General features: G+C 39.6%; 2 protein-coding genes across 9 annotated transcripts; one reads left to right on the top strand and one right to left on the bottom strand.

Annotated features, from left to right (window-relative positions):
* The first annotated feature begins 35175 nt into the window (after positions 1–35175).
* WDR41 (WD repeat domain 41) lies at positions 35176–60717 on the top strand. 3 transcript variants are annotated; one of them, XM_085567082.1, is made up of 14 exons: positions 35176–35264; positions 39183–39298; positions 41781–41893; positions 42103–42151; positions 43784–43915; positions 44282–44344; positions 44804–44915; positions 46261–46323; positions 48816–48926; positions 50193–50377; positions 53151–53272; positions 54240–54328; positions 57879–58012; positions 59790–60717. In XM_085567082.1, the coding sequence occupies exons 3-14, from the start codon at positions 41838–41840 to the stop codon at positions 59940–59942; spliced, it is 1269 nt and encodes a 422-aa protein (XP_085423208.1). In that variant the 5' UTR covers positions 35176–35264; positions 39183–39298; positions 41781–41837; the 3' UTR covers positions 59943–60717. The 3 variants fall into 3 exon arrangements, with proteins under 3 accessions (XP_085423208.1, XP_021387513.3, XP_085423209.1); XM_021531838.3 differs by lacking the exon at positions 41781–41893; XM_085567083.1 differs by lacking the exons at positions 35176–35264; positions 41781–41893 and adding an exon at positions 35324–35504.
* Positions 60718–63068: 2351 nt separating this feature from the next.
* PDE8B (phosphodiesterase 8B) lies at positions 63069–140003 on the bottom strand. 6 transcript variants are annotated; one of them, XM_085567076.1, is made up of 23 exons: positions 139512–140003; positions 104049–104108; positions 99250–99440; positions 97899–97958; positions 95895–95952; positions 91532–91620; positions 88795–88873; positions 88177–88317; positions 86750–86838; positions 86275–86335; positions 80879–80971; positions 79764–79815; positions 76811–76888; positions 75898–75974; positions 74567–74731; positions 73760–73805; positions 73195–73330; positions 71792–71990; positions 70676–70893; positions 69560–69695; positions 67277–67444; positions 65632–65761; positions 63069–65103 (listed from the first exon to the last, which is right to left on the bottom strand). In XM_085567076.1, exons 1-23 carry the CDS (start codon positions 139986–139988, stop codon positions 64988–64990), a joined length of 2919 nt encoding a protein of 972 aa, XP_085423202.1. In that variant the 5' UTR covers positions 139989–140003; the 3' UTR covers positions 63069–64987. The 6 variants fall into 6 exon arrangements, with proteins under 6 accessions (XP_085423202.1, XP_085423205.1, XP_085423206.1 ...); XM_085567079.1 differs by lacking the exon at positions 139512–140003 and adding an exon at positions 133343–133736; XM_085567080.1 differs by lacking the exon at positions 139512–140003 and adding an exon at positions 133343–133736 and having other exon boundaries at positions 104049–104105.
* Between the last annotated feature and the right edge of the window lie 4176 nt (positions 140004–144179).

Below are 144179 nucleotides of genomic sequence, written 5' to 3'. Positions count from 1 at the left end.
TATATACATATACATGCATAGACACACACACACACACATATATGTATGTACGTACATATATATATAAGTATGATGAATATGGTATACTTATACCCCCAGTACAAGGTGTGAAACTGGATAACCATTTAAAAATTTCATGATGTGGCTTCTGCTCCTCAGATTATGGAGGAGATAGCCACACGAAATTAATGAAGAAACTACTCTGCTGGCAACACAGGCATGAGCAGCAGCTCTGTCTGCTGTGAGTACCATGTCCAGCCTGCCCCAGCGGCACTATGAGTACACTGGCCCAGCAAGACCAAGATAACCCAGATAAGAAACCCAGAAGTGGAAAGATGCTGGTGCTCTCTGCCTTCCCATGTTGATTACAGGAACTAAACCCAGAGTATGTGGATCCTTTTGGACTGCTCCTCCTTGGAAGCTCTGGGGAGCACTGCAGTGCTGTGGGCTCCAGAGGTGCAGCTGAGAGTCAGGGCTAGAGCATTACTGCATTCCTGGAAGATCTCCAGCTCCTCTCTCCCTACCTGGGTGGCTCTGTTTGGTGAAAAATACTCCAATAAAGTAAAGGAGGACCAAAGTGATTTAACACTACATTTGTCTTCAGAAAAAGCATGGGTATGCCTAGGTGGGACTTAGGGCAGTTAACGGTGGTGGTTTCTCTGAATGCCAGCATGCCTGCCTGCAAAGTAGAGGGCTCTCAAACCATGCAAGGAGTACAATGCAGAGAGGTGGACATAGTCAATTTATTTTGGCTTGTTACTGTGGTTAACTGAAAGAAAGTGAGAACCTGTCTTCTTGGGAAAATCTGTGCAGAGTCAGCAGGGCAAGACTTTCTGGAGCCATAGCTCTTCAATGCTCAGCTAGAATATGGGCTAGTGCAAGGCAAAGATTTTTGATTGCTGTTTGGGCAAGGCAAATCATGCCAAAGCTACACCCTTATGAAAATACTCTGTCCAAGGAGGTGCAGGATCATGGAGGTTTCTTAATAGTTAGATTGTTTAGTGACTTCCCTTCTGCCAGGTCAGAGCAGCACAGGACTTTATGTCAGCCCCAGAGGACACGCTCTTGCCTGGGGGTAAACAACTGCAAAAAGAGCAAACTGCTCCTGGACAGGTTGCGTTGCTGCTGAGCTGGCTGTGTAGGGCCCAGATGTTGTAAATTGGTTTCCATGCCTTGTCTCCCACCTTCCCATTTTTCTTTTGTTTCACCATTATTATAAAAAATTGGTAGATGGCTAATATTACAAGTCCAGGGCAAAACTACTCATACGTTCAGTGTAAGGACATTTAAATATTTAAAGCAGATGGTTCCCAATGACCTTACATGTCTCCTTTATAAATGTATGTACTGTCTTATACAACCATCTGCATCTCAATATGCAGCTCATATGTTTCCAAGTGTTTCCTCGTTAACCAGCAGAAAACTTCATCTTCCATCTGATGTGAGATAGAGGTTCAAGCTCAGCAACAGTCCTGCAAATCAGCACTCCAGGTGGGAACAGCAGTTACCCCAGGGCAGTGAGGTGTTGGAGCCTTGCACTTTGCATTCCAGGTGGATCAACAAGGCTAGAATTTGGAGGATGCAGGCAAGCTTCCTTAAATGACCTGAGCCTGAGAAGTCTGACAAATAATTTGCAAAAGCATAGCCACTGGCATTGACAGGCATACATCTTGCCTGATGCACCTGCATCACCTGGCAAGGCTATCTGTGAAATGCAAACCAATGCAGAGCAATGCATGATTTCCTATCCCCCTAGATCAGCCTAGCTCCCCGCTTTTTTCTTGTACAGAAGAGCAGAGCTAAACTAGTAAAAGCAATTTTCCATTCTCTGAGAGACCCAGGGGAAATGAGCTCTGATCTTGTGCTCATCTCACACTCCCTTGATTCCCTCAACTGGCAGCTTTCCTGTGCAGAGCTTCTCTGTCATTAGAGCAGTATGGTTGCCTCACTCCTTTTAAAGAAAAATCCTTTAATTTTTAGGACTCACTCTGTGACTGGTCGTGTGCTACCTGCACTTTTTTTTGGGCAGGAAATAATCTAAAAGAATTGTTCATAAAACATATATAAGTGGCAGGTAGATGGAAAGTGGCATGCCTCTAATTTAAATTTCTATTAGAAAAAAATACAGAAATGTATTACATGAGATACTGCTAAGAGTTGTATGGAATATTGTGTTTTAAGACCTACTGTAGATCTATGTCGGTGCCTGTGAAAGAGAGGATAATTAGTGCCCGTACTCTCAGTCATATCAGACTAAAGGTAATGGGGTGTAAGAAATGGTTCATTAGGCTCTCTCAAGTACTTTTACTGTGTCCATACTATTTATACCAGCAGAAAAAATTCAATGTCTTTAAAATCAAGTCAAAGCATTCGCCTTAGATTCTTCAGTTTAAGAAATAACATTGAGTGATGATCTCTTAAAGTCAAATAGAAAAAAAAATGTACATAGAAAAGCCCCTTAAACCAGTTTTATTAGCATTCTGTGTCACTCCAAGGCTGTCTACATGCCTATGCAAATCCTGCCTCCTTCATTTGTGCTCCCCTCTGTATACTTAGCCTACAAGAGGGAAAATTTGTGGCTGGAGTAGGCAAGCAAACAAAAGCATAGCATTTATTTTAAAGAGAAATATGCATTTAGAATATCCTTTGCTTTCTTGTCTGAACAAAAGAGCAAACTGTGTGGAGAACAGCAACAAATGTGGGTAAGGGAATGGAAAGAATGACTGAAAAAAAGGGTTAAAAATATATGTATGTCCCCAAAATATACTTGACTACACAGGGGAAGGATATGATGGCATGCTACAAATGTTTGAAATGTACAGCTATCAAATGAGAGGGGGAAAGTTATTTAGGCATAAAAAAAGAGATGTAAGTAGGAGTAATACAATGAAGTTAACAAACGAAAAATTTAGGTTGAAGAATCAGGAAAAGCTTCCTGAGAGCAAAATATATAATACAGCTCTGGAGCAATTTCTCATGGGAAGCAGAGAAGCTCCATCATATGAAGCTCTATGCATTTAAAACTAAATTGAAAAAGCATGAGAAAATATAAGGAGAATAAAATATAAGGCACTTTCTTGTGCACTGGAATCTGGAGTGGATTGTCAGAGGCTGCTCCCCTGCCCTCTGTTTCCAGTTTTTTCTGGTCCTTGGCTAACAGTGTGCCATTTGTACTTTCTAGAAAAGTAACTAACACAGCAAGGGTAAATTTGGGAGTCAGTCTATTAGCATAAATTACACTATGTATCTACAAGATAATAAGGGCATAGCAAAGACACATTGTACTAATACTGCATGCAATTCTGAGTGCACTTCTGAACATCCTCATTTTTTGGTTTGCCGACTTGGGCACCTCCATTTTGAGAATTTGGCCCAAGGTAAGTCCTTAAATTGGTGCCTTTTTGGTCCCTGGCAAGGATTAAATGAGCTGTGTTTGGCACCATACTATCCATAGGTGAAATGGGTGATTTGCTAACACCAGGTGTGGAGCACCCGCAGCTCCCATGGGGTTGAACAGGGAGAGGTAGTGCCCAGCTCCTGTTGGTGGCAGATGCTTCCCATGGCTTTTGGGTCAGCGTCTGGTTTTGCACCAAGCCCAGCAACTTGAGCTTGGCATGGCAGGAAAACACTTCACAGGAAAAGGTAAGTGGGAGTGCAGGATGCTTACAGTGACCTAAACTTGTGTCCTTTTGCTTTTGGGCACCAGAAAGGAGCAGCATAAATCATTCCAGTCCCCTTAGTTTTATATGTTCTTCATCTGACCTACCTAGGGCACACGCTGGCCCAGTTGCCATATTGTATAAGGACAGGTAGGACACTCAACTCTTTAACATACAGATAATGAACACCTGCACACAGAGAGAATACACAATTAAGGCATCCTGATGAATTTGCTATCACATAACAGACATACAACAGGGAGTAGGCATATCCTGAAAGAGGTAAGGAGTAATTTCCTACCTATGTAGAATATACACCAGGTACCTCTAAGTGCCAACTTGAGCTTACCACTTGGTCTAACACTTACATGAAAATGTAAGCTTGTAACTGTAAAATACTATTGGGAGGTTTAGTTACAGTACCATCATAATTTGTCTTTTCCCATATTTTAGAAGGTGTGGTGCTTGGTCCTAGAAGATTATGTTTTTTTCTTCACGTAAAACTTCTCCAGCTTGACTAAAAATAATTTGATGTGAAAAAGGGATTATATCAGACATGCTTTGTCTTTATGTATTCACAAACAAATGATTGTTAACCTGTAACCTCTACAAATAAAAGTGTTAATGATTTCCTGTGAAATCATGGGAAACAGCTCATGTGTGTCAGATAACCCTGTTCCCCAGAGCTTTTCTGGTGACAGTGACCACCACAAGCATGTGTAGCTATTTGTGATGAGGAAGCTCAATGTTTTCCATCCTTGCTCTGGTCTTCCACTGAAAGAATTTTTGTTTACCCTGAGAATTTAGATTTGTTAAAATCAGCCTCTGCGGTCCTTAGCGAAAGAGTAGAAATGCTCAAAAGACTCCTGAATGCCTTCAGCATTGGTTGGATCTCTCTTTCCTGCACTAGGACTGCAGGACTCCTCCAACACTGCTTTGTAAACCAAATGCTGAGCTTACAGCACTCCCTACATCTGATGTTTGCTCCAGGAAGGCAGACTGAAAAATATTCTGTATTTGTTTAGGAAGCACCAGTGTCTCTTCAATGCAGAAGGCAGAATGAAAGCTGTCTTCATGTGTTAGCATGAAAAACATTTATCAAATGTTTGGTGAAATTCGTGTACACTTGCTTTACCTCAAATCCATTCTATAAATCAGTCTGAATTTATATTAGTTTAATGAAAATTACCCTCCTAACTGTGGAAATGTTTGGGGGACCCACAATGAGCCATGATGCTGCCATGCCCAACCCATGCCAATAGAGAGCTGGAAGATCATGCCTATATGTAAGGGTTGAAACTCCTTTTGTGTGAAAGTGCTAAATGGTGTTTCCATTGTGTTTAATGCACAGGGTTGAAAACTCTGGGCTAATTCTTGCTAGCACCAGGTTTGGCAAAGGTAGGTCAGGTCCCCAACAAGCTGCAAAAGCAGGGGAAATACCAATTCAGGTGCTGCACCCTGTGTGGAGGCACAGCACTTCCTGGGAATCTACAAGGAGGACAGCTCTTCTGTGGTCATGCACAGCTGCACATTACAGGTGTCTTCCTCACTCTTCCATGACTCATTTCAGTAAAGCAAGGTATTTCTGCACAAAACCACCCTTTGTAGTAAACTTTCAGACCATTACACAATTTCAGACAGGACACCTTTAACAATAAATCACTCTTCATACTCTTCATACTTTGTGGCTTTCTCTACTTACACTCCCCCACCCCTCCAAAATTCAGGGGAATTCCAGAACATTTTGCAATTAGCTAAGGATTATATTTCCTTATTTTTATTAATTTTATGTAAAGTGGGATTTATCAGTGGAGCATTCATTGACACTGACTTCAATTTATTCTGATGAAACTGACTGACATCTGTGTGTGCTGTTCATCAGTCATAATTTAAACCATTCTTAATTGCATTAAATGTAAATTAAGACATTCAATTTCAGCCATTATTTTTCATAAAACACTGTGAACTGAATTTTAGTGGGTCACGAGATCTTACATTCAAAATAAATAGGGTAAATTTGAAACTTACCATTGATGTTCATATTTCACCCTTTGTCGGCTGTATTTCTTTTGTAGCTTACTAGATTGGAACAATTAATTTTCTCTCTGAAGGGAACATGAATGGCTAAAGATGATGTAGCTGAGTTTTTTAACAAATTACTTTATCATTTATAGAGCTTGCTTGTTACTACAATATATTAAATATATTAAGAGAAAACGCAATTAACCTTTCATCTAAACCAAATGACAAATTAAAACAGAAAACATAAACCATACCAGAATCAGCCCTCTGATTTTGAATTCAGAAGGCTATGCCAATGGATTTATTTGCTGAGCTTCCTCAAGCAGGTCTTGCAAAGCCAAATCTGTCCAGGAATGGGGCAGCTCATGCTAGAAATAAAGGGAAGACATGCAATCCTTGGCTATAAAGGAGAGTGGTGTTCAGTGAGTGGATTGAGACACCATCCAGGAAAGGTTGGGTATTTCATTTTTGCGAGCTAAGACCAAAGCTCCTCTTTAATCTCATGGATCTCATGGTCTCAAATATCTGGCACAGCAACCAGCAAAACCCAACAGTGACGAGGTGATTTTTAAAAAATTTTGTATGTTTTGCTTCAGAATGATGGGTTAACTGAATATTGTGGCTTAACAGGGAGAACATCCAAGCCCAGATAACTCTGTTTTTTTGAGTGGAGCAGCACGGCATGTCTCTAGCCTAACATAACAAGCTTGGCTCATGGCAGGGAAAGCTGCAGTTGCCCTTGGAGCAGCCCTGCCTAGCCCAGCCCACGCTGGAGAGGACAACCTTCACCCAAGAGGCAGCTTGTGTCCATGGGACTCACCCTGAGACGGGCTAGGAGGCCAGTCCTGGTACCTGTGCTGCTGAACCGGTTGACACTGTGGGGCTCTTAGGGAATGGTTGGAGGGAATCTTTTTCTGGTTTCTTGCTGTGAGTTTGGATGGTCAGTTACCTGCCTGTTTGCCACTTTGCATTTCAGCACTGCTGGCCTGGGAATGTTGGCTTGTTGGTATAAATGGATGTCCACCGTGGTTTAAACCAAATGATATACCCATTTGAGGACCCTTTCCAGCTCAGCCTTAGCACCTGCCTTGTTGCTCCTCTGGACCACTCCCTAGAAGGTGCTGCTGTGATGCAGTGCTCACCACCTAGAGCCAGCTTTCCTCCCAGCACACTGCTAAGGACATCCCTGTTACATGTCTAAAACTCTGCTGTGTCCCAAATCAGAACTCTGCTCTGGTATTCAGCCTTACAATTAACTGAATAAAGGCTACTCATGTGGCTACAGATCTTCAGGATGATATGCAGAAGTTAGCCAGCAAAGGGAGGACCACAGGCCTACCCTTACACATGTAGGAAAAATTTATATAAATATTATCTATGACATTTACATTCCCATGCCAGTTCTACTCCTGGAGAATGAAGTGTTGAAGTAAGTCTGGAGATGGGTAGTGATGCAATCATTCTCCCAGTTTCTTGCTATTAATATATGTCTCTTACTCATTTTAAAGATGGAGTAAATGAGAGTACTGAATATAAATGGCCTTTGTAAGTCATTGAGATCAGTGAAGCATGTCATTGTTTGCAACTTGAATTCCATGAAAGCACTGGCTAGCTGAGAGGCACACTATATCCTTTTTTTTCCTCATAAATAAAAACCACAAACAATATTCAGTATGTTTAATGATAATTATAAAATAATACTGTGTACAATGAGTTTCCAAAGCCAGAACTAGTTGTGAGTACTTTATAATGTGACCTTACAGTGTCATCTTTAGCGTACGTGATGCCTATATGCCAGCAATGTATAAATTATTTCTCTGGCTGTACGTTAGCAAACATTTGATTATGATTTATTTTGGGGTTCTCTGAAAGATGAAGTAAGTTCTTTAATATTAGCATTACTAATGATTTTAATGAGGCATTAAAATGTTGCAGTATTGTAGGAACATTTTTCTTTTTTAATATTATTTCATTAATAGTTTACATGAATGTTAATGTTAAATTGATTATGGAACCTGAAAGAGTAATCCACAAAATGTCAAAGTGCCATTAGCACAGTGAAAGAGCTCTCCAAAGGCAGGGATCTGGTGAGAGCTAATGAGATATCTCTGTACCACATAACACTGAAGCAGCTTTTTCTAAAATTAAGTCTGAAAATTAGGTTTTAATATCCTTCACTTTGGGACTCTCCAGCCATTTGAGCGACTGAGTGCTCAGCCTCATGCACGCAAAAAGACAGACCAGGAGTGGGCCCAGAAACTCCTGCAGAATTTGGTCTTATGCATGTAGCCCCAGTTAAAAATCTCAAAAAGTCAATGGCAAAAATATTAAGAAGAAGAAAAAGGTATTTCATAGGATGTGATGGCAGCATTATCCACCTATTGACAGCTCTGCAGAATGGATCATGCATAGGAGTCTAGGGTTCACTTGCATTATGTACTGTATGTGTCATTGTTAATTTGAACAAAAAGGAGCATATTGAACTCTTTCTGTAAGTTATGAAATGCAAGTTTTTAGAAAACACCTTGTTTTCTCAAAATACCAGAGGGCAGATGTATTCAGAGGAACACTTGGAAATATGCTACATCAGAAAGCCTAAATGGCAGTGGGGAGAAGGAGGTCTGGTAAAGGTTGTGACACACACATGTGAGATTCTCTACTGATTCACAAATTTGGGAGGTAGGACTATTTCAAGAGTCTTGTTCCACAGCAGCTTTGCCTTAAACAACTGGCACTTGCGCAGCAGATGAACCAAGGTCTCACTGACCTTCACAGCTTTACGGGAAAAAGTTAATGTAAAGGTGGAACATTCTCAGATAATGCCATTTACATGTTAGGTAAATCCATGCTTTCACATGCTGTGCTTATAGGTATTGAATTCCCAGTGATAGTTCTATTGTGGCTGGGGCAAAAAACATTTACATCCTAGATCTGTTATCTTCTTATATTATAAGAAGTGAAGAGGTGAACTGAGTAATTTTATTGTTCTCCCCTAACTTGGTTCCATGCTAGGGAATATATTAATATTCAGGGATACTAATTTGTGTTAATTCATCATGTGCAGAGCAAAACAAATATTGTGTTTTAAGTATGACCATCAATACACATGCCTGCCTGCAGTCTCTCATGAGCCTGTCAGCAGCTGTGACATTCCATACCAGATCTTGACTACTGATGTCCAAGCCTTTCTTGCAGCAGCATTTCCAAAGTCCCAATTTTACCACCAGGACAAGCCTTGTTCCAGCACCATTTAAACAGACATTTCCAGAAATTCAGGTACTGGAGTCTTGTGACCATGGGGACAGCCCCAGGGCAAAGTGCAAGGTGCAGGGGAGGTGGCACTTGTATCTCCATGGGTGAGGTCCAGGCTTTGGCCAGGGCACAGCACAATGCACAACACAACAGTGCACTTTGATGTACTTGAACTGCATCCTAAGCCCTCAACTCATGGCAGACAAGACCGTATTGAGGTATTGAACTTCTTGCAGTGTCTGAGTTTCTGCAGAGGGGAGGAATGCAGTGGAATGGGGTTGACAGATACTGGCTCCCTTACGGGGGGTGGAGAGAGCTGTGTGCCGAGCTGCAATCTGGATGTTGGCAAGGGGCCAGCCTGGCAGCTCTGGGCAGTGTATGATTTGACAGCTCCAGGTGTCTCTCTCAAGGTCTTCCAAACCACCACAGTGCTCAAATGAACCCCAGGAAGCAGCAGGTGCTGGAGGGAAAGCCCTGTTCTCCACAGCCTAAAATTGTACTGTGTTAACCACATCCCTTCAAGTCTTCTCCCTCTGAGCCAAGGCTCAGGCAGATGCCCTAGAAAGAACTCAGCCTAGGTGGGACTGCTAGCCTCTCACTCTTGTTCAGGTAAGGCTTTTTGTGGTCTGATAATGGCAATTTATTAGCCCTAAAAGACCCTTATGAATAGAACTTCTCAGTCACAGATGAGGAAACTGAGGCTCTGTAGTCTCCAGCCTGATCCTGCTTGGCCTCTGACTGTCAAAACCTGTGAAAATACATTCATGGGCCAAATGCGGCCCCCAGAGACCTATGTGTCCTCTCCTATAGGTCTTTTCCTATAGACAAAACTCACAGAGTACTCATTACTGCTGGGAAAAAAAAGGGCTTGGAAAAAATTATAATAAATCCCTGTATTACAAAATTCTAGAGTGGATGTTACTTCCTCTACCTTGCCTATAAAAATTCCTTGGTTGATTCAATAATGTATATAATCATAATGCATTAAATCAATGCCACAGCTTTGCTTGGTTTTTTTTGGTGTGGTTTTTGTTTTGTTTTGGTTTTTTTGGGGTTTTTTTTGGGTGGTTTTTTATTTTTTTGTGGTTTTTCTTTCTTTTTTTTTTTGTTTGTTTGTTTGTTTTATTTTTTCCCCATAAGCAAGGAAACTGATTTTAATAATTTTCCTTCACAATGGCTTTTTTTTACCCCTTTGGTCAGAAAAGTGCTTCAATGGTTTTACCCAGGACATAGACTGAAGTCAGCAAAGCTGGTCCTGAGCATCATTCCACAGCCAAAGTGCTCCCAGGTTACAATTACCCCTTGCTATTCTATGGAGCAATGGGCAGCAAAACGCTGTTTTAAGTAGTCTTGAGAATGCACTTAGCTGTCAAGAGGCGGAACTAGGAAGCAGTGGCCTCTTTCCTTTCATCTCCCACCTTATAAATTAGTGATGGCAACCTTACTGATTAAGCCAACAACTTTAAAAAGCAGTTAAGTAGTTAAAACCTAGATAATTTTCCAATTATAAGGAGAGAGGTGATCAGCTGAGAGAGAGAGACTGTCCTGGCTTATAAGCAGAATTCCTCATTCCACCTCAAGTCCATGCATAGTTCTTAATTTTGATTTCAGTCAGGATTTGTTTTCAGAAACTGATGGTATGATCTGGTTCATTATACTTAAGAGGGCATGCATTTATTATACCAATTGTTTATGTATCTGAATATTCCAGCTTGTATCTAATATATGGAAACTACAATAGAGATCCCCAGGAAGTCCTGAGTGCAAGAAATACATTTTTCCTGTTAAGATCTGTTTTGTTAAAAATAAATGATAAGATTAATATGAGACTAAGTAAACAAACAAACAAATAAATACTATAAAACTTGCATTACTCCTTATAAGGGGGAGGTGGAGGCAAACATGATGGCATTTCCCCACATTCATAGTCAAAGAAGCTACAGCCAGTAGATTTTTCCTACATGGATTGCATTGTCTTGGCCCTTCATAATTCCTAACTTCAGTGAATAAGCAAAGAGTTAACCTGGAATCCTTTGCCATTTGCAATCCAGTGTGCTGGTTTCTTGCAAGGGAAAGCTCAGGGTGAATTCATTTTCAGCTGAATATGTCATTAAGGAACAGGATTTATTAATGACTTATTAATGCAGACAGAGTCAAACTGAACTCTGGTACAAATCCTCTGGTATTCAAAGGAAATAACTGCTCCTTAGGATATGGGCTGTATAGAGCTAGTTCCTGTCTTCAGATGTGGATATATAGGCAATATTAAGTATGCTGTTTAATATAGTACACTTATATTCATTACCACTCAGAATAATAAAAACTCCCCATTTTACAGTGACATTTATTTACTGCTGAACATCAGCCGAGGTGAAAGAACTCCCACTTCACTTCTGTATATAATCTCAGGTTCTGTCATTCACATGTAGAAAACTCAGCTCTCTATTTAGCACAGTGTTGGTGAAAGATAGACATTTACAGGGCCCCTCTGCCCTTGAGCTGTTCCATTAGTGCATGGAAAGCACCTTGCAGCCTGTGACAAGCGCAGCAGATCGGCACTAAATCAAAAATCAGTGCCAGCCAGGGATCTAAGCCACCATGAAGGTCACAGCCATCAGCTGCATGCCATCTCAATCCAAACAAAACACACTGGATACAGGGGGATTTTCACTACTCACAATAGGAGACAAACACATCATGTTAGAGTAATCTCCTGATAGCAGCAAAATGGGTAACTGACCTTTTAAATACTTTTGAGTATTTAATAAAAGTTTGAAGACAGGTAAAAGAGGTATTGGTAATTTTTGGGTGCTTTTTGTAATGTAACTGAAACATTGGCTCTGTGCCACAGCAACCCAAAATATTAACAAAGAATTTCTTTCCCAGAGCTGGGAGAGCTCATATGTATTAACATGCTCATGAATTAATACTCTCTATTATTTTTTCCCCCTAAATATTTTCTCCCTATTCTAGTGAATGCAACAAAACTTACTCAAGCAACCTTAAACAGTGGATTAATCGGAAAGATATTTAAGTGAAGATAGAGTTGTGCACAGCGTCTTTCTTGAAATTGTGACCTAAAGGAATGTCCAGATTTGCATATTCTAAGAACAGCACAAATCTAAATGACCAGAAATTAGAGGGATTGTAGATTAAGGGGTTTAAATAGGCAGTCAAGACATGATGTACTGCCAAAGTTGAAAGGAGATGAGGGGAGCTTAAACAGTAGGGTATAAACTGGCCAAGCCATGTGTCATCTCTCAGCCACACTGTGTGTCCAGCCATGCTACACATGAGCACCCAAACCGTGGATGTGCCAGGTTGATCTTCCAGCTGGGCTCTGTGCAGGAGATGCCTGCATCACACACAGTTCTCCTCCTTCCCTTCACAGAAAGTGGAGGAGTTGAAAATAATTTCCCACTACAAGAGTCCTTAAGATCAAGAGGGCAGAGAAGGAGGAACAGTAGTGAAAGATAAAAAAATAAATAGTTTCTTCCCCTGTGTCCACCAGTGGCCTGCTGTGATCTCCCTGCTAGGTCCTTGGCCTGGAGTTAGGAATGTCCTTTCACCTCACAGACACCAGATTGCAGTGGTACTGGCTTGACTCACAGAGGACTGAGCACACAGGTTCCTTCTGCTAATTCCCCTTGGGTTCACAGAGAACTTGGAAAAAATTTGGGAATTTGGGAGTTAAATTCCAGCATCAGTAAAATAAATTCCAGGTGATTTTGCTCCTTTTCTTTGGATAGATTTTGAAGTAGACCCCCCCAGGTGAACCTTAGATAAAACTGCCTTCCTTTCCCAGGTCTCTTCCCTCAGACTTTGCTCAAGAGGAGCCATTATTACTCCCCCAAGATCATGATGTGCTCTGATTGATAGAGTCTTATTTTCCCAGCTCTAGAGCAACTTATGTTCTCCATCCAGAAAGAAAAGAATACAAATGAGCCTTTGAGTTTGTATTTATGTGGAGGACAGAATGCCCTCCTTCCCTTCCTTCACTATACTAAACTACAAAGCTCACATACAACTGTGCGAGAGGAAAACAAGGCCCACTGGACATAAAATAACCTGAAGGGGGAAGGTAAAACTACTTCCCTTTGGAGATCTCCACCTCCTGCTTTGGGAAGGACCACTCCTGTTAGAAATATAAGACAAAAGGAAGGGCTCTGAATGGGTAGTATAGAAATAAAATTTATGTAATCTACTTGAAAAGATCTATTGAAGTGTCAAAGCTTATTTTAGCTATGGTATCCAGGCTCTGTCAGACTAATTGGCTGCCTCATTAATTATACAGAAAGCTAATTTAAATAAGATACAAACCAATGCACTGGGTCAGGCTATGGATACAGCAGTGGATACATTTTCTTATAAGAGTGTAAAAAGCAGGGCACATACAGAAGTAATCCCCCCATACCACACTTCCATGGCTCATGAACTCTCATGTTTTAATACCACCAGTGGACCTACCTTTCAATGACACTGCCTATTCCTTTTTTGACTATTACAATGTATGTTCCTAAATAAAGGTGAAAGACTTGCCAACTTGTTTTTGGGACATGAAGATTTCTCTTTGAGCAGAGTATTTTTAAACATGAATAGCAGGTTTACATTGTATTGCTGTTCTAAATGCTCATTTTGCTATTAAAAAACCATGTATATCCTTGTACATGTGACTGATTAATAGATATTTTTATACACGTTATGTGCATCTTGGTTTTGTGTCAAAATTACACCTGTATACTCACACACGCAAACACAAGAGCACCACAACACATTGCAGGATGTCCCTCATATCAGGTGCCAGCTGAAGGCAGTGTGTTTGAAAGCCAGGTGCTAAGAGGCCATTGCGAAGAGGAGGAAACCCGACAGACCTTTCTCCCAGCCGGAGAAGTTTTCCGCGAATGCTGAAAGAAAAACACCACCAACAAACCGGTCCTAAACATGCCTTGGATATGTGCGCTGTGGGCGGCTGCCATCTACTGGCACCGGGGACGAGCCCGCCCGGGACTAGTCCTCGGCTCCTGGGGCAGGCTTTTCCTCCTTTCAGCTGACACCCAGGGTCAGGACTTTGTCTTCCTTGTGCCAGAGCTTTCTGTACATCCATAGACATATCCGAGTGGCATTACTTTATTTAAATTCCCCTTAATCGCAGTTTTGTATACTCTTAAGTGAGGGAAGTGCTTGAGAAAGACTCAGCATGAAGTGTCCTTTCCCTTTCCCTTTCCCTTTCCCTTTCCCTTTCCCTTTCCCTTTCCCTTTCCCTTTCCCTTTCCCTTTCCCTTTCCCTTTCCCTTTCCCTTTCCCTTTCCCTTTCCCTTTCCTTTTCCCTTTCCCTTTCCCTTTCCCTTTTTTTTCTTTCTTTATAGTTAATAAAGTTTTTGTATTCATCAGTCATCAGGAGTCAGCCTGGGAGTGTGCTCTGTTTAAATGCTCTGGCTTTTCACTTAATGTATCCCATCTGTTTCTGAAATAAATTGCAATAATCCGTGTTTAATGTTAATCAATGTATTACTAAATATGCAAATTATATTAAAAGACGTGGTTTGAAAAAGCTTTCATTTGTAAATATGGTAGCTGAAAACAGGAAGCATATCTAAAAGCCATTTAGATACAGTAGCCTAACTCTAACAGTGTGGCTGATTTATAAAGCGGTTTGCAAGTTGATCTTTCTCCCACAAGGGGATATGTAAAACTGTTGCATATCAGATTTTGTTAACATCTGATGGGTTACTGCTAACAGTGTAAAGGCCTAATATTCACAACCATGTCTCTTATTTAAATTAAAGCAATCTTATTCCAGCTTTCTAATTTTTGTGCTCATCCTAACATATGAATTTACATGAAGAGTTTATGAATCACAGTGAAAGCAATTTGAACAAGCTTTTCAATCAGTGTTACATCTTACTGCCTGATTTAGATAATTCATTGTCTAAGGGGCTCTTCTGGCCTCTCATTCTCCTTTCCAGGGGGCCCAGTCTGCGAAGCTGGCTGTCCCTGCTGCTGTGGCCACAGTCCCTCTCCGTGCACCACTTTGCAGGAGGGTCCTAAGCAGGGAGGATCCTTGTGGTGCTGCTCCCATCACCAGAGTGGCTCTACACCCCAGCTCACAGAGGCCCTGTGGCATTTCTTGTGCCACTGTGTCAGACATGGAGGGTCATTTGTTGACTTTCCATGGAACAGTGTAAAAGCACGTGAAAAAACATTATAAGCAGGACATGACCCCTGAGCCCAGAATCATGGCACCGAACAGAGGAAAGAAAGTAGTGGTGTGTGTTGGAGAGAAAATCCAGCTAGGAAGATAAATGCTGAGTCATTCTGCAAACAGAGGTGGCTCTTTGTGGTCTCAGCCCAAGGTTACCCACTGCCTCTCTTGCCTCTGTTTTACTTTGTTTTTCTGTTCAGACTCCTGCTACCCTCTGGATGGATTGCGTGATGTAACCAACTCCTATCCATGATGGAGCAGCCCTACCTGGAGGAGCCAGCTACCACTGACAAGCGTCGGTAGAAGAGGAAGCTGTGACCACTGCAGCAGTTGCTCATGATGAAGCAGAGGGGAAGCCCAGGTGGTGAGGAAAATGTAAACTATCTTTTGAGATAGTGTGCCTTGGCTGACAGCGTTTTCTCAAGTGTGTGTTTAGCTTGACAACACTCCTTTCTTTTCCCATGCTGTGTTACAGAATATCCTTGATGTTTCAGGATGTAAAGTAAGCTCTGAACAGAATTTTTTGAAAGTTTACCCCTTACCTGAGAGAAGGCTAAGTCATGCTCTCAAGGTCAAGCTTGAGAGGTGGTTTGTGATTTGTTTTTCTTTTATATTCTTCTTTTATTTCTTTTTCCTGTTGCAGCTTCTTGTGAAGCATCCAGTGAAATTTACTGAATTATACCAGAGTAGGAGGACCAGGAAACTAACCTATGGCTAAACTTATCTGGACTCAATGGAGATCTCTTGGGTCCTTACATATTTGCTCTAATTTACATATCTTTGGGAAATGGGCCAAAATATTGAATTAATTTTAGAATAAAAAGGACCAAATATGGACCAGTTTTGACTGTGCTTCTTTTAAATTACTATTTGATTACATATTATTAAGTGTGATGGCTTTGCCACAGTTTCCATGTTTTACTCCAATATCTTAGACATCCTGGAACTCAGATGTGATCTACATGTGTAAGCAAACCTCCCAGGAGCTAAAAGTGGGAGCAAGGCTAGCAGGGAACTGTCCTGTCAACTGAAACTGCTGAGTTCCTCATGAGCCTGTATGTGATCAGTGCCAGAATTCAATAGCCCTGTGTCCTGGTTCAGGGCAAATTTGGGAGAGAACCCCCAAAGGGCTCCTCTAGAAGGCAGATTCAATCAGCCCCTCCCCCATCCAGTTTGGGAAAAATACCTCCTTGGATAAAAGTGGAAAAAACTGTTTATTAAGCAAGCAAACCTAAAGAATATTGACAAATAAAAGCTCTCGCTGCTCCAGAAGAGAGACAAACCCAGAAAATCCCCTCCCAGGCTGAGCTGGGCTCGCTCAGCCTCTGCTCAGCCCTGCGGCGCTGGCAGTGCCCGGCCCAGGCCCGGCCGCTGGCGCAGGCGCTGCTGCTGCTGCTGCTCCGGGGCTCATCCAGAGCAGCTTCAGGGGGGACAAGGAAAGGAAAAGCCACAGCCAGGGAACTTCTGTGCCTCAGCTAGCTAAAACTAACTAAAAGCAGAGGAGAGCTCTGTCCCGCTGTCTGTCCGTCCGCAGACAACACAGTCCAGCAGCAGGAATGTGGAGTCAGTGCAGTTTCTGGAAACAAACTCTGCGCTTGTTCTCCCCCCCTTCACTCCTGGAACAAATCATAAAGGTGCAAAACTTATTATTCAGCATAAACAGAACAGATGACTGGGGATAAAACCATCATATAGTCAACCCAGGACACCCTGCAACACCACCTATCAGCCAAAGTGAGGGAGAAAGTGTGAACAGTACTGATGGACTGTCATGCACCACACGCAAGTATTTCCTTTTTTACCCTATAAACTTAATATAACTGTTTCATGAATTCAAAACATGAAAAATAAAAAAAACTCCCTCCTTTATTCTGAAGAAAATATAGGAGGGACAAGGTTACAAGCTATGTTCCATGAAGATGTAAGACTGTAACAGCTATTGTTGAGTACTGTGCTTGTCTTCATGGCATGGATCTCTGAGGGAAGGCTAAGTTGATGAATTTAGCCTTAACTGAGATTTACCTGTTGGTTCCTTGTGTATGGTGCTTGGGGGATTGACAACACAAGTCTAGGTACCCAAAGGTAACCTAGGTAAGGTGATACAGCAGCCTTCATCCCTCTGGATGGGCGGAGGCTCTGTGTGAGCTTATTCCAGGAGGCATTTTTCATTGTCACAACCCTAGAAACTGGGTCCCCACTTGAGGATCTGATGCAGCAGCTTGGTTTTACTTCTTTGCGAAGTCATGCCCTTCCCTTGTGTCACGAAGCCCTAGAGTTTTGCCCTCAGCACTCTTGGGATTTTGGTGATGGCACTGTGTTTGGTGACTGAGATTGCCCTTATGGAATGTTTTAATCTCATTTAATCAAATCAAAAAAGTGAAAGTAGCAACAAGGTCTGGAGTGAAGATTCTGATTCATAGAGGATTTATTGACAGTACCTTTGAAAGTACTGTTTAATATGCAAGGTAAACAAATTAAAAATCCCAGCTTGTGGTCCAAGGGCATTCACAAATTAGAAATGACCCCCTGCCTGCCATGAGAGTGCTAATGATGTGAAAGCTGAAAGGAAGTGAATCCTCTTGGGAAAAGAGAGTGGGTCAGAGGGGCTTTTGTAATCTACCAATCTGCTTGGCTTTGACAGGCTCTTTGTCTAACATGGGAGATGACAAGAGAAGCTGAGGTGCCTGGCAAAGATGAGAATGTCTGTCTACAAGCATTACATCTTTTTCATTTTGTCTTCACTCAGCTGTTGATATCTCTTGGCTGCCTGAGCCCAGGCAAAACACTTCCCCTTGCCTGCAGCTAAGGGGAGAAAGCAGCAGGAGCCTCAATCACTATCAGGGAGTATGCCACAATGTGGGGCTGAAATCACAGACTCAGTAATTTTGTTTTGTTTCACACCTGTTTTAGGAGCAAAAGTAACCTCTAATCCAGACCTGAGAAATCAAAAAGGTATCCACTACACCCCGAGGTCATATCTCATAGTCTGACATGCAGACTGGAGTGCGGGTGGTGGCAGTGCTGGTGTCAACTGCAGCAATTCACCGGTGTGATCTGAAGGGAGAGTTGGTCTTGACCAGGATCACAGCTAGGAACCAGTCTTTTCTACACACACTAAGCTCTAGTACCTTGTATAAGGAAGCAGAATTCTGTCTCTAAGGGTTTTTCCTTACAGAAAAACAATTTTACTTGACTCTATGAAGATTCTGAGTGAAGTTCAAGGCCCAATAAAATTTAAAAAAAAATCCAAAATAACTCCCAACCAAACCAAAAAAACTAAAACTAACAAACACACAAACAAAAGACATGTCATCGCCTTCAGATAATGCTAAGGTGGATATCCAGATGCATACACAGGTGGATATGCATTGAAATCCAGATGGATAGCTAGGAAGTGCAGGCAGGGGACCCTGACTGTTCTTTGGTTATGAAGAAAAAATACCTTCTCTGTTGAGAGATACCTTTTCTTTAGCTTAAATAAGGGAGTTTTAAACAGAATGGGTCAGTCAGAATTATAATACTGTGTGATTTAATCTGCTGTTTGCTTGGCTGTACTTGCTCAGCATGAGCCGCTGGATTTACCTGAGCCTTGAGCTGTAAGCTGTGAACTTCCACCCAGATATATTGGAACAGAGTTGGTTTGCTTGGTACAATGTTGTGTTTTATCTTTAGTTTGAAAAGAATATTAATAACACACTAATGTTTAGTTGCTGCAGAGTGGTTTTTATCTCTAAGTCTAGGCCTTTTTTTCATTACTATGTCCTGACTGATTAGTGCACAAGAAACACAAACCAGAAGACAAGGAGGCTGCAGCCATCAGCAGAACCTACAGTTTGACACGATAAGAGCAGGTAACAGCCTGGCGATGGGGAGACAGAGAAAGAATCCAATCAGATGTTAGAAGATCCCAGCTCAAAAATCAACACAACCATTGGACTTGAAATCATGTGATGAGTGTGTGAGGGCAGGTGCATAAATCATGGGGGTCTAATTGTCCAGAGGTTTTTGTTTCTGGGTCAGCTTAAGGTGATCTGTTGCTGTATATTCTATTAAATGATTTATTTTTATAAATCTGACACCTTAGATTCTGCTGCAGAAAACCCAGGATAGAGCCTGAAGGGGGAAGTGCACCTGAGAATGAGCGTGTGTGCAAGCACTTGGTAGGGAGCCCATCAGCCCCACTGAGAACAGACTCCAGTCCTAGCAAGGAGACCCTGGGTGCTGTGTGTGACACTCCTTGGATGGTGAGAGAATTCTTGGGCTGTGGCTTCTCCTTTAAATCCCTTGAGTTCTCACTTGAGACTGAATTGATGATAAGGTACCATTTGGATATAACCACAGATACAAGGAAAAAGGTGGTGGTGGTTTCTGAGCCCATATTCACAAAAAAGCACTTGCAGAAATCACCATGCTATTCAACAATCAAGTCTGTTTTTAAAAGCTAGTGGTGGAAAAGACTTCAATAGCAGTGTAGCAAGCTGCCTGATTAGTGGCACAGCTGCTTAATCTGCTTTGGAAATTCACACATTTCAAAAGCTTCTCCCGATTTTTGGTTGTTTAGAACCCTTTGAGTTGTATTTCCTGGAGGCAGTGGCCATTGACAGCTGCAGAGAGCCTTCCTTTGGTGAGCAGCACTCAGCACTTCTGAAAATGGACCTTAATCCTGGCACTCCACACCGAAACACCCCAAAATGTGGTCATTCAAGATGAATGCTACTGAAATTTATTCTTCAAAGGTCCTCTGGCATTTAGACCCTAGGTAGTTCTTGATGGGAAATGTGTTTAACATGTCTCTAGATGAGAAGAGCAAGAGACCAAAGATTTTTCAACTCTTGACTGAGTGAGTCCTTGCCAATTCTGTCTCATCTTCACCCTTCCCTAGCTCCTACTTAGGAGGTTACCCTTGAGCCTGCCAGGGTGCAGAACATAGTCAACACTTTGGGTCACAGTACCACATCATTTTTATCTGTTCAAGAGCACCAACTCCTTCTCCATCATTTTTGAAGATACTTGGAGGCAGGAGAGGAGCAATGGACTTGGTGTTTCCCCATTCTCTCACATCATGCAGGAGCTGTGGTTAGCTCCAGGGCAGAAACATATACTTCTTGTCCCCTAATTTTTTCAGACATGCTGAGGCTTCATATCTGGTGGTTCCTTGTAAGAAGCAGCTCTTGTCTGTGAAAAGCAATAACTGGGCTTTTGTCTCTGCAATTGCATGCTGAATGACAAAATGCTAAAACCATCTGTTTTCAAAGTCTACATTTCAGTCATATCAGAAATTTCAGTTTTTACTTATGTAGGTTCCCTCAAGTGCAATCCTCTCATAAAATTACACATGGTCTCTGGTAGAGTCTTCTTTATTTAATTGTGTTGTGGAGACCCTGGGTTGGAGAAAAGCTGATAAAATCCCATTGCCTCCTTCCCCTGTTCCTGTGTCAGTTCCTGTGTCCCTGACTCCTTCCCTATTCCCTGATTGGCCCTTATCTTTATAATGCCCTGAGACCAGGGTCTCCCCGGGCCCTTGGGGAGAGAAACCTGGACCCTTCATGTGTGCGTGCCTGAAACTCTGAACATCTCACCGTGCAGCTGAATTAAATATCTGTGGATACCATGCAAAGGCTCTTCTTGCTTCTTTACCTTTACTAGCAGCAATTCAGGCTGCAACAAATGGTGACCCGAACAGGGACCTCTTCTCCTAAAAATATCTGCACTAGACTACCCCAAGAATTTGGGTTTTTTTCCTCAGTATGGTGAATTTGAAATTTTAGTTCCTTCCTTCTTTTACTCTTGGGTCTTGGGAAGAGATTGGGTTCAGATGGAAACAACATTCACCCACGCAGAATAAGAAGTTTACTTCCACCTTAAAAAGTCTTTTCTTCAAGGAGATTTTTGTTTGTCCGAGGGGGAGTTGAAGTGTTTTGTACACTGGTTACTTAAGCATTTTCCTTACATTTTATGGAACTCAGTCCCAACCAATGAATTTTTGGAAGTAGCTTGGGAAAAATTAACAACTAGAAAAAAATTCCATGGAGAATTCTATCTTTTATTTAAGATGATAAAGAAATGCGTTCTGAATCTTGAGGAACATTTAAAAAATGGTGAACCACAGCTGAAAATCCCTCTTCTCTGTTCCCCTCTTCGTGCCCCTGCACTCCCTCCCCTGTCACAGGGAAAGACTCCAAGTTCTCCCGTCTTCACTCCTGCTGCCCAAGTTAGCTCTCCCTGTGTGTCTGTGGCCAAGTCCCAACGTGGCTGCCAGTGCCAGGAGTGAGATGAAGCTCAGACAGCAACGCCTCAGCACCAGCACCAACATGTCCAGCACCACCAACACAAACACAAATCCACTGGCAAAGGTAAAAAAGTCCTTGCCATGAATGTTTTGGGGACAGTGAAATGGTTCAGTACGAAAAACAGATACGATTTCATCACCTGGAATGATAACAAAGAGGATGTGTTTGTTCATCAGACTGCTATAAAAAAGAATTATCGGTGCTATGATGCCTGACCAGTGGGAAGAATGATATGAACTCCATGATATTAAAAGGCTAATTAATTACTTTTTACACTATATTATACTAAAACCATATTACACTATATTACACTAACAAGAACTATCACTAACTAACTAACTAGAAAAATCAGTGACTCTCTGCTGAGAGTCCCACCACACATGTGAATCCTATTGGTCAATGAATCCAAAACACCAACACCAGTATCCAATTAAAAAATCACCTTGGATAAACAATCTCCATAAGATATTCTACATGTGCACAACAATGAGCAGCGGCAGGTGAGATAAGAATTGTTTGTTCATTCTTTTCTCTGCTTCTCTCACAGATTCTCTCAGGAAAATTCTTGAGAAAGCCAAGTCTCTTTATGTTCAGAGGATATGTGAATACCACAAGGAATAACCCTGGGAAATACCTCCACAGTCTAGGAAATGGAGAAATTGTGGAATTTAATATAATACAAGGAAAAAAAGGCCCCCAAGCACCCAATGTAACAAGACCTGGTGGAGTTCCAGGTTCATGTTTACTGCAAGGCAGTAAACATGCACCAAACTGCAAACCTGTGAAATATTATCCCTGTCATAGAAGTCCTCCACACACCTACCAAGGAAATAGAACCCAAAACCAACAACCATCAAACCCCAGCAGCAGCCTAAAAGCCAAAAGGGTGCAGAACACCAACGAGTTTTCCTGCATCCAAAAGTCTACCTTCATAGTGACTGAACCTTCCAGTCCAACAGGTCCCACTTCTTCTAATATCCTTCCCCAATTCCTGTGACCTCCCTGCTCCCTTCCCACCTTCTCCTTTTCCTTTCCATTTTCCTATTACCCCTTTTTTATCTTCCCACAAATTCCTACCACCTTTTCCCCCTTTCCATGGCCTCCCTTCACTAATCCTTTCCCCCAGAGTGCCTTTGTAATACCAAAGGGAGGGTGATTGGGAGGGAAAGAAAGGAAAGTTTTATTAAAGTAACCATATTTTTATTAAAAGTTAATGATTTCTATTTGGAGTTTCCAGCAGGCGCACCACCCCCTACATTACCTTGTACAGAGTCTATCACAGCTAACAACTCTACCACAGGTGGCAGAGAACCAGTCCCTGTGCCAGTTGGCTCAGAGGCACTTCCATGTGGTATTTCTGTTCTGATTCAGACACCCTTTCTGTCTGGTGGGATAAGCATTTCGCCCGAAGTGCAAAGGAGCTGTAGGGACAAAACCATCCAGCATCAGTGGGTCAGTCAGAGCAGCAGATCAACTCTTTGATGCTACAGATTTCAAGGAAAACATCTGGCATTGAAGTACAGCTCTGCCAGTTCCCACTGCCCACCCACTGACACACTCAGAGCCTAACCCAATCCCACCCACCTAACTCCACTATCCTAGCTCCAGAACTGGGTATCAGGTCCCCTTTGGGCAGTTACAGATAACCTGGAGAATCTTTTCAACGTATGAAAGAGTCAAATGGGTTGAGAGGGGAGAAGTACTTACAAAGTCCATGAAAAGAGCAAGAACCCAGCTGATGCACAGCACAGCTGGCTGGATAGCAGTTACAGAGAGATCAGCCGATCCATGGCCTGTCAGAAATATGTACAAAATTCAGATGTTTAAAATGAACTTTCATTACTCACTTGGTATCTCTCAGTATTAAAGCATCTGAGGCTGGAATCACAGCAACACCTGGAAAGATCTCCCCATGGAGAGCCCTGCAAGTCAGGCAAGCTGCAACAGGGCATACAGAACAGGAACACCAGACTTGAAAGAAGAGAAGGACCCAGACAGAATGGGTGGGTGGAGAGAGAAGGTAACCAGCACGCAGAAACCAAAACTGGGAACAAACTAAACAAACAAGATTTGTTTGACTTTTATTAAGTCAAATCTGTGTCCAGATTCTTAGACTCAGTGTTAGAATGCTAACTAAACATATTTCTGAGATTTCAGCAGGCTATACAAATATGTTTAAGTATGGCTTTCTGATATTCACTTTTAATGAAGACTGCAACACAGACCTTGCTTCCTTTACATTCAATACCAGTAAGATTCTACATAAAAGCTTTTAAGGGATTATAATACTGATTGCAATAAATATCTGCAGGGCCTCCTTAAGCTGATTGAGTGCGCCAGTGAAAAGTAGCAGAAAGGTCTCTGAGAGGCACCGTTGACTGCTTCTAAGTCTACATATATTTCCACAGATCTCCACTAACTGTGTATTGAAACATTTGAAGATGAGGTGCTGTTGCTGTTGGTGGTCTCTGCCCTCTTTAGATACAAGTCTAGTAGCTTCATCTTGCTTCCTGTGCATTGTGCAATATGAGGTTTCAGTTCTTCTCCAATTGCTGAATAAATAGCCACTAGGCAAAACACACTGGCTTTTCTGACACTGGTCTCCATGTAATTAAAATCCTGTAACAGTTCTGGAATGGTATCAGGTAGGAGTGGCTGCAATGATTACTTGGAAATCCTCTTGATGACTTGTTTGCATTTTGATGGCAGCTAAATTAATTGGATAACCTGCAATCTGAATGATGGGGCAAAGCACCTTGATGCACTGCTCAGGGTGGATGGAACTCGCCAGGGTGGAAGCAGCTTCTTCAGCAGCTCTGATGACCTCCTTGTGGGAATCCTTATGTGCTTCCAGTGTTTTCATTATAGTCAACTCTGCATAGTTCTTGAACCTTGCTGGCTTGTTCTGCAGGATCTCCCTCAGGACTCGCAGTGCCAGGGCTCTGATCGAATGATCTTTGTCTCCAAGTGTTTCCAGCAGCAAGAGCAGAATGGTTTTGAAATGCTCCTCCCAAACTCCAATATTATCTTCCCTTGTGGTCTTTAGCAACTCCAGGAGAGCTCCTTTCCATTCCTCCACTTGCTTGTTGTGGTTGGAGAGCTCTTTCAGAAGATCAGCCACCAAATCTGAATGGACACTTGGTACATCCCAAAGCTGATCCATGTTGTCATGGAACACTGCTTCCTTCAGGGCAGTCATGTTATAAGTGTTAATAGTTAATCTTCTTTATGTAATTGGAGATGAATAGTGAGAGAAGGTGAGACTATGCCACAGATTTTGTAGTCTCACAAGTCTATGGACCAAAGATGAAGTATGAATGGGTCTGCAACATCACATTAATATAATAACAAGGTCAGGAAGGAGACCCCAGATATGGAGGTAGAGAGCAAAATTATATCTGGGAAAGAAGGAAAAAGAAAGTTCAGAAGGACCAAAAAGTACATAGGAATACTTGGTTTCTCACTTTCCTGACTCGTCTGGGAATGAACAGACTAGCTATTGAAATCCAGCATAAAAATGCATACCATGATCCTTGATGTTAGAGTCAGAAAAAAATTCAAGATGTTTTTTAACATTTTTAAACAGTGAGATGAGTCAAGCCCCGAAGTGGCTGGACAACATGTGTGCCAGATTCAGTCATGTGAAATCCCACCACAGAGGACATCTGCCTTTATGAGGATATGCTGCAGTTTGTGTGAAACCTTGCTATGGAAATGGTGAAGTGTTGTGGTTTGTGTTATATGGAAGATATATAGACTATATAGACTATCTATATATAGATATATATAGACTTTCCAAGCACAATAAGTAGCTCTTTCTGGGTTATTTATTTCTGAAGCGACAGATTTGTTTGGAAGGATGCCTAGGAGAAAAGAAGAGAAAATGTTTAGAAAGGTCTGAAAGTTTATTAAAATGTCCCTCAAGCCAGGACACAGAGGAAACAATGCACTACTCAAGAAAGCAGTATTTAAAAAGAAGAGATAACCTTGCCAAATGTTGGTATCACACAGCCTGTTCCATCCTAAGAGGAGGAGACATGAGGTGCCACTGGCTTTTGGAGCCCAGGTGACCTCCAAAATAGTCCAGGGGCAAGACTGTGGAACCCACCAGGCTGGGTATTGCCTGAGCTGGAACCTCTGAGCCAAATGCCCAGCACTGGAGACCCCTGAAAGGGAGATGAAGATTGAATAAAAGAGGCAGGAGAGGCCCTCTTGCAGTGTGAAGTCCAGGTTTCTTGGGTGAGGCAAGGATAGGGTACACAGGAGAGGAGAGCTGAAGAGAACACAGGCAAGCAGAACCCCAAGCACCGCTGTGCATGAGTTTTTAAAACTTCACAAAACAGGGAGTGGACACAATGAGAATAACTCTTAGGGTGGTTTTCAGGGATGCCACAAATCAGGGTAAAGGGAGGAGAGAGGGTTCCATCTGGGATTGGTCCTGGAGGTGAGGGACAGGGAACTTTCCAGAGCAATGGGTAAGGTTTAGGTTGACAGACAGGACAAAGGGGCTGGGTTGCCTTGACAGGCAGGGAAGGGTCTGGAAGGAAGGAAGGGAGGAGATTCTTTGAGGGGCAGCTGGGTGGGAGGGTACAACTTAGGGAGAAACAAACTTAGGGACAACATGAGGGGATAACAGAACATACCACTTTAACATTCAACCTAATACAACTTAGTAAAATAAATATGAACTGCCACAAGGAGGTGTAGTGTAATTTTGAGGGTCCCTGTTAAGTCAGAGAATCCAATTATCCTAAAATGCATGTTGCTTTTACACCAGCTTGTTCTGTTGACCAAGGTTCCTACTATCATTGGTCATTAATTTTAACAGCTTTTGTGCTCCTTTTTTACCCTTTTTACAATGAAAAGTATAAGAGAACAGGTTCTTGTGAATAATTTACACACTTAATGGAAGACTGCAGGTCTCACCTAAATTTTTTTGTAGTCCAGATGCAGTATTTGCTTGTACTTGGTCTGGAAAACAACCACAGCAAATTTCATCAAGAAGGAGGCAAGGAAAGCCAAAAAGCAACAGGACAAATGACAGAGCTGATTAGCTGACAGTCACACACTCAATGCTACATCATCCAGACTCTTCTAGATTAGCAGAAGAGCAAAATTAGCCTTGAGAACACTGTATCTAAGCTTCCAACTATACATTGTGCAAGGATGTGAGAGATCAAAGCCAAAGAAAATGGACAACTCTCCTGACTGAACTTTACACATTGCTTCAAGGGGGAATTTGTATGAAAAGGCAGCAAAGAATATGGCCAATAGTACCACTGCCTTCTTGCAGCATTTCAGTAGTTTCATACAGAGAAGGGAGTCACAATTGGAAAATCATTATACTTATTGACACAGTATGAATTATCATAGAAATATTTTTTTAACTATGGTATGCATAGAAAGGAATTTCTCACTAGCTAATCTTCTAAATCATTATGGCTCATCAGTATTAGTTTTGTTTTAACTTACTATGTAAACTTGAATGACATTTTATTGCAAACTGCAGACTGAAATGCGAAAGGAAAAAGCTCCTCAATATCTGGTGCTCATATAACCTGTACTTCAGTGTATTTCTTAACTAGAGGCTGGACTTTGCAGTTAGACAGTATTTTGTCTTTCATGACTGAGCCTTTATCCATCAGATATTTAGTTGCCTAATTTCCAGTAAATTCCTTTGAATAAATTATTAAAATAATATGCTCAAGTATTTGGCTTTATTCTGTTAATCTGAGCAGGAATATTTTTTGAATAATAGAAAGGACATGAAATCTAGTTATCAGCATGTAGCCCACAGTGTTCAGGCAACACTCCTACACACAGACTTGTCTTTTAATATTTTGGTGACAATTTTTGGTGACAATTCAGACACCGTATATAGCAAATGTGATGGAAATATTTTGCTAGATTGGATCTTGTTAAATAAATGCTGAAACTTACCCATTACCACCATGCTCATTTCAGACATCAGAGAAAGGTATATGTGTCTTTGATACCCATCTAATTATATGTCCCTGCAAGGTATTTAATGGCCTTCTGCCAGGCTGGTGCATGACAATGGGAACACAGGAAAGAATTTTCCAGGATAACCAACACTTCCTAGATCTGTATAGGCCCTTTCTGAGCCTGCCTGTGTGCCATTCTGCAGCCCTTAAGAGCTTCTCTGACCAAAACCTTGCTTTGGATTAAAAATTCTTCCCAATTCCCAGCCTCCTCTACTGTCTCCATGATACACAAGGGACTCCTGTTGTCCCCTTTTCATTTATGTTTGGTTGAGCTGAATTTCTGGTATCATATGATATGATGAGCCTTGGGGTTGACTGCTCTGTGCTCACGCAAGGGTGTGAATTAGTGTTCTCTGAGTGGAGAACCAAACATGCAGCTGACATGGTGCATCAGGTCTTGTCTAGCATCCTGTATGCTGGTCTTTATAAATCTGTATTAGCAGTATCTCACCATTGTAGCTGTGAAGATTAGCTGTACATTTGCACCACACTGCCAGTGTACTCATATTGCCACAAACTAAGTGTCACCCCAAGGGAATCAAGCAATTAACAGTAGAGGACATTCAACAACTTCTTTGGCAAGGCAAGGTAATGAGTAACCTATCCTCTCACTGAGATTACTTAATGTGCTGTAGGTATAGAAGGTATTTTGCTGTAGCTGCCAGAGTATTCACTAGTGAGTCTTCTTCCATTTTGGACCTCTTTGCTACATGTATGAAATTTTACTGTGATCAGCTGTTAGGCTATACTTTATCTCCCAAGAGGAATTTTTTTTTATTATTTTTTTTTTTTTTTGGTAAGGGCAAAGGATTCTCTCAAGCATTTCTGAAATAGGGAAGAGAATACACTGTGATGCATTTCAGACTTACTATAAAGGGGACAGGGGGTTAAAATTTTATGTTTATCCATAGTACTTAAACATATCCATAACTAAATTTCACTAGAAAACTTAGGATGAATAAATGTGTTTGACAAATGTGAAAATAACTAAACAGAAATGTATAATGTGCACAGTGCAAGACAGCCCAAAGGGTAACTCATAAGCCTTTGTGAACAAACATACGTGGCTTTATTTCAAAATCTGTTTAAACTCAAGAAGTTTTACATTTGTCCAGTCCAAAGCCCAGAGACACCACCTTGCAAGAGTCTACTATAAATTAAGGCTTGGTCCTTATACTGAAAAATATACAGGAATGACTTTTCAGAAGGATTGTTGAGAGCTTTAGGGTTGAAACACAATAAAGACAGATGAAGTTTGAATTTCAAACATTCCATCTGTGCCTTCTGGCTACTTAGAGTCTTACAGTGCAGCACAGTTTGGGTTTTGCTGCTTTAGGAACTATGATTGATGATACTCTGACTTAATGACTCCTCCCACTCTGAAAGATATCCAGGACAGCATGTAGGTCGATTTTTATTTATGACCTAATACATACTGATATATTTTAAGCAGTAATTTAAATTAGCTCCATTTGCTTTATTAAATATAATTACTGTGTATTTGTGCTCCATATCCCACTGGAATCCTAAAGAGGGACAAAGATTCCTTTTGTCCGAGTGCTGCACAAATACAAACTAAACCAGTCTGCCTTCTGAAGAGGTTGTAATCCAAATATAAGCAGAGGTTGCAAAGAGTTGCAGGTGGGGCAGCCCATGGTGCACATGACTAGGTAACAGTTTTGGTCAGAGCTGTAAGGACAACTTGCAGCACATCAGTCCAGTAATTTCTAAGGAAGTTGTACATTTTGTTGCAGAGAAAAATTGGAAGAAAGGATTTTAAGAGTGATTGTGAAGTTTTTTTTGTGGGCACTCCTCCCACATGTGCCAGACAGTATGGAGGAAAGCACGTAAGTATTCACTAGCAAAGTAACATCTGGGTATGAGAGAGCTGAAAGGCAATAAATACTGTGAAAGTGACACTAGGCCCCAGCTTTGAACTGAGAACATGATGGGGAAAGAAATGCTTCAGCAGGGAGCAGCTCAGCTGAGGAGTTATGTGAGGTAGTTTGAGTAAATCTCTGTGGAAGCCATCCAGCCTCTGGTGAATGAGGAACCTGAAGATGAACCATCAGCACCCTCAGTACATAAACAGGGTGCCTAAACTAGGAGGTACAAGTTGTGCTCTTTGCAAAGGCCTATCTGGTACTCCTGGAAGGAAACAGAAATCCAACTGGAATCACACTAGTTTCATGTAGTCATAATATTGAATTCTGCCTGGATTTCATTGTAAGCCAGAATCAGTTAATATACATGTGTTGTAAGGTATTAGTCACAATTGGATTTACGATTTTCTCATAAATCTGTTTGCAAAGTGTTTTACTGCAATTGTGATTTTCAAAATTCAAATGGTATATTTTATTGAAAACTGTTACAGGACATCATCACGTTACAGGCTTCAGTATCTGCAATATAGTATAATTTTCATCATTTCATCAAGCATCTATCAGATTTCATGCTGAGTTTGAGGCTACTGCATTTGAATCTACAAAACATGTAGAAATTGGAAACCTCAAAAAACAACAAAAAAAAAGGATCAGCTTGTGGCTTTAATTTCTTTGTTCAAATGTACCATGAGGTTGAAGAAAATTTCTTTTTAAACAAAAGAATCAGATCCACTCCTTATGAAAACAAACGATTTGGAAAAACAAGGTTAGAATGCCACCTGGGGGCTTATATTGCCATCACACTCCACTTTAGATCAGAGCAGCATGCAATTTGTACTGTGAGATAAAAAAAAATTGTTCACTCCATTTTCTTCACAAAGTACAGTCAGACTTTGAGGAATTCATGCAGGTGTTATTCCATTTTATGTCACTTACTTCCTTAGACCTTCAGCAAGAACATAATACAAGAAATAGGCAATGAAGAGGCAAACCAATTTGCTTTGTGAAGAGAAACACAGCATTACGCACTGTATGAGGTAGTCTATTTTTCACAGATAAATGTAAACCAAACACAAGAAACACAAAAATAAGTTTATTTACTGACAACACACAGAAAAGACTGGATTGCATCAGATGGAGAAGGCCACAGTTTGTCGGGGCAGGAAAGGGATTGTTCAAGCACAGATAACTGCAACATCAAAGTACTAAAAATGGAAATACACAGACAATAATTTAATCTGTTAAAATAGTGTTAAAAATAAGACTTTCCTCAACTTTAATTTCAGGGATTGGGCCAAAATGACAAAAATGGGAGCTGATAAGTACAAATTAATACAAATGAAGGCTGTTAGGATGTAGCTAGGGTAGCATCCCCACACTACTAGTATTCATCTACGCTTTTGGTGAACTTTTCTGAATCTGACCAGACAGGAGAAAATAATACATATTTTGCACATTTAGATGCTAAATCTAAGACCAAGGGGAGAAGGGGTGACAAAGCCTTTTCTTGCAGCCACAAAAATCTAGAAAAATACAAAACTATTTATTTTCATCGATGAAGCTGAGCCCACACATTTATTTGGCCTGTGAACAACTCCAGAATTTCATGATGGAAGCTGCTGAGCCTTTCATCAAGGTGGGGAAACATTTTGCTCAGATACAACACCATCACTGCAGCTGCAGAGATCTCCTTTGGATAAAGGGGGTCAAGTTAATTACCATCGGTGGTTGAACTTCCATTCCCTCTTAAGTTTCTGGAGTTTAGATTTAGGTTCACCTAAATCAAGCTAATATCCCTAGGCCAGCTCTAGTGCAACCAGGATTCAGGCCAAGAGGAGGAACTCAATGTGTTCAAGTGGTATTGCTGGTTGATCTCCTACCCTTCTCCTAAACCTCTAAATGCCAGTGATTACTTGGGAGATAGGTGGTCATGTGACAAAATTAATTGAATCCTGTAAGGAATGCCATGAGGATGCTCTGGTGGTACACTGCATATCTAAAACAGTGCCCTTTAACTTGCAGGAGCCACAGGATCCATTTTTTCTCAGCACTTTTAATCACCTTCAGTCACAAAGTGAACTAGTTAGACAGCATGGCCTTAAGCACCAGAAAGATGCAAGTGACATTTATTATCCCCCATCATCCAGCACCGCAGTTCTAACAGGGTGTGCAGAACTGAAATGGATAATTTCTCTACAGGAATAATACATGTCTGAAATTTTGTATCACTCACCTGGCCTGGGAATGCAAAGTTAGCCATTTCCTGAGTGGGTGGATTTAACCACCATTGAATTCAAGAAACAGCAGCATGGATTTTTAAGGGTTTTGTACTGGTTGTGGAGGACTGTAGTATATGCTGTCCATTGAAATATAATTTATTGGCTGCTTCTAACTCCGTTTCTTTAATATGTAAAGTGTTTTGACTGTATTTGATCTTGGCAGTGTGTGAAATTCTTGCACGCACTTTTCAACTGATCTATTTATTAGACATAAAGGAAAAAACAGTGTGGATTAGGCATGAATTTTGAAACTGAATCACAATGATATCTCACAGATATATGGTCTGATTTAGAGAAGTCACCTTTAAAATAATGTTTTCTAGTACTTCCTTTGTAAAAATCTCTCCAAGTAATTCTTAGAGTAAGACTGATTGTAAACTGTTCGCCTGTTCCTAGGAACTTTATTAAATGAATAAAATCTACAGAAAAAATTTGAACAGTGTAACTTGAGGAAACTGTAATAGGCTTTAGCAATTTATAAGACGTATACAAATAATGTGACATACTGGAAATGTTAGTTAATTGAACAGAGATAACCTAGTGACAGTTTCTATGCCTAGTCACTACTGCAGAGGCCAGGATCTCACTGAGGCAAGTTAAAAGGGAAGCCATCATGCTAGAAGGTGGGAAGGAAAAGTATTCCTATATTCAGATACTAAGTTCTGAGGACAAGAAATGTCACACTGGTGGAAAAGTGTGCTCGTGTAATCACAACATGTGCTGCACAATTCCTGCAGTGAGTGTTATCCTCCAACACTCCATCATTTTTGCACAGTTTAAGAGCCTGAGCATGATGCTTTGCCAATGGTTGACAGCCATAAATTGCAAAAAACACTGCAACTTGGCCTAGCAAATGCAAGGCTGTGATCAATTGCACTCTTTACCCAGGCACCACAACAAACACAGCACATGTACCAACCACGCTGGGAAACAGAGAAGTTGCTTCAGTTTCCTGGAAGTGTACAATACATTAGATGCTTGAAATAATAACAATAAAACTGTTTTTTTTTAAAGATTGCAAGAAGGATTCAAAAAAGAAGTGTACAGAAATTTATACAACATACAAAGACAGAGAAATGGAAAATGGAGAAAAATTCTGGAAGCAGAGAGCATTGTTAGTTTAAAGAAGGAATGAAAAGATGCTCAGAAGCAGAATTCTGAAGTCAGTTCTAATTAAAGAGACAAAAAGCACTCTCCTGAAGTCCATCTGCAGTGGGTTGACCCTGGCTGGATGCCAGGTGCCCATCAAGCTGCTTTATCACTCCCCTTCTCAGCTGGAGAGGGGAGAAAAAGTACAACAAAAATCCCATGGGTCAGGATAAGGATGCAGAGACATCAGTCACCAATTACCATCAAGAGGAAACAGACTCAATGTGGGAAAAATTTAATTTAATTTATTGTCAATCAAATCAGAGTAAGTAAGATAATGCGAAATATGGGGAAGACATTTTACAACACCTTCTCTCCATGTCTTCCTTCTTTATGGGCTCAACTTTACTCACAAATTGTCTTCCTCCTGCAGATGCGCAGGGTGATGGTGGAACGAGGTTGTGGTCAGTTCATCTCACGTGGTCATATAAGTCACAGAACTGTAAGTACTGTTATGCTGTGCAGTCCTTCCTTCCAATAAATAAAATGTAACAAAATGACTCAACACTTGCCAGTTTGGAGAATATACCAAATTATTTAGAGACACTGCCAGGGACCAGATTGCTGATGACAAAACTGCTGATTACCATGGAAACCCTGGCAGGTGTATCTACATGCAGCAAGTAATTCCACTGGCTGTGCCCTTAGTCTGCAGGAGCTGCATCTCTAAGATGGAAGTCAGCATGATTGAACTGAAATAAAAAAGCAGAAGTCTGCTAAAGTAGATAAACAACAGCTTTAAGACTGGTTTATGATTGTTATCAATTTCAGCTGGTTACAAAACTGCAAGGAGTTCACAGCAGTTAAAGAATGGGAAAACTCAGGTTACAACAGTATTTGTTGAACTTAAGTTACTACAGTGTCATTTCATCCTAGCATGTTTTACACGCTCAGACTGGGCAACAGCAGATGTTCAGGAGGGGCAGAACACCTCTCCTGTGAAGAAAGCCTGAAAATATTTGAGATTGTTGAGCTGGGGAAGAGAAAGCTCTGAGTCAACTCTCTTGTGGCCTTCGAGGTCCTAAAGGAAGCCCACAAGAAACATGGAGATGATCTTTTTATAAGGGCATGACGTGACAGGACCAGACAAGAATGCCTTTGAACTGAAAGAGGGTAGATTTAGACTGGGTTGTATAAAGGAATTCTTTTCTGTGAGGATGGTGAGGCACTGACACAGGCTGCCCAGAGAAGTTGTGGATGCCCCACCCCTAGGAGTGTTCACGGCCAGGCTGGATGGGGATTTAAGCAATGTGATCTAGTGGAAGATGGTCCTGCCCATGGTAGAGAAGCTGGAACTAGATGAACCCTAAAATCCCTTGCAACCCAAACCACTCTGTGAAAAATGCATATTTTATGATTGGCTTTTCGCAAATGTTACAATGAATATTATATGTGTAATGTTAGAAAGTTATGCTGCATTAATTCTCTTATGTAGTGTGTTAAATGTAGTTTTAGGTTACAACATAATGTTAAAATAGAAACTCTGCGATATAGGATTTGCTGCAAGCTCAAGCAGGAGGATGAGATAATCAAGAAACTCTTCACACAGAGATGTCAGCTAAGGGGGCCCATAAAAATTACAACCTCCTTATCAGAAAAGACAAACATTCTTCCACCTTCTCTCCATCTTTGTGGAACCAACAGGATTAAGGAGAAGTTGACAAAAAACAGAAAAGTTCTTAATTTGCAAGGAATTTATGCATCATGTATGAGATATAGAAATATGCAACAGGCTATTGCTTTTAAGGTTATTCCTTTGTTCACAAGGGATGCTTTTCATGACTTAGTGTCCGAGAGCATCCGTACGTCAGTAATTCTTTGCTTTTTATTGTCTCGTAATTGTCCTAACTCTATATTTTATTACTCTAATTGTATTATTATTTTTATAAACATTTTATCATTACTAAACTTTTAAAATTTTAAAACCAAGCGTTTTTCACGCTGCCCATGGTAGAGAAGCTGTAACTAGAAGAACCTGAAGTCCCTTCCAGCCCAGCCACTCGGCTCTGCGATTTGTGAGGGCAGCGCCGGAGCAGCACTGTCACTCAGGCGGGCTCGCCTGACAGAAGCATCGAAGACCTCAGCGGGGGAGGATGGGAACAGCCACAGCCAAGGGAAATCTGCTACTTGGGAAATATTTTGGTGCTCATTCCACTTCAGAAAACAATTGGAGACCGTCACAATACAATGGCAATAACTGTAATGTGCTAATATGCAATACGGTAGAAGGTAATAGCAAAAGTGTTCTCTGAGGCCGGAAGACAGTATATATTTCAGTATGTTTCAGTATATATTTCAGGCCGGTAAATATTTCACTTTCCCGCCGTGCGAAGCCGCGCGGAACACCCGGGACGGCCCTCACGGCGCGGCGCCTCGGCGATCGACTGCTCATGCCGCGCGCGGCGCCGCCCGCGGGCGCGGCGCTCGATTGCGCGGGCTGCCGGTGCGGCGGGCGCTGCCGCCGCCGCCGCCATGCTGCGCTGGCTGATCGGCGGCGGCCGCGAGCCGCAGGGCTCGGCCGAGGTGGGTGAGCCGGCCCCCGGGCAGCCCGGCGCTTGGGGCTGGTGCTGTCGGGAGGCGCCGGGCCGCGGCCTTTCCCGCTGGGCGGGTCTTGGCCCCGGGATGGGTCGTGCTCCGGGCCGGGTCGCGGCCTGCGAGGCGGTCGGGCCGATAGAACGGGTTACGGAGAGCAACGGGGCAGCTGGGGAAGCACAGAGGCGAACCTCACTGTGTCTAGGGCTGCAGTTCGAGGGGGACATTGAGGTGCTGGAGCGTGTCGGGGTGCAGGGCTTGGAGCGCAAGTCCTGTGTGGAGTCCTTGAGAGGGCTCGGCTGGGTTTATCTTGGGGAAAAAGGAGGGAAAAGGATTAGTTGTTTGGGTTTATCTTGGGAAAAAGGAGGCTCAGGGGAGATCTTACCACTCTCTCCAACTACCTGAAAGAGGGGTTAGTCCTGGGGGTTGGTGTCTTGTCGCAAGCAACCAGCGACAGGATGAGGACACCGTCTCCAGCCGCACCGGGGGAGATTCAGGCTGAGCATCAGAGATAATTTCTACACAGAAACAGTGATTGGATATTGGAATGGAGTGCTAACGGAGGCAGTGAAATCACCATCCTTTGAGGTGTTTAAGGACTGGACGTGGTCTAGTTGACAAGGTGATGTTTATCATAGGCTGGGCTCCATCTCAAACGTGTTTCCCAACCAAATTGACTCTGTGAACAGCAGAACGACTGAGCTAAGCTCCTGCTTTGCGGGAGTTATGGTGTGTTTCATGCAGCTCTTGCAAGTCTTGCTGTCAGGACACTGAGGTCAATAATGTAAGTTATAGGCAGTAAGTTGTTATTTACGTGTCACAGTAGTTTGTAGTAGTTTTCCAGCATTTCTTCTTAGTACCTCATCCATGAAATATACTTTGTTATGGAGTGCACTATACACTGACATCCTTGCTGCTGCTCAGATTAAAAGTAACGTTACTGGATTAGAGGGAGAGATTTCTGGAGTTTTCATGTCTCTAAGACTCTGCTGAAGTTCTCAGCATGGATTTAACAAGAGTTAATTAAAGTATTGCTGTGCTCCATGCACTTCGTGCTTTTGTAGTCTAGGCAAGTATGACGAAATAATTATTTTTCAGCTGCTGTTTGTGAGCAAGTTATGCCAGTGTTATGGTTGACTTTAAAGATCTGTACTTAATTTGTATCTGCACCAGGTTGGAATGTGTGGAAATACCTCTGACTTTTGTCATCAGTCAAAATGCCAGTTGGATTGCAGTCACATTTGCAGGCTTGTGTGCAGTTGTTTTTAGAAGGGGATAGGAAATACAATGCAGTTTTCTAAGATGCGCTAGAAACCGCATTGTTGTGTGTCCCTCTCCAAAGTTTAGACTCTGGCTTTGATTTATATACTGTGATTTAAAAAAGCATGAGCACAAATCAAGGTATGGCCCACTTCTTCCATTCTGCTTTTCATACCTTGGTTAAATCCAATCCACAGGGCTTCTTTCCTCATTGTTTTGCTCTCACAGAGTTGTGGAATGACAGTAATAATTTTGCTTCTCAGGTAAAAATCTGAAGAACAAGTATTGCTGAGGGTTAGTCCCTAGACTTTTCCCCTGCTGCATGATGTAACATGCAGTGTGTGGGCTGTGGATTTACAGTGTTTGTTTCCTGTGGTGTCACTTCAGACAGTTGTGTTAGAGAATGGCATTGCACTGGGTGAATAGAGGGGGCCTGTGGCAAAGCTGTCCTAAGTCTAAATTTGTGAAATGGAAAAGTCTCCTTACCCATTTTTTTTTTTTATTTTTTTTTATTTTTTTTTTTTTAACTGTGGAATCAGAATTTTTTCACTTGCTGGGCAGCCATGGTGTTCGTCTTAGGCAGGGTGGCTCTGCTGGTGGGAGCACTCAAGTGCAGGGGCATCGTGGTCCATAGGAGCTAATCTGTCATGCTCCATGGTCCATAGTTCAGTTTTCCTGTGTACTCTCTTATCTTATGTTTTTCATTAATAGCTTTTGAAAATCTCACTTTGTAAATGCTTCACATCTTGGGAAGTTTTGAGGATGAGGTGAATTTTTTTTTCTGATTACTGTAATGTTGCTTACAGGTCATGCATAAAAATATGCATGTTGGGAATAGATTCCATTAACATCAATATTCAGCTTTTACCTCCAAAAACTTGATTGCTACAGGAGAGTCCAGTTAGTACTTTGTATAGAAAAATAGATTTCTTCAGAGAAAGAACACTCATGTAACCCAACACTTGGGTAAATATCAATGAAGATCTGAAGACAGCATAACTTGTTTTATGACTTTTATTGGGAAAAATATATTATTTTGTTCTCATGCATAAGTACCTTATAAGCACTGTACCTTTTAGTATTCACAGGCCTTGTTAGAATTAAGATTAGACATGTTGTTCAAAAGAAATAACACTGTCTTGTATTGAACAGGAAGCAACATCAGACTGTAGATTTGGGGTGTTAATGATACAAATTCTGAGACTTTCAGAATGGTGTTAAAATTTTTTTCTTAATGTATGTTTTCTGATTGTAGTATTGCTATACTGAGATTTCCTTAGGGTTTTTAGAACACACATTTTTTTAGAGAAATGTTATGATTAGCTTATAATGGGTGAACTCCGTGTTATTTAATTTGTTATTACAGCCATGCATATTCTATTTGTATTATTTTAAAGTAGAACTGCTGTTCTCATGTGATTGCAAAAAATGAGGAACAGTTGCTTCATGAAATGCATCAGGTAGCACAAAATCAAGATAAAATCACAAGAGCTTAATTTAAAAATTAATAACTCTTCATTTAAAAAAACAGGTTTCTTTCTATCCATATTTATTAACAGTGTCATTCTTAGTTTCTGAAGAATATTGTCATAGTATCAATATCAAAGTAATAGAAAATAATTTATTGATCCTGCAAGAAAAAGTTCAACTTTCTGAGGATAACATGTTTGTGTTTCATGTGGTGTTACCTGTCATGTGCTGGGTGTACAGCATTCTGCAGCTGCTCTTTTTACAGTGTACATTCTATTGAAGTTCTCAAAGAGAGGAGAGTCTTGGAAATAGTATGATGTTGACTGTTGTGTAAGATAAATCTAAGGGGAGAGGGTATTGTCACTGAGTAACCACTGAGCTATTTAGATGGTTAACAAAAAAAAACCAAACAACCTGACAAGTTGTTTCAGAATGTTTAAGATCTAAATTAGAAAAAAGTTGTCTTGAAATGAAATGATGATTGAGATTGGCAGAACCATTCTGCCTTGAAAATGCAGTTCTATGCAGTATTTTATTGACCCTGCCTAGTGATCAGCTTGCTCCAAGTGATTGATTGTTCTTTTAATTAATAGTCTAGTTGGGGGTAATTGCAGATGCTGTTCTATAAAATGATTAATCATTCTCTATGTTTTTTTAAGCAGTTTGCTTTGGTATTTTTTGAATAGAGTACCATCGGGTGATTTGTATATTATGGAACAGAACAGCATTTGTCCTTATCTGTTTTAAATATGTTGTCTTTATATAGGATTTTAAAATTGAACAGTAGATGAAAGATATGAGAGTTTCACAGCCATCTCGTAAGAGGTGTACTTTAATGAAAAACTGAATGTATGGTGTATTCAGTCATGAAGCTGGCTTCACATGACAGCTTATAACTGAGCTGGGTTTTCAAGTCTCACTGTATCAACGATTAAATCAGTACAAAATGTTTTTGTTGAAAAGAAAATGCTATATTGTAATTTAAATACATACTATAGAAAGCTGTTATTTACATGAAATAACAAAATTATTATTTTATAGTGATTTTCTTTAAGGCAAAATGGTATTTCAGAAACTTTACACGTGGATCTGTATGTAGATTGTTAGACATTGTGAAGACCTGATGAAAATAATTGCATTAGTACAAAATAAATTAACTTCCTTTTTTATGAATTTTAGAAATCCTCTGTACAGACAATTGGTGAAGAACAAATACAGAATCCTTACACGGAGCTCCTTGTATTGAAAGGCCATCAAGATATAGTGCGATTTCTAGTGCAAATAGATGATTGCAGGTATGAAATGCCATTTCAAATTGTTTCACAATGTCCTTGGCAATATGTTTGTAAAAATGTAGTAACATTTTAATCCTGTCTTTTTACTTTTGCGGGGTGAGAGCTGGAAAAACTGGTGTTAAGTCAAGGGATGTATACTCCCTTTTCTTGCTATGTTACTGTATCTTTTGGTTTCTCTTTTAAGTAATACTTTAATGAGAAAATGATGGTGATAATGTTACGTTTCTCAGTAAAGATTCATTTGTTTGTAAAAATCTCCTTTAGCTAATTCAGCTGTTCTTTTTCAGTCTGTTCCTGGTCTGAGTGCTGCCTTCTGTACATGCATAGATTCTCACAGGACAATATGCAGTACTACCTGCTGCTGTTCTAACAGGATGCATGTGTTTTATGTTTCAGAATTGAGGATAGCTGTTGCTTTACCTACTGGTTCTATGAAAGAGTGTAGTAGACTCCTACAGATGTGCTGTAGCAATTGGACATGACATCTTCAGCAACGAGTGTTGCTTTTCCTTTCTTTCTGATCTTTTGTTGCACTTTCTTTTGATGCTGTAGTGCTAAATTCACTTGAGCTTTAGTTAATGCAGTTTTCTTAGCTTTGCAAATTTTAAAGTTTTTAGCTACTTTATTCAGAATGACTACTTAGCACAAGTCACCATATGCCTAACCTCTGCATTAAAAGTCTCTTCCAGTTTGATCTGGTTCAACTTGCTATACTTGTTTGAAACCTGATAGTTTCTTTGTTTCTCTCCTTCAGGTTTCAGATATATGCACGTTTCTGTATACTTCCTAACAATCTCTGTCTGTAACTTCTGAAGACTGTTATCTATCTTCTGAGGACAGAGTTATCCAAAAACTGGAAATTTGCCTAAGATGAAGTAATTTTATTTTCTTTTATCACTTAGGAAGTGTGACTGAGAGAATGAATTATAACAATTGTACATTACAACCTAGTTTCTATTTTAGTTTTCTCTAAATTTACCTTGCATGTTCTTTAATTTAATATAATTTTATGAGAGAAGAAATAATTTTCTTCCTTAAAAATAAGGTTGTGGAGTCTTTATTTAGTTATAAAATGTAGTGACTCTTGACTGATGTGGAGAATTAGAAAATGTCTAGTGACTAAGAATATAAGTAATAGACAAGATTATCTCTGTTAAGGAGCTTTAGTAGTTTATATCTTTTACAGATTAGACACAGAAGGGAAATTCTAATATAGCCATCAATACACTGCATGAAGTTAATATGACCAAGAGTTTGTTTTATATCCTTGCAGTGGACAGCAGGTGTTTAATGAAGGAAGGTTGTCTCCCTCCCCATGTACATTGATTGGAAGTGACCATGCTAGTGGTGTCTTCCAGTTCAGAAATGCCCACAGAATCTTATTTTCTAATGTTACATATATCTATATATGTATAAAAATAAAATTTCACAGAAGACTCCATGGAAGATTTTTATCTTGCTGGTTTTTATTTTAAATGTCATAAAAATACATATATCTATGTGAGGAAAGTTTCATGCATTCAAATGGAAGAATCTTCTGTGTTTTCTTCAGTCTTTTTTTTTCCCCAGGCAAGTTAGTAAAATAATCCTTTATCAAAGTATATTTTTCTCAAATGTAAAGTGAATATGTGTAATTCATCTTTATAGAAACACCACAGTATTCTTAGCTTGCACATGAAGTCTTATAAAAAGAAATCTTTTACCATTTTGGACTCTCTTATTTGGAGGCAGGTAAATTACTAAAGCTAAAATTATGATAATCATTGTAAAACTAAAGCCTTATTGGCGATGTTTAAGATAGGTTATGAAATAGCATATGGATAACGAGTGAATTGCATAGGTGGTTAGTATTCTGAGAGTTTGAGGAGTTTAATAGAGTTGTTTCAGTTGTTACTGGCAGTAATCCTAAATTTTATTTATCAAGGATATGGTATTTTCTATATTGTTAAACACACAATATTTTTCACTTGATTCTTTTTAGTAAGACTAGTATTGTTACTCAGCTTCTGAAATGTTTTTGTTTAGTTTCTGCAGCTATTCCATTGTGTGCTTTTTGTCAACTATTGTAAGCCAAGTTTCACGCTTCAGGTCTTTAGATAATATCATCTTAGTGAGAATTTTACAGAAGGATTTTCTTGTTTTCTCAGTGGCTCAGCTAAAACCAGTGAGTGGAAAATTTTCTCATATTGGTTTTTGAAGATACTAAATAAATCCTCTATGAATGTAACAGAAAGCTGGTTGTTTTTTTTTTTTTGTTTTTTTTCTTCTTTGCTCTTGTACTTTTTAAATATGACGTAAGGCTCATATTGATTGTAAGATCACTAAAGAAGGCTAAGCCCCAGCAAGAGTCTGCCAAAAACTGGACTGAGATAAAATTGCAAGTAATACTCTAGAATTAGACATATTAAATTAAACAGAGTTCATAACACATTTTAAGAATAGATTTTTTTGTTGATCATTTGACCATTTCTTGCTCCTTCAGGAAACAGACAAGGTTATAGATGATGGCGATCATGACTGGAAAAGACTGAGGTGACCCATGAAGATGCTTTTTTATAACACTATTGGAATTCTTAAGTCCTGTTCTTATATTAGGTATATGCTGATAATCACCTATTTAAATATACTATTTCAGTTTAGAAACTGTAATTAGGATTTACAAATACATGTTTATTCTTTAAAGACTGAATCTGATATATCTTTGTAAGCATTTTTACTTCCATAAATATTTACTGCTTTTCCATTATATTACGCTATAATGAAGTTTTCATTTTGTTATGGTTCTTTGGTTTGTTTTTTTTCAGGTTTGCATCTGCAGGAGATGATGGAATCGTATTTCTGTGGAATGCTCAGGTTAGCTGTCTATTTTAGAAGAGGCTTGTGTGCTCTGGACAAGGTAGAAGTTGTAGAGAAGGGGTGGAAATGTCTAGGAGCGAAAAAAGTGGAATAAATAAGAATTGCTTCAGAGCTACTGTTTGAAAGTGATTTTCTGTTTAAAAGCGGAAGTGTGTATGAGGTTGTGACTTTAATTACTCTTTGAAAGTTTATTCTGTGTTTCCTGTAAATGCTGAAATGCTGACTAGTAACTCATCAAATATGTAGCAAGATCCCAGACTTGCCAGGATTTTTATATACATGTAAGATTTAAATACATTTCAGTATTTCTATTAGTAATACCTCTTTAGGATGATTGATTAATGGAGAGCTATCAAAAAAATTGTATTTAAAATATACCAAAGTCAGTAGGATTTAAACATTTCATGACGAACTGGCCCTTAGTTTCTTGCTGTGATAAAAACTTTTTTAGAACTTTTGAAAACCTTAAGAAGACATTAGTTTTATCATACAAATAGTGCTCTCTAAGTGTGACACCTGCTGTTTTGCTTTACTGCTCTGTTTCTCCATATAATTGACAAAACTGTAGAGAACCAATGAGGATTAGACCTAGGTTAAGGAAGTCTAGTATACATTGTTTAGAAAGAAGCCTGAAGGGTCTACAGTGTATCAAACTTCCAATTGAGGAAACAAAAATTGCAGATTTTAAATTTTATTTTAAATATTCTGAAAAAATTTATGTGACATTTATAATGATCAGAATAAGAGACTTGGAACTTTTCTTTTGAGCAGTTTCTGCTAGTGCTTTGCTGGCTTTGAGGACCTTTTATAATTTTATAATTCTATAATTTGGAAAAGTAAAGGGATTTTACTATTAAAACCCATGTGTGTGAATATATATGCCCAGTATTCTGAACAGCTTGTGAATTTAAAACTCATTTGGATAGCCAGCTTTATGAACTGAGTTCCATTTTCTACTTCTGTGGGACTTCTATTTTGTTTGTTAAAGCAAATCTTTGTACTTTTAATTTAAAACATTGATCCCCATCTGTCAAGAAGTTTGCAGTTAAAATTACCCTGTATTTTTGCTGTATGTTTCTTCTGCATGTTTGTTTGTAGAGTTTTACCATTTAACTAAAATGTTAGTGGAAGTAGCTGTAGTTGTCTAAAGCACCCCCTTGAATCTGTAGATAATGTGCATAGTAAATAAATCTGGCAGGAGGTTGGCCATAAATATAGGTCAGGTTTTTCCAATACTTAAGATTAAAAAAAAAAAAAATTCAAGTAAGGGTTTGTCAACAAATTTGAATTGCTATAGTATTTATTAAGAAGGATGATTAGCCAATCTTTGCCTTAAAAGTAAATGAGTTTAATACAGAATTTTGTTCTTAAGGGCTTTTAGTGGTTTTTTACTTGGAGAATAATTTGCATTATGTTCTACTTCTTTAAACTTACTCATAGTATGTTATTTAATTTAAGATCTTGAACGTACTGAGGTAGTAAGTAGAAAATTCTTAAAAGTCTTTAGAAAGGAAGAATTTTACACTCATAGTAATTCTTGCTTTAAAAAGTCATTTAATACCTATATTTTGTGCTACTTGTAGGCATTTTTTTATTTCAACCTTAATTTTCCATTTTTTTTTTTTTCAGACTGGAGAAAAACTTTATGAACTTCATGGGCACACACATAAAATTACAGCTATAGCACCATTTTCTTCATCAGATGTTACTGAAGAAAAAACAGATTTTATTATAACAGCATCAGCTGACAGAACAGTTATTGTATCCTTTGATCTGGAGAGAATTTAAAATTCTATGGGCTTTTTGTGTTTTTACTTCTAGAGATAGCACTGACACAGGCTACAGCCCATCTCAAAACTTAATGCCTACCAATACCCATTAGGTGTAATTGTATTACACAGGGGTTTGACTAGTTTTTGTAGATACAACCCTTGGCACAAAAAAAAAAAAAAAATCCATAATGGGCCTTTATGAATATATAGTTTAGGCCATATTGAGAAGACTGTCAGGGTTTAGGAGACTTGAGTCTCTGCCTACCTCTTTCCTAATCTGTCATTTAGTTACCAAAAGAGCATTTACATTTAGGATACATAGAAACCTCTCAGTTTCCTTAATAAATAAAGACAGGTTTGGGACTGCGCTAGTGGCAGACAGGTTCGAAAAGTGTCATGTTTCCATTCTACTGTGAAGGTACTGAGGAAAACCTGTGAATGTCTGTTGTTTTGTTTTATACATTAAGCTGTTATGTCTGGCTTATGGGTCATGTGGGCAGGTGTGTTAGAATGAATAGCATTGCTTTATTTAAGAATAGGTACATAATGAGTGGCTGAGAAGTGGGCATAATTCTTAACTTTTATTGGAACTCTTATATACCTCAGTTTTCTTTTTGAAAGAATGTAGATCAAAGGTAGTGCTGTGACTTGGTTTTACTACTGTGTCGGAAAAGGCGACCTACAACATTTAAAGGTTTTACACTCTTGATGAAAAATTTAACATATTAGTATGTAATTAAATATGTATTTCTCAGAGACCTTGATACTGTATTTCATAGTACTTACAGATTTATCTAACTAAAGCTCATGATAATTTCACTGAGAAATTCCCTGAAGAACTTTTGCAGGAGAAATATATCTGATTTTTGTTCTGCAGTGTTTGACAGTTCTTCAAAGACTGAATGTATGGTTGTCTGGAGGGAGTGATCTATGTGTTTGGAACCAAAATTTAGATCTCTTGTGTAAGACCAGTCATCTTACTGATGCAGGTAAAAATGGAAATGACTCATTATAGCTGTTAAAGTGCAAGTAAAATGGATCTGTATAATGATGCAAAACCAATTGGAAAATTCATTTTAATTCTAACAATAACATTATGTATTAGAGCCACTCTTTATTTTTTTAAATGTCAGATTTAATAGTTTCCGAACTAAGACTGTTTTTAATGTTCTGTGTTGTTTGAATTTTAGAGTATCTCAGATCTCAGTAACTGTACGTTATTTTGTTCTACAGGGCTAGAGCTCAGATGCTGATTTTTGTGTTTGCTGTAACATGTACCAGATCCTTTGATTGGCTTTTTGTGTGATTGAGTGGGAGTTTTATTATATTTCTAAGTGAAGCTTTGTAATAGTAGAACAGTAAAGATTACTTTTTTATTGTTAAGAATCAGTACTTCTGATGTAGAAAATGCATGTTTTGATAGTTATATAATAATCAGAAATGACTGTCATACTTTTCTGTTAAAAAACTTCTGTATTATCTGTCAATGTGAAGAAAATTGTTGCATGCTATTGCTATACTTTACCAAGATGCTTACTTGCTTACAAAGCTCTGAGTCACATTCAAAGGTGGAACTGATATTTGCCTTATTTTTGTCATAGAATAGAGTAGTGGTAGGCAAAGCCTTCTGAATCCTTGAGGATATTAATACATCTTTTGATTCACTACGAAATATCATGCTAAATACCAGTTGGACAGTGGTGCCTAGTATGAAGTGCTATTGAAACTTTGGTAGAAGGAATAATGGAATGTATGGCATGAGCTCTCTCTTCTGTCCTAATCTCTGACTTTTGTGGGGAAAGAGGTTGTTTATTCCTTGGGGAATTTTCCTCTGATGGTTCTTTGGCACAGGGTGGGGAAATTCTGTGCAGGATGAAGAAAGAAAGATGATAGGAAGCTGGGTATTTTATCATATGTTTTATTCTTTTTCATCTTGCTCTGCACATTATTTTAGAATTCTGCATACTTGAGGTAGGATCAGTATCTAATAATTTTGGTACTGCCTGTATTTAGAGCCTCAATAATTGTCATTGTGTTTTTAATACTGTCCAGCATTAGAACATAAATATCTTAATTGTATTTAAAATAAAAATATGATTTCCTTTCAGCTTCACCACAAGTTTGGTGTTCAAAATTCTGCTTGATTCAGCACCAAAACTCCTGACCTTGCCTCTGTTTGAGATAATATGTTAATTTCTGATGCTGTTTAAATTCAGGCAATAGACTTTGGTTTTGATAAGTGGAAAGATTGTTAAAAATTTTGTTAATAAGGAATTAGCTGTTTGTTGTGTTTTCTTATAATCAGTTAATATCCTTTTACCTCTTTTTTCAAAGGTATCAGTGCTTTGGTTGAGTTGCCCAAAAATTGTGTTGCAGCAGCAGTTGGCAAAGAGCTAAGTGAGTATCTTGCATTTTCCAGTGTTCGTGCTCCTCCTTAACAGCTGCTTATCAGAGATATGTGTGCAGAGCATTCTGCTAGAATTGTATAGGAAAAGTAAATGGTATTAGGGTGTGGTCAGCAACATTTTTTTCTTTCACCATTGACAAACAGGAGACTATGCTAATCTTACTTGAGAATTTTTTAGAAATATGCATGACATACAAAACAAAACTTTTCTATATTTAGAATCATAGAATCATTAAGATTGGAAAAGATCTCCAAGATCATTGAGTCTAAACTTTGGCCAATCAGCACTTTGCCAACTAGCATAGAACTAAGTACCATATCCAGTACACCTTCAGGATGCTTAGTCCTCCACATTCCTGGGCAAGCCATTTCAATGCCTGACTACCCTTTTGTCTTGGTTTGACAAGACAGGAGTCTGTGAAGGAGGGCAAAAGCCTCCTGTGCAATGGAGAAGGTAAACCCCCTCCCTCCGAATTACCAGGATTTTTGAATTAAAAGGCTCTCAGGCAAAGATATGGGAATGGGAGTAACAATTCTTTACTAGGAGAAACTAAATAACAATTTAAAAAGGCAAATGCAATTGGTACAAACAAAACTAGTGATAAAGTCCACAACCTGACACCCTGAGGATTCGGGGTGTTGGTAGTAGTCCAGTTGAAATGATAGCTGCTCCTCTTGCAGTGGCTGATGAATTGCAGCTGAAGTGGTGATCTTTAGAAGGGTATAGTTTTCTCTGAAGATCTGGTGGCAGTTGGGCTGGTCTTCCTCTGGGAATCCAGCAGAGAAAAAAAAAAAAAAGAGCTGTCTCTCTGGGAATCCAGTGAAGCGGCCACTTCTCTGGGAATCCTGCCGAAGGAGCTGCTTCTCTGGGAATCCCACAAAGAGAGAGCTGCTCTGTCTCCCAAAAAGGTACCACTTTATACAATAAAAGAGTGCTTGGCTTCCCCCTCTGGGTGGAGCATCTCACAATGGGATGGTGTAATGTTACCAGGCCTGCAGTGAGCCAGTCAATGGCCCATTAACAAACGATTACCTCTTTGGAGTAAACCATCATTCTTGGAAGAGATAATAAACCTGCCCAACTTCCAACAGATGGCAAATAGAATACAAGCTTATCTGACAAACCAGGACACCTTTCAATGAAGAAATTCTTCCTTATGTCCAACCTGAACCTCCCCTTGAACAGCTTGAGGCCACTTCCTTTTCTCCTGTGACTTGTGGCCTGTGAGAAGAGGCCAATGCCCATTTTGCCATGACCTGCTCTTATGTAGGTGTAGGAAGTGAAAGGTCTCCCTTTACTCCATGCTAAACAACCCAAGCTCTCTTCTCATAAGACTTGTATTCCAGACCCTTCACCAGCTTTGTTGGTGTTCTTTGGACACATTCCAGCACCTGAGTATCTTTCTTGTCATAAGGGACCCAGAACTGAACACAGAACTGGAGGTGTCACCTCCAGTGGCTGTTGTGGCCTCACCAGTATGAAGTACAAGGGGACAAACACTGCCCTGGTCCTGCTGGACACACTGTTGTTGACACAGGCCAGGATGCCACTGGCCTGAGCCACCTTGGCACCCACTGGCTCATGTTGATCAAGTAGGACCTGTTTTTCTTAAACCGACACTGTCTGATTCCTGTGTGCGCTGTGTGATCACACTCAAGATAATTTGTTTCATCACTTTCTCTGGCACTGAGGTTCAGCTGACAGGCCTGTGGTTCCCTCAGTCCTTCCTACAACCAGTTGTGTAGATGGGCATCGCATTGGCCAGCCTCTATTTGACTGGAACCTTCCTGACTATGATAAATGATGGAGATTAGCTTGGTGAGCTCTTCCATCAGCTCCCTCAGGGTTAGTGCCACCTGACCTGTCCACAGATCTGTTTGCAGCAGTTGACATTTATTCTTCTGGAGAAGGTCTGGAATTGCTTATCTGAGCTGTCAGATACTCAGATTCTCTAGAGCCTCCATATCCTGGGATCTGAAGTATGAGGTATTGAAAATCTCTAACTATCCAAAGCTCTAATGAGTAGCTTTTGTAGTACCCTTGAGATAGAAAAGAAATGACAAGCCTGATTAAAATAAAGTCTTAATTTCTGACTATATTGGTTGCCGTACTAGAGGATATTGCATTGTTTTTGAATATTAATATTTCAGACAGATGAGTCCTGAAGAAACTTATTTCACTTTTAGTAACATATCCATAGAGTCTGATATTTTTCACTTCTGGGTTTGACCAGTTTTCTGAATTTGAGAGTTACTAGGCTGAAGTGTTTTATCCTATATTTGCTGTGGTTAAGAGGCCTTAATGGTAACACTGAAGTAAGTGCTTCCTGTTTCTTGATGTTATGAGTGATCACAAGTGGCTCTTACATGGTCTGACTTAAAATGCTTAATTTATATCTCTGAAAATGTTGTTTTATTTAGGCATAGCTCCATCTTATTCCAAATGAAAAAGTTTATTTTGACAATTTTGCTATCTTTGAAGTAATTTTTAGGTTGAGTGCTTCTAACAATGGGTCTGAAGTTTGGAATATCCTTGAAGTAAAGCGCCTTGTTGACCATCAGGATAACATTTCATCATTAATCAGTGTTAATGGTAAGAGTAATTTTATAATGTTACTGGTTTTGTTAGTTACCAGTGGGATATTTCACCTATGGATTTTTTATTTGAACCAAAGTTTTAACTGGAGTAAAACTTAGTAACCAATGGATGTACCTTTTTGTGTAGCTGCAAAGGTATATCTCTATGACAAAATATAATTCCTTTGTTTATGGATTTGTAATGAAACGAAACCAGGCAAATTGTAATGTAGAAGTGTTCATGTCATTGATGGAAATGGAACTCTTGGTCTTTCTGTTGTGAAAGTTAAAAATGCTACATTTTTTGTCTTGTTCCTTCTTATTCTTAAAATGAGATACACGATGCCATGGCTCTTGCAGTTGTAGTCCTAAGGTAACTGGAGATTTCGAGTTTGCAGATGTGAGCCTGCATATAGGTCCTCTGTAGAGAAGGTCTGGAAGCCGATATGATCTATGCTGCTCATAAGGGTAATACTGAAATTCTGTCTGCTCTGATGCAAATATCAACCCTTTGTACTCTTTTGTTCCCTGTGAGTTTTTTTTTTTTTATGGAGCACTCCATAGCCAGGAAAATGTATTATTGCTGGGGGAAGAGAGTGTGTATTAATCCTTGGGTCTGCCTGGCACAAAGGGGCTGTGTTACACAGGTAACAGGAGGCTGGAAAAAAGAAAACTTGGATTCTGTGGTACATGTTTCTGAGCTTAACTGTTGCCATTATTTTCTCCTTTTTGATTATGAAAGGCAAGCAGTGTTTGGCTTCAAAAGATGACATGCTATCTGCATTAAATACTGTTGTAGAAGTTCCTTTCCATGTGTGATAAAGTCATCAGCCACTACTTCAATATTGTCATTAACTCATTCATTTGATTTTTGATTAGTATATCTATTTATGGCAAAGACATACTTAGCTGTGTGTGTGGGATGTCTGTACACCTGCTTTTCCAAGGAATAGAAAGGCTTTGTATGTAGAAATGAAGTTCAGATATTTGTACACACTTCTGGTGGTGTTCTTTACCTTTGCAACTCTGTGCCGTGCACTGTGGCCAGTGAATGTTCTCCTTCCTAATTCTAATTTTACGTAAGAGCTTGTCTGAGCTATATCAGGTAATTAGATGAGTATTTACTCAAAGAGAGATATTTTTGTCCAGTCAGTTATGCACCGCACATTCTACATAGCTTTACACATAAATGGGCTGTCTTCCCTTTCTAGCTAGGGTTGTAGTTTTGTGTGAAATTTATTTTTTTAATATGAGATTTCTATGTGTGGTTTTTTTCCTTCAGATTTGACTTTTGTGACAGGTTCTTACATAGGTGAGTTAATAGTTTGGGATGCACTTGACTGGACAAAGCAGGCATCTGAGTGCAACTTCTGGGACTCCTCTGTCCATCCAGATGTACAAACAGAAATAAAGTTATCCCAAAGCCCACATGAATCTTCAGTTCAACACTTGACATCTGACGATGAGGTAAAAAGCTTCAGAGTAAATTACTTTAAGTAAGCTAGGGTGGTTTTACCACTGAATACTAAGTGGTTTATATTTTCAGTTTCCTTGTTTTAATATGAAAAGCCTCTTTTAAATATGCACAGCTATTTTATATAAAAGATTGGCTGTTGACTTATATGAAGGGTTTAATATGTTGATGGTGTGGAAACTAACATAATGGACTGTAAGAACAGCATTTCATTTTGACTAACAAAGATTTATTACTTGTTTACAGTACCACTAGAGAAAAATAAATATGGGTGTGTGTATAATGGCATGCATCTTTTGTTTTCCAGCCTCTGGAAATACAGTTTTCCCAGTAATACACCTGTTTGAGCAGTTACAGCTGAGGTTACTATAAGAATACTATGGGGTACTATTTTAGAGCAGGCATATGTCTATGCTTAAATACTAAATCAGTATTGTGCTTTCTGTTCAGGTGGACTATACAGAATTGTATACTCAAATATGTTTCCAAGAGCCTGTCTACTATATTCATGCTTTAGAGATAAGTTCTTGGTCAGAATACTTAGTTGTAACTCAGTTATGATACATCAAATACTAAAAATACTCAGGTTGATATTTAATTTTGTGAAATGTTACCAACATTAAATTAAATGTGGCAAAATAAGTGGGATTTTGTTTGGGGAATGTAGGTCAGTTATTGAGAATGTTTAAGAAGAGATTCTTGGAAATGGATTCAGATGTATAAGCTGTAACAAAATAAAAGCTGTATAAAAGCCTGAATATAGGGTAAGGACCAAATAGTTGCCGGATGCATTTGCCTCTTTCTGAATAGAACTTTCCTAAAACCCTGGAGAGAGAAATACTGTGGGATCTGGGGGGCTAAAAAAGATGTAGTTGCCTTCAAAGATGAGATTTCCAGTGGTTTTGTTATCAATGAGCCAAAAGTTAATTTTATTTAGGGTAGTTCTGTAATTTGGCTTCAAAACACAGATTCCATACTTGAAGGCTACATATTATGTATTTTAAGGGAGTAGGTAAGAATTTGAGGAAGGACAGAAGTTGTCAAAACATTCAGTGTGGAATCAGGGGCTGCTGAAGGCTTTCTTCCATGCACGGAACTGAACTAAATAAATTGCTGTGATTTTCTTTTTTTTCATTGTGAGAGTTTTGAATGATGGGAAGAACAGGTGGATCTAGTGTTCTTAAACGCGGCAAAATAAAAGGTGCATTTAAGGTAGTGCTGTCTGTATTGTAAAGCTTCTTAAGGAACTTGAAGGGTGGTGTAGAAATGTATTTGTCTAAGATATTATTTTGTTATGTGCTACCTCAAAGCAGAACACTGTTCTTCATGTTAAAAAAATAGGTAAAATATAAATAACTGTAAAATATATGTTTTCTCTGCTTTCCAGACTTGGTAGTCAGGTAGCTGGAGAAGATACACTTGTCTAGTTTGACACTGACTTGTAGGCAAAACATGATTCAGAAACAAATGGAATGGTAAAGGTTTTCAAAACTAGGAAACAGTGCTAAGGAGTGTATCTGCTGTCATGGTATATGTGTGTTTAGCTTGCCTGTTAATGGAACTGTACAATTTATTCTTCTTATGTTTTGTTTTCTTGGATTTTGAGATGACCAGGATTTTGCCAGGGCTTGTGATAAAAGAAGAATGCTCCATGAAGAGCATATTTTGCAAAGCTCTAATATTGTATGGTTCAAGGTGGAAGAGTTATGTGGAAGGCCATTGAATTTGAACCTTATGCAAAACTAGGATAATAGACTCAGCGGTTTGTTTTTTTGTCTTGATTTGGTAGTGGTGGTATCAGAAATCTGTTCAGTTTCAGTGCTCCCACAACAGATACACATAAGAGAAAAAAAAAAGAATAAAAACCTGAACAGAGAGTTTTGAACAATGTCAAAACACTGATGAATATATATAGGAAACCTTAGTCAAAAGACCGTAGGTTACAAGTTGTACAGAATGTTGACAGATGTGTAGTGTGAATTGTGTATGAGATAATAATGTTTGGGTTGTGTAAAGGGAAGCTGGCTGCTGGCTAGAGAAGTGTTCGAGAGCACTAAACAAGGCATGTTCAAAACTGCAAACATTTACTGAATGGAAACATTTTGCACTCTTCTCTGGTGCTGAATATTAATCATGTGTACATACACAGGATTGTACACTTGTCCTCTTTTAAGTTCATCAAAAGATGTGAAGTGGTCCAAGTCCAAGGATCTGTTTCTGATGTCTTTGGGTCATGATGGTTATGAGATGGAATGCCTGCAGTCTTTTTAAGAAGAGCATTGGATGCAAGATGCAGTATTGTGTAATACTTTACTATGAGAGAGTTCCTTTTCTGAATTAAGTGGAACTCAAATGCTTGAGCAAGGTCTCTTTATCTATCTTTATCTTCAGCTAAGAATAAACCTTAAGTTTTATTGATAAAACAAGAGTTTTTCAAAGCATGGGACATTATTTTACTGTAAGAACATAAGCATTTAATTACAGAAATGTATTAATTGGTTAATATCCTTAGTTTCTGATTAGACTGTGAGGAACAGGATAAAAGGACAATCTAAAAATTACTGCTTAGAATATAAAATTATATTCCACATTTACTTTTAAAAAATCCATCTCTTTTTATAATTTGCTAATTTCATATGTTTGGGGTAAAGCAGTAACATGAGGATGGAAGCAAGCTAGGTCATAGTATCATGGGAAATCCATTATATGCAAGGTGATCTTTCAGTATCTGTTTCTGTAAGTTGCTCTATTGAATTTTCTTTCCAGTGCGTTTTTGCTGCTGTTGGGAAAGGCATATACGTATATAATCTCCAAATGAAGCGTGTGATTGCCTGCCAGAGAACTGCTCATGACTCCTCTGTGCTGCACATTGAGAAGCTTCCAAACAGGTACAGAATAGTACATTTTTTTAATGCAATAAAGAAAAGGGTGGCTAGTGACAGACTGCAAAGCTACATTGGGTTTCCAGGGCAGGGACTTGATTTTCAGTTTGAGCTGCTTTTATTAGGTAGAGCTTGTTGATCTGATTTTGGAAAATTTGTCATTGTAATTCAATGGGAAAACCTATATTCCAGTATTACTGGTACACAGGCTGAAAATATCTTGACTATTTTCAAAATCAGATTTGATGAAGCACTTTTTTCTGTATTGTGAAAATATAGCTTAATGGCATTTTACTTCTGGAAGGCAAAGGTATATAGCATATTCAGAATATATTTTTCATTAAATATTTTATAATACTTGAAATGTTTTAACAAAAATTAATAACTTGCAGTTTTTGTTTCTTAGTGCAGAGTTTCTAGCTGGAATTTGTTTTGACATACAATTTGGACAAGTTGCTTCATATATATGTATATGCTATAATATACTATAGATAATAGTATTAGATCCTGTTATGTTCTTGTTCAATGGGGAAAAATCTTCCAGAAGATAAAAACTGAGGTCTTGGTCTTATAAATGCATGTGTTCTAAGCTGTTCTAAATGTAATGAAACAGAGTACATTTCCTTTCATTATTTTTCTGTAAGAAAAAATAGGATTTTGCTTAATGAACGTAAACTTACAGAAACCAGTTAGAGGAACTGTGTTTTCAGAGCCTAGACTGGTTGTGTTTTGGGTTACATAGCTGTATGCTTTTAATATGGAGCTGAAAAGGTTTATTTTTCCACTTACTCTAAACATCTATTATCCTTCTGCTACTAATGAAATTTGTTTTCTGTGGAACATCTGTACACCCTGCTACATTTAAGAGTTCTAGTAAACCTGAGGCACTTACTGTCTCTTTCATAGAAGCATCACAAGATGATTTGCACAGGTAAGTGTCCATGACAGTGTTGCTTATCAACTGTTTTTACAGGCAGCTGATCTCCTGTTCAGAAGATGGCAGTGTGCGCATTTGGGAACTCAGAGAAAAGCAGCAGCTGCCAGCTGAACCAGTTCCAACAGGTTTGCTAGTAGTGAGGAGTGAAAGGAACATTTAAAAATCCAGTATTCACCACATAGGAATAGAGAAGCTTTCAGGTTTTTTAAAGAGAGATAATGTCTTTTGTTTAACCAACTGATTACAGGTGTGGGAGGGAAACTGAAGAGAGCGTGTGTGTTCAAATCCTCCAACATCTGATTTGGGATGCTAAAAGGTCCAGCTGAAGCAATGCTGTGCCATAAAGCTTACTTACAGTTTACAGTTGTATGAGACGGTTAAAAAAAACCACCTGACAAACCTTGATCCTTTCCTCCTTGTCCCAGACAGTACTGGATTCTTTACCATACAAGAATAAGTAACTGCAGGACTTTGTGACAAAAGCTGCAGATAAGCAGCTGGCAGCAAAGAAGTTTTCCACCTCTCCTCTTTGAACTTGGAATTATACTGGGACTTGGTTTGAAGCTGTATCCAAGCTCACATACTGCCTCTGGGCACTGCAGTCCTCAGAGCTAGTTGATTATGTTACAGGGAGCATTTTCCCCAAGTATAGATATTCACAGAATCACAGAATGGATAAGGTTGAAAGATTCTACACTGAGTCATGTGGTATAACCTCCCTGCTCAAACAGGAGCACATGGAGCACATGGCACAGGATTGTGTCCACATGGTTCTAGAGTATTCCCAGTGAGGGAGACTACACAACCGCTGGGCAACCTGTTCTGGTGTTCAGTCACCCACACAGTAAAGAAGTTCATCCTCTTATTCAGGTGGAACTTCCTGTGCATCAGTGTCTGCCCAATGCCTCTTGTCCTATTACTCAGCGCCTCTGAGAAGAGTCTGGTCCATTGTCTTGATACCTCCCTTCAGATACTGATAGACATTGATGAGGTCCCCTCTCAAGGCTGATCAGGCCCACTGTCCTCAGCCTGTCCAGCTCCAGTCCTCTCATAATTTTTGCAGCGTTCTGCTTGACCTGCTTGCTTGTTCTGAGGAGTCCAGAACTGGACACTCTCCAGGGGAGACCTTGCTAGGGCTGCATACAGGGGCAGGATCACCTTCCATCACCTGCTGGCAATGTTCTTCCTAATGCACCCCAGGATACCATTGGCATTCTTGGTCATGCTGCTGGCTCATGGACACCAGGACCCCCAGGTCCTTCTCTGCAGAGCTGCTCCCCAGCAGGTGCCTGGGGCTGTTCCTCCCCAGGTGCAGGACTCTTCATTTGCCTTTCTTGACTTTCAGATGGTTTTCTCTGCCCATCTCCAAACTGGTGAGGTCCTTCTGAAGGGCTGCACAGTACTCCAGAGTGTTGGCCATTCCTCCCAACTTTGTCTTCCCAGTGAATTTGCTGAGGAGGCACATTCCACCTTTTACAAGTCAAGGATAAACAAGTGAAACAGTTCTGGGCCCAGTATTGAACCTTGGAGGACTCCACCAGTAACAGGGCTCCAACTGTGCCACTGATTTTGGCCCACTGGGATCTGTTGTTCAGCCAGTTTTTGATCCACCTCACTGTCTATTCATCCAGCCCACATCCCTGAGTATGTCTATGAGGATGTTGTGAGATACAGTGTTGAGATCCCGGCTGAAGTTAAGTAGACAATATGCACTACTTTCCCCTAGACAACAGACTACTTTCCCGTCATCCATCCAAGTAGTTGTTTCATTGTAGAAGGTAATTAGGTTGGTCTAACATGACTTACCTTTATTGAACCCATACTGCCTATTCATCATCTTTTCATCCATGTAGATAGAGATGGTCTCCAGAATGAAATGTTCTGTTACTTTTTCAGGAATTGAGGTGTGGCTGACTAGCTGGTAGTTTCCTAGACCCTCCTTCTTGCCCCTTTGGAAAACCAGGGTGACATTTGCTTTCTTCTAGTCCTCAGCACCTCTCCTGATCTCCATGACCTCTTAAAGATGATCATGAGCAACCTTGCAATGGTGTCCACCAGCTCTCTCAGCACTTGTGGATGCATCCACTCAGGGCCCATGGACTTGTGAATGTCAGGTTTGCGTAGATGGGTTCTAACCTAATCCTCCTTGACCACAGGAAAAGTCTTTCTTCCAGCATTACCCTGGTCTGCTGGATCAGAGAATACTGAGGGCTGGTCTTATCACTGAAGACAGAAGTGAAGTGCAGTACCTGACTTGTCTGCATTCTGGTCTACAGGGTCCCTCCCTCCATTTAGTAACAAGTCCACATTTTCCTTAGTTTTCATTTTATTCTTGATGTATTTGAGGAAGCCCTTGTTGTCTTTGACACCCTTGACCAGTTGTAATTCCAGATGGGTCTTGACCTTCCTTGTCTCATTTTTATTTACTCTTACAGCCTCTCTATATTAATTTCAAATGGCCTGATCCTGCTTCCATCTCTTGTGTATTTCATTCTTATGCTTGAGTAATAACAGTTCCTTTGTAGTACTTGCTACTCTTTGACCAAGCTCCCCTGCACACTGGCAGTTGTGGTCTTCAGCAGGTGCCGTGGACAATATAATTTGTATCAAGGACTGGGAGCAGCAACAGACTGTTGCTTTTCTGTAGGAATTTTTTTTATTCAAGGTGTGAGTAATTTTCCTGGTGTATCTTGTTTACCTAGCTATTCATCTCTTGTTGTTAACTTTTGAAAATGTATTTTTGCTGCCTGGGTTGACTTAGAAACACTTTTTCAGGACTATTCTATCTTCAGCATTGCTGATGACAGGTTGATTTGCATAGTGACAAGTGGTATTTGGTTTCACATTAGAAATTTATACATCCTATGAATCAAGATGTCTGGAAAAAACCTTAGGGAGATACTGCTGTTGATTTGCACTGTTTTTATTCTACGGATCCACTGAGAAGCTGTTCATCTCACCAGTTATCTCCCTTGCACCAAGTTTAGCACAATTGTAGTTTTATGTGCTGATAGCACTGAAAGAAGGATTGGGAATAAAGTCTGAATTGCATTGTCAACAGAACCCAGCCTTCTTACTAGTTTCAGTGCTGTTACACAGTTCTGGGGGCTGTGGCTGCGTACTTTTGTGCAATCTAAATGGAACATGTGGAGTACTGTCTTTACACTCCACATTTGCTGATAATTTTTGCTGAAGGAAGGAGGCAATGGACTGGCACTTAGATGCTGTAGTGCAGAACATACAGAAGGGAGATTGGCGCCTCATTTTTGTGCTCTTTGCACAAGTAACAATTTAGGAGGGCAGAGCAAAGATAAACACCCGCACTAACTTGTCCTGCATCTACTTTTGCTGTTCAGTTCATTCTTTTAGGAAGTCTTTGTATTTGTTCCTAAATCTGTGTATTGCGTTATCCAGGTGTGTAATTCAGCATGTTTTCTAAATTACATGAAGTGGGACAAGTAGCTTTGTTTCATTCTTCCCTCAAGATGAATAATCTTGATTATAATTATTATAATAATAAGATGCTAAAGGGCTGCACAGTACAGTGCTTCTGTCTGCCACACAGTGAGTCCTGCTTTTAGATTTTATGTGGCTTTTGTAATTCTCTCTTTAGCTGGAAGAAATAAATGGTATTTGTGATTTTTGTCAAAATAAGAGATTTTTTTCCCCTCTCAGGGTTTTTCAACATGTGGGGATTTGGAAGGGCAAACAAGCAGGCAAACCAAGCTGCTAAGAAGATGCAGGAGAATACACCTGTGTATTTCTTGGATCTGGTTGGTGATTTGATTGGTCATTCATCAGCTGTGCAGGTAGGTCAGCTTTAGTAAGAGTGAGAAAAAGTGAATGTTAGTAAGTAACATAAATTTGACAGTGTTTTTTGAAATGTACTTTTTGACTGTTGGGCTCTGGAGGCTAGGAGCACATTTTGTTGTATCTTTAGTGCAGTGTGAAAACAGTAATACACACTGATTTAATATTCTAATGACAATTTACTTGCTCACTGATGCCTGATGGCTGTGTTTGCACATAAATGTTAGAGATAATCTGACAGAGTATTTGGCTTCACTTAGAGACTGCAGACAATACAGCTGGGAACCATGTACATGACCCAGATTTCATCTTAAGTTTACAATCTAAAGAAGGGCTCCTACAAAAAAAATACCCAAACCAAAACACGCAGAGTAATTGCTTAGCCCTCTGTGCTGTGAGCATTAAAGAGGTCTTTTTTTAACTTAAGCAGTACTACCAGTATTATTCCATGCTTCAGTCTGCCTAAAATAGTGTGTGTTTGTTTTAAATGGCATTTTCCCTCCACACTTTTCTGTCACAACTTATTGGGGCAACAAAGCACTTAGTTACAGTGGACTTCTACATACATTCTTGGCAGGAGCAGGGGGAAGAGCAGTTAGAAGGGGATGATGTGGTTCTGGAGTAGCTTTGCTCACAAGCATTCATGAGACAGACTGGATTTCAGACTACTGTTGCTAAAACCTGAAAGCTTTTCTTTAATAGCTAAGGTGAACCTTTCTGCTAAAGGGGTTTCTTCAAAGCTGTCTTTCCCTTTCTGCCATCTGTCTTTTGAAAAACTGTTGGAGAGGGTCTTATCCACTTGGAAGGTTGCTATCTAAGCAAGAGGGCATAGTGTGTAATTCAGCAAGTGACACAAAGAAGGTGAGAGGCAAATGTTGGGTCTTGGCTGAGATGCAGAGCAAAGGAGTAATGGAGATGATGGTGGATGTGATTTCCTGCAATGTTCAACATACGGAAAATTTTGGGGTTTTTTAAACTCTGGGAAGACGGGAGCTGTCGAGAAAGAAAATGTGGAGTGGTGATGAAATGTGATGGCCAAGATGAAGACTTGGCAGACTATGTCTACTGGAACCCTGTAGCTATTAAGTGACCATTCCCAGGGCAGGTAGGCTTTGGCCTGAGTGCTTCCTCCAGACAGATCCCTTTAACAAACTGGCCATAGTGACATCACTGGTTCCATTGGCTGTCACGTTGAACTGCAGTTAGTGGTTAATTTTAGGCAGTCTTGTGAAGATCTCAGAAGTCATGTGTTTAACTCATGATTAGTCAGCTCCATTGGTCTTGCAAAACCCTTCCACTGGTGCTGTACTTCGCTTCAGTATTGTGTTTCTTGACTTCCTCTGTGTGACTAGGCCTGTGTCTGTCACAGCTGTTTGGTCTTTCCAGGTCTGCTGCTAGTATTCTGCTGTGTTGCAGGGGGGAGGGGGGATAGTGTTCTGTTCCCAAGAAACCAGATCAGAGTTCATGCAAGTAATTCACTCTTGTACTGCTTACTTGAAACAAGCTTCTTCAGAATTCTGTCCTTTAATTTCCTTATCTGTAAGGCTTCACTGCTTTTTTTAGACTGAGATCTTTCAGTATTAAATGACTAAAGAGTTTGGTTTTGTGTAGCAATTTTATGGCATCTCTAACATACAGTATGTAATTTTGTATTCCTATTTATAAGCAGAGCCATTTCAGATACATATGTTTGTTTAGTTCAGCTGTGCACTAAATAATTAAACAAGTTGACCATCTTGTGCAAGCATTATGGTAATAATAGTTGTTTCATTGCAGATGTTCCTGTATTTTGGTGAACTGGGATTGGCTACATGCTCTGCTGACCACCTCATTATTTTGTGGAAGGATGGTGAACGAGAATCTAGCCTCCGCAGTTTAACACTTTTTCAAAAATTGGCACAAAATGGTGATTTGCAGCTCAAACTTTAAATTGTTTGAATACAGGCTGTATTGTAAAATGGATGTGTTGTAAACATGAGTGTAAAGAATCTGGGAATCTGACTGCTTGTAGGGCTTACACTTAATGTCATGTGTTGTACTGGAACTTCTTTTAGTTGCTACTCTTCTCAAAAGGAGGATTTTGAATTTTGTTATGCTCCGTCAGCAGAAATCGTGTTCTCTTGAAAGACTGAAGGTAATGATGACTCATTAAATAGTTTCTAATATTATTCCAAATGTTTAAAATTATCATGGGTGAATGTCAAAATTAAGAATTATGAAATACGTTAGATATATCATAATTAAAGCAGTTGAGGGCATCCACAGTGCTATGTGCAGGAAGAAGGCATGGGAAGAAATCTGCAGCTTTCTGCTCTATCTTAATTTATTTCTAGAAGCTGAAATTTTCTTCACTGATGCCTCAGATTTGTATGTATACGGAAAGCCCTGAAAGAAAGCATTCTCAAATAGAAATTTTGCATTTGAAGTTAATATCCTGGACAAATGGTAAGAAAAAGGAAAAAAGTAGGTAATGCCAATTTGTCAGGTTCTGATTTTTGGCAAACTGAGGTACATAGAAACTGCTTACTAGTAGTAGCTGCAATTTTACTTGGATTAGCCTACATTACTGGAGTTTATACAGCATTACTATTACACCATTACCAAGTTTAGCATGCAATTAGTGTGATTAATTTAGCTTGGTCTTTCCATAGTGCATTCATCAAATTAATTTGTATCTAATAAAAAGCATTTGCCTTACCATGAATTTTCAGAATGTAAAATTCTTTCTTAAGCAGTAGGAGTTGATATTTCAATAGTAGTGAATCTGTGTTTTGCCATATGAATACTAAATTCTCAACTGAACTCTGACTTCAGAGAAATCTGCACCAAGTTTGTAAGGATAAAGAGTATTTCAGGGTTAAAAAATAAGTAGCTAAGTACAGAGGTACTAAGAGTCTGTGATAGCAGCAGATAAACAGGAGTAGGGAAAGAAATGCAAAATAAAACATAAAGCTCAAAGCACAAAAGCAAAAACTAATCAACAGACAAGCAAATAATCCCTTCCCCCCCAGAAAAAAAAAAAAAACAACAAACCAAAAAATGAAGCAAAGTTAAATCCAGATCTGATACAAAGAAAGCATGAGGGAGGACAAGATAATGAGTGGTACATAAGCATTTGAACAAAGAAGAGCTAAGGAAAAGGGAAAGTTTGGGAACTTAGTGGTTGTAAAACTATGTAGAAGAGGGTGCTACTGTCCTCAGGTCTACTCAGAAGATACAGCTCTTAAATGGTGTAGGAATAAGTCTTGTGCAACTTTTCAGTGTCATCTCTTCCCTTTGAATAAATGAGAATTGTTTTCAGTGCAGGAAAATACATGGCTGTAATTCCAGACTTCAGATACAGTGGTGGCAGTAAGTGTGATTAAAACAAAGGGCTAAGCAGATTCTCGCAAGAGCAGAAGCAAAAGGAGAAAGCTCCTAGCTTCCTAGAAGAAACCAAAGAGTCTTACAGACTTCCTTCCCGCAGCAACCATGGGCACTTTCCTTTCTCCCACCACTTAGAAGGAGAGTGGTACCGCCTTTGTCTCTTGAGTCTTGTTATGAGACCGTAATCTTCCTGGAATGAAGGGCAGAGGGGCAGTAAGATTTTGACTTGTAATTTTTCCCTAGCTTAGTAAGGTTGTACAGCTAATCTTACTTGATTATAGAGCTCAGAATAACATATTTCAAAACCACAAAACAGATGGAGGAATTGTTAAATTACCATCTCCTTTCAATTCAAGGAGGTTAAATCAGTGTTAAAGATTGAGCTGCATGGTCTTTGCGAAGGCTGACTATTCTGTTGACTCATGTAGGAAAGGCATTTGGATTGCAGCTGAGGATAACACGCCTTTGGGTGTATGGTATTAACCTTGAGAGAGGAAAGCATGTTAAGTTTATATTGCTTCAGCTTGTCTTCTTCAGCAGATGTTGCATTTTTGGTTTACCCAGGAGAAGTTGGGGAGATAAAATGTCTTTTTGGATCTTCCTTGTTTTAATTGCAAAATAACTATTTGGTTTTATATAGTGCTTGTGTGTATACATTGTTATGGCACCTTTACAGTGAAAGCTTATGAAACTTTGGTTTTTTGGAGAGCCCCATGCTATCATCAGTTATAACTAGAGAGAAGGAAGGTCGTATTTTTTGTTATCTCTTTTTATATCATGAGAACAGCTATTTCCTTTTTATTTAACTGCTGTTAAGTGAATCCCTGGTAGAGAAAAAGACCTTTTTAACTGAACAGTTCTAGTCACAAAACTTGCTGTGCATTTTACAGGGATGTAATTCAGCTTTAAATAGTCCTACATGCATGTATAAATATTTATATTTACCAAAATTGCCATTATTCTCAGATACACTCCTTTGGCAGTAGATCTTCCAAGGGTCTCCTCTTTTAAAGGTGGTTGACTTAAAAGTACTGAGTTCTTTGTTTAACGAATGAACTTTGAGTGTAACAGAGCACATAGGTATATATCCTACTCCTTTCTTAAGTGAGAGTTTGTCACTTGCTGTTGGGAGATGCACTGAGCAGAATTTTGGTGAGGAGATGAGACTTTTTACATCTAACTGATGCCCTAAATTTTTTTCCACCTTGCAGTAACACTGAATTCCATATGTTCACATTATGGAAGTAAATATCAGACCTACTCTTAATACTTTTACAACTCTGAGGTGGCTACTTTTACATCTGTGCACTGACAACAGCATGAAACAAACAGCTGTTAGTAAACTGGACTAGTTGAGGAGATCTGACAAAACAGGCAGATTATGATTAATCTGCGCTGGTTTATCTGTGCTACTAAAGAGGACCTGTATCCACACAGTTTTTCTCTCTCTCCTCTCTCTCCTCTCTCTCCTCTCTCTCCTCTCTCTCCTCTCTCTCCTCTCTCTCCTCTCTCTCCTCTCTCTCCTCTCTCTCCTCTCTCTCCTCTCTCTCCTCTCTCTCCTCTCTCTCCTCTCTCTCCTCTCTCTCCTCTCTCTCCTCTTCTTTGTCTCTCTCTTCTCGTCTGACTGTGGGAAGAAACACAAGATCCTGCAACAATTATATTGATTCTGTATTAATGCCTTATCCACAGTTCTGGTTCACAAGAAGAACTTTATTTTTTTGATGCCTTCCACTGTTGACATTTTGTTATGTGTGACAGAAGTGTGACAGAAATTATGAATTAAATGTTTTACATGGATATGGTTTTACAGTGTTGCTATATTTAACAAATTAAATTAACAAAGCTTAAATCTTGGGAAATTCTTTTCTCTAATGCAAACTGCAATGAGTGTTCAGTTCAGAATAGTTAAGGTACAATCACCAAGACCACTAGTTCTGAATAAAGGAGTGGTAAAAGCAAACAGTATACAGTATTAAAAAAGAGGTTCAACTTCTCTGAATAAAAACCCACTGAAGAATGTTGCCATATATCATAGGAAAGAATGAATAACCATGCTTCACCAGAAACACCATTCTTCAAATATACATGATGTGGCATTTTAATACACAGCAACCTGCCTTGGCTATGATAGAAGTAAGGATCTGTTACAATTCTAACAAAAATATAGCTTCTATACATTTTTCTGCACATATATTTTATGAATGTTGCCTTTTGTTTCAGAACTTGGTACAAAACATACAAAAAAGGTTGGCACATATGTAAGCTACCTGCAGTAAACAGCATTGTCACTATTCTTCCATAGCAATCTATGTTGTTTACGTTTTTTCCCCTTTTCCTTTACCCAGTTTGATTTTTGATACAGCACAGGGTAGGTGGACTGCTTCTTTAACTGCAGCCACAGCTTTGACAGTCTTGCTTGTAGCCTGGAGTGCACAGTGTTAAAAATCAGTAGTTCTGCTAGTATTTGTTTACTGAATAGTCTGAGAACATGTTCTGCATGTGATTCAAATGAGATGTACAAAAATACACACTTGTGCTTTGAAAGCCTTAGCATAAATTTCATGCCTTAGAACTAATGAAGAACTATGTTTGATTTCCAGATGATATACATATTTTGAAGTACTTCTTACATCACAAAACCAATCAGCATTTTATTAGAAGGGTAAAGCAGTACAAATTATAATGCTTTTATAAATTATAGCTTGGCAACTTTTTTTAAAAAGTGATAAGTTCATCCTAGAAGTAACACAATAAATGAACTTGCCATAAAATTTAGATCAGTTTAATAAAAATTATGGCCATGTTTACAAACACCATTTTTATAAAAAAGTATGGTGATCAAGTGCCACAATAATTTTCTTTGTAAAATTTGGTGAAAACTTGTGTGATAACATCTGCAAGATGGCAGAGAACCAATATGGATGGCACTACCTGGACAGAACGTGCTTATTTTCCTGTATTATATGATTAATTTTAGAGAACATTGACTCCTACCAAGATTTTATGTGGAAAAGAAAGAACAGGTGGTGCTCTGAGGGAGTCTGAGTAATAAGAAGGTGTTTTAAAAGGTGTCATGTTTGGGTTTTTTATGTATCCAATTTATTAAGATTTATTTGTTTTGCTGTGCATGTTCTCTTTAGAAGTATGGTTCATAGGGCTGAAGAACATTGATAGAATTGGAACAAATTTATGCTAGATGAGTGGGAAGTTTCTATCCTTATTTGTTAGGCTATTCTTCCTCTCCTGGTGACTAGATTACCCCTCTCTCTGAAGAAACAGTTGTGTGAAGCATTAGTGAATACAGTTGTATCAACTACAAGATTCAACAAGTGCATATTCAGTATTAGAAACTAGTTTCAGAAATACATTTTCTGCCACAAAATATTATTTCCAAAGAGCACTTAGTCATCTGTGGTTTATATAGCCTCTAAAAACATTTTTCTGTAGAATTCATAGAAGCTTAAAAATGAGTAAAATATTTCCTTCTTGTCACGCAGTCTTAATTTCACTGGAAAAGCAACATTAATCCCCTTTGTAGCCAAGAGTTTCTGTTAAGTGATTCACAGTGAAACTGGTAGAGCAAGAGGTCTGGTTTTCTTGACTGAGTATCAGTTGTTGTTTTCTGATGGGAGCCTGAGACTCTTGCACTTCAAATCATCCAGTGTTTTCCAGTGTTTGTAGTTATTAGCCAAGTGTTGCATCAAAACAGGCAGATGTGCAAATGCTGAAAGAATAGGAAAAAGTGTTTTACCATGTTTATAGAATGGGCAGAAGAACAGCCCAGCCTAATCTGAAATTGGCATTCTCCTACTCTCTATTTTTCTTCCAATTCCTTAAAGTAATACTAAAATGGGAAAGATTTTTTTTTAATGTGTGTTTCTCTTTCAAGAAAATCTCTTTCTGAATGCATGGTGCCTTCATTAAATTATGCTAACGTGCAGCCATGGGTGGTCTTAGTTTCTGCAGCTCAGAAGAATTACAGTGTTAAATGAAAAAAAACATTAAAAAAAACCCCTTAGTTTTAAGCCATTACTCCTTCGCTACATAGATTGCCCAGTAAGTGCACAGCTTCATTGTGTGCAGTGAAACAGGCTTCAGTGTCACGATTAAACAATATCCTCTGTTGTACTGCTTATATATGGGCACTGCCGCTGAAAAAACTGGATGCAAAGCCAGTTTGAGATTAGTAATTTTGGACTGTAGGAATCTCTGAATCTCTGTGTCAGAGCAAGGAAGAAAAATCAGTACTTACCATCCCATGCATCGAACATATCTGTTATAAAATAATCAATGAAGGAAATCTGGGACTTGGGGATGCTGCAGGTGTTTCTGTCAAATACTGGCATTACAACAGGCAGGCCCTGTCTCTTCTCTTCATCAGTCTAAGAAGACAAAACTCCAGTTAGCAACTCGAGCTTTGCTGACTTCTGTGCTGGAATAGCCAAAGTTAAGACATTAGATTAATTGCAATAGGTGATTTGAGACATGCCTTAGAACACCTGACGTGATCTGCCTTAGTTTCGTGTGTGGTTTTTCTCTAGAACATGGACTGAAATCCAACATCTCTTCCCTTTCACAAGTACTCTTTATTTCTGCAGTCCTGTGATTGCACTTAACTCCAACAGGACAGAATGCTGTAATCTGATGATTAGGGTACACCAGCTAAAAATACGGAAAATGGGGTTGCAGAGTTCTTTAGCAGAGAACAGGTTTGATCTCTCACTTTTCCACATCTGTAGTGAGTATTACAAACCATTTGTATTTTAAGTAGAAGAGATTGTTGCTGGTGCTACTTCCTCTGCTTGTATTAGGTTATAAGGTGAATGGAAGTAAAGGTATGCCCTTTAACTCTGTTCCCAACTGGAAGAGGCCTAGTTGTTTTGCACCCATTATGGTGGAGGATCAGATCACCTCAATGGTTTCTTAGAATGTAATTTGGAAAAACATCCCCTTTTAAGTAGTACAGGCTGCATTTAAAACAGGAATTGGCAGCAGAGCAGTCTGCAAAATTAGCAGAGGTGAATAAGCAGGAGAACAGCTCTCTGAATCTCACATTGCTGCAAGCAGCTAGTTTATGATACCTTGAATGCTAGGGAGATATAAGTGATGTTTGATCTTTCTTAGGACATTACAAAATTTATTCACTATGATTAAAATGAAATTCAGACATGTCTCAGGTAGTAGCTACAATTTTCTTTCAGTAGTAGCTATCATATGTGTGACCTGAATATGAAGGGTAGGCAGGCCCACTTTTCTTCCTCTCCACCCATAGCTTATTTCCACACCATTACTGGCAAATAAAAGGTAAGGTTTTATCAGTTGTTAATTAAAGAGCTAAAAGAGTGTTTCAGGAAGCTGGTTGCATTTCTGTCAGAAAAACTGAATGCAAAGAAAGAAAGCTGAGCTTCCAGCTGAGCTCATATGTCCACATGGGACACATCCCATGTGATAATTACTTACATTGCCCACATGCCTGTACTACTATGCTGCCTACAGTGATAGTAGTTCAGGTTCCATCTTAGATGAGAAAGGGCGATCCTAATAGTTCAGCTGACGCATTGATCTTCGGGGAAGGTATTGGGACAAGAAGCTAGAGTGCTGACCTTCTTGAATTTCAGCCAGTTAAATTGAGTAGGACTAATCAAATTGTTTTGGTCAGATAATGGAAATGTAAAACCTCCTTTCCAACTTTCTGTACAAAGTTCATGATAAGCAAACTAGCTAATTAATTGGGGTGAATTCTTCTGTATGAAATTGAAGGGCCAGTTCTGACTGTAAACTAAAAACATACATCTGGACTCTGTGATGACACCAGGGAGATCCTATGTGGAACAGCAGATCAGCCAATGTGCACTCCCTTATATAATATAATAGTTAAATCATAAAAATATACATACCTGTGCAAAGTACTCCTCTGAAATCCTGCCTGCCCATTCGATACATAGCTCTAGCGGGCGACATGGATTTGCTACATCTGCACATTTAATCATCATGCGCTTGATCAATGTCTGGTTGTCTGGAAAATTCTTTATGTTGGCTGTACATTCACCGTTGCTGCCTTCGCTCTGTAAAGGAGAGTTGGTTACAGGGGCCAGTGGCAGCATTCCCTGCTAGCAGAGGGCATCATTATCAGCTCTACCAGACCTAGGCACTAAGCAGGCACCCAGTCTACTGCCTTAAGAACACCAGGAGCTTGGAGAAGATGATGTCTGAGAACTGGAGCCTTGCTGAGCTCAAATACATATTACAGTTGTGGTCATTCTCAAAATTAATATCAAATTTTGTGAAATAAAGTGCCACAGACTCTCTATTGGGTAGAATGTTGCCTTCTCTGCATCCCAGCCTGACCCTCTTGGAAGAGGACAATGATAGGGGATACATCCATCAACTGTAAGCTCATAAACAATCCTCACTTCTGAATGTTTATTGCAGGGGTGATGGTGGTAGGGGACTGCTTCACTTAATGGAGTTTCTGGAGTTAGATTTTTATTCCTAAATGAGAAAACTGAGGCAGGCACAGGGGGCTGAATTGACTGGCACAACTATTTATTTTACACACAGAAAAGCAGGTCTCTGACATTCAGTTCCAAGAAGACTGTTTCCAAGAACTACTTTCTTTGTATCAGATTTTGAACCTTCAGCCTGGAATAATCTTTGATCTCAGTTCCCAGTGAGGGTGAAATTTTACATAATCTCTGAGATTAACAGTAGGAAATCACAGGAGCAGCAGACTGACTACAGAAATTCTCTGCTTGCCAGACAGTAAACTACCAAATGTCTTACTGACTGCTTTGGAGACCAGGTGGTGGTGACAAGGTAGTTGTACCCAGACTGCTGTGGCATCATATTTTGGGTCTTGAACAGTTTAGAAAGGCACAGGTAAACTATGGAGTAATGAAAGGCCTCCACCTCTGATCACATAGCATTAATACTATTCTCAATATATTTATGGGATTTTGGCCTCCCTTCACTGCTAAATTCAACTCTTGAGTCAAAAACTGAATGTAAGTATTTTTTGCCACTATGACTAAATTAATATCTTTGCGGCTTATGGGGAAGTCTTTTGCCGATTCAGGCATTAGTCTTCTAACTTTATGTTTAGCAGTTAATCCTTTTTCAGCATGGGTATCCCAGCAAAGAGCTGTCAAATTAACCCTGTATCTTAACTGCTGTTCAAGACCAAAACCAGAAGGAGCCACAGTTAACAGTAAAGAACAGAACAACTTAATGCTGAGGGTAAACAAGAAGTCTGTAGTGCAAGTGGTTCTGTCCTTCATGTTTATTGGGAGATAAGTTCAGCAGCATTTCTGGTTTCCAGCTCATACTGTGGGAGGGTGGAGCTCAGCAGTCGCTAGAAGCAGGCAATTTCAGATGAGAGAACACTGTCTTTTAAAGTTGTAAAAGGTACTTGTGACAGTCTACAGTACAAAGTCCTATTTTGGATAGCTAACAGAAGATACTTCAATTTGGTTTTAGCATTGCTGATCTTCAGTTTTGTCTGATTTTTTTTTGCATGTTTCCAACAAAGCATTTTATTCACTAAGGTGTATTAAGATAGTCTTTCCTTAGGTAACACTGCCCTGGAGAACCTGGTCAGGTCCTGAGTGCTCAGCCTTGAGAGAGGCGGCAAGAGAAAGTATGCAGGGGATGGGAAGCTCAGAGGCAGCTTATTAAATAAACCCTGGTGGAGCATGAGGGTGTGTAACTGTTAGGCAAAAAGGCCTGGACACCTCTTGGTACAATCAGGAGTGGAGAGGTCTCAGGAAGTTATTCCTCAGGGCTTGAAGACTCCAGAGACAAAATTGTTGAAGAGGTTCTTCAGTTACATCCCTAGGCTCAGACAAATCCCACTGTTTGGAGACAGAACCACAGGAACACATGCCAACCTGGCTCCATGCACAGAATTTTCCATGTAAAACAACATCCACTTGTATATTTCCTGAATACAAGATGGCTTTTAACACAAGGCTTATAAAATGAAGTGTTTAAATGAACTAAGAGCAGAAAAGAGAAAAAGCATATTTTTTCACGTTTTGGTATGTGAGGCCACAAATCCATTTGTGTCATTTGGGCATTGCCACAATGCAAATTAATACAAGGTGAATGAAAACTAAGCTTAAGGTTGCCTGGGAAGAACCTCACTGAAATGCCTGAAAGCATAAAGTCCTGCAAGCACTTACATGTGGGCTGGTCTCCTCAGATGCCATAGGCTTGTTGATACTGTTCACAAATTTGTTCACATGCTCAAAGTGCTTTGTCATCTCTGTTGCCAAAACCATGTCAATAATGGCCTGTCGCAACGTCCGGTAGCGATTTCTAGGAAAGAAAAAGAGTTCTTGCTCATGAGGTTGCCAGATAGAGCTCAGCCCTTTTTCCTCATCCCTGCCCACACAGTGCTACGAAACACTGCTCAGGGACTCAGCCACAAGCTGGCACCTTCAGAGTTAGGAGCAGTCTAAGAATGGAGGAATGGACAAGATCATGCCTCTCCAAGTTCTCTGCACTCTGTTACTGTTACCTAATGAAAATCCTGTGGAGTCAACAAAAATTTACATCTCAGTTTCATAATGTTGTAAGACTAAGATAACTTCTCCAGGAATGGCACCAGTGTGTCCATATATGTTGTGCTGTATATTAGTGTTAGCTTGGAATGCAAATCTCAGATTTTTCAAAAACAACAGTGTTTCGGGAGGTAGACAGATCAATTACCTCTTTGGGATGAGGCTCTTTCAGAGCTCTTGTTCTCTCACCTTATCCCTACAAAAGCTAGAGTCATGCAGTGGGAACTCCTGGGCTGCTTGCATGCCCAGCCAACCACAGGGAGCTTCCAGCTCTCCCAAGAGCTTCATGTCCTCTGCTACCACCCTTCTTATTCCACGTGAATGTAGTAGTGCTGCATAGGGATGCATAGAACCTTATGCAGACACAACGTGCAGCATCTAGATGTTGGTGTGTAAAACAGACCCCAAAAAAGTAGTGCCCAGGCTCCTTCAATGAAAAGGCAGTGGGCAAAGATGCATCCTTGAGGCTGTTAACTGGACCAAGTTAACGTAATTCATAAAACATTATTAAATATTTCTCTAAGCTTCCAATAATTACAAGTTGGAAGAAGGGCTGGTGAGGGGGAAATGAAAACCTTTTTATAAATCATGTCCACAGAAGATTCCAGAAGAGGTTAAATTTTATTCTCTGTATTTAAACTATGTATTCTTGTTTAGAAGGTAGGCTTTCAATTTGCCCCAAACTGCCAAATAAGCAGTCCACACATGGACACTCCCCTTGTCCAGCAGACACACCTATCAATATTCTTGAAAATGTTGTATTTGCTGTCTTTTGTTGTAAGCTGAAACGCCAGTGCTGTGTGATGACTCTCTAATACAGCTGTATCATTGTAAAGGACAGCTAATTCACTGCCTGCATTGCACAGGAAAGAGTTGGTCCGTCCAGGATGGTCTACATCATGAATGGTGGCAGCTATTAATGCAGCTACTTCATCTAGATGGTCCAGACTTCCCTACAGGAAGAGAGAGAAATTACAATGTGGCACAAAAATTACAGTAAATATTTTTTGATAACTTCCAGGTACCCACAATTACACAAATGTAAACTTAAGAAGGGATCCTACCTCCTTGCAGTCATTTTCCATTCACTTTGCCCACAGATTACCTACCACAAAACTTCCACTCCTACCCTTATCCAAATACTCTTTCTTTAGTGAAGTTTTTTACACTGCTGTCACCTGACCAATATCTTTGCATAGAATTCTTCAATGGATAGATGACCTAGTGGTTTCCTTCTACTTTGTAGCTTGCCTGAATGTAGCTCTGATGTTTTAGGACAGGATAGGATAGACTGTTTCATTTGGAAGTAACCTACAATGATTGTTGGCCAAACTGCCTGATCACTTCAGGACTGAACAAAAATTAAAGCATGTTATTATGGGCATTGTCCAAATGCCCCTTAGACACTGACAAGGCGTGGGGCATCAACCACCTCTCTGGGAAGCCTGTTCCAGTATATAAGCACTTAGTAAAAAATTGTTTCCTAATATCCAGTCTGAACTTCCCCTGGCACAGCTTTGAATCTTTCCCATATATCCTGTTGCTCACACCTCTGTCTCCAAAGCTCTTGCAAAGGTTTATTAAGAACTGTTACCTACAGCCAGTTAACAAGAGGCAGAAAAGAGCCAGGTTCCCTCCCCACCTCCATCATTGCTACTTAAAAATGTAAATTTGTATAAACAGACTTTAGAGAAACTATGTGGGCCTGCTTGCATCAGAGGAAGACTTCAAGGACAGAAAGAGTTCATGAAGACAGGACCATTATTTAAATATCTGACTTCTGGATGACACACATAAAATGGCAAACACGCTGAAATCCTAACCCAAAGAACTCCTAGGTGATGGTTCTACCTTAACTCTCTCCTTCCCGAGAAAGAAGGCAGTAGCATGCAGGACATCTGCTGCATGTGTGGAGTTGTGGTATGAGTTGGAGGAATGGTAGTTGGCTTCAATGACCTGCAGCCATGCCCGCAGTGTTGCTTCCGAACAGTTTAAAAACTCAGAGACCCCAAACCGGGCAAAAACTTTTAAGCCCAAATACACTAATGGCCTGAAAAACAATAGAAGAAAAAAGCACTGCTGTAAAATAGGAACTTGTGATGTTCTAAAAGTGATACATTGAACAAAGAAACCAAGACTTTTAAAAGGGCTGGGTATAGCTAAACATTTTTAAATTGCATATGTATAAGTTCTAAAAAGCTGGGCCAAAGGTACAAATGATTGCATCTATCATCCTTTCAGATGTTATTTTAATGTTTTGTAGAAATGGTACAATTCCATTAGAATTTCAACAATTCCTGTGGCTTCAGATAAAACACTTAAAACCCCCTTTTCTTGTGATTAGTATCTATCAATCACACAAAATTCCATTAATTTTTTTTCCTGAGGAGAAAAAGCAGACTTTGAACATGACATGAGCACATGCCAAAGGCTAAAAAGTCCTAAGCAAAAAAAAAAAAAAGGTCAAGTTTCAGTTGTAAAGTGCTCTGTGTGGGTAGGTGTGTGTGTGTTTGTATAATGCTGGGAATCCCATGTGTGAAACAGTAAACAGAGTAAAACCTCTAATCTTTTTGATTCTTAAATCCAAATCCACTCTGGGTTGTCTTTTACTCTGTGTTGCCTGTGAGAGAGCTAATCCATCAGTTAGATTTTTCACTCCTGCATGATGACCTACAGAGCCTCTGAGTTGAGAAAGACATAACCAAACCCCAACACGTGCAGATTAAAACCAGGCAAATGCAAATTTCTAAAATGGCTATTTTATGCAAAGAGAGTACATAAGAATGGATAGTCTGTTTGATTCTTTGCGTCTTGGAATGAAAGCAACTTTTCTGTCTGGATGACGTGCTTATTTTTGAGGTCTGCATGACCTCAAAACTACTGATGTCTGTTTTCATTATAAGCTTTAAAATCCCAGTCAGTTGATCCTGTCACTGGTTTATTCTCCATCCCATTTTTTTATCCCTATAATCAAAAGCTACAGTTGCCTTAGATCTTCCCAAATTGTGGGATGATTTAGGTGGGGAGGAGGGGAGAGGTTTGCTTTTTCCAGCAAGACCATTTGCACATGAACAAGAAGAAGGGAGGGCATCCAGCATGTGGCAACATCAGACTACATTGAACAGTGTAATTTGGACAGAGTGGATCTGTGTCAAGCAAGACTGCTCTCACAGATTTGCTGTGTCTTGCAGTTTTTCCAGAGCTACAGCTCCTCAACAAACTTTCTCTGGGCACCCCGGAAAGGAGTCCAGTACCTTTTATTTGTAACAGCTTCCAACTCAAAAATATTGAAGTCCCAGCTTTCCTCGTTTTCTAGGAGCTGTACAATACAGGGTGGAACATCACTGATGGTGTTTGGCACTGGAAGGTGAGTATGGCTCGGGTTCATATCTGTTGAAATGGAATTTGGGAATCAACACATTTCTGGGTTATTCCCTCTACACTACCACAGCCTCTCTTCAGAATTCCATTTAGAAAGCAGCTCTTTTTCAAGAAAAACAACTTTTTTCCTTATATGAAAAAGCCTGTAATTGCCTAAAATAGGTTTATTACAGAGCATTTGAGCATAAACCAAAAAGATCAGTGAACATTTCTTTGAGTGACAATTTTGTTTCTTGCTAACATTTTGAAATACATTATTTTAATTGTTTGAGCCTGTTTCAACACCAAAATCGAGGCAGCCTAGCACTTGTGCTGCAGTCATTTAGATGACCATTTCTAGAGACATACATCCCACTGCAAATTAGCCTGAAGCTGTATGTTTGCAGTATTAACAAAAGAAGTCACATGTGCAAGGGAAGTTTTAAAATGATGGCTTACTCTTAGAAAACACATACTCATTTCCTGACAGTCTTCTCAAGCCATCCTGAAAAAGAAAGCAAGTTTATCTTAGTTTTTTTTGCAACACTAGTTGCAAAAACACTATATGCATTTTAGGTACTATTCCTGGGTACTAAAAGCAACACTCTTACTGCAGCTCTATAGCATAATCATGGTTTTAGGGTCTTTCAAAACAAACATGAAAGGATCCCCTAAACACTGGCATGAGATCTCCAGAAAAGATATCAAATACAAAGTGTATCACCCACCTTGACTCTCTCACTGGCACCTCCATCATTCAAATGGGCCATTATAATTTATTTTTCCTTTTCTTTATATTATTTTGGTGGGGATTAGCTCAGTGTCTATTAAAAAATGAGTAAATCTATGACAAAATTAAGATAGTTTGTCTCTTGCTGTTGTTACAGGACCAGAATTAGGGCTTGATTAAAGCAACCTCACTGATACACTGGACTAACTATAGACCAATTTGCCCTCTAATCCCATATAAGCTTCTAGAGCTTCTAGAAAGTACCTTCTTCATTATCTTCTGGGAGATTGGATATAGTTTCTGGTGGCAAGTCTGTTCACTTGCATCTGAGGATGAATGCATGCAATGGACTGAAATGTGGCCATAGCTTACTACATCCTGCATACTGCTAGTAAAGAGGCCAAAATACTTAACTGAAATGGATGAATTACAAGTCCCCTTTTCCCATTGCTTGGGAAATTTTAGCACAGCAGAGCAGTGAACTGTGATGTAGGATACTGGTCCAGCAATTTTGTCTTTACTTAAATTTTACTCACATTCATCAGACCTCCAACAAGATCACTTGTGTGAGGGTCTTCATCTTTGGTGCCTAGCTGAGGGGAATAAAGTTCTGTTGTCCGCAGGATTTCCAGAACTCTGTCCAAGGCCTCTGCTACTGTGATCGGGCTGTTTTCCTGGGCAGCGTTAATTATGTTTATAACCTGAAATCAGATTAAGGAGGCAGGCAAATAAAAGTGAACAGCACTTTTTTCTTATTACAACATTTTTATTCTTGTCTTGATTATGCTAATTCTCATAAAATGCAATGTAATTCCCCACAATCCTTGAAGTACAACTCTGAAAATGTAAATTTGTGCTCAGTTTTCCTGGTATCTGTCTGCTATTTTTAACTGGCAAACTCCTGGGAAATGGAAGTAGAATGGTGTGAATTATCTGAAATAGTTGGCGGTGGTTGGACTAAAAACCAGCAATGTCCCAATACTTCAGCCTATCCAGGTCTGCTCTGAAACAAATTATTCAATCCCTGAAGGAAAACCCAAACAAACAAACTCCTGGATGTGACTCAGATTCACTGATATTATACCATTATAGTCTCCATGTAGAAGAGAAAGGCAGAGAGCAGAAAGTGCTGGACTGTGGGAGAAGAGGATGGCTCTTTGAAACCCACACTGTGCCTCAGCCACAATCTGGAAGTGCAGCAGTGACTGCTCCTGGCTCTGCCAAGAATGACAGGAAGAAAGTCCCAGTGCTCTCTTCTCCAGGAGCCAGAGGCTGCTGCACAGCCACTACAAGCCTCCCTGTGCATATGACTGAGGAAAAGGAAAGGAGCTAGTTGCTCTTACAGTCACAGTGGTGCTGGGAAGTAAGAGCTTGATGATAGCAAGAAAAGATAGGGAGACAGGAAAGAATGATTTGAAATTTATGTGTTACAACTGACTGTGCAGCTGATTTGTGACAACAGAATTGTGTAACACAGTGAAGGAGGCTGCAGAAAGTGGGGGAGAGAGAAGATGATGCAGGTGGTCCGCCTTCTGCATGGTATCTTATCAATAGTGAGAGCAAAGGTGAAATTGGTAGAACATCCTCCTACTCACACATGACCCAACAGAGCAGTGTCCCCTTCCTGCCAGAAGTCATGCATCTAGCAGGGGCACCCTCCTGCCCTCCTTAATATTCTTCCTTATGACTAGCATTTGGAATGCCATGATGAAATGTAGGAAGTGGTAACAAAAACAAATTACTTCTATTACTCTGTTAAATACAAAGTGCAGGAAGCCTCTGCTTGTCTGTCTAGAAACTGCATACTTCCCTATGAGCACAACTCGAAACTCTGGAGTTTGTGGAAAAGTCAGTGCCCGGGACTCACCTTTGTGATAGGAGCTTCTATTGTCATAGAATGAATCCGTGCCATTGAGGAGTACCGTCGGGTCTGTAAACTTGGAGCTGCCATTAAAGAGCCACAGAGTGTGAATCAGATGACAGCATTTGAAGAGTGCAAAAGGCCAGGGCATGGCACAATGAAATCCAGTCTTGTGTCCTATTTCTACACCTGCAAGTTCTTCATTGTCTGTCTCTTTGGCAGCCACCTCTCATTTTTGCTGTCAGATTTTCCATCCATCCTTAACTTGAGAATGGAATTGTACTTAACACTTCATGCCCTTTGACTGCAATGGCTGTCTACCAGACATGACTCCTCCTGTAAGTCTGTGTGTGTCCCTCTTGGTGGTACAGTTGCTCTAATGAAAACCATTCCTGCTCCCCATAAGCAGTGCTTCTCTCATTACACACAGGGACAGAAAGAAATCTCTGTCACCATTGTCCCACATCAGTAAGCAGTCACAAATGGGATTAGAAGTACTGCTCTCAAATAACCAGCAGCAGTAGGTTCTTTCATGTTAAACATCAATAAATCAAAATATGTGCTTAGGAATACAAGCTGCAGTCTTCTAAGAGAGGTGGCACCAATACATCATCACATACTCTTTCAGCAAGCTGCTTCTATCCCTTGGCACAGTCACTCCTCCTCCATGTGAAGGCATTCAGCACTGTCATGCATTGTATAACAATGCTGGTACTTATTTTGGGGCGCTGCTTTGCAAATCAGAAAGAAATTTTACAGCAGTTATAAAAAAATTGAGTAATCTTTTTTTTAACCAGCTGTGAATCTGTCTGGTCATTCTTTTGTTCTTTTATTGCCCAAGCCAAGTCTGTTCTTTATTTATTTATAAATATATATTAATGTATATTTATAGTATTGTACATACAGTTTGCTTTCTTACCATCACTACTTTGAGATGTTATTGACTTAATATCAACTGAATCTTTCCTTCTGTTCTTGCCCTTGTTAGAACTGGATTCTGTAAGTACAAAACAAAAGTTTTAAAAATGCATCAAGTAAAACCTCTACAAAATATCCATCTAAAATTTTGGAAATTTAATTAAGCGATCTTAACAATATCACAAAAGTGGGGGAAATATTGCAATTTCTGCACATCAGAACAAGAACAGTGTCCATCAATTTAAAGCAATTTATCTGGAGTTACCTGGAACAGTCATTTGCAAGGATGTCAAGATGCCTTATGGAACAGGAGACCTGCTTCACCTAACCTTAGCTTCCTAAATGCAGGCTGTCATCATCTAAGGTTATCAGAGATCCTGCTTCAGGAGAGATGTTTCAGGCAGGTGGGCTGAACCCCTTGTGCGAGTTCTTTTTGCTCTGCTCTGACCACTGAACAAGCCTGAGTTTAACTGCCTAAAACTTTAGCTAATTGAGAAGAGTCTCATCTTACTCTACACTTTTAAATCCAAAGCATAGTTCAGACCCAGACAGCTTTTGCTTTTATTTGCAATAAATATTTGTACCCTGTGTTTAAGGAAAATCCAACATGCTGAGAATAACTAAACAATCAATTTAGTTCTTCTGAATATTAGCCATGCAATAAACTTATTCTTGAAACTGCTCTTTGCTAAAGTCAGAAATTATCATGTCCAGTCAAATTCAAAAGCTGGATGAAATGACAGTAAGAAGTCTCAAAAAAAAAAAATTCTAGTAAAATTACATTTTTCTCCAAAACATTAAAATCTGTACTCTCCCTTATGATTAAAAACAGCAACCATACATCTATTCACCACTTTCCAAGAGTCTTTACAGTACCTATTCCCAAGGTATCTAAAATGCCACTCAAAGATCAGAGACCCTAGCAGGCTTTCAAAAGCTTGGGTAAAAGCATCTGATGAGTCAGAAATATTATGACTTTGATACTCTTAACATAAAGACGAATTTTCATTATAATGTCACAAGACAGGATGTATGCAGCATCTCTTTAGAAAAATAAAATGTTAACATACTTCTCCATAATTCTCCAGAATTAAAAGTTCATCCTTCCTAAAATTACTGAAATAGTTTCTGTCTTAATTCTCTTTTTCTACCACAGACTTATAAGACAGTTTGGGTCTTCTTCGTTGTAATCTGAACTGGAGAAATTGAAAGCATTTTCCTCTGTTGACACCAAAGAGCAGGGCATAGCTAATGCATGTTAAATAGTTTATTTATTTGATAGCACTCCTCTTACAAACTGCATTCTTGCACTAACATTTGGATGAGTTTATCATAAGGCACTTGAGTGGGAGCAAGCATTTACACATAAACACAGCTGTGAGTGGCTATAGCTGACAAAACAAATCTCCCTGTGTTAAATACCAACTAGCAAGTCAGATACTTTGCTAGTGCCACCCAAACAGTCACAGGTGCATAAAAGCTACTCTGCCATATTATGGTTTCATCTGTAAATATTTAAATGCCTACGTAAAAATTTTTTCTTCACCTGGTGAGCAGAAAATCTTATCATCCAGGTTGTTTCAAACATCACACCACTGCAAATAGAATGATACACACGGATTACTCTTCTGTTCTCATCACTTATTGGTATATGCCTATGGCTCTGAAAAGTTATTCTTGGAGCACAGCCATGGGCTGCAGGGAAGGATAACCTACATCACATGCTCTGAGACTGCCTACTTTCACTGCACTGTAGTCATCAATGTGGTGTCATAGCATGGGGCTTCCCTGTCTTGCTGAAATCTGTCACAATAATGAGCAAACCTAAAACATGAGTAAACGAATATAAATGTGTTAGTTAGTAACAAGTGTCCTGCTTAATTTATGGTCTTCCTCACCTTCTTGTTTGCAGGAAAGAAACAGTGAAAAGAAAGTCTGCTTTTCTTACAGGGATACAGGAGCAAATGGATTAACATACTGTGGATCAGGTCTGGTGGCAGCAATGGGAATGAGGACAGCCAATTTCCTATTGTCTTCCCCCTGCCCAGTTACTTGGCATCACAAAGCCCTCAGATGTTTGTATGTATTAGGCTCCTTGAAAGAGCAGGGGATGTCAAGCAGTCATGTCCCATGCTCTTAGGATGCTATATCCTCCTCCTGTGTGAAAACAAGAAGCTGCCTGAAGTTACACAGCAATGTTGTATGACCTTTCATAGCAGGAAAGGTTTCAGGTGCCAGAAAGTAACAAGGCATGAGAACTTTTTCACTCATAATTGTAAGCCATCAGTCTAGCTGAGACTGCTTAAAATTTGCCTTAAGTACATCCTTCTTTGGGGAAAAGTGGTATTCCAAAAACTACATAGTACTGGAGGAAGGGATTATTCCCTTATGCTCTATGCTTCCAGTTAAAAGCTCTCTGCAAAACTCAGGGAGGGCTGTAGTGTGCTGTCTGTGAGTAAGCAAACCTTCCTGAGACACAAGACAAGGGTTGCAGACATGCTGCAGCAGCTCAGTGCTGACTGGAACTGCGTTGCTCAGGCCTGGACATCTCAGAGACAACTGTCTTAGCCTGTGCTGGGGCCAAACCAGTGGCCTGCTGGCAGGTCCTAAACTTGGACACACTGTGGCACGTGTGCTGGCACAAATCAACACATTCCACATTTCAAATACAAAGAGGTGCCAAGGCACACTGGCCACAGGATCAAGCACAGTGCTTTAATACAACAGAGCAATGCATCTGAACTTCAAATGCACAGCAAGAGGTCTGCACAGGAGACTCAATTATTGAAGACTACAAGTCCAATTCATGGTGTGGTATCAGATGGCATGTATCCTTGGCCATCAGCTCTGACCACTGACTGGACAGGGGGAAGAGACAACAATTCCTACTAGCAGAGAACCCCCACACAACCTCCAGCACAGTGGAATGTAGAGGTAAATGGTAATATTCTAACCTGACTGGGAATTGTCTCCTGTGTACTTATCCTCACGGTGACTCTTGTAGAGCTGGAGATAAGAGTAAAATATATATGTAAGAGAAAATAATACAAAAAAAATTAAACAGGCTGCATTCAACACTGTCCATATCCAGCATTTTCCACTCAGCTATTTATAAAAAAATTGTTTGGCAAAGACTCTTCTTCAGGTGTAATTAGATGTAGAGAAATAATAGGAAAGCAAACAGATATTCCATGCAGAAAACCACAGATACAAGTGCTTTTATGTACTGAATTCCTGTTTAATGCCTGTATTTACAAGAGAACTCATTTAGGTAGCGTTTTAAGTGCAAATTGCATATGAACCTGAAAGAATAAATCCTATAAAATTATTTTTTGTGCTTTAAAAATAATTTTCTTAGAACTGTTGAAGCTAATTTTGAATGCATCCTTTTATGGATAACTGATAAACTGGATTTCAAAAAACTCAGTTATAAAAACTACTGTCCAGGAAATAAGGGGTAGAGGTATGTGTTGTTCATCAGACCTTTATTTCCAAGTAGTTTTTAATCATTCTCATGAATGAAAAATTAAATATGAAATCTTAATTCTTTGTTCTTCTGAAACATTTTCAGGTAGCTCCCACAGTAGGTATTTCAAGCTTTCTCAGAATTTAGATAGGATATTTCCTTATATTAAAATGTACAGCTATTGCTTGGTTTGCAATAACACAGATTAAATGTTCCTCTGCTTTTTCATTCTTCTCAAAGAATAAGAAATTCTCATTTTTCATTCTTCTGTCCAGTTCATGACAGTTTAATACCTGCTAATCACCTCACCCCTTTCCTTTGTTATGTGATTAGAAGAAAGTGTTTTGCTGTTGATAGGAAAACTGACCAGAAATGGCATTTCCTCAAGTTATTTCTTGAAAATTGGTTTGTGATGTATTTAAGTATAGATAACGGAGTCACGGAGAAAGACTAGAAATAATGCTTACCAGGAATAATGCTTACTTTTTTTTTGTAGTCACTAGAGAAGATACACATACCCTCTTACTTCACATGTATAATTGTCAGTGCTTGACACTGTAGTTACAAATTATTCAGTACATGTAATATTTAGGAGTCCATTACTGTCATATGGTGATTGGTTCCTCTGACCAAATCCATCACCTGCCTGTAGCAAAGCACTAGATTGCATGGAAGCATGAAATCCATGGCTGCCACCTGTCAATTAAAAGGAGAGTATGACAAGGTTGCACTTGTGTGCTCTTACTGTCTGTATCAGTTTGTGACTGTGCATGCTGCAGGGTCCTCATGGGGATTATTCAGGAACGAAAGGAAAGGAATTATACTAATTCCCTTTTCTGTCACTCTGTCATTCTTGCACACCTTTCGTTTTTTCCTTTCTGCTGTGGCAGGGAGAGACATAGGGTGAAAGGAGAAGAGAAGAAAATGGAAAGGAATAAAAACCCACAAAATTCAGGCATGGTTTTTTGTAATTAATTAAAACAAAACAAGAAAGGGAAACCCTTTGTTCATGCTCCATATAAATCTTGTTCAGGAGAGTGTAAGAACTGACTCTTTATCCAAAAAAATTTTAAAAGCTTGAACACTTCTCTTGTAACCATGTAGAAACTCTCGGAGAAATAATCTCATCCAAACAGAGTAAGGTTAAGGAAATCTCATCAAATTTGGTACACTGACACAAGGCATCTGAACTGCTTGTTCTGCCCTCATCCTGGAGCTTCTCTCAAAGCTCTCTGTCTACTGCACAACTGGCGGAAACATAGGCACAGTCCTCCAAGTGCTTTACTAAAAAAATAAACCACATTTCTGTTCTGAATACTTCTCTTCCCCTTCTGCAGGCACGTCCTGAAAGAACCATGTAAGGTAAGTTATGAGGGCAGTTACACAGTTAATCTTGGGTCAATATGTTCTTGAAAGAAACAACACCCTCTCTTGTAAATTTATGAATGTGAAAACACTAGACTCTACCCTACCAGGTCTCAAATTGACAATGGCAGCATTAATAATTACCTAGGCTCAGCACATGGGAATAATCACATGAAAGTCAATCCCCATTCATAAATCTTCACTGTAAGAATGCTTAATGCTCTTTTAGATATTTTTTTTTCCATGCATAAATTTAACATGCTAGGTTTTTCTATGTGATAAATCTGGCACGGAAATACAAGAAGGTTCCAGTAGTCTCTGATATCCCTTACAGAGGATGTTGGTACTGGAAAAAAATACATGTTTTTTGTGGTGAAGCAGTATGCAATGATGTAAAGATGTTTTTAAGTCAACATATACTGTCTGAATGCTGAGATCAAGCTGTTTAGAATTATATTGATTAAATGAAGCATCAGACATTTGACATTATGAAATTTGAATTATGACGGCTTTTACTGGTCTGTAACTTAAGTAAATATTTAATTTGATTTCCTTTTTTCCTTCCACAAAGATTTATATGTAGCTTGAAAAGGAACCTATTTTTTTTAGTCGAAGGAAAGGTTCTACTGCTGCAAGTATTAAGGTATGGATATTAGGAAAACTGCAATGTCCAGGATCTCCTACAGGCATGAGCTATTTCTGTGACAGAAGTGAAACAGATAAATTACATAGTTCTATCAAATACACCTTGTTTTTTCCCCAAGGGACCTAAAATCTCCACAGACCATACTTTCTGTTAGGCTGCAGTCTTTAACCTTTGTGGCAGACTTCTGTCTCTGTCTCTGTCTCTGTCTCTGTCTCTGTCTCTGTCTCTGTCTCTATCTGTATCTGTATCTGTATTTGTATCTGTATCTGTATCTGTATCTGTATCTGTATCTGTATCTGTATCTGTATCTGTATCTGTATCTGTATCTGTATCTGGACCTGTATGTGTACCTGTATCTGTGGAGAACCTTTGGAAAGCCGTATTCCCTGGGATCACCAAATGTGTAATCTTCCCAGGCCTACAGTGCTTAATTTACCAGTAGCTTCTTATGAACCAGTATTAAAAAGACAGGAATGGGTTATACATTCCAGCAGTACAGGAAAATATGAATGTTTTCTTGGACACAAGTCCTTGTTTCTTAATTTCCCTTTTTCTCTCTAACAAGGAGAGGTTTATGGGGCATGTGAAGTTCAAGGGCAGCCTGGCAGCCTGGGCTGCAGCAATCATGAAATGGAGGAGTGAGTACAAGATCCTCAGGGCATTGATGAGGTCACAGTAAACTCAATACCATTGATCTCAGGAGAGCAGACTTGGGCCTCTTCAGGAACCTGCTTGGTAGTGCTATTGAGTAAAGCCCTGGAGGGAAGATGGGCCCAAGAAACCTGGTTAGTATTCAAGATCACCTCTTCCAAGCTCAGGAATGATGCTTCACAACAAAGAGAAATCATAAAAATGCCAAAAGGCCTGTGTAGCAGAAATGCCAGGAGGCCTGTGTGGATGAACAAAGAACCTGGTGACAGACTCAAACAAAACAAAGACTACAGAGAGTGGAAACAGTTACTGGTTACCTGGGAATAATACAGAGAATGTCTGAAGAGCAGGAATCATGATAGGAAAGCTAAAGCCTGATAGAATTAAATCTGGCCAGGGACATTAAGGACAAGAAAAGTTTCTATAGGTACCTGGGTGAATTAAAGGAAGATTAGAGAAAATGTGGTCCCTCTCTGGAAGGAAACAGGAGATGTGGTTACCTGGGACACATAGGGGGCTGAAGTACTCTCTGACTCTTTTGCCTTGGTCTTCACTGGCAAGTGTTCCAACTACATGCACTTCCCTAGTCACAGGACGTAAAGGCAGGGACTGGGAAAATGAAAACCACCCTCTGTAGAAGATCAGGTTTGGGAACATCCAAGGAACTTGAAGGTGCACAAGATTACAGGACCTGATCAGCATTTGTGAGTCCTGAAGGAGTGGTGGAGGAAGTGGCTAAACTGCTATCTATCAGATTTGAGTAGTCATAGCAGTCCAGTGAAGTTTCCAGTGACTGGAAATGGGGACATTTATTTAATGGTAAGTTCTAAAGATTAGAAAAGAAAAAGGCAAACCCAGGGAATGACAGGCCAGTCTCATCTCTGTGTCCTGCAATCCATGGAGCAGATTCTGGAAACTATGCTAAGGCATATGGAAAATAAGAAGATAATTGCTGACAACAAGCTCCACTTTACTAAGGGCAAATCATGCCTGACATATTTGGGAATGTAATCTAACTGGATCTCTGCAAAGCATTTGATGCTTCCATGCACACCCTTGACTCTACAGTGGAGAGACCTGGATTTGGCAGTGGATACGGAATTGCCTGAGCGCTCCTGCTCAAAGAGTTGTGGCCAATGGCCAGGAGTCTGGGTGGAGAGCAGTGACGAGCGCTGCTCCTCGGGGGTCTGCACGAGGGCCAGGACTATGTAACATCTTTGTCAGGGACACAGACAGTGGGACCAGGTGCACCATCAGCAGTTGGCTGATGGCACCAAGCTTTGTGGTGTCACAACTGCTGAGGGGCCACAGCACGCTGGAGGGGCCTCCAGCATAAGACATGAACCTGCTGGAGCAGATTCAGAGAAGGGCCACAGAACTGACCAGAGAGCTGTAGTACCTCTCTTATGTGAAAAGGCTGAGAGAGTTGGGGTTGTTCAGTTTGCAGAAGAGAAGACTGGGAAGTCTTTTAGCACCTTCCAAATACTAAAGGGGCCTACAAGAAAATAAAACAAAATTTTACAAGGGTGTATAGTGATAGGACAAGAGGCAATGGTTTCAAACTGAAAGAGAGTAGGTTTCAACCAGCTATCAGCAAGAAATTCTTTACTGTGAGGGTGGTGAGACACTGGAACAGGTTCCCCAGAGGAGTTGTGGATGCTTGGTCCCTGGAAATTCAAGGCCAGGTTGGGTGGGGCTTTGAACAACCTGGTCTAGAAGATCCAGCCTGTGACAAGGGGGCTGGAACTAGGTTATCTTTAAGGTGCCTTTCCAGTCAAATCAATATGTGATTGTATGATTCTTACTGGTTTAAGCAGTCCAATCTACAGGACAAAGAAGGACAAAAAAAATTTACTTTTTTCTTATATTCCTACTACTATTTTTTACATATAGGTACAAGTTTGTAATACTTATTATCTTGCATTAAGAATATAATATATAAACCTCCACACCTCCTTGTACCAGTCTTTCAGCTGTGTGTATAATATAGAAAAAGCCATTACATTATGTCTTACTTTCAAATCAACATCAAAGTATCTATAAATGAAACAACAGTTATGAAGTTTAAACAATGAATTAAAAATACATGAAACTTTATCACTGCTTTTATAGAACTCTATTACATTCTAGCCTGAGCATTTTAAAACATCCTGCAACTGTAAATGGTATTTTGCTGCTAATACTAAAATACATGTTTAAATTTAAAGATGAAGTTGGTTTAAAATTCTGAGTCTTATTTTTCAATGATAGACATGCAAAGTTCTTCCAAGAATTATGCAGAGTTCTTGATTTGTTACTACCTACCTCCACAAAAACTTGTGCAAGGATGGTTTCAACAGTCAAATGCTACCCCTCGTAAATTATTTTAGAAGTAGTGGTTTTCCAGTAATGTGTTAATATTCAGTATTGTTCTACTGAAGAAGGAGCAACTAGACATACTAGTGACTTTCTAAATACTTTTCCTGTCTAAATGTCTTTACCCACATCACAGATAAAACCACATAAAATTCTAAATAAAACAAGATACATAAGCCCTCTCCTAAATGACATGGAAACATATCCTCTTTACAGAGCACATACTTGGTCTAAAATGTTTCCAGCTGCTTTCTGTCTCACCCCTGGAGGCAACATGCCAAAGAGAGGCTTCACTCTTTTGCTCACAAAAGTCCGAACTTCTTTACTCAGCATGGTACTTACTAGAGTATTTCTGGGGCAAAGTATGTGATATGATCATTTGCCTCAGACACCATCAGAGGGAGGAAGCCAGGAGAAGATGACAGCAAACAGCTCCTCACACCACCAGGTTTGTTGCAGGAGCAGCTGGTGTGGATTTGTGTCTGGACTGCAGAGACCCAGCTCTGCCATGCTGCTGGTTTACTGGGGTCATGGCTTGAGTTGCACCCTTCCAGCACCTGTTCTGGCAGGTGTGTGAAGTGTCAGGGTCGGCATGAGGGCTACACTTCATCTAAGTACCACACATTGTCAAACCTTGGGGCCACTGAGCACGGGCCATTAGTTGGTGTAAGTACACCGGATCAGACTGGCAAGAACAGCCCTACAAAACAGGCCCTGAACTCCCTTTGAACTGTGATCTGTATTGCTCCACAGTAGTGTGGACTCAACTGTCATATCCATGATCCAGAAAACGAAAGGTGGTCTTCCTCAGGAGTGCTACAGAGACTAATGCATGCAAATGTTGAAATTTCCTTGCTTGCTCCAACAATCAGTGAGAATCTCATTGACAATATAGATCACATCTTCTTGGAATAATTTATAAGCCAAAAAATATCAGTTCATTAAAAGCTATGAAAATTATCACATGAAAGAAATACATTACCTGTTTGTTGTTTTCATTGGTACAATGCAGTCTTTTGAGGGACACAAAGTGTCTTATTTTCCTAGCAACAGAAATTATCTTTTGTTACCACATCACATTGTAAAGACGGAAGTGAAGTGATACATTGCTATTTTCTAACGGAGAGATCTCCTTGCCCTTAGGAAAACAGATACCAAGCCCAACACCAGCAAGACAACTGGGTGACAAGTACTCCTTCAGTGTGACATTGACATTTTTGTTGCAGGACACCTGATCCTTCTGTTGGTCCAGGAATTCTCCTGCACATGTGGGAGCAGAATTTGGCAATGTGTCTGTTCTAAATTGCGAAGGTGGGAATATGTACAAGCACATGCACAAACAAGGGTATTGCCCAGTTGCTAAATACACAGAGGCTCATGTCAAACTTGCAGATGCAGAAAGCAGAGAGAAGGCCCTAAAACCCAGAAAGCAATTATGTTCTGGACAAGTTAGTTACCCTCCTTGACCGACCACAGGTGTTATCTTCACATGCTGCTGGATACTGTCTCCTGATTTTCTTCTTGCATAGTAAACTCCTTGCCATTCCTAAAGAAACACACAAAACAGAGACAGCGTCTAAGCATACATAGCTTGCATAAAAATATTTGTTTATTACTGCATAGTCCTTATTTTTATTTCATGGTTGTATTTTTTAAAATTGTATAAAATTAATGTACTCTTAAGTATAACACAGAGAGAGAGAGTGAGCTGCACCTATTTACCCAATGGAGACCAGCACCTTTAACTAACATAAGGACAATATCATTATGTTCCTCTTGGGAGAAGGTATTTATTACAAGGAACTTCACAATTTTTACAAGGAACTTTAGGTATCAACTGCTTAAAGAGGTGACAAACATTCTTGCTAGGTGCCACCATAAGGAGCAGTGGCTGCAACACAGCCAGAGGATATCCCTTGGCACCAGTAGAAATAAGCCCAAGCACCATTCGGCTTTGAAGTTGTCAGTAGTCACACGATATATATGCTAAACTTTGGAAATCCTTGATCTAAAGATGTCCTTCAACTAACCTCAAAGAGGAAATATCTTAAGGAGGGAACTACCTGGCAGCAGGGTAGGATGAAGTTGGAAAATGGGTAGAAGGTACCTTTGAGCAGACAGTGCTGGCTGCTGGGCAGCCCACACAAATGAGGAGGAGCACAGCAGGAGTGGCCTGTAGGTATTGCTAATGAACCAAGGTGAACCTGCAAGTAACTCCAGACAGTGACTCACAAAGCTCAGATCATTGCTGGACATGACTCAAAGGTTCAACAACTCCCCAAAGGTCTTGAAGCAGAACATGAGACATGGAAGAGCGACAGGTATTTCTGCAGCCCAGGGGAGATGGGATATGACACTATTGCATGTATTAGGGGAACATATTGCCAAGCCCATCACCACAAGGACAGGAGTTCACAGTGCACTGCAGATATTCTAAGTACAATTATTAGGAAAGCAATTGGCACCTCACTGGGTGCCAATACATTTTGGTGCTTTAAGTATGCAGTCAGTGAAGACTCTGCTGTTTGACAGAAGTTACACATTTTGGTTGGATGATTCAGCCACCTGAGAGACTGAGGGACATTCCATCTAACAAAAGGCTCCATGGGCTCTAAGCAAACCAGGAACACAGAAAGCATTCTGATACTGATCTTAAGCCAGCAAATCAGCAGTTCAGTCAGATCCTAAAAGCATAGCTAATGAAAGCTGTAGTCATTTGTCTGTGGCATGGGCTGTTATGCTTAGACATCTGAGAAACAGAAGTCTGGTCTTATTATGTGTACTCATGAAGAGCACATCTTGTGTTCTTAAACCTACAGCAATAAAAACCAAATCAGAATAGAACTCTATAGCAATTTCAAATGAGTTTATTTTATTTGCTTACCTTTCCTTTTTTAATAAATGTGTTTATGTTGTCCAAAAGATCTGCAGAGTTTTTATCACTTCTAGGTAGTTCAGTAAGCTCCTTGCCAATAAGTTCTCCCTTGCAGTACCCCATCATCCGTTCAAAGGCTGGATTAACATACTGCCAAAAAAAAGGTACATTAGTACAATCTAAAAAAAAACACAACTTATTTAAAGTTATGTATAAGTATCAAAGTTTGACAAGTTATATGCTAAAGCCACAACCACACATCCATACAATTCAGTGTTTCTCATATAAAAATACTATGTAATGGTGAAACATTTTATTCAAGCAAGAGGCTGAACAGAGATGGCAATATGTAATCTATCAGAAGGCACAGAAAGAGAACTAATGCAGGTTTTACCAGAAACAACATTACTGAAAACTATCATCTCAATAAGGTTACAGAAGGAAAAGTCTTAAAAATTTAGCAGGCATCAGTGTGCAGCAACCAGAAATTAAGCAGTGAATTGCACAAGACTTTCTAATGAGCAACAAAACTAAAACACTGATATAGAACAGGAACTACCAAGCCAAGATCTCTTTGGGGTTCCTCTTTTCAAATCCTGTTAAATAGTTAACATTTCCCCCCCCTACCTGAATGACATGATCTTCACTGGTTATTTCTACAGCTTCCTGACAATGGTCTAATGCCGTAAACACTGCATTACAAGCCCTGAAAGTAGCAAATGATTAGCACATCAGTTTTATTGTTAGAACATTTTGTTCACTATAAATACATGATTAAATTGTGCTTATTGATAGATGAACCACAAAGTAGCACTTGTTTTGACTAGACCATGTCACTATCTTTATTATGACTTCTTCAGAACATCCAGCCTCAGACACGCCTATTGTTAATGTGCTTTTACTGCAGATTACATTGTAAAAGTGCTCATAGGTTCTGCAGCACATTAAGAGTATACTTGCATCTACACACATGCTCCGAACAGCAGGAACTAACAATTAGCAATAAAAATAACATATTACTATTACATCAGAAAGTTTTGTGACCATTAAAGATTGGAAACACAAAAATCACAACAGCAGATACATGCAAAGTTTTTGGTACAGCAAATAGATTAGCACTATCAAAGAAACTGTAATACAACACAGTTAAAGGAAACAATTCAAGCCACCTCAAAGTTCTAGTCCAAAAAATACCAATTGTTCTTCTTCCAAGTAATAATGCAGTGACTTAATTTCCATACATCCTCATATTTCAGGACCCAGATGATCTTTGTTACCCATTTTTTTTCAGGTCCATCTTTGAACTAATGCAGGAAAACAAAAGCCTCACCTTTTTGCTACAGAATTCAAATTGCTTAAATTATGATTTACATAGGATGGCATTAACATTAATATAGGCTTCTATTACTAGGGGAAAATGTATATCTCATAGAATCATAGGAAGATTTGGGTTGGAAGGGGCATGAAGATCATGTAGTTCCAAGATGCTACCATGGCCCGAAAGAGTGAGTACTAGAAGAAGCAGCTCAGTCATACGTGCTTTGATAGACATCATACCTCATCTTTGATTTGGTCTAAAGACAAACTAATTATCTTTTATATAACTCTCATTTCTGGGAGGTAAAATGCACCATACATAAACATTCTTGTACAGACTTATTACCTAAAAGGAACATCTTGCTTCCAGGCTGCCTGATAGGGTTTGAATTAGTACCACTGACTAGAGAATTAAGAAATACAGGACATTACTACTTCTGCTTATTGTGCAAATAACTCTAAACAAAATGGGATACACTAAGAGACATACACAGGAACATAGATATGCGGCCATGTGGATGAAGATTTGTAGGACAAAGTATTTTATACAGAGGATGACAGAAGTGTTTCTGCTCATATAATAAAAGGAGCTTGGGGTGTAATTTCATATGTGATTTTCTAGCAATTCAAGCTGTTTCCCAAGTGTGATTTTGTGCTGTGTGAAGGAACTAATTTGTCTCAGTGATAGATGCTTGTCTGGTACATCAGCTGCTAACAAACATAATTACATAGACTTTCTGTAAGAAAACACACAGATATGTCTGCACTATTCAAGCCTTCATATTTTCATTTGATCTGGCAAACAAGCCAGCAAAATTACAAGTTTAAATGGCCCATATCCCCTTTAATTAGCACACAGATGTCCAACCAAGTTTCAAATCAGAACCAGCTATGTGGAAAAGCAGAGTCTGTGCCAGGAATGGAAAGCCACTTCTGACCACTGACATGACCTCATCTACTGCTCTCTGGGGCTGGTGCTACTTTTTCATCACATTTTTTTGTGTCTGAACATGTGACATGTCCTGAGATTAATTCTATCAACTAACTTTCTTCATTCTCTTCCTTTGCACTTCTATAAAACTGTATAGAAGACCTGCAGATCATCCACTAGGAACATGGGCATGCACTCTTTTCCCCACTCAATTAAACCACACAAATGAAAAAAAAGTACACCCGAATGTTATAATCAGTATCTGCTCTGATTAGTTTTTAATGGCATCTGCCTAATAAGACAGAGGTAAGGGGAAGACATTCCTGCTGAGTTTTAGAAAACAACTATTAAAATTGTGTAAACAAAAATCCAATTTTTTTCCCTTGAATTTTACTGTCATTACAGTTTGCATGCATGAATATGCAATCACTCAAAATGTAAAGTCACTTTGGTATCAGTTTGCAATGAAATCTTAGAATAAATCAACTTCTGAAACAGAGACACTGAAATCTGTGGAAAAGTGATAGTATTTTCTGTAGATGGAACTGGTATTAATTTATGCCACAGAGAGAACAGCCCCTTCTCTGCATTTCTTTCCTATAGTTTCATATGGTTGCATTGCAAAAATATCTACATGCATGCAAATGCACCTGCATTAAATACAGAATTAGTCACATTAAAGAAAAAGTGCATGTGGGAATGAACATCATTTAACTTCTCACTAACATATGTGAGAACATATGTGCTCCTAGCCTGCCAAGTCTTGGCCAAGCAAGAAAATAAAAACTCAGAGCTGAATCAAGATTGCATTCAGTTCAAGCCTCTGAATATGAAAGCTCAGACACGTGAGATCAAGAATGACTTTGTAATGTTTTACCATCACGTAAATTTGCAGCCCACACCTACACTGACTAAGATGTCTCAGGGTACCAGTTGTTAAAGCATTGAGTTTGTCCTTCACAAAAACATAGAAGGAGAAAATAGAAAGTGTAGTATATTAGTTGACACACAGATGCAAGGCACATATATGCGTAGCTGGGAAGAAGCAGAAAGTAACATAATACTATTATTTAGACCAAGAGATTGATGTTTGCAGTTTCTCACACCTCTACATACCGTAATTTGAACTGAGATCGCACTTCCCCATGTTCTATTTGAACCAGTTCATTGTAACAAGCTGTTACGCTGCTGTTCTCCATGAATTGCTGGAAGACAAATCAAGAGTGCATGAAATAAGCTGGAATAGTTTTAAACTGTTTTTTCTGTTTCTGCATCTAAAACTTTAACTTTTTAAACAGAGCTGGCATGAGGCCAGCAAAGTCCCACAGGGGTGATAAAGCACCTCTGCTGTGAGACAGGCCAAGAGAGCTGGGACTTTTCAGCCTGAAAAGGAGAATGCTGAAGTGGAGAACGTATCAAGGCATATGAATATCTGAAGGGAGACTGTAAGAAGACAGAGCCAGCTTCTTTCCTTAGTGCCCAGTGACAGAACCAGAGGCAATGGGCACAAACAGAAGCAAAGGAGTTTCAGTGAGCCTGAACATCAGGCAACACTTTTTTTTTTTTTACTGTGAGGGTGAGCTGGGCACAGGCTACCCAGAGAAGCTGCAGAATGTCCATCATTGGATCATTTGCAGATTTCCATACTGGAGATTCTGCAAAAAAAAAAGCTGTGTGGCGTGGTCCTAAACTTGCTTTAGTGGGGAAGTAAACTTGAGCAGGGAGGTTGGCAAGATGATCTCTAGAGGTCCCTTCCAACCTCAACTATATTTTCTTTTCTGATAGAAATAAGCTTTTGTTGTACCTTTTGTGATGTGAATAGTAATCTTTTCCTCAGGAATGAGTTTCTATTTTTTAGGACAACACAAATATCTAAATACAAAGCAAGTACAAAAACATGCTAAATACTTTACTGGATTTTCCAGTTTGGTTTTAGCAACCCACCAGATACTCTAAAAAAACCCCATACACAGTCTCAAACAAAACTATTATTGCCTAGACGTTTTATTTTGAACATCTATCCTTAATTCAGAATGGAAATGGAAAACCTAAGAGACATAAAACACACATGCTAGGAAAAAAAAAAGAAATAAAAATATAGTTGGCATTTTTTTCCAAGCAAATATTGCAGCTAAAGCTCCAAAAATGAAGTAACTTTGCTTCACAAGTAATCTCACTGAGCTGTCACTGAGAATTCAGAGGTGCACAGAAGTATATAAAGTAAGAAGCATCTGACCACAGTGAAAAAACTTTTACTCCGGACAGGAGAGAATGTTCCCTATCTGTTAGGTCTAAAAGATCTTGTGCTTGGTCCTGCTGAAATTAGAAATGTTATGTTGCTACAAAAGAAGTAGATTCTCTGACTTCAGTTAAAGTTTATTGATCAATCACATGCACTGACTTTAGTTATCATAGCAAATGCCCTGTGTTGTCACTAGTTCTCACAGCACAGCTGCATGCACAGCCCAGAGGAGCATGCAAGCCTCTGAGAATAGCTTTCAAGAAATCTGTCCTTCTGTCCTGTATGAAAAACTGTGTTTTGGAGACCAGTGGCTTAATTCCAAGTTGTGAGGAAAACATAACAACTGTTGGCATCGGTCTGTTCCACTCCTTAATTTTGATGTCTTAAAATATTTCTGTGACTTTCACTCCACATGCTACAGAATGCATGGGAAAACAATAGGTACAACATAAAGTTCGCAGAAGCAAAGGTGCAAATAATGTTGTGTTTTTGCATATCAAACTGCCTGCTGACAAACTTCTCTTTTACAGCAATGTAGACTTAGATTTTCAGTTTTTGGGTGCTCTTTTAAATATTCAGATAAATTTAAGCTAAATTTAAAACAATAAGAACAACTCTCAATAATTAAAATTTATCCATGATGGCAACCTATTTTATTAAATATAATTACTAGAATATACTGAGGCTCTTTATAAACTGAATTTTATAGTAGTGTGTTTTACTGAAAAAAAATTAAGTGCTGCTGTTCACTGACAAAACTCTTGGCACAAATCTTTTACTAAGAATCATGAACTGCAGCTTATCAAAGTGCTAGCCATTCTCTTAACTGTTGTGTAGTCTTCTGCAGATGCACAGAATCACTTTATCTAAGTTCATAGTGCTGATGCTGGTCATTTGCTGGCTGACTCAAAACTGAGAAATCAACTGGGACATGAAAATAGCAGGAAACATTTCTAATCTGTGCCTCTAATGTGACACAAAAATAAGAAGATCTCTGAACTCACAGATATTAGAAGGCAGACAAAACACTTTCTTTTAAGAAACTTCTGTATTTATGCAGTGTGTTTTGATTTAAGTAACACATTCTCTTAAATTATTTCTTACTTCATTATAATAGGATTCTGCTGTTGTTCTATACAGAACTTAGTACAAGCCACAAGAGTTATAAGCTAGCAGGAATGCATCCCTCTTTTTGCTTAGCAATAAGAATTTGTTTTAATATTAAAGACTTCTTTTATTCCAATCTAGTAAGTTTTAATAGTATCTGGTCAATGAGAATCAACATTTGTTTAGGAAAATAAGTTCAAAATACAAGACAAGGTTGTAATTCAGTAACTGCAAACATTAAGATCTCCTGTTTGCTAATTTAATTCATAGCTAAAAATCAGTCAGGAAGCTAAATTGCTTATTCAAATTAGCCCATCCTAAGTAGGCCACCACTATTAGATTTATGATGTTGAGGGGAAAAAAAAAATCAGCATAATTAATGTACTGGATTAGCAACAGCATTAATACACAAATGCAAAAGCTGTTAATGATACAGAGGAAAAATCAGATGTAATAAAATAGACTTAAGAAGAAGGAAGAAAAACCAGAAATAAGTCAGCAAAAAGAAAAAATTATGATTTACACAAGTTGCAATCTTCCAAAAATAAATGTCATTTTTGCTGCTGAGAAAGAGATTCCCTGCAAATACCACCTCTCTGTTTGAACAGGGGTATTTTTAAATCTTTTGTGGTAATGGATTTAGTCCCTACTGACCCCCATCCAAGCAAAAATAATTCCTATGTCCGCCCCACAGCAAAAAAGAAACTTTGACATCAGATTTATTTTAAAGTCTTGAAAACAATTCCAATAGGAAATTATTACATTATTCAAGCTCTCTGATAAATGTGGGACAGCAAGAGAGAGTTGTTAGCGCAGGTGTCAGGTGCAAAAAGATTTTTCTTTCCAAGGCAGAGTACCACTGAGCCACATCTCACAGCCACAGAGTCTCCTCTGACTTCACTCAGTACTACACCTACAGTTTTAATCTAGTTTACAAAACACATTGCCCTGCATTGGGTTCAAATGAAACATTAGACCTGAGAAGTAATAAACTTCTCTTTGAAAAATATTTAAGCTAGAGAGAGAGAGAGAGGGAGGGAGGGAGAGAGAGAAGCTACACTAATAAAACACTGGAATTCTTGGGCTGACCTTTCTCTTAGACTCACATTTCCAATTTTCAGAGCATCTAAGTGCTTTAGAAATGCTTTGGCTCCACAATACTTTTGCAGTACAGGCAAGATTTTATACCTCTATTTTTGTGATATCAACTGAAAATGGTAATTCTGGTTCATGTTCTGCTGTATAAACAAACTTCAGCTGAATGTGAGTTGGCTCAGACCCTGGGCTCAGTATGACCATAGGAGAATGAGATTTTTGCCTGGTTAATTCCATCTCTTCCCTGATTTTCCTTACTACAGTTAATTTTCCTTAACATGTATATTTTTAAAAAAATACATACAGTTAATTCAAACTAATTCTCCAGATGTGCTTCTTTTGCTTAAGTACACATCCTTCCTTATGAATGGCTAACTTATAAAATGCAGCTGGTTTACTTTAGAGTAACATAACATTAATATCCATCCAAAGCCATTCACACAAAGGTTGGGAGAGGATAAGAAACCTAGATTTTCAGAGCTGAGAACTGCTTTTCTGCTCTCTCCTACAAAGCCCTTTGAGGAACAGTATGAACAGTTAACTCCTCCCTTCTGCTACTGGTACAGAAGTGTCTCTAACTCTGTACTGAGAAGAATTGGTGCAAACGAATATAACAGTCATTATGAGGGGAAAAAAAATCTTCACAAGCTGGACCAGGTTTATAGTCCCTTTAGAAGAGAAATCCCAGCAGCCTAAGGCAGATGGAGGGGTCTGGGTGACTGTGATATGTTAATCAGAGTTTCCTACCCCTGTTTCTTGGTGCCGTCATAAAACTCACCCACTACCCAGCCAGACCTCAAGAAGGTAATCTGAGTACAGCTGCAATTCTGAAAGGACCACCTAGATCACCTAGAGCTTTTGGTTCATACACTTCTGGAATACTCCTGAAAAGAAAACTAAATCAACTGCCACTGGTTTCTTATCAATATATTTCTGACAGAAGAGGATGTGTAATTTTCTATTTGAGGAAGCAGAAGTGTCTGTAATTTATGAAGCTACTATGTTTTCTATATTACATAGGCAATTTATACATACCCTATCAAAGCCTGCATCAAGAAGGGGGAGAACAGAAGTCTCTTCTTGGTCAGCAGATCTACAAAACAAAATCACACAACCACAGAATTATTCAGGTTGGAAAAGACTGTTAGATCATTGAGTCCAACTTTTAACCCAGCAGTGCTAAGCACTGAACAGCAGTGAACCACTTCCCAAGTGCCACATCCACACATCTTTTAAATACCTGCAGGGATGGTTATTCCACTGTCCTGGGCAGCCTGTTCCATTGTTTGCAACCCTTTCAGGGAAGAAACTTTTCCTAATGCCCAATATAAACCTCTCTCAGGACAACCTGAGGCCATTTCCAATTGACAGATCCCTTGATATTTGGGAGAAAAACCGGACCCTACCTGGTAGGGAGGATATACCCTCCTTTCAGGTATTTGTAGAGATAAACAAAGTCTCCTTTTCTCAAGGCTAAACACCCCCTGCTCCCTTGGCCACCCCTCACAGAACTTGTCCTCCAGATCCTTCACCAGCTGTTTGCCCTTCTCTGGACTCACTCCAGCACCAGAATGACCTTTCTGTAGGGAAGAGCCTAAAACTAGCACTAGCCTAAACACAGCACTCAAGGTGTGGCTCACCAGTGCCCAGTGCAGGGGGACAATCCCTGCCCTGCTCCTGCTGGCCACACCATTGCTGATCCAGGCCAGGATGCCATTGGCCTTCTTGGCCACCTGGGCACTGCTGGCTCATGTCCAGCCACTGTCACCAGCACCCCCAGGGCCTTTCCAGCCCCTCTGCCCCAGCCTGTGGAGCTGCCTGGGGTTGCTGTGACCCAAGGGCAGGACCAGCACTGGCCTTGTTGAACCTCACACCATTGGCCTCAGGCCATGATCCAGCCTGCCCAGACCCCTCTGCAGAGCCTTCCTGCCCTCCAGCAGATCAGCACTCCCACCCAGCTTGGTGTCACCTGCACACTGCCTGAGGGTCACTCCATCCCCTTGTCCAGGTCATTGATACAGATATTAAGCAGGGCTGGTATATTATTTACTATAAGGGGATACAATACTTGAGGATTAGATGGCATTAATCTAACATAGTTCTCTAAACATAAGGAACTCAGTGAGAAGAGTTTTTCCTTAAATAAATATGAAAAATCATATTGTTACAGAAGTTGATGCTACAGTCTTCTACTATATGTATTTGCAGCTTCTATACAGCTTGATAGTTACTCCTACAGCAAACCTGACTGACCCTCCAGAGTTCTGTATCTCTTTACATACATAGAAGGGGATTGCAAAAAAAGTATGAAGAAGATAAAAAAGACATTCTGTGATATCCTATGAGAATTAATCTAAAAATGTTTTATTAAGATAAAGGTGAAGCTCAGTTGTAAAATCTTGTTCAGCAAAAAATTTAATTGATTTTCAAATCTTGCTAGTAATAGCTCTCCAGCCACTCTATTTCCTAATATCCTAATTGATTTAGGAAATGAATAAAAATTATAATGGATTCAGTAGTGTGTAGGAGTTCTAACAAGGGTATTTGAAGATATTTGATAAATATATATTTAAGTCAGTAAGAATTCTTCCTAAATGCATGGGTTATGAATTACTGAATAAGGGTTTACAGACAACATTCTGGTGAATTTAGCATCAATTGGATTGAAGTTTGCCCCATCACCCAGTTCAGTAAACAACAATTTGTTATTTATCTAGTTATTTCCTTTAGAAAGTAATACACAGCTTTCTAGATTGGATTAGTATTTTCCTTTCCTCTTAGAAAGAACACATATCTGTCTGGTTTTCTTACTATACAACCCATCATGAAGATGACAGGGATAATACTAGTCAGTACTAAAGGGAAAATATCAAATACTCAAAACATCAAACATCAGCGGCCCATTTCAGGTGAAAAATACTACATTTACTCTGTAAGACTTGCTAGTCAGATACTTTCTGTTATTAAATAACTGTTATAGATTAGATATCTGTTATTACAAAGTAAAATGAAAACCTTTCACAAACCAGTAATACTTACGTGCGTGGAACCACAGCAAGTATTACAGTGTGCTCTGATAGCTCTGTGGCACGAATTGACCTGAGGAAACAAAAATTTCTCAGTTACACTGAATGCTTTCTCAGTATTGCTCTGAGTTCTTTCACTGAAAATAAAAATGAAAGTCAGGACTGAAAGACACCACTGAGGCTAGACAATATGAAGTGCACTGCCAAACCTACCTATCCCCATTTAGACAAACCATTTTCATTTTGCCACCAGATTTCTCATTTTCTTCTATGCAGGTAAGAGGGTAAAAGCTCCAAAACCTTAGTGTACAAACATCAGCTTTTCAGACCCATTCTTATGACCTAGCAAAGGTTTCCTCTGTGTACTCAGCTTATCTGGGGCAGACTGCCCTGAATGCATGTGTCAAAAAAGGTCAGTACATGCAAAGCATCTTCAACGCCCTTGACTAATTTAAACAAGAATCTCTCAAATTTATCACTGTCCTTCTAGACATTGCAAAATTTTGTTTAGAGGGTGGGAAGTGCTTTCAAGACATGAAAGTAAGAAAAATGGGCATAGCAAATTACAAAAGACTACAGTTCATTAAATACTGAATAAACAAAAGTTTACCATGTTGCATATTATTGAGAAACCAAAAAAAGATGTGACCAGCTATCAGAAGAACACCCCATTTGTGTTTTACTGGCTAATGATAGGTTTTTTTCACTCATATCACCCTGTTCTAAATAGACAACCTATATGTTTATAAAGACCAGCACAAATATTTGAGCATTAAAATGCCCTTTGTCATAAACATGGCAAATTTCAGCTCATGGCAGACTAGAAGCACAGTATGGTGCAAATGGTATGCTTCAGCTGAAACAATGTATTTTAGCAAAGGATTTCAATACTAAGCACTTGTAATCTTAAAGCAGCTTGAACACAAACATGTGGACTAGAAGAGTGATGCAAACTTTTGTGAAGAACTGGCAGTGCCTGGCCTTGTGGACAAACAAACACATTCCTTTGAAGTCTGCAGCTTCAGATTTTGCTGCAGCAGTAAGCCAGGAAAGAAGCAGCACCCACAGCAGGGAATAGTTTCACAACAGCTTTGGCCTATGTTCTGATAGAAGCCCCATGACCTAGAGATAATTCTACAATTCAGCTTTGGCATAACGTAATTTTCATATTGTTATCCTCTTACAGATGTATACAAACCTCCTAGCTTCGGTCCCCAAACTTCCATTTTACTACAATTTTAGGTGTTCATTTTTTGTTTGTTGATTTTATCTTTCTTCCCCTTATTTTTGGTTTAAAATTAGGAGGTTTGTTTTCATACAGTGTATTCCAAATTTTAAGAGAAGCATAAGGTGCTTTAGGTTACCTGCAGATATCTTCTGCATCAAAATATTTGGAGTTCCTGTGATCTATAACAATTATTTCCTGGTGCTTATCCAGGAAACATTCAAGTGCTGATTCCAGAGTCCAGGCAACATTGCACCTGTATCCTGCTCTGTCACAAGCCCACCAGAAACCATTGCTTTGGTTGTCTTCTTTTGCAAAGATTAGCAAAACCTGCAAGGGATGGAAAACAGCAGCACCACATTAAGCACGTAAAGTAGTCCTCTGCATGAAGAAAGTCTTAACAAACACTTCTGCCCTTTGGAAGGTTTAAAATCTGCTTTAAAAGTGGGAAGTTTGAGCCACAGGTTGTAAAACAACCAATGCAGTAGTACATCTTTCTTGATGGATACCACAGTTGTCAATAGATAATCAATAGTTAACAACAGTTAACTATATACATAGTTAATAGTTTTAAACATGGACTGTTTAAAAGTTCAGGAAAAAACTAGCTTGAACTGTGATGATTTTTTCCTAGCTCCTGTTCAAATTCAATCAGCAACCAGCCAGAATGTTCAAACATCATTGCCACTCTCATCAGGCCATCCCAGCTACACACACTTTTGGTTGTAAGGAATTTATGAAGTGCAGCTGCCTCAATTACTACCTATCATCCCTGAAGACATGGGCAAAAAAATGTTCTTTTCTTCTTTGATCACAAAAAAAAAAAAAAAAAAAAAAAAAAGGCATTAACCAATATTATTTCAAAGCTGAAAAGAACAACAGACAAGCAAGCATGTACAGGAGGAAAAATATTCAAATGTGAGAAATTTTTGCCCAATAAATTGTACCAACCTGTCCCTAAGCTTATGAAGTAATTTAGACAATTTAAACTGAACACTTAAAATACTGCTCCCACAAGATCAGCTAGGAAGTGTATGGAGATGCCACCCCAAAGATGCTGTAGGAAGCCTGTTTGCAAGCTGACACACAGAATAGAAGCTGAAAACAGCTGTATTTCTTTGCTTCTCATGTAAAATAAAGTGTTTTTTCAGAGAGAATAAAGTTTTTATCCTTGCCCCATAACACACAATTTATCAGCGTCCAATGTTTTAATCCAAGTCATGCATTCATTCCCCATTACAGCTGCACATATTTACCATAGCGGCTGATGACTAACCATGCTACCCTATGTGTCAGATGTAGAAAAGGGCTAATTTAGTGCAAATATGCTGTGAAAAAGAAGGCCTCAAAAAGTCAAAAGTTTATCCATAGCTATTAAAATTGCACAAAAAGTCAGCAGCCAGAGATTAGTCATGTATAAAGAAAAATCCTATTTGTTTTGCAAATAAAACTCATCCCCTGACTTTACTGAAACAATATGTTAAAAAAAAAAAAGTCAAATTTTCCTTCAAATGCCTGTAGAAAAGGCCAACAACCTTTATCTGCCTTGCCTTATGCAGCTGTGATGTCAGTACATGAATTTCAGCACCATCAGTCTAGAAGCTAGAAAAGGTGACAATAGCTTTCTTCTTATCTTTAGCTGTCTGGATTGTTGAATTCTAAACAATAAAAAAATCAATCATTGTTACTGTGACAGTCAGAGTTTCATTAAACAATGGAAGAAAATTATATGTTCACAAATTCTGTAAGTATTAAGAAGGTAAAAATTTTAATGTATTGGAAGGTTTTTGATTGCAGTTATCAATAAGCAGATTGGTTTACTGACACTTAATATCCAAGGTAAATGTTGTCACTCTTTCTAATCCCTGGGTTTTTTTTTTTCCAGAGTTGGAAAGCAGTCATTTGGCCAAACTGCAGGTTTTCTGATTCCTGAGTGAAGTCCCTATTCTGATACAATCTTCTGTTTGGTTCCAACTGCCATTAGTTTTATTTTGTTCCTAGTCTGAAACATTATGGGGAATGAAAATTTGAGGGGGGCAGGGATGCCACGTTTTTTATCTTCCTTTTATCAGCACTCACAGTTTGGAAATAAAGGATGGCAAAATGCAATAATTTATCAGCTTTAAAATAATGGAGCTTAATTAAACCATCCAATCTCTCCCTGGTAGCTAATTATCAGTGCACAATTTTTTCTGAGAATATTAATTTTAAAATTTGTTTTAAAGTATTACTACTATGCTTTCTCATTACCATTCATATGGAGCTTATTATAAATCATCCAAACATAATGCAACTAGAAGTATATTTGAATAATGCTGTCAAAGTCAAGGCAAAAATATAATAATCCATATAAAAAACATGATCAAGGAAATGCTTAAATTCAATCTGTGTTCCTTGCCAAAAAACTTCAAGTAGTTAATTTTTTGCTTCATGATTTGCCAGTGTTACTGTAAGAAGTTCATTTTACTCAGTGTTGCTCTAGTTTAGGAATACCATGGACTTTCTCTGTAGAAGCTTTTCCAATTTTGGTGATGTACTGAAATTTTTACTCCCTTTCTAAGTATTAACTTACTCTAAGTATTTACTTAGAAAGACACAGAACTATTGCACATCTTGTTCCCTGTTTATTCTACAAATAATATGGACAAAGAAAATAGACAAAAATTTGCTTTAAAGAGTTTGAAATACAAGAAACACAAGCTGAGGATAAACAAGCTATCAAAAGGAAAAAGAAAATGACAGCAACTTAAGAAGCTACTTAATTATTTTCAAAGCATCATATCCCAGCAAGAGACTTTCAAGGTGGAAAAGACATGGTATATGAATAAAATTAGAGAGACACTCCTTTTATATTGGTATGAGGGAACAGTGAAATGCTGTGCATCATCCTGCTTTATTTGCAGCTCATCAGGGAAGATCACAGTGTCAACACTGTGAAAGAAATGATGGTAAATGAATGTCCTAAAAGGTGAGAAAATGCAGCATTTGAATAGGAACATATTCAAACATTTATGAGCAAACATTTCTGCAAGAGGATCCAACACCTTTTTTATGTGCACTAATTGTTTATAAAAAACACATCTCCCGTGTCCCCTGGAAAAAGCACATTTGTGTGTACTTCCAGCATTGTCATTTCTGAAATCAAACCATTCCTATTTACAAGCCTTGGTACAAAGCTGAGGCAATTGTGCAATCTGTATATGGGATGTTTGGAGGGTTGGAGCTGGCTGGTTTACTTTGGACTCTTCCCTTTACCTCTTAAGGCCAGAACCACCTGGGTCACAATTCTGTACAAATGAAACCAGATTTTTACTCTGACATATATGGTCATGAAGCCCAGTGGGGAATCTATTAAATGGCTTTATGGCAGGTCACAGGCACAAGTGAGGTTACTTCTCAGACAAAAAATATGTGCCATTTTGAGGTTGGCACAGGTGTCCCATAGCAGCATAAAACACAGCAGAATAAAATGAAGTTCACTAAGAAAAGCCCCAGTGGCAGTTGTTTTAACAAAAGGAACTTCTCAGACAATTGTAAACATGATTAATCATCTGCAATAGACATTTTAAATGTGATATTCAGTAGCTGTTTGCACTGCACAGAGAAACACATAATTTTATTGTCAAGATGGAATAAAAGATTAGCACATATTTTTAAAATGTGGGGATGTGTGTGTTACTTGCCAAATTATCTGAGGTAAGGTGGCATGTTCCACAAACAAACGAGGTGGGTTTACATGAAGTGTTTTACTTAACTGTAAATAAGTTAACATATGGCAGCATCTTTGAGGATAATTAATAGTTAATAATTTTACTTAATAATTTCTGCTTAAGATTCTCAGTTGTGAAGTATGAATACAATATAACACCCCCATTTGAAAAGATACCAAGAAGAAAGTCAGTTTTTAGAAACAACAAAAATCCAACTTTCCCTTGGGCAAATCCAATTTCTACGAAGTAATATTCTGACAAAAGTACTAAGAGTATTTGTGGTTGTTAAATATTTTCTGGATAATCTTTCTGAAGATGAGCATGATCTAAAAATATTTTTCTGTGAAAAGTTCCACACTTGTATGTTGAAATTCCCTGCAAAACTGAAGGATGTTCTAGTGTTGAAGTCGCTACTCCACAGTCTTATTACAATATAAACAAGAAATTTCAACAGATCAAGTCATCATTAAGACTGAATGTAAAGCCATAAAAATGTAAAGCTTTATAATGCTTTTCTTCCACACATAGGTTTTTCATAGAAAGGGTGATTGGTGATGACATCTCTGTATTTTACAGAATTAAAAACATAAATTAATTCAGATGAATTATGTATCACTAAAACAATGTTAAAGGCTAAAATTATTTAATTTCCTATAATCTGAGAGTTCCAACATCTACTATAAGCTAAAAAAATAGCACTTGGCATCTGATACAGGAACAAAATGTACAGAAAAATAAGAATGTATGGATAAGTGCTGCTTCTTAGCTGAATTTGAACCTGTCTTGTTGGAGTTCATGTGATTTCTTGGATTGGTGGTCTGTAAAACATAGTTCCCTGTCCTGTTGCGCAAAACCCAGCAAAACTGAACATATACCTAAGTTTCATTAATCTCTCAGCTCTGGTATATAAAAACTGAACAATTTTTAATATCCATAGAGGCAGCTCTTTCCCTGGTTGATGTACACACACTCACACTCCTACTGGTACGAGGAATGAGGGGATGTTATGGAATGGAAATCTAAATGGTCTATTTATTAAGTTAATTTATTTGATAAATTTACTTGTAGATCTTCTCAAGCAATCAGATACACAAAACACACATTATCCCTCTCACAGTCCTTGTACAAGTGAAATTAAAGTATTATAGTTAACTAAAGGGTTTGAACCTTAATGTCTTCATCTATCAATACTGAATTGGCTCTTCCAGAAACTGAAGGAGCATCTTACCTGAATTGGGTATTGTGTCAGTCTCATGGGCCCAACTTGTACTTCTGCAGTTGAAGACTGCTAAAGAAGAAAAATACAGATTTTTTTTTTTTCAGTCTGGTTCTTAAGGTAGCATTTTATAGACAAGAATTAAAGATCAAACAGAACCATGAAAGATACTAAAAGCCAACACTGGCATATGAATAGCAGGCTTAATTTTGTTGCTTTGAAGTGCATCTTACATCATCTTTACCAAATTCCTATTTTTGTTTTACTTGCCTGTAAGTTAGAAATGGTAGGGTTTTAAATAAGGAAGCAAGAAACACACACTTTCTTTTCCCTCTTTCCCCAACAGAGTACCTAGGTTACATAGAAGAATTTGTTTTTGCTGGAGAGTGCAGAAAACTATTTATCTCTGGCCAAAAGTTATTCATTTGAATGCAATAAAAAACTTCTTTAAAAGATCTTGGGATTGATAGGGAAAGAAGTGACTTTTGAGAAAAGAGAACTTGTTTGGGTTGCAGATTTGAATGTTGTTTTCCAGAACCATAGCCTTCAGTTTTCAGGTAAAAATATCCCTACCATGTGAGCCATGACATTTTCAGAAGACATGGTAGCACATCATAATTTAAACCTACTGTGAGAAAGCCAGTACATGTGGGCTGTGGCTGCTTTGTTTGTTATACTTCTTAGGAGCTGGACTACGTTAATAGTTTTTGTGTCTTGATACATTTCAGTACACTTCTCCTGCACAGTACTGATTTGTTTCACTTCAGACCATTAGCTACAGAAGGTTGTTAAGCAACAGAACAATACATATGTCCACACAAAGGTGCATGAGAAGAGTCTTTAAACCCTTAAAATGTTCATGCATATGGAGAATTAGTTGCATCTTACCAATCTCCAAAAGGGCAGATTCCTTGCCCAGGTACCCCAGGTGCCCCAGATGTAGATGAGTTAAAGAAATCACCCTGCAAGACATGTAACCTGACCAAAACCCTAATTGTAGGCAGATTCCCAAGGCCATTCCCTGGCACATGGGAATGCTGCAGCCTTATTTCTGTGGCATTTTTCTCTGTGGCACTCATTAATCCGAGCCTTTTATACAGGCAATACTTAACCCTTAAAAGATGTATTTTTCAAAGGAATATGTATAAACATTTAAAGCGGATGAAGTTCCCGGAATTCTAATGCTTTCTTTAGGGAATACGATACCGTGTTAAGCATTAACAGCCCTGCCTGCACGTGAGACAGAGGCATTATGTGTAGCTACAACCGGCTGGCTGGACCTTCACGCACCGCTGCTCATCGATTCTTCCCAGCCCCACCACGTACGTCAGAAGGTGGTAACGGGCAGTGCTCCAAAAGATTAAACTACAAAGCCTGCCACTGTTTTCCAAAGCAAAAACTGCCCCCAATATAAGTGCAGTTAACCTCTCCTTTTCTCACAGAAAATCTCCACTTCCCACTTGAGCTCCGTCCGTAGCAGAATGTAGCTTAGTGCCAGTAAGCATATCTGAACAGAAACAGAACTTAGCACCCATCATCAACCATGAGTTGAGAGTGAGTTAAAGAAACAGTTCTCTGAAAGCCCCAACCAAAAGAGAAAAACAGCACATTCATATTCCAATGGTACTCAACAGGAAACTCTTAAATAAATATTTTATCATCATCCACTTTGATTAAAAAAAAAGGTTTGAAGTGATCTCATTAGACAAATCTGTAAGACTACACAAAGACTTCAGCCAGCCTCAGAGCAAAAGCATGTTTTTTGACAATACGTAGCTCAGACTGTCTCAGAAGGTGTGGATCAAAAGCATCAGATTCTTCAAAAAAAGAATACAGACACAGCCATGTATGTTTGGACACAGATATTTATTTTATTCTCAATTTATTAATGCCAGGGAAATATCAGGGAACTCACATTGTAAATGAATGCCTTCCACCTTCTACTGCTTCAGAAGATACCCAGTGTTAGTCACTCCATATTGTCAGAAATGAAATAACTGTGTCTAAGACATAGATCAATGCAGGCAAGTCTATCAAGTCCTTTACAAAGATTACTTTATAGATTAGCCACTTTTCTTATCCTGTTTATTTTAAAACAAGAGCAACAAAATAATCCACTCACTCAGACTCTGACTCAGAGTTTTTCTCCCAGCTGTTTCTGTGTCAGCCTTATGAATGAATAGAAAACACTTGAATAGAAGGACAAAAAAATCAGGGTCTTTCTCCTTCTCCCTTCCTTCCAGATTCAGGGTGCTCCTGCCTTTCCTAACAGCAGAAAAGCTAGGTGTGAAAATTCAAAAATCAGAGACTCCTGATGTAGGTGAACTGTCCTGCTCAGTGCAGACATGATAGGGTCAGAACCACAGAGAGACGGAGATTAGGTGCTGCTCTACTTGAAAGATTGCTATGTGTAGTCTTTGAGTTCCCAAAACGCCCAACTTCATCAATTATACAATGCACAGAAGCAGATGAGACAAATTAAGATTGGTAATGAACCTGAATATGGGAAGGATAAATATACCTTCTAATTAGATGTAGGAAAACCTATGTCTGATATTCTCCTTTTTGGTCTTTAAGTTCTGAGTCTTGTTTTACAACTCAAATCAGAATCAGACCCTTGGATTTACAGGCCCAAACTGCTGTTGGTATAAGTAACTGACTCACTTTTCTCTGTCAAACCCAGCTAAAGGAGGCAGCAAAAATAATGACATGTGTGCCTGGCCTTCATAAATGTCCTATGGATCTCTCACTCACCTGAATGAATTAATTCCACATCTCCTGAACTCTCAGAAGAATCTGTGGACAATCCAGACCATGTGGACATTATGTATTAGTGCTACCATAACCATACCTCTGTTCATTTCCTCACTTAAGTGAATATCATATTGCTGATGATTTCCAGTTTAAATAAAACTCTCATTATTTGACTGACTGCCAGGAAGGACTGCTAATAGATCTGCAACCTAAATCAATTAGTGTAGTAGCTCATAACAGACTTTTCTGGTAAAACATGCAGAGACAAGCTTGATTCTAAAGAGGCCAGTGAGAAAATCCATAATTTCAGTGAGCAGAGGAACAGACACTGTGTTGAAAACAAAGAAATTACCACCTAGAAATAATAAAAGCATAAAACCAGAGGAAAAAAAAAAGTTTGTTTTAACATTTTTAACTGCCCAATATTATTTTCAGTATCACTGTAGTCTCCTGAGCAGTCTCCCCAGGAATCAGCTATGAAACAAAGTCAATAGCACTTTCTTAGCTCTTATGCTTTTGTGCAAACCAGTGATCATCAATTACCTTACTATCATAGTAGTGCCATTAAGCAAAATGCATTACTACTTCATTGAATTTTCACCTTTCTAAATCGCCAGTACAAAAGTCTTTACCTCAGTATGGCTGCAGAGTTACAGCCCATGCAGTTTATGAATCATCAATAATTACCAACACGCCACTGTAATTAGTGTAGACTAATTAGTACAGCAAAATCATCTTGCATAATTCTGTGCTGCTTCAAAGCAACAATAGCAGCTAGAGCCAACCAAGCAGCGATGCAAAGGTGTCAGTGAATTCAGCCTCCCGAAAAGGCTCGGGATGGATGTGCCAGTTGAGAAGCAGCATGCAGATGCTCTCTGCCCTCTTCCCCTTCCCTGTCACTAGTGCATCCCTTCATTCAGCTTTGTAGTGTTTTCAGACACCTGCCCTTTAGCTTTGCAAGCCAATAACAGGAATCTCTTTTTGACCCAGCTTTCACCTCAGCCTTGTGCTCCCTGGCTGCATCTTTGCCAGGGCCTGTTTGCACTGCTCTCCAGCTCAGTTTCCTCTATCCACACTGCTGGTGAAGATTGACTCTTCAGCCTGTTCCTTGGCTATTACAATTTTCATGTTTGATTGTACCACTATTTTCAACCTCAAGCCCCTTGGCTTTTTTTTTTTTCTTTTTCCTGGCCAAATTGCAGTCCACAACCATGTACGACTTCAACCCTGGTGTTAGTCTTGCATGAATTCCCTTACACAATGCAGGGACAAGAGTTCTTGTCCAACACCCTTGGCCTGGAGCTGGTGTCCTGCACTTCTTCCTGCTACAGCACACCAGACAAGGGTGCCCAGATCCCCTTCTGCTGTTCAGAAAAGCTACATTCCTCTGTTTTCCCCCCTTTTTTGTCTTGTCTTCCTTAATAGAACTATATCACAACCTTTCTCCTCTTCCAGTTTTTTTTTCACTTTTCGTCCATCCAACTCTACAGGTATTTTTGTACAGTTTAACACTTGGCCACTCTTTCTCTGTTTGGAGTCTCCACCTCTTTCTTTGTCAGCTTCTACAGTCACAGAGAGTATCACTTGACCTGTTTAGCAATTTGTGTTTATAAAGAAGATACAGATTTATGGGAGAAAACTGGAGAGCTTCTTTCACCTCTGAGTCAAAAAGCCCCGAAATGATAATTTGGCAAAGGCTGGGAGACTAAGTAGGATTAATCACTCCTACAGTACATACTCATATTGCTGGAGCTTGGTCCTGAGCTAGATGGTTTTGTGGTCTGACCTCCCCAGCTTTTTCAGACACCATCTTTCCCTGCCTTGCTCATTTGACTGACTGACTCCTTATCCTCTCCACCCACCGAAGAGCTACTGTCCCAGTAACTACAGCAACTCTCTTTCAGGAACGATGGCTCTCTGCCACCTTTTTGTCAAATTCTGTTGGGTTTTTACTTTTTTTCCTGTCAGATTCTCCTTGCTGTGGTTTCCAGTTGACTTCTACATTTACTTGCTGAGCTGCTCGTCCCCTTCATTTTCCTCACCCCACTAGAGGGCTGCCAACTCTGCTCCACAGCTGCTCCCCTCCTGCCAGCTGACTGCCACTTTTCCATGGGGTCCCAAGGAGCATTAGATATTTCGATAGCCCGACTCTGAAGTTAATGCAAGGTATGATATTTGATTTTCTGAAAACAATGATCAAACACACATACTACTTAGAAGAAATAAGGTTTTATCACTGCTGGTTCAGCCACTTCAGTCTCTGCAAGCACTCCTAAGAGAAGTCTGACCCATAAGATATGTAGGTAAAAAATACATACATGCATTTAAAAGTGGTGGCCTACTAACAACACTTGTGACAACACACACTGAGGCATACGGGATAAAATACTTCATCCACAGGCAACAACAGGACCCTAAATCCACAAGACCTGTAGGTTTGGCAGGGTCTGCATATAGCTCAAGGGTAGCATTCACAAACCTGCATCTGCTTCTTTTGCCTCTCAAAAGCAAACAGAATCGGGCTGAGGCCATATCAATACCCCCACTTAAAGCTGTGTCACTGCACACAAGATAATTAGATATTTAAAAGGGAGCAGAACAAAGTAAAGAGGAAGAAGAGCCCTTCCATGACTACTTTCACCTCTGGGTGATGAAATTCAGCTCCTGTTGTGTACTCTCACCCATGACCTTTGAGCTCCTTTTCTGCAATGACCTGTGTCTGAAAAGGAACATTAAGCCCTAACTTTCTTTCCCACCTCCTTCTTCCCTACCAACGTTGTCATCACCTGGTGAGAGAGCAGTCATTTAGCAGTGAAGCATTTGAAACCAAGCATGGCTAGGCATAGAATATCACCTATCAGATCCACCAGCCCATTGCATCCCTGCATTTCTTCTGTGCTCTGAATACCAGCCTGACTGGGTTCCTAAGGGGACCTGCCATAGAGATGCTTCTGTCTGCTAATTCTACATGTTCTTCTGTGTGAGCCATATGCCAAGACTTCATATCTTAGTAGAGATAAGATGGTCACCAGTTCTGGAGATAAGCAGGAGCCCTCATAAAAACTTCAAAATAAGGACCAAATGCCTAAAATTGAATTTCTGTGAATGACACAGTTGATAACATAATGAATGTCTAAGTTGGTTGGGGTTATTTGTGTTTCATTCTCAGAGTCTGCTTTTCCTTTGTACAAACTCCTTCTGTGCAAAGCTGAGAAGTTTTGTCTCAGAATCAGCTTCAGGAACAGATGTTAAGATTTCTTTCTTCCTTCATTCTCATTCTTCTCTATATGTTTTCCTGACTTGTGTTTCAAATAAAAAATTAGATAAGTAAGTAGTCAAAACCACAGATCTGTTTCTTCTCTATTTCTCACTCCTTTTTTTGTGCCCAGGACATAAGTCATCCATTTTTAAGCAACTAGAGTCAGTAGTAGTCATATAATCTTGCTGTTTTAATTTAAAATCAGTGGTAAGGGGAGAAAAGCAAACAAAAGGGATGAAGGTAAACCTCTGAAAGACATGGAGAAGAGAGAGGGAAACAAAAGGAAGTTAGCACCAACAGGTCACAAGTAGTGGATCACCTTAAGGAAAACAAAAATTGAGAAATTAATATCAGTGTCAAGTTGATAGAGATTTTAGATGACTTCTTGAACAAACAAGCTGACACTTTTAAAATAATCCTATGAGGTTTAAGATAATAAATATGTATCTGATATAAAATGATAACTGAAGAAAGAATATTATTTTAGGACTTTTTACATTCTGTTCCCAGTTTGATAGCAGCTTCCTTGTGCATACATTATCATAATAGGACAATAGAACAAACAAGCAGAAAAAGACACTAGTTCAGCCATTATGGTGCTACATTTGGCGTACAAACTACCATTGTTGGGCTGTCATCAATTCTGCTCACAGCAGCAGCTACTCTGAGACCTTTCAAGGCTGCAAAAGACTCAGAAACCCCCTACCCATAGAGGGTAGTTAACATCTCATTTATTCCTATAATTTTCAGATTAGGACTTTCAACAGCATCTGGAAGTAGTCCTGTAGTTTGTACATGCCATTTCTCACCATGCAGATTTTTCTTATGTGGATTCAAGGATCATGATCTACTATTAGAATGACTACCAAAATTCTGGTTCTTGGTATTAACATAGAATAAATTTGGTATTTGAGATACAGTTGGCTGAATAAATTTGAGTAGGATGCTCCTTAATAAAACAAAAAAAAAAAAATTCCCATTTTTGAAAAACCTGTGAGGAGCAATCAAAAAAAAAATTTGTCAAACCAGCCAATCTTGGTCCAACATCCTGTCTTCAAAAGTGGCTAAAAGCAGATGGAAAACTGGAAGATGCAAAAGCAGGACAAGCACTGAGTGACACTGTCCCTTACACCCCTAACCTTGATGTTTATAGCTTGTCTTAGCTTATGCTTTTCTGCTCACAAAGCAGCAGGGCATGTAAATTAAAATCATTCCTTTCTTCACTGACCATGTAGAGGTGTATCAAAACTGACAGCATTGGGAAATTTCCACCCCTTCCCCCAGATATTTGGAATGTGAATAAGAAGAAGTGTTTGGCTAATGGCTTGAGATGTTCACTCCAAAGAAATAAAGAAACTCCAAAGAATAAAGAAACACAAAACTTTTGAAGGCCATCTGGTCTCTTCAAGTGGTGCTGAAAGATGCTTGGTCAGCCATGGCTTTGCCTATCCCTTGCCAGCATGGCTGCAGCTCAGCAATCACATTCCAGCCTGTACTGACAAGACAGAAAGTAAAATCCATTTTCTGGACAAGTGCTTTAATTTCCAAACTATTATCGGATTATTATTATTATTATTATTATTATTATTATTATTATTATTATTATTATTATATTTTTGGAAGGAGAAACAACTACAGAATGCATCAAGCTTAATTTGAATACTTTTATCAACAGAAGTTTCTCTGAGAGTATATTTATTTTATTAGCACACAAATTTCATTTCATTGAATATGCTTGGCAGGTAAGTTATGTTAATGCCCTTGCAGTGTGAAGAGGTGAAGGGAAAACAAACTTTTACAAACATCTGTCAAATTGAACAGAATATGTCCAGACTTATGGATCTTGGCATGGTGAGACTTCTTTCTGTAAATCCATCTGTCGTTATTGTCCATTCTCAACTTCGCAGAAGTATGAGTCACACACATTACTAGGGAATCCGATCAAATTTCTTTACCTTAGGGAAAAACACACCAATTGAGACTGAGCTGTTTCAAAAACATTTGCACTGGTGTCTGGGAGAGAGAAAAATCCAAGACTATAGATACAGAGAGATATAAAAGTTAATTGTATTTTCATTTTTTTTTATGTTGAGGTAGTCAAAAAAGCAACAAAGATCCAAACAAAACAACATTATACTACCATGTAAATTTATGGCGAACCAACATTTTCATTGTTGCACATAATCTTTTGCTTTCCTTGAGATAAATTAATGAAAAGTAGAAAAATTGAAGAGAAAGCAACAAGAATAATAATAAAATTTCAAGTATCTTTGGATAACTAAAAAGACTAGGCTGCTTCTTCTAGGAAGAGAGCTTCCTAAGGACCCGAACAGGTATCTATGAAATCAGGAGTAGCGTAGAGCAGAATGAAGAATGACTCACCAAGAGTATTCCCAACACAAGAGATTTGATTCCTGCACTTAGAGCAGGCCACTGGAAAGGGCAATGTTAAAAGAGCAGTTGAACAAAACTTGCCAAAGGTGGGTCCCTGTGCTGCTGCACAGCACACCAGTAGGAACATAACCTCAGCTCACAAGCCCTTCATCTGTAAGTTAAACGAGGCCCAGGGAGTGATTGTTCTCCATCTGCAATCTTTTCTCTCTGCTGTCTAAGACTTCTTACACTTGCCCAAGACAGACAGGCTTATGGTTTAATACAGTAGATCAATTCTCGAGCATGGCTATTAAAATTGATACAAACACCCCAAGAAGTGAGTTTTAATACCGGATATTTCAGGTAATACAATCATAAAAATATGAACAGAAACAACTAGAACATAATTTGCAGGAAGAGATTAGCTAAATAGCCATGATAGCCTTCTATCGCCTCTTGACCTAGGTAAATATTCATAACTTGTGATGGATACTGCTAATCTGCAATCAAACAATGATTTTAAAATGCAAAATTTACTTTGCCTTCCAAACACTGATTAAGAAAAAGCATCTGGAAGTTACCTGCATGCACCTGAGTTACCTACCACAATTAATTTAACATTATTCTTCCAGTAGTAGATAACCTGAAAAATGTAGTTGTCTTGGCTTCCACTATTTAGAAAAAAACTATTTAGCATTTTACTGAAAGTAAACAAAATAACTAAGATATTATCAGCAGCCAGAAGCAGCACCTGAAATCTTGGTGTAACATGTAGGTAATTATGGACTCTATTACAAGGGTTAAAAGGGAAAAAAAAACTGATTCAAGGTATGTGCTGTGGTGTCATGGTTTGACACTGGCCAAATGCCAGGCACCCATGAAAACCTCTCAGTCACCCTCCCTGCTACAGCTGGATGGAAGAGAGAAAATTTCATGAACAGTTCATGAGTTAAGGATTGAGAGAAAATACTCCAAGGGTAAAACAGTCTAAAATGAAAGATACTGAGTTTATTACTAACAGAATCAGAGGAGGATTATAAGAACTAAAAATAAGCCCTTAAAAACACTTTTTCCCCCCAACCCCTCCCTCCTTCCGAGCAGCAGCACAGGGAGACAGGGCGTGGGGCTTTTGTCAGTTCATCACCCGAGGTTTTCTTCTGCTGCTCAGGGAGAGGAATCCTTCCCCCGTGAGGCCATGGGGTCCCTCCCAAGGGACACAGCTCTCTGTGACCTTCCCCAGCACAGTTCCAATCTCACCAGCAGCAGTCCTCCCAAAACTGCTGCAAACTGGGTCCCTCCCATGGGCAGACAGTCCTCCCAAAACTGCTGTGGTTGGTCACTCTTCCATGGGGTGCAGTCCTCCAAGGACAGGCTGCTCCAGCCTGGAAGCAGGGCCCCCTCTCTCCACAGCCTCCCACGGACCACAGCCTCCTCCAGGCATCCACCCGCTCCAGCATGGGCACCTCCCCCATGGGCTGTGGGTGGATCCCTGCATCCCCCATGGATCCCCAGGGGCTGCAGGGCACGGTGCTTCACCATGGTCTCACCAGGGCCTGCAGAGTTATCTCGGCTCCGGTGCCTGGAGCACCTCCTCCCCTCCTTCTTCCCTGACTTTGGAGTCTCCTGAGGGAAACGTTGTTTCCTTGACATGTTCTCACCTCCTCCTTTCTGGCTGGAATTAAAACTACACCACTACTTTTAGTTTGATTTCTTCTTATGCATGTTATCATATAGGTATTACCATCATCTTTAATTGGCTCAGCCTTGGCCAGCAGCATGACCATCCTCAGAGCCATCAGGGATTAGTTCTGCCACACATGATGGAAGCTTCTGGCAGCTTCTCACAGAAGCCACCTCTGTAGCTCCCCTGCTACAAAACAGGCCATGCAAAACAAACACATGGGGTTTTGTGCTGCCATTTCTCCAACACTATTCTCTGTAGATACTGCTGGCTTTCAACTCTAGCCCTAGGCTGCAGTGGTTACCAGGCTGCTTCTTCAGAGATGCATGATGGATGTCACCATCAGTGTTGGGTTTGTATTACCCCCTCTTCTCTTGGGTAGGCATTGCTGGAATGAAATTTTTCCTGGTTCAAAGAGGACTGTTCCTATCTTCTTTTCCCAGCTCCTGAAAGCCACCTACATACTATCTCAGCCTAAAACCTCTATAGAACACTATATTCCTCTTGCTGGAACAAAGAAGAAAAAAAGCCAAAAAAACTAACAAAATCCAGAACAAGCATGTTCTGATGAGAGTGAGTAATTTATTGAAGTTTTCTGAACTGTCTTGCAGTTAGAAAAAAATCTCAGCATTGAACTTTGATCTACATTTTACAAAAAACCAAAATAAACTCCAGTAAAGAACAGGGCATTGTACATAAAGGACAGATACATGTCCTTTGAAAACATAATGTTCTCTCCTCACTGCTCCTTCACACTGTCAGACAGCATTTGTTTTGCAGCATTTCTGTCTTCACTATTGAGTTTGGGAGCAGGCAGTGGGAAACAACTAGTTTGGCTTTTGATTAAAACTTTAGTATCCACAAGATACGTCTTAGAATTATGCCTAGGAACTCTATTGAAAATATCCCCAAACCTTCACAAAAATACAAAACCCAACAGCACTCCAAATTGCAAATTCACAGTATATCACCAATAAAACAAAAATTAAATCTTCCCAAGTTTATAGGATAACAGGCACGTATGGACACTTTTCCCATTACATTGACTTTAAAATCCAAACTTAGCATTTAAATAGATGTCAAAATTACTGATTTTGCCATTGACCTTTAGTTAGAAACCCACAAATAGAATTATTCCCAGAGCAGATCCTACCATCTCAAGTATAACAAGTGATGGTGTCTTGTGTAACAAAGCCTCCAGTTTAGCACTGTCTGTTATTGTGAAGCTACAAATTATCAACATGAAAGTCTGCACCATGTCTCACACTAAAAATTGTGCAGACAACGAAAATCAAAGCCATATTCTCATCTAAATAAACATCTCCAAGGCTCTTATGCTGACTGAATAATTCATGATCACATTTAATTCAGTTCAAGTTTCTATTCTAGTTTTGACAAAGCCACTGCAGCTAATCCAGACAGCAGCAGTCATGTCTCAAATACTCCAAGACTGATATCCAGATATGACACTCTGAGATATGTACAGTGCCTTACCCACTTGTGAGTCATCAAACTAAGCCACAATAGATGCTACTCAAACCCAGCATTTACACCCTCTGAGTTTTGTCGTTCAAGAACAAAGTGTTTACAAAGATAGTCTCACATATTTTGCTATTCTCAAAGACAGAAGACTTTTATAATAGGGCACATGGCTGACAGATCTTATAAGCTCTACCCAAACAAAGAGTGAGAAAGAGTAGGAGTATTTACACAAGGTAGGTATAAGTGACATACACGAAGTGGTAGAGAAAGGAAAAGCTCTGACTTGGAGGAACAGAGAAGCAGGAATTAGATGCATTCATACCTCACTGAAACAAGAAATACTCTGATGAAACTTAGTTACCCAGTCTTACAAACCAGAATACAGACATGAAAATTTGACTGCTATTATTCTATTCATATAAAGGCAGGTAGGATAAGCATCTGATTTGAGGATTTAACTTTTGCATACAGCTGCAATCCAAATAAGCTCCGCAAAAGTATGGAAAGAAGGCATACAATAGACCTTCACCTGGTCTACTGAACCAGTGCAAATTATTACTTACACAATAAGCAATAATAATTTTGGTATTACTCATCACTACTTACACAGTGTGTTATGTGTGAAATTAAAAGCTTTCTAGAAAAAGGGGTTCTTTTTGACATTTTGTTTCAGTCTTACCAAGGAGACATGCCGTTAAATTAAGTGCCACGGTTCAGACCCAGCATTACAAGATTCTACAGAGACCTCTTACTGCAATTCCAGTTTCTATGTACTGACATCTCTTTGAAAACAATATAGTTATTTTTGTCCACCATTAGGATTGTCCATTATGAGGATGTAATTATGCAACTTATTACCAACACATTACTGAGAAGATAAAAAAAATTTGCACACACAGTGAAGCACGACCCTCTTGCAAATATCTTGCCAATCAATTTTCTCCCACAGCTTCTGCACATGCACAGCATGAACTTCCACCCTTAAGAATTAAAAGCGGAAGTTCTGCCTGCTGTGTGCAGCGTTAACTGTCAAATTTTCTCTCCCCAAAGAAGAGTTGCAGTTGCCTAGTTTCCATGCACCTTGTACTGCAGAAGATGAACCCACCTCAGCAATTGTTTAATTCTATTTTATGAGCAAGATTTCTGGAGAAAGAAAGGGCTTTTTGTAAGTTAAAGGCAGCATAGCCCAAATGTTCAGGACTTCACTGAACTAAGCCCTTACTAAGCAACAGGAACTATATACCTACCATGAACTGTGGAAGAATATTAATCTCATCTCCAAGAGAGATCACATGGACATTAAAAGCCTGACACTTTCCAACCACCTTAATTAAGAAATCCAGCCTCTGAAAGCCATAAAATATTTTAGTTTCAATTCACAGCCAAACATTTTCCCCAACATAGATTTTAACAGACATGATGTCTTCACTTCAGTGGATTAGACCCTGTATCATGGACAACTCCAATGAATAACTCCTGTGCATAAGTTATTCACACTGTTACACTACAGTCCATGAGATTACAACAGAAAAAGCTATTGCTGAGTTTTCCATTATATATCTCTCTTGCATATATCTATTTTACTGCTATCTCTGGAGGCACTCTGCAGGGAAATATGCTGTGTTCCCTGATAATATTGTACTCATTACAAGTGCATTTCACAAGACCAGAAACAGTAACTTCTGTTAGTTTCTTATTGGGTCCCATTCAGTTTTCAAAGAAGTTAAGAAATATTTGATTGTCATAAACTGAAGGAAAAGAGCTGCCAAGAGAGCAGGAAAAGTGGTCTGGGCATTCAGGCCACTTGTACTAATCTATGTCACTCTGTGACAGAGTTCTATGGAAGAACAAAAATTTTGAGTTATGTTGAACAAAAGATGCCATAGAATATTATTTTATAAAACATATGGGGTCTCTCTAAAATGAGTGCAGACAAAACCATATTTAAAGATTTCTAAATACATATATATAAACAGAAACATAAAAAAATAATAAATTTTCAAGAGAAAGAAAATTAAATAAACTAGTCCTGTTCAAGACTGCTGGAAAGGGTTTGTTGGAATGCCACAGACAAAGCTATTAAAAAAACTGGAGGAAAAAAACCAACTGCAAGATAGGTAGGGTAGCAGAGAACCTTGGCTGTAGGAGTCATAGAAATGAAGTGAAATTCAAACAATACAAAGAGCTATGTTGCTATATGTTAGAAGCTTCTTAACTGAATGTAACAGAAAAAGCAGCCATGACAACTTAGGACTCCCATTAGTAAATCAAAGGCCAGAAATAAACATTTTAAGGCTTTGATGAAACTGAAGGAGGTATAGGAGTTGGCTTCCAACAATTGCAAAGGCCAGCTTTCTGACCCAAGAGTCCAGAAATTACATTTTACTTCATATAGCAAGGTGCTGTTAAAGATCAAATGCTTTCCCAAAAGCAAATAAGAGACTTAGGGCTGGGAGGCCTTCTCCTCTGTAATAAAATGTCTGTAATTGTTACAGTCAAAGAACATTAAAAGTTCATTTCTGTGCACACATAGAACACTCTGACTTGCTCACTAAATAACAAAAGAGCACCCCATACTCTTTCAGTTATGGTATTGCAAATATATCATTACTACCCTTTACAGAATTTAGACCTCCATATAAAATTACTAAACCAATGAATTTTCACATATGCAGTTCTTGGAGAAATCCCATTTTTCCCTTTTAGACCTCAATGGCATGGAGCTAACCAACTGCTCCAAATTTTGCTGCCAGACGTGGGTCATAATCACCCCAGGGCTATTTTAGACTTCTGGGTGCAATGACCCTGCAAAAAAGTTAAGTCAAATGGGTGCTCCGGTTTTTCCAGTCAAGCTGGATGGTTCTACCTGTGCCCCTAAATATTTTGCTAAGTCAGGCTTCAATGCAGATCAGGATTGCAAAGACGTAGCAGCTGCAGAGGATTATATCAAGCCATCAAACCAACTCTGTATCTCAGAATGGTCAGCACAGGATAATTTGTACCAGACCAGCCTAAGCATGTGTGACACCTCCCAATGCATTCCCTACTGAAGGCCTTAGACATATCCAAAACACACAGGAGTAATTTTTTACTTATTAATTCTCCCAAAAAAGCTCTTTTACTTATTTTTGTAGTGTTGCTGGGATCTTACGCATGGAACACTACCTCCTTTTTTATATATAGCTGAGAAGCACAGCACAGTCTGACACATTCTGTAATTTGCTAGTCATTATGTTTTTCATAGAGACTGCCACGTAACAGATACAGATTATTCAGAAAACTTACATTAAAAATAAAGCAAAGACATTTTAAAGTCCTCTAGGTAGATATAGTCATATTTTCAAAGCTGGTGTGAATCAACATGCCCTGAATCCACAGTAGGTCTGAGACAACAGCTCTGATAGTCCTAAAGGCAATTTTACAGTCAGCATGGTTGACTTACCATGCAGAGAAATCTGTTCTGAAATGGGAATTTGCCTTGTGTACTCTAAAAAACAAGTGGCCTTGACACACCACTGCAGTAGCTCTGAATCTGCAGTAGGCCAGAGACAACAGCTCTGATAGACTTAAAGGTAATTTTACAGCCAGCATGGTGTACTTACCACTCAGAGAGATCTGTACTGAGATGGGGATTTGTCTTGTGTACTCTAGAGGACAAGTGAATGTCTCAGGAAAAGAGCCCCCACAAAAGTTAGCAGAAATATGAGAAAGAGGGTAAGAAGTAATTTTGCTAGTGATGAGAACTATGGGGAGTTTATAGAAGCATGCACTGCTGACCTATTTCAGCATCACTTTTTAAGAAAATATGTATTGAATACAAAAAAAATGCTGAGAAAATGTCATTTCCCCACAAAAGTCTGAAGTGCTGGCTAATGCTTAATATTTCATATTAAACTTTCTTGTGTTTCAATTCCTCTTGCATCTTCCAGCAGAGACACATATATATTTGCAGATACAGTTTGTCCTCTACAGTTTAAAAAGTTTAAATAAAATGTCTTTGTATTAACTAGCATTTTATATTTCACTTCATTAAAACAACACCCCAAAAATATACTCTGCCATTAAAAATAAAAATCAAAAGAAAAGTAATTCTCTAATCTTGCATTGTAACTTCAATCATGATGCATGCAGAGGTATTTTTTAGTTATTCAGTCACTTTTACCACATTCAAAATATGATTGCCTAAAAACACTTACCATGAGTAAGCTAAGAAATATATATTTGGAAGTCTACAAAGGCAAGCTAAAGGCAAGTCTAGGCACAGTTCCCTTTTTATTTTGGGAGTGGGATCTTCATCTGTGCATTGGAAACTACCCCTCCAGCCAGGGAAGTTTGTTCCCACTTGGTCACACTGAGACAACCTCTGCAGTGTTGCAGGAATCCTCATCCCAAAGCAGAAATTGTCTTTGTGGTATTCTCTGGGGAGGCAAAAGCCACAGCATGAAAGGCATTGGGACATCTCAGAGCTTGGGACATTGACACTTCAAACTTTTCCTATATTAGATCATAAAAAAGTTTACCCTACTTCTGCATGTAGGGTAATGCAATAATTTCGCAGTTATTGATCATGTTACCACATTAGGAAAACGAAGAAGCCTTATCTATGCTCACAGAAAATAAAAACTATTCTTGCATTTCTCATGCATACTGGTTACTTTGAATTTTCTTTGTTACATGAGACACTTGCCAAAAAGTGCAGTATTTACACAGGTTAGACACAGATTTTCACAGTCTTTACACATGGTCAATTAACTAGATTTTACTATAAACACAGCGATTTCACCGGTACCCATAACAAATTATTCCATTGTTATGGAAGACTAGTGAAGAGGCTGTGACTGTACAAATAGGATAAATACACTCTAATTCAGAAAGATTTATTACTGCTTTAAAGGCTGATTCTGAGAAAATGAAACAGCTGCAAGAGTGCCCATCTTATTTAAGATGGCTTGGTTTAATGATTTTCTATGTTGCTCCTGACAGGTAGACTTGCAGTTGTTCCTATCTGAGATTATTACTTCTCACTGAAATGTGTCCAGCATGAAGCAGCACAACAGTGTTCATGAATTTATATAGACAACAGAACATACACGACCCACTGTCATACACTTCACCCTTCTGTCGCTGCCAGCAAAAAGAGGAAAATATTTCATCCATGTGCTGCCTCATATGACTAGGTTCTCCATGAAAAGAAAATGACAACAGAACCAGCAACATCCTACTCATCCACCTTGCTTAGTTTCTTTTGACAAATTTGAGATCAGAACCAAGCCAAATAAGAAACCGTTTTATTTAAAGATTGATTGCTAAATTCTTCACCTTAGTTCTCCATCTTTTTCTTCAAAACTTCCATTTCTGTATGTGCTCACTGAACACATCTGCAAGCATTAAATATACAGAGGAGCTAAATCTGTAACTACATACAAGATGTTATGGCTGATGGTGAGATGAGTAAATAATCACTCATTTTATTTTTCACCCTGAATATTGATCTAACAGTGCAATCTCTACCCAAGCTGTGAAATACATCATCACAAAAAGTTAAAAAACCATGTCAGTTACAAAACAAGGAGAAAGAGCAGCAAGCACTGCAATTCCATCTGGGGACACTGGGCATTTTTAGATTTGATCTAGTTGTTCAAGGCCACCTTATAATAGCAGCACAGCTGAGGTGCTTGTGCACCTGGTCAGGTGCCCTGGTACAAGAGTGGCTCAGTCTCAGCAAGAGCTGTAAGGTCGCAGTCCTATGCTTCCAACCTCAAAAAGGAACATCACTGGGCTGTAGTTAAGTGAAGTCAGCTGCTGAAGCGTGTATCCATCCTGACAGTGTGCATTCTGCAGCTGATGTAGCAGTAATCATTAGTACTCAAGCTTTAGTAACCTAAAGTTGGTTTAAAACTGCTGTGGGTATCTCTATGGTAACATGCTTTTGGACCTCCGCACTGCAGCACAAAGTGAAGTTAGCAGTACCAGACAGGGAGAAATTTTTCAGCTGGATCCTCCCAGCTAGCAGAAGATACTAATGTATTAGAAATAAAGCCTTTTGAAGAAGCAGTAAATAAGGAGAGCATTTCTATCAAAGTATAACCAGAATCTCAAACTGACTATAGTAAGTTCTAATTTACATGAAACACTTTTCTCAGAACTTTGTAGCTGAAATATTTTTCTTGAATAAACAGAAAATCCAATTCGTACAAATTCCCATTAGCATACAATCATCTGCTTAGCGAATTTTTAAGAAGACAAGCAGGAAAAATTTGGAAGGAGATTAGAGAATATGCTTCACCTGTTTTGCACTTAATTCTGTGATAGGCAGCATGAAGGTATTTTTTCTGTCACACATTTATGCCATGATTTTTTCTTGTCCATGCCATGCATATTGATAATAAAAAAGAAGATATACCTATATTGTCAGATACTAATTAGCTTAGACAATACTTGGAATAGACAAAGAACAATCCTCCTTCAGAGTGAGGAAGAATGATTGAAGATACTTAGCAGCTGGTAGAGGCAGGCTGTGAACTGTGACCAAAAAGGACCAAGAAATCCACACATTAAAATGTATCCTGAAATGTATCCTGCTTTGATCCCATTTTCAGTAATGGCAATACCTCTGCAACTATTTGAAAGGGCAAGGAGAGGGGCAATAAAATAAATAAAATGTATTTTGGGAATAAAGTCAACCAAAACTGGAGGAAAGATGCCAGCAGATGGCTCACCCACCTGCAGATAAGAATATAGCAAGTATATGTACAAACACACCAAAGAATCTCCCATTGTTCAAAGAACGCAAACTATCCTTTTCCTATGTGATCACTTCCTCAGTGATCCTATGCTGAAAGAACAGGTGAAAAACAAAAATCCTGTGACAGGAAGAGTGGCAGATAAATGAAAGGAAGCACTGCTGACATCTCCAAATGATGCAAATCTTGTATACTGCACCAATGCATGGCCACTACCTCCTTCACCCACCAAGAAATGTTGAACAGTTACCAGGGAGAGTTAGGAACAAGCCAATTGAAGCAGCAACACTGCCCAGCCCAACTACAGCTAAAATAGCTAAGGGCTGTGTAGGAGGTATAATGCCAGCTGTTTTGATCCCTGTTAGCCCCTTAGCCACAAGAGAATGTATCACAGCCCAGTCATTTATTCCTATTGAATTAAAAATAAAATGGGGGGAAATTTTCGGTATATTTGAATAGCCTTTTGCCCACTGCCTATCTAAAAAAAGCCAGATCATCATCTCACTGATGTCAGTGTTATCTTCCCAGATGCAAGATTTGCATTATAACATATGGAGTGGTGACATCTGAATTTGTACTACTGGACTATTGTAGGCATTTCACATTTCTGCACTGGGGTTGGAGGGGCAAAATGATACCAAGTTTTTATGTCATATGATTAAACATTGTTTTGTACAGTATATACTATATTTTAAGCTCATTCATTAGATTTTGAAATAAAATGCTTCTCTTTCTTCAGTGATAGGAAATTATACACCAAAAATTCAGATCATCCTTTGACAGGCAACCATGTGCATCAGCCATGCAAGAAAACAGTATTCTCTGACAAGACTTCACATGTTAGCTACAGAAATATAGCCCCTTTTTCAGTTTAAAACTATCTACACATCTGCAGATGCTTGCAACTAAATAAAAAATAACAATAAAGCAAACATGAAAGGATGGCCTTAAAGGAGTTACATTCAACACAGCAGATTTTTCAAAGGTAAGGTGAGGTCACCAATGTCTTATAGCTCCAAAGGGGCAAAAAATTGCTTCATCTAAAAATAGACTCTTGTATAAATGCAGTGGAACCCATGAAAAAGATTCCTTTCTTTGAAGACAGTTCATTACTGAACTCTTTGAACTGTGTGGATAGTCCCTAAGCCACTAAAATGCCAGAGGGCCAAGAGAGATATGTATGTGCATCAGCTGTTCTTGTTAATGTGTATCTGCAAACAGACACCCATTCTGTTTGACTGTAGTACTCATCAGTCCCACTAGTTTTTCTGGTCTCAATAATTTTATATTTCACTTATATAAATCTGAAAGAAAAAGTCTGACATCTCTACCACCAGGATGCAGAGAATCTAACTTAAAATTATAACATTTAAAAGATATTGTCTTTAAGATTTGCACAACTCTTGTCCTGATTGTGAGCCTTAAATAAATCTATCAAAAACAGAGTTTTTAACCCCCTAATGGTGCAAAATAAAAAAACAACCCAGTTCTGTTGCTCAGTCCAACCTCACCTAAAGAACTGGAGTAGTAAAAGTTCTGTTGCATTGAAACAAACAAACAAACAAAAAAAATTAAATCCCAGAATATATCAGAGAAACTGTTGCACCAAACAAAATGACACAATTTATACAAAGTTACATTTGAAAGAAAGAAATAACATTAAGTTTAAATTATTCCCGTGCACCAGACTCACAGAGCTAACACATTGTGTGAATTATCTCCTAATCGGGATGCATGCTGCCATTTAACAAACTTATCTCAGAAGTTATATGAAAACCAGTTATATCAGTAGTATCACCATACTGGAACAATTTTGATTCTTAGTGTTAACTCATTTTGCTTTGGTGTTATTTTGTTGCTGCAATTTTGGTTTTGGGGAGAATGCTTTTGTCTCTCTTTTGTCAAACTTCCTTCAGAAAACAGGTGGTTAGTGATCTTCAGTTTGTCTAGACTAATATTAGATACTTGTCTTTTGCTTTCAAGTGTTTGACTATAAGATGTAGAAGGAGTCCTCTGCTATTGTGATGGGCTCATTAATAAAATGGAGAGAAGCACAGACTAACAAGTGATTTTAGGCAGCAGTGGATACATTACTACAGTTTTGTACACAGAACATCATCTAGGCAGCACTGAGCAGTAAAGATATGGTTTTTTTGTGCAGCTCTAAGATTTGGACAGAAATCTCAAGATTCAGACATCACATCTCCTCAAGACTCCTAAGCATCAAAGACATCCAGTACCACCAAGAAAAGGCTTTTATTTTCCCCCCAAACACCTCTACCCACATGCCTCTTAAGCCTCATTGCCTTTGGCATGTCTCTCTGCCCTGACCTCCTCCAGCCCATAACACAGACCCATCCACACCACCCCAGTTTGGCTAGATTGAACACTTTTCCACTACTTGAACAATGATATCTCACCTGCTTAGTCCATCTCAGACCTTCACCTCATCCATCTTTTCTCTAACCACCCACCACACCATCTTAGCACTCCAGCTGACCTTTTTGATGTATTTGGAACAAAGGTAGCCAAAGATTTCCCAGGTTTCCACCAGAACACTGTGGCCGCCATCCAGAGCTCCAAGGGGAAGGAGCGCTGTCCAGCAGCTGCAGATCAGTACACCCACCATGACCACGAGAATGCAATAAAAAGATCTTAACTTTTTTGTCTTGCTATACTAGTCTCCTTCACATTGCAATTTGAGGTAAAAGCAGCAGCCTGAAACAAGGCCATGGAAAGATCTTTGACACAGAAGTTATTGACGTCTTCCACAAGCCACAACACTGGAACATTAACACAGACCTAAACATTTAACACATGTGAATGGATTTATTCTGGAACTTAATATAATCACTCTTTCTGAAATCTTGTGTTTTGTCACAATATAATTAAACAGCTATTTAAGAAAAATTGGTCTTTTTGACACGGAGGAAGTAGTGATTCATCAGGGAGGACTCTTTGGAATGCATGGATTTCAGGGAAGCCATCTTAAAAGCAAGAGAAAGAGAAACCCACAATAGCCAACAGCCCAGGAAGAAGCAAACTCACTAAAGGGAGAACCTTTTTAGACACTTTCAAAACAGAGACTTGAGCTTGGGTGTCTCTCCAGAAAACACCTGAGTCATTACATTAACACTTATTCTGGGGTCTCAGAAGAAATTTGATTAGCTTTGGAAAAGAACGCATACAAAAAGCTAGACCTAATTTTCTCTCTCCTTTTCTAAAATGGATCTCTTGGTTTTCAGGCTAGCACAATGGTTTGATAAATTGCATTTCATAATGGACATGATAACTGCAGGAGAACAATGATCACTGACAACATTCAAGTCCACGGTGCCCTCAGCCAGCCTTCCAAATCAGCAACAGAGGAAGAGGAAAGCCTCTCTTCACTGTTCTTATGACAAAATGGCTAACCTAAGAGAAAAGGGAAAATTGACTGCTGGAAGCAGCTCCCAAGCTAACACCAGAGACCTCATATTCAATTCTACATTCAATTATATTGTTTTTTTTGTTTTGTGTTGTTTTGGGTTTTTTTACAGCACTGATAGGTATACCACCTGTAACTATATCACTATTTGATCAAAACATGCATATTACAAGATAGGAATCAGACCTCACTCTTCCAGCTATAAACAAATGAATTATCCTTAAATCCGACAGGCTGCAGTTCTGTCTGAAAACTAATTTTGAACAGTTTCTCCTAGGCTTAAAAACAGAAGTTGAATAGCTTGATTTTTACTACCCATATTGCTTCAAAACTCCATTCTGCCCATTTCATCAGTGAATGTTACTGACCCTACTGATGCAGAGTCTCTCAACTATCCATTGTCCCTTTGGAATTCTTATTTAAATGTGGTTTAATAATATCTATACATATGTTCACACCTGGCTGTATTGTCTGTGAATTCTGTGTGCTGGAGTCCAGGTGGCCCAGATCTTTGCAATTCCTGCTCCCTTCTTCCATACTATGAAACCAACTGGACCAATTGGTCCAGTTTTCCCATCCTTTTGGATCAAAAGCTGCCTCCTTAGATGCAATAAGAATCCAGGGCAAAAGGTCAACAGATTGTGCATCTACATCAAAAATAGACATGCATTTTCAAAGTGAGTAACTCACATTATTAATAGTTTCATATTGAGACGGCTTCTGAAGTAGCACCATTTAGCTGAGGGGTTTCTCAGCATAAATCTGCACTCTACCCTTTCTACATCCAAGATATGAAATATATGGCATTGGATAGCCAAGTCAGAGATTTACAGGGTAGAGATATACCGAGATTTAAAAAACTATCCTCCAGAGTACCTCGCTATCCAAAGAGTCAGAGGTAATACAAAGGAACAGCATGTCTCTAATGCATTTTGTTCTTTTACAGCTGGCAACATGGGTGAGAAAGAGGTTTATAAATAATTGGATGCTGAAGGATGGGGCTGTGGTTGACACAAATGGCTGAAATGAAAGGGAAAAATAAAGTTCACCGGCAAATGGACTAATGGTCCTCTCAAGTGAAAGAAGTTACCTGGAATAGACACTGCCACCAATAAGCTGTAGAGAATGTCACCTTAACTCAGAATTAATAATGTATCTTTGCACAGAGCTTCTTCCTCACATAGAGGGAAAGGTGACTCAAGCTTCATAAGCCAAAATCACTGGTGTTTTGGGGGAGCTGTGGAAGCTCATGCAGAATGAGCCCATTCTACTTTAGGGTCTGTGAGATTGCCCCAGAGAAGATGCCAGGTATTGTGCTGCTGCCCTGCAGCAAGGTGCCTGCTGGTGACTTTCTGGGCTAGAAATGCACCAAGTGATCTATGCCAGAGGGAGACAGGACTACAAGAGATCATCAGGTGGCTGTTGTTGCTGTAAGCTCATGCCCTCAACCATTTCAAACACAGGCTGCTCTTTACAATGCTCTGTACTTTTGTTCTTACGTGAATAAATGTGATTGTTGATTTCCTTAAGGTATAATCTTGGGTTTGACAAGACTCACCAAAAATACATAAACGCTGCATCATAAAACATTTTATATGTTATTTTCTAGCAGCCACACAGGTACATCCAGTGTTTACTAAAGGCAATTACAATAGAGAAAATGTTGCAAGATTCCCACCAAGCTCCTCAGAAGATAAAACCTCAGTCTCATTTTGTGCATATCAAACAGTAAAAGGTGTAAAACAGATGCTGATAGTGGTCAGTTTAAAACCACTGGGTATTTTGGGCATTGAAAGTCAAAATTCCAAAATAAATTTTTACTGAAGGACTTAGAGGGGTTCTGGACCTGTTGAGTTCTAATGATGAAACTATTGAGGCTCATTGTTCTCTTACAAACTTTCAGCAATTCTCTTTTCTTATACACCTGTCTGTGCACACACAGGTGCTCATTTTATATTTAGTGATATAAATGCATATCATCCAGAGCAGTTTTGGAAGTCCAGAACGTTGTGTGACTCAATGCGAAGTCGTTAATCAGGCTTCTCTTTGCCAGGTGGTTTAATATTTTCTGAAGAAATGGTTTTATCTGTTCTGTAACAATTCTTCTGTCTAACATTGCTTAAGAGCATAACTACTGTGCCAAAACTCACCTGCATCATTTGAAGGAGGAATGGAAAGGTCAGATACAGAGCAGCAGAAGTCCTTTGACTGTATTCATTTAGGAGTGGGCTTAGTCACAGAAGAACACCTCTATACTAGCAATTTTCTTTATGGTAAGAGCTATTCAGGCCAGCACCTCTCAGAGAGCAGCTAGCCTAAATTAACAAGGTCCTGCACTGTAACATATTTCAATATTTTTGGCCTGCTCAATTTTTTTATGCCAACTCTGCACACTTCAGCTATATTCAAGAGGTGTCTTATGTCTCAGGTGTCCTACTGAGTTGTGAAATGGACCTTCATCACACTAAGTTACAGAGTTGGGAGTTTTATTTTCTAAGTTTACACTACATCTGGTGTGTTCCTCATGCTACAGAACTTACTACTAGCCAGTTAAACCATAGTACACCTCAAACAAAACCAGAAGCACAAGAAGTACACTGATTTTTCATATACTTGGTACTGCTTGGCAGACAATTGTATTTGAAATCAAGGCAATACTTAGGACTGTATTTCTACAGAAGCTATGATCTGATGCAACTCTCTCAGTGGCTGGATTTCCTTCATATTTGGCTGCTACAGTCTTTGACTTATTCCCCACATAAAGAACAAAGCAAAGCAAAACAAAACAACCAAAACCAAACCAAAACAGAAACAAACAAACAAAAAAACCCCACCCAGCCAAAAAAAGCCTTGACATTTTGAAGAAAAGGATATGTCCCAAAATTTCCACCTTGGAACTTAACACAGACCAGCACTGTTAAGAAATACTGTCCCACTGTATTTTTGCTTATTTCTGAGCTTTTCTTCTAATAATTATTTTGCTACAGAAAAGCCAGAAAACTGCCAAAATCTATTGCTATTGTGACTGACCAAGACAGGCTCATAAACAAGTCTTCCTTTTCTACAAAAATGACAGCATAAGAAGAACCAAATCATTATACCTGCTGTTCTTGTAATTTCAAGAAGAAAAATATGATAAAATAATCAATGGAAGCCTGCAAGTTCTTTGGAGGTTTTTTCCATCTAGCTAATATGTTAGCAACATGAGCTTTGAAACTTGTCTGTTGCTGTAAAGTTTTATTAATGCTGAAGTCTCAAGATACTCAAGAAAATCAGAACTTTTCACAACGTCTGCTTAAGATTTGGCCATAATTAAAAGACGTAAACATATATAAGTATTTTTTGACATCTTGAAATCCCCATGGAAGTGTCAAAAAAACTGCTTAGCTCTTGCTAAACAGCTGTGCTATTGCACTTCAGAACCAGCAATAACTGAGCAATGGGTCAAGCAGCCATTATACAGTCAGCATCTTCTCAGCTCATTGTTATGCTCCTGTGATGGAAGTTAATGCCTCGTATCTTTATACAAAGCTGATGGGGCATTTGAGATATTAATATTCTTTCTTTTCATAAAACTGTTTTGCTTTGTTAAGGAGGGTACAAGGGGAAGGAATATCTTGTTTTTTTTCAATTGAGTGCTTCTGCCCAAGTACCTTTAGAACAGAGTGTATGGCTGGGCACCAGAAACTGTGAGTCCTCTCCCAAATCAAGGTACAGATGCATCTTCTAACCCTTAACAAGTGCACTTGAGATTTTTGTCAGGCAACCTGTAGATAATTGTTTACCAGGCTTTCAAGAGCAAAAGAAACACACCCACCCACCAAAACTGCTGAACAGCTACTCATGAACATTGTGAGTGAGACAGGACCAAAACATTTCAATACCCTGAACAGTTCAGAACTTTTCATTAAGGAAAGGAAAAGAAAAGAAAACAACAAAAAATTACCTTTTGTAACACTGACCTCACATCAAATTAATACAGATAAAATAGACTTTGAAAGAAGGTTTAGATAAGCCATATATTTTAAGTGACATAGGATAATTTTTTGTGTGGTTGGCTTTTATTTTATTTTTTATTTGAACTGAACAGGGTTGAAATCATTACAGGCTGATTTATTTTAATGCTAGTTTCATACCACAGTGTGGATGAGTTTTAAAACATTCTAAAGAGGCAGGATGAAATGTAAAGTGCAATACTTGATTCTGTAAACACCTAAAGAACAGTTCAGAACACAAAATGAAGACACACCAAGCAACATGGTTTAAGTGGTTTGAGAAGTTACCCAACAGCTAATTATTTTAATATATAATAGTGCTAACATCCAGTATATTGGTTTTGTGCCCTAATACACTTAGATGAGATTTTGTGGTGGCTTGACCCTAGATGGCAACTAAGCCCCAGGCAGCTGCTCATTCACTCCACTACCTACAGGATGGGGAGAGAGTCTGAAGAATAAAAGTGAAATAACTCATGAATTTTTACACTTTAATAGGTAAAATAAGATGTGCACACATGAGCAAAGCAAAACAAGGAATTAAGTTACCACTTCCTATGGGTAGGCAGGTGTAAAGCCATTCCCAGGAGAGCAGGGCTCATCATGTGCTGTGGGTACTTGGGAGGACAAACACCATCACTTCAAATGTCTCCTCCTTCTTTCCCCAAGTGGGATGCCATATGGTATAGAATATCCAATGCTGCTAATACATGCAGCCAGCACTACAGCAGCTAAAACCAAGTAGTATTGCTAGACACTCTTTCCATACCAAAATAAGTAATATTATTCTTCCCTTCTGAGCTTTTATGGAAATAAATATTGTTATCATGTACTGCTGCAGAAACATATTTCCACACTTTTCCACTTCTTTTTAATCTGTCAAGTATAGTATACTATTTTGCCTTTATGATTGTTCTGTAATAAGCCAACGCTGTTGTAGTCAATACTTTAGTGTGATCTGCAGAATCATGACAGGACTGGCAATAAGAATGACAGCTCTAACTCAACTAAAAAAAAAATTTAAAATATTTTGCAGATCTTAATTCTTATAGGAATGGAAATATTTCTACTATATAATTGAAATAGTTGTTAAATAACTTCAAAAATCCCAGACACCTAAAAAACTCATAATTTGTAAAAAATCACTGAAGCACAGAATCATTTAGGTTGGGAAAGACTGAATGTGGCATTTAGTGCCATGGGCTGGTTGACAAGGTGATGTTATGCCACAGGTTGGGCACAATGATCTCAAAAGTCTTTTCCAACCTAGTTAACTCTGTGATTCTGTGAAAAGATGTCCAAGATCAAATCCAATCTTTGGCCAATTACCACTGTATCAATGAGACCATGGCACAGAGTGCCACAACCAGTCATTTATTGAACAACGCCAGGGATGGTGACTTTATCACTTTCCTGGCCAGTCCCTTCCAATGCTTGACAATCCTTTGTGTGAAGAAATTCTTCCTGATGTAGCACCTGAACCTTCCCTGTAGCAGTTTGAGGCTGTTTCCTCTCATCCTGTTTCTTGTTGCCTGGAAGAAGATACCAAGCCCCACTGGCTGCACACTCTTTTCAGGCAATTGCAGAGAGTGGGAAGGCCCCCCTGAGCTTTCTTTCCTTCAGGCTTCTCTCTCACCTCCAGCTCCCTCAGCTGTTCTTCACGGGACTTGTTCTCCAGACCCTTCCACAGCTCTGTTTCCCTTTCCTGGACTCGCTCCAGCACCTCAATGTCTTGTAGTGAAGAGCCCAAAAACTGAACACAGGATTCCAGGTGTGGCTCACCAGTGCCCAGTGCAGGGGGACAATCCCTGCCCTGGTCCTGCTGGCCACACCATTGCTGATCCAGGCCAGGATGCCATTGGCCTTCTTGGCCACCTGGGCACTGCTGGCTCATGTCCAGCCACTGTCACCAGCACCCCCAGGGCCTTTCCAGCCCCTCTGCCCCAGCCTGTGGAGCTGCCTGGGGTTGCTGTGACCCAAGGGCAGGACAAGCACTGGCCTTGTTGAACCATAATATTACAATATCAATCAGAAAGTTCAAAAATATCTGAAATACATTCAGTTCAAATAACTAGAAAGTTAGGAAATATATTTGTTTATAACAGCACATAATGTAATAATACATAGTAAACAACTATTGAGAACTGAGTTATAACTAAAAAAACTTTTTTTTCACAATCCTTCTAATTTTCTTTTCAATTCTCAACTTAAAACATTGTGAGTGTTTTGATTTTGCTCTCCTCTGCATTAAAAAAGAAATAATATTTTGTCATAAGTGTTGCACTCTGACTAGTTAAAAAAAAAAATCAACAATTCTCAAGAAATACAGGAATTATTTTACTCCAGTCATGCTTGAATTTTGTCCCAAATTTTGAATTTTTGATGATGCAGGCTCTTAATCTGTATAAGTAAAACAGTCAATGTGACTGCAGACAATTCTACAAGTTTCTCAGTGTTTGAACTGACAATCGGCTGTGGGGATGTCTGGATTTGTTTTCTGTGATTTCTCCCACTTATGTTTTCCTTAAGATGACTTCTGAATTTTTAAATTATTAAGGAATATTTTGTAACTTTGGAATTTCTTACTGATATTCTAACAAAATACTAGGATTACTTTGTGACATGATATCCTGCTTTCTTAGTACAAAGAAAAGTAACTTAAGATGCAGCTGGGATCATGGCACTGGTTTTGGTGGTTTTTTGTTTGTTTTAATTAATAAACTTTGGAAGGGAGCAACAAAGCAAAATTTCATTTCTAAAAGGCTTTCAGGGAAGTTACCTACTCTGGTATTAAAAACAACAAACAAACAAACAAACAAAAAACCAAAAACAAAACAGCAACAACAAAAAAACCCCAACCCACAAACCAAACAAACCTCATGGAAAAAGAATATCCAGCTCAATGATCTCTTTTCAAGCGCTGTAAACTTAAGTGAAGACGTTGACAGGCAGGATGCAGCAGTGCCTGCCTTAGCCACTGAGAGGGGGACCCAAGTCTTACAGGTACCCTATGGACACAGCCCTCACCCGCTCCTCCAGGAGCATCTCCACAGCCCTACCCCAGCAAGGTGCAGTAGCAAACGTCTGCAGATCACAGGGGCTCGGTGCTGAGCCGAATATCCACGCCTAGAAGCAACAGTTCATTTTAACTACGGCGGGAAGAAAAAGGGATGAAGTAAAGCCAGCACCACGTACTCTCTGCCGTCAGCCGCAGAGCTCGAAACAAGCCCTTTCTCCGCTCGCTGGGTGTGCGCGGCCGATCCCAGCGCAGGGCGCCCCGGAGCCGCACCAAGGCTGCGGGCTCGGCGCGGAGAAAGGCGGAGAGAGCCCGAGGGGCCCGGCGGCTGCTGCTGCCCCCGGCGAGCTCCCGGCGAGGCGGCCCCCCCGCAGCAGTGCCAGCCCGGCCCGGCCCGGCCGCCGCAGCTGCGGTGAGTCAGTGGGCACCAGGGCACCGCTCCTCCAGCTGCATCCCGCCCGCCGAGCATCCTCCGCCGGGGGAGGCGCTGGCTCCGCGCACCGTCCTCCCCCTGCCGCGGCCGGCGGGGACCCGCACCGGCACCGCCGGAGATCCCCCCGGAGCGGCGGCGCTTACCCTGGCGCTGGAGCTGCTGGTCTGGGTCTCCGCCTCGACGCTGCAGCAGCGGGGCGTCCTGGAGCGGGCGGAGGCGCCGCCGGACTCCCTGCGCTCCTTGCGGCGGGGGCCGGAGGAGGGCGGCGGCCGCCGGCTCTGGTAGGCGAGGACGGAGGGGATGGAGTCGGCCGCGTCTGTCTTAACGAAGAGGCCGTGCAGGGTGGCGGTGCCCTGCGAGATCGTGGTGGTCTGGTGCGGGGAGTTGGACTCCTCCGAGTCCCGGCAGTATATCACACCGCTGTGCGAGACGTGGATGCTGGGTGCGCAGCCCATCCCTTCCCCTCCCGCGCCGCCGCTCCGCTCCGCTCCCACCTGCCGCCCGCCCGGCTGCGGGGCCGCCGCCCTGCGCCGCGCTCCCCGCGCCGCCGGCACCGGCGCCTCCCCCGCCGCCGGCGCTGCCCCGGCCGCTCCCGCCCCTGCGGCGCCTCCCCGTCACCGCCGCCCGCTCCCCGCGCTGCCTCCGCGCTCCCCGGACCTGCTGAGCCCCTTCCCCTCTTCGGCAGCGTCTGACCAGGCGACCGGGCTGTGTTCACCTGGGGTGGGGTGAAGCGGAGGAGGATGAGGAGAAGGGTGAGAAGAAGAATGATTATCGGTGGTGCAGCCCCATCGTGACCCAGCCACAGGGTCTACTTTCAAGCCTCCCGCAGGGACAACATTACACACACACACATACGCACGCACACACACACACAGACACACACACACATCCCCAGCAATCCCGGTTGCGCTAAATACTAAAAAAAAAAAAAAAAAAAAAGTTACAAATACTTATTTTGACAGTCAAAACGTGCCCTACTCTTGGGTGAGCAAATCTCAGTTTCAGGGTTCTGAAGGGAGCAGTTTAGAGCCATATAGCACCCAGTGCAAGTTAGGGGGAAAAAAGCCAGAATTGTTTCATAATGCTTAATGCTGCTTTTCAATTAAGCCAACATTCAGTGACACAAGTTGCCATTTTATCCTTGGTGGCTGATAGCTGTCAATCCCCGTTTCCAGTCCCTGGTGAGATAATCAAGAAAAATGTTTAATGCTACAGGGATTTACACACCTTCTTAGCTTTCCACAGTGAATAGTTTCATTGACCTCAGTGAAACTATGTAGGAGGTGTAAAGCTAAACATGGAGGTTTTAAGTCTTTGCAAGATTTTAGTTTAAATCCCTCTGTTTTAAATAGCACATAATAAATCCTTCAAGAATTGGTAATGTTATCCAAGCAATATGCCTCCTACTAATAAAGCATTTATCTGAAACCCAGCCACCAAGGAACACTTGTGTATACACCTTTTCTTCTTCTTGGAATATTACCTGATGTTTGACCACTGTTTCTCCATCTAGTTTTAGTGAATGATGTAAAAATACTAAAAACATGAAGCATGGTGCAAGAATTGTGATGTTTTACATCAAAATGGTATAAATATGTTATTTTTGGTTCTTAATGCTTTTGAAGCACTTTAATGAATTAGATTTCAGTTTACTCATAAGTGATGGTTTCACAGCTAAAATGCCTCAGTTTAGAGAGCTTTTGAGCCTTAGCCTCTGTCTCTCTTGATGCAGTGCATGGATCGTTGCAATTATGGCAATGATAGGCACTAGTCCATCAAAAAACCGGACTGAGATCATCCATTTGTTTGCCAAAGTATTTTCAATTTTCTAGTTACCACAGTGAGCCCATGCTGGTCCTGGTAATCACAATTTTCTAGGTTACTATTTTCCCCACTAGTTGTCACTGTTCACAAATCAAGTTGTGGTTAACATCCTGCACATGCTACATATCTGCACGTTTGCCTACTGCCACAGTGCTGTGCTGGCAGCTATCTTTGAGGACAACCTTGGAGATAGGCTCAGTATAAGTAAAACAAAGCAGACTGTGCTTCATCACTCAACCATGAGGCCTTTCTTGCTGCTTAGACTGCAGTTCTGGATGAGACCTCATTCTCCCAGAGCATAATGCCCTTAGTTGCAGATGAATGTGTCCTAAAATCTCACTTAATAACAGGACCAGCCATTTTTATGCATGCATTGAAATACTCTCAAGTCTCTTCCTTTCTATTAATGATTGGGAAACTTAAGTTGGGGATTTGAGCTGCCTGCCCTACACTACAACTGAGATTTGGAAGAGACCCAGGAGCTCAGGAATGCCACTCAGAAGCCATACACTTATGGGGTACACACAAAACCTGTTGCTTTTGGGTAAGTGGTGTTAACAAAAGACCTCTAAGATTTGTTGATTACCTAGTTTGAGACATTTTTCATCACAATTTATCCACCCCAGGTATTAATGGCACTTATAATTTTAATAAAGGATATGAACATAAACCATATTTTGACTTTGCAGAGTGAGCTTGGTGAAAACATTATGTCATACCCTAAACCCTGCCTGTCAGGTTTCCTTAACATCCTAGTATTCCCGTTTCTGCCCTGTTCCCATTGAATTCAGTGACAACTTTGCTATTGAGTTCAGATAGCATTGCAGTAATCTACCCATTCTCACTTGGATTTCCCTTGTTTAGGTATACATTTGAGTTGATGCCAGAAAATAAGCTGTAGGAATAAAAAGTATCAATTCTGGAGAAGCATAGCTAAATGCAGCCCTCAAGCAGCAGCCCCCACACTGTTTACTTTAGGTTTATGGTGAAAGAGCATAACTAAAGAGGGTGAGCTTCTCTGTGCAACATGCCAGAATGTTTGAGAGGAGCAAAGGCTGCTCTAGGATGGGGAAATATGTGGACTGCTGAAAAGCAACAGGAAAGTATGAAGAGTAATAATGCTTGGCCTGACAGCAGAATTAAAAAGTCCTAGAACCAAAAGATGGTTGAGTTTGAAAGGGTCATATGGTCAAATTCTCCACACACCCAAGAAGGGCCATCTATAGCTGTTTGCTTAGGATGCGCATATCTGGGTGTATTTTTTAGTAACTCCAAGTATGAAGATGACACCTCTGGACCACCTATTCATTCTAGGGCTCAGTCATCCCTACAGTACTCTGCTGATGTTCAGAGAGGATCTCCCATCTTACATGTTTCTTTCATGTCCATTGCCTCTGGACCTGTCACTGCACACCAATGAAAGAGTCTGTCCTTGCACCCTCCCTTTAGTTTTACATTGATGAGATATGCCCTGAGTCTGCTCTTATCCAGACTCAACAGTCCCAACTCATCCTCGCCACAGAAGCACAGTGCTCAGAAGGAGCTCAGAGAGAAAAGAATATAGAACTATATATAGAATATAGTAAATGATGATCAGTGTGATCAGAAGCTGGAACAGAGGTGAGTGAGTGGCTGCACAGGGGAAGTATGCCTGTCACTGAAGTAGGAACTGAAGGAAAATTAAAGACTCCTTTTCCTACCATCAGTGCTTTTCCTGCACCTTGCCTGTGAGAGGACAACCATGGATTTACTAAACAAGGAGAAATAGGGAATATTTAAAAGGGTGCACACTTATAGCACACTCCAGTCATGTTCCTAAAGTTGTCTTGCTGCAGTATTCCCTGACTGATGGGCACTAAAGCAGAAGGCTTTATTGTGAGCAGCATGCACCAACCAAGGATGTACAGAAGGGGCAGCTGTACTGAAGCAGAATCTGCCTTCAGAAATGCGTATTTAGTATGGCTCCCGAATGAAGTCAGTGCATCTAGGCACTGGAAAATATTCACATGTATCAGTTTTTCCACTACTAAAGAACTTTTGCTGGCTTTAACTGCAACAATATAAATCCTAACAAATTTTATGCTCATGGGAACCAGTTTTTTACACATGACTAATTTCAGCATAATGTATTTAAGCATATGAGTGATTTTGGAAATCAGAGGTTTCCCTGAAGCATCTTGTATTTTTGGTTTTTTCCAGTAGAAAGCAGTGGATATACATTCTCTATGGTGTTTACACCTGTAAATCCCTCCAGAATGAGGAAAAGATGCTCCTCAACACTTTATATCCCTTCCAAAGCCAGTCATAGGCTTCACTCTGACCTCAATATTAAGGCTTTAGGCTATGAGTAGATTGCTAAGTTTATGTCGGTATTATTGGTTGTATCATCTGTAAATTCCAGTTCATTGCAGTAAGAATATACTACTTCAGAGGTCAAATTTTACAAAGACTTGAAAATACTTGACAGCTCACTATTGAAGACATTTACCTCTATTCATGGGTCATTTACTGTAAAACCAGTTTAAGAAAGTATATATAAGACTGTACAAAAAAAAAAAATTACTATGCTCTTAGGTTCAACAGTTTCTCAGTCTTTTCATATTGGGCCAACAAATTTCTTAGGTACAGAAGAAAATAACATCCTTTGCACCCAGATTACATCAAAGTCAATACCTAAAAATTATTTAAATTATCCAGACCCCATGCACTTTTTTTAACTTAAACTAAATATGAGAAAAATAGTCATGACAGTTAGAATGTATCTTTTCTCAGTACACCTCTGTTTTGTTAAAAACACCCCCATCTTTATGGTACTTTGATAATGTATAATGTATTATCAAATGCTAACTTCATGATTTTACTCATCAACAATGCAAGAAATTATGGCAGTTGGAAATCAAAAATATATTAAATACAAGAGATGAAGGTTATTTTTGCTTGAGAAAGAGCAAAGTGTTGTTTTCAGTCCACAAATTCAATGACTCACTCAATAATGAAATGAAGAGGAACATCACTAACAGTAGTGACCTATCTCAAACTCAACCAAAAAGCAAGATAATCCTTTTTTAAAAAAATTCCTTCCCCAAATTCCTTTAATTTCATAACAGAAAATTCACTCATTGCAGCAAAGCTGTGTTTTAATTTACCTTGATTTTGTTACACTGTCTCTGTGACTGCTGCAAATAACTGTCTCCCAGTCACAAAATCCACAAAAAATATACTCTCCAGTAGGTACTGTTCAATAGAATGAGGTTCCTGGAATTGCTTGCTAATCTCACCATAGAACTTGACTTTGATCTTCCTTTAACAGTCAGATTTTGACGGGTTTGGACAATGCCACTTCAGTTTTGCCCAGAAGTTGATAAAATACTTTACACTATGGATATTTTACAAGAGGTGAAAGAAGCCTGTTTCAAGGGAGCAAAGCTGAAGAGGAAACTCGGTCTGGTTTCCTTTCCACTAGTAGCCCTTGACACTGTATGAATCACCGGGCACAAATTGTTCTGAGAGTTTACAGAGGGGCAGGTGACCTCTCATTCTCTACCTTCTCCACCGCTTTGTGTGCAAGCAAGGAAGTTCAGTGGCTCCTGCCCTTCTCTGTCCGCAGTTGTTTCTCTCTCCCTAGGGGTAGGAGAAGATGCAGTCCTGGCACGTTGCTCCTCACTGCCGAGAGGCCATGAGCTGCCCCAGGGATGCAGATTCTCCCCTGGGGATGAACACCTGCAGTAATTAATTTTCCCTAGAATGGGTGAAAATGGTACTGTCCTTACTATCAGCTTCATTTTGAGAGACACAGCAAATCTTTACTACACGTTTTGAAGAGGAAGAGTAACATATAAAACCACATAGCAACAACAGTCTTCAGCCACTAGCAGTAGCAACAAGTGTTACCATTCACCCGAAGAGCTCAACTTCTAGCAGGACAATGGCCATATACTTCTAGTTATGAGAAAATCTTCTAGAACAAGAAGGATCACACCACATTTAAAAGGCTTAGGCTGCTGCTCTCGAGAAAACCCTTTGGTTTGCCTTTGGGTTGGCTGGAATCAAATACTTCACAGCACTCAAAAGCTAAGAAATGCTGCTGCAGCTCTCCTGACAGCACTGAACAGTTCCCCCAAGCAGCACTTGGTGGTCGTTTCCTCAAAAGCAGCTTGCTCTTTGCTCGTTATTGTTTCAACAGCAGAACTCTTCTCCCTTGATTTATTGCTCTCCGGGAATATCTGCACGGAAAATCCCTCTCGGGTGGTCAGGGAAAAGCTGACTCCTTGGCTTTGGGGCTCCGGGTACTGCTGAACACAACTGGCGAAGCCGAGCCGCGCTGAGCCGGGCGGGGCAGACGCCGCGGCGGCATCGGCGGTGGGAAACATCTCCAGCCCCGCCGACAGGAGTGGGAGAACGCCCGGAAAGTGTGCTTCGAGCACCTTGGAGCAGGGGGCAGCCCCCGGGTCGTCCCGCCAGCCCCTGACCCTCCCGACGTCCCCTTACCTTCCTCCCCGGCGCGCTCATCCTCCGGAGCGCAGGGAGCGGCGGCGCTGCCCAGGTGAGCCGGGCTGCCGCTGCCGCTGTCCCTGCCCCGGCCCGCCCCGGAGCGCCGCGGGAAGCGCTCCAGGACAGAGTTTCGCCTCCGAGCCTCCCATGGCGAAGGAGCGCAAAAAGGCTTTCCCGAATTATCCTGCCCCGCGGGCCTCCTCTCTTGCCCCTGCGCTGGATCATTGTTTGCGTTGATCGGGAACATTTAGTAATGGGGTAAAGCTCCCGGGGAAAGCGCGGCAAACCGAGTCCTCTGAAGCTAGCATGATTCACATGGCTAAGAGTTACACAGCTCTCTTTGAGAGAGAGTGGAAAATCCACATGCAGGACTGATAGCTCGCTACCGGTGCTTTTCAGGATCCTCCAGTAAAACCCAGCCTCATACTCTAGGAGAAGGGACACAAATTGCCTGGAGTTGAGAAAGAGTAGCATAGCCACTATCTGTAGCAAATCTAAACTGCCAGAAGTGGGACTGGAAACGTATTTCAAACAGCCTATATTAATCTTTGCAATATTCTAGTATACAGCATATACAAGGTAGGTGGAAAGCATCATCTTGGGAATGACATCTTTGGGCTCGACTCTTTCATGTTATTACTCTTTCCCCCCTGGCTTAAAAGCAGCTAATGTCTGCTTTTCTTTTTGGAGTACTGCTGTTTCTGCACAGTTCATTAATATTGTTAGTGCTTTGTAAAGGTACACAAGACCTCAATGAAGGAACTCTATAAGATACAGACAACCCCATAAAAAATAATTCCTACCCAAAAAAAATCAAAGGCTTGCATACAAGGCAGTAGAGAACATGTGAATGTCACAAAAACAGAGCAACATTAAAGATGACTGGGAGCTTTGGGACAGGTAGTGGTCAAGTCACAGCAACTGCCTAACCAAAACCATAAAAAACCCCAACTCCTACACAAAACAAACCTAACACACTAATACTCTACAGAAAATTAGTTCTAGACAGGAAAAGCAGAACCAGCATTGACCAGCAGGTTATGTCAGATTGAGGTTAGGGACTGTGAAGGTTTGCCCTATTTCTAGTGAAAAGACACACAATCAGCAAATACAATCCTTGAGCTCCCCAGAAATGCTAAACAGTGCACATATTGAAATGTCCTCAAAAGCAGGTCAGAACATCCCCCTTTTTGTGGCCGTACATCTGCAAGAGCTGTTGTCTGGGAGCTCATATATGACAGGGTGACTTTGACACTCTCTCAAGGTCCTGGTCCTGCATGGATGAGCTGGGTGGGAGGTTAGCTACAGCCTCAGCTGCACACAGCCATATTCTTGGATACTTGGCACTGCAGCCTGATGTGGTCTCAGAGGAGGTTCTTCTTTCTTCAGAACCTCTGCACAAGTGGCAGGTATCAGTCAGCCAACTGCTAATCTCAAAATTAGATTTGCCCTGTTATTTCCAGTAACTGTTAGAGAAGAAAGCATCACAGTCTGCCCTGGTACCCTGCTTCCCCAGGTGGAAAAATTAGGGACTAATTAATTACTCGTGCCATTCTGTGCAGCCATGCTGTCTTTGCAATAAAACCCCAGAAGAATCTTACCCAGCCACGGCACCACAACAAGGGCAAGGTGCTCATCTGGACACAGGGGCTTCAAGGGCCCCCAGCATGAAGTTTTCGATACAGCAACATAGACTTTTTGCAGTTTCCTCACAATCCTTTCCCTGCATTTCTCCCTCATTATTTTTTAAATACAGCCCTTATACACCAGCTAGAATTTAATTTCTCAGCAGGTTTTCAGACCATCACAAGAACAAATGGAAAAAAAATCATTAAGGGTTGATAGGAGCTGAAGTAAACAGATATCTAACAATACTGTCTAGTAGAGCACAGCTGGATGAACAGGACACTACCTGACAGAGATTTATCAAGTGATGTGTGCTCAGAAAAGTGTTGCTTGTGGCTAAGAAGGAACCATTTTTTTCAGAGAGCAAATGCCACCCAGTAGTAATAATAACAATAATAACAATAATAACAATAATAACAATAAAAACAACAACAACAACAACAATAATAATAATAAAAACAACAATAGTTGTGTGTTTACATTCCTGGACAATTTGCTGCCATTTTATATAAAATATAAAGGTGACAAAGCTGTGGGCTTTATGCTGATTTTTTAGGTGGTTTATTCTTAGTCAGTCCCAGTCCCCCTTTTTGAGCCACAGGGGATGAAATAGAATTACTGGTCACTTGAGAGTGAGGGGTGATAGTTCCCAGAGTTTCCAGCAGACTTCAGACAGTCCTGATAGCATTTGACTTTGATAGGACTGCTAACATGAGTGAAAGGCTACAGGATACTTCACTAATCCTTTTATCTATAGGCTTCAGAATGTATCAATTATTCAATTTGCCATAGTTAATCTTTCACAATGTAATCTTTGTATGTAGTCAATTCCATTATATTTTAAGTACATATCAGCTGATGTTATACATTGCATCAGTTGATATATACAGTAGCTTCTTGTCTTGCCTTGGAGTGGTTCATTGGTTGATAGACAATCCATTTATTGCTACACGTGTGGTCAGATGGAACTGTTTTATGTTCTTATGAATAAAAAAAAAGTAATTAAATATATAAATAGTATAGAAATAGCATAGCTAAATTGTTAAACTACAACCTAGAAAGGCACAAACATCACACAAGGCAAATACTCCTGAGGGATATTACTTTTCTCTAGATTTAGTGCAAATCAGAAGAGAACACTACACAACACTGAAGAAGAATTACAGATAGTGAAATGCCCAATTCGAGGAGCCATTCTAGCAAAATTAAGTATTATAAGATATTTTTGTCTAAAATAGGGAACATACATTTCACCACATATTTCAGATGAGATTTCTTACTTTCAAGTGTATTTAGGACACCTAAAGAAAAGTCCTCTGGTCAGCATGAGGACACTGTTTTGTTCTATCATTATGCATTACTGGTGGATCATATGGTCCACTCCTGGTTCTGTAGGAAGCCATGCCAGTAATAGAATCAGAGCAAGGAGACATTCTCTAATTAGGAAACAGTATAAAGTATAAATCCTCACTTCTACTGTATTCTAAAAAAAAAAAAAAAGGAATTGCAGAGAAATATAACATTAAAAGTAGTGTAAAATAAAAATTTTCTGTAGTTCAAGAAAATTTCTCTGTACTTTTTGCTGTCTGCCACAAATGAACAGTAACTAATAGCTTTGGGAATTTGCTGTTGAGCATTCACTGACATAAATTTTGCTATAAAATAGTATTAGAAGTATTCATCTTAGACATTGTAGGGAAATTCTTCTTCTCATTTTGGCAGGCGGTGTACTTGCTGAGAATATCTTCCATCCTGGAAAGATATGAACATGGCTTTCAAGAGCTACAAATACTTGGCAGAATCCTGTTACTTGGCTAGGGCACAAAAGAAGGAAGCGACATGAATCATTCTGTGCTTGTAATCTCTCAGGGTAACACTTCAAACACACAAACAAGAATTCACTATTTTAGAGCACTCTACAGCAGCACTGTGTTGTAAGCAATCCTTTGTCAAAGATGATTATTACATCACAGACTGTGTACTTGTGTGACACCCATGCATGGATGGACAGGCACAGGCTCATGCCAGGGTAACTATGATGAATACAAACTTCACGTGAGTCACTGACATTTAAAAAACTCATCAGTTCTGAGACAAAAAACAATATACCTGTGCAAAACGTGTATTAATACCACATTTACAATGAATGCTTCTGCACCTGCTAGAATACAAATATTTTAACAGGTTCATTTGAAATCTCTCCAGTATTATTGCTTAAGAAAACACTACTCAGCTCATTGTACAGAAATAATCTAATTTTTTCATAATTTTGCAATAATGCCAGGAACATGTAGAAACACAATAGGTCCTGAACAACTAATGAGACAGACACAGCAGAAAGAATCCTTTCTGTTGCATGTTATAATGTCTAATGCAGAGCCATTGCACCAAAAAGTAGTGTGCACAGATGTGCAAGTCATGGCTTTCTACAAACAGACACAGTTTAGAAGGTCTAACTCTCTTTTCATATTTCCTTTCCTTCTATATTTCATATAGAAAGGCATATTTCCTTTCTATTGTCCATTTAGATGAATTAGTGCAGCACACACAAGAATAAGTTACTCAAGGAATGACTAAAGTGATATAATCTTAGAAATAAATTGAAAGTTCCTTAGGTTCAGCAGTTGGCAGGAAAAAAAGCCATCAAACCATTCTGTTTCATGTAACATTAAAATTGCATGTGCTTTGCATACAGTAGTCTCAGGATATCTACAAATTAGTTACGTCAGGCTTGGAGAAAACCGATTTCCAGAGCAGGAATTGAAAAGCAGCAACACTTTAAAAAACCCAACATAACAACAAAAACCATAAAGAGCATACCAATGTGTGAAGGATCTGGTGGTGGCAGAACTACCCATTTCTCTTTGAGCTGCACAGTCCTGTCTTTAGTACCACAGCTGCAATCTGCTTATTTCTGCAAGCAATGAAGATTACTTGTGTTGCCTTCCAAGAAGCATCCAAGCAGCATCTTCACTACCTTCTTCCCAGCTGTGGTAGTAGGTGTGTTAAAAATATACCTGCACAAAAGGCACAGAAGTC

Source organism: Lonchura striata, chromosome Z (genome assembly GCF_050655825.1).
Source record: "Lonchura striata isolate lonStrDom1 chromosome Z, ASM5065582v1, whole genome shotgun sequence".
NCBI classification, from domain to species: domain Eukaryota; kingdom Metazoa; phylum Chordata; class Aves; order Passeriformes; family Estrildidae; genus Lonchura; species Lonchura striata.
The sequence above is the reverse complement of the archived record's forward strand: the minus strand, read 5'-3'. Positions and strand labels throughout refer to the sequence as shown.

Excerpts from the sequence above, each read along its gene's own strand:
- WDR41 (XM_085567083.1), top strand. The coding sequence starts at position 35,364 with ATGGGTCGTGCTCCGGGCCGGGTCGCGGCCTGCGAGGCGGTCGGGCCG. Across the intron at positions 43,916-44,281 it reads CAGCTGACAGAACAGTTATT|GTTTGGGACTGCGCTAGTGG; the intron begins GTATCCTTTGAT and ends AAATAAAGACAG. Across the intron at positions 58,013-59,789 it reads GTCATTCATCAGCTGTGCAG|ATGTTCCTGTATTTTGGTGA; the intron begins GTAGGTCAGCTT and ends GTTTCATTGCAG.
- PDE8B (XM_085567076.1), bottom strand. The coding sequence starts at position 139,988 with ATGCTACTCTTTCTCAACTCCAGGCAATTTGTGTCCCTTCTCCTAGAG. Across the intron at positions 99,441-104,048 it reads TGACACAATACCCAATTCAG|GTTTTGCTAATCTTTGCAAA; the intron begins GTAAGATGCTCC and ends CATCCCTTGCAG. Across the intron at positions 76,889-79,763 it reads AGGAGACAATTCCCAGTCAG|AATCCAGTTCTAACAAGGGC; the intron begins GTTAGAATATTA and ends TTGTACTTACAG.